Source organism: Anoplopoma fimbria, chromosome 3 (assembly GCF_027596085.1).
Source record: "Anoplopoma fimbria isolate UVic2021 breed Golden Eagle Sablefish chromosome 3, Afim_UVic_2022, whole genome shotgun sequence".
Classification (NCBI taxonomy): domain Eukaryota; kingdom Metazoa; phylum Chordata; class Actinopteri; order Perciformes; family Anoplopomatidae; genus Anoplopoma; species Anoplopoma fimbria.
The window spans coordinates 19,194,254-19,338,432 of NC_072451.1; the positions used below are offsets into that span (position 1 = coordinate 19,194,254).

The window sequence follows — 144,179 nt, forward strand, 5'->3', positions numbered from 1 at the left end:
TTTTAGGGGCTCGAACACCTCTCACTGGCATAGAATGAACCATTTTTAAGTGGATCCACAAACCAAACACTAAATGATAGAGCTACATTAAAGACATGAAATTGGTTACTCATATTGTCTTCATTTCATATTATTATATCTTCCAGTACACATGGAATCAAGTGAAACAACCATCAACCTGCGTTTCTTACCGTATTCTCCACCACAGTGTGCAAATTTCACTAAGTAGCATAAGTTTGCTCAGCAGCTACATGATATTTCTTGTGTAAATTTCTCATAAGATTCAGATATTTTACTCTTTTTGCTATGAACAGGTATATCTAAAATGATGCGAATATATTTAATCTAAACAACGGTAAATGGGAAAAATCCTTTTCGCTGAGAGTATATTTCTGATCATTTTGATTTTAGTATGTGATGCTACAAATCATTCAGACAGCTGTGAGCTAAAACTCAGAAATATCCCCTTATCACTGGGTGTTAAAATGGGATTCAAACATTCCTTGCTGTATTTATAAAAGCACCAAAGACAGAAAGGAAGCGCAGGAAAGGGGAGAAGAGCAGGGAAACAGATCTTTCAGCATTAAGATGGATGGCATTACGTTGACAAAAACATGGGGAACAAAGACAAACTGAAAAAATGACAGAAAATTGTGTTTATCAAAGAGCAGTTTTTCAATTCCTGTGTTAATTTCTAACCAAACTAAATGAAGAAGTTGCTTTCAAAAATCTATTCAGTTTCAATCATGCCAGGTGTTTTTCTTATGCAATCCAGGCACCTGTGAGGGCAGAAAAGCATTTGAAACTCAAAGTAGAGCCACAAACTGATATCCGATGTCCCCAAAACAAGTCAACTGTTGTGCATGGTTTGGCACTTCTAACATACTGTTTGGTAAATAAGTACAGAGGTACCTGGAGACAACATTATCAAATATCAACTATCAACAATTAAAATTGCAATTAAAAGAGCCAGAATAAGATGTGACCCAGGTGGAAGCTTTAAACTCAAAATCAATCATACATCTATTAATATAATGTAGTGAAGTATATAAATGGCCAATTCTAAGGTAGCCAAAGCACAACTATTCTTATTATTAGGTGAATATACTCTATAGAAAACACACTTATTAGTATTATATTCCCTCATACCAAAAGATCCCCCTTAATGTAACACACTCGCCCTTTAGCTGATTACAGGGTACTTTCTTTATGTCAAGTAAGTGGGATTTAATGAAAAGGATAATGAAATGCATGATAGAAATGATAGGACAATGTTCAGTAACTAAATAGACAATGGTCTCAGCCACTACCAATGATGATGATGTGCATAAAGTGGCCTATCTTATTTCACTTTATGAAGTAGGATAACCTCATCAATATTAATCCTGTTTGACATATTCCTTCTTTGGGATAAAGGTTTATTGTGTATTTTACACAAACGTGATAGTCTCACTGTACTTGTAAAACTCCGATGCGTCCAGTTCCTCAGTTTTCTGTAAGGTGCTTGCAGTGGTTGTAAATCAAATGTACACCAAATCTTGTGCGATACACCCTTGTGATTAACATTTGATTTTGGGGTTGTAGTTGTTCCACAGAGACTTTCACACTGTAGCAAAACATTTTTGTTTTTAGTTTTTCTAAATTTATCTTTAAAGTATGTATTTCTAACCATATCTCAGTTTATCTTGTTTATAGTTGTGTTTGCACTCTGAGGAACATTGCTCTTTATCCGCAATCCTTAACTTTGAAATGCATTCCTCAACAACCTCTAAAAATAGTGCTTTAAAATTGCAACGCTTTGTCCCAATCTGCTTTGTATGAACAATGATAAGATTAAAAGTGTTAGAATTCTTTTTTTCATAATAACAGTTGGAGACATTTCTATCCTAACAGAGAAAATAGTTAACAACTTGAATGCATGGGTCGGCACAGTGGGTATTAAATCACAGCCTGCCTCTAAAGTTTGAGATAAAGAACACTTCTTGAAAAAAATGATAAACAAACATTAGGACTAAGCATCAACAAAATTGCAGCCAACACTTTCCCTCATGCATAACATTACTCTTTAATTCCTTCAAAAGTAATTATTGACAAAAACCTTGCACTGTACTCCAGAGCAGTAGAAATGTAAAATCCCCTCAAGCTGTTGTTGATCAAAGCTGCTGTAGAGTCTTGTATGTCTGTCCACCAAACCAAATTACTGAACCCAGAGGCAGAAGTTAACGTCTGAGATCGTCAAATATATTTCATGGTGGGGTTATAAAGTAGTGAAAATATAAGCTTGAATACTTTTTCTGAATTTGTCAAGTTTTGCTTAAAACAACTCTATCATAGTCTGTCGATAGATAGAGAAAGATGGAGGCAGATAGCCTAAAGAGATGGGGAGAAAGATTTTTTTTTGTCCTTCCACACCACTTGTGTTGATTTTGAATGTCACTTGTTCCCCGGGTTTGCATTTCTGTATTTGGCTGCACTCCTCTGCAATCATCCCTTATCTGTGTGCACAGCAGCAAAGGGTTTGTCTCTCTGAATGAATGGGCTCAATAAACCTGTCACAGCCCAGACTTGTTGACTGTGTATTGACTCCGGTTTACAGTGATCCATCCTTTTTATTAGCTCCAGTATGGCTACAGATTTACAATGTGATGTTCTGCCCACACATGACAATGCTATTAGAACACAAAGTCACTTAATATAGTACATTTGTTCTGCCCAGTTGTTGTTGCTCTCAGTACTTTGAATTGAAGAATACAACAGTACGTCGTTGTATAAATGTTCAAACCGAGTCATTGTCTATTCCTGCAGGGTTGTCATCTAATCATCTGCCACACAACTACTGATACTTGAGACCAGTTAGGGTTTATTTAAAAGGTATCCATGATCTAAATGGACTGTAAACAGAAGATTATTGAACAATGTACTCCCAAATTCATTTCCTGGTCTGTTATACAAGATACATTATTACAACAACAGATAAATCCCATCCCTTATGGCCAAACCAACTATATAATCCATTATGAAGACAACCCTTTGCAGCCTGTGAATACAACTGATCAGTTATACAAATGCATTCCTCAGTGTAGCTTCATTAGAATTTAACAGAGAAGAGGACAAAACTCAGATAATTCAACAAATTAATTAATTTGCATCAAACAATATTAGGCTGCAGAAATTAAATAAACTGACACTTCTTATGAAATTAACAGCAGAATAAACTGCACACGCACACAAGCAACTGTGACGTTCTCCTTTGGACATTTACTCACGTAGACTACTGTATAAACATAATTGGCTACTTGTACTTCGCTTGTCATACGTTCTTTTTATGCCACATACTTCTACTCCCCTGGTAGGCCTTGTTAGTACTTTTGGCTAGATAATCCGCTATGCCTGTGTTTACCATTAGCCAGAACCATAATACACCTGTTGGTGACGCAACGCGAATGCGTGGGTGTGTTTGATTTTGATCACTTAACCTGCTGCTGGTGCACAGTAGAGATTAAGTTTCACGTATTTATTTATATATGTGTCATGGTATAATGCTTACCTTATCCCATACTTGCGTCATTCTTTATTATATTGCATTTTTGTGAATACCTGAGATCATGCTTAAGTAAAAGTAAAATGACTTTTTCTTACTTTTGAAATAGGCTTACTCAATAAAGGACAACAAAAATACACAAAAAAACAGGTGTCTTAGTTAAATAATATATGCAACATGTAATATTCCGTCATTAGGCCTACGTATAGTTTGGAATGCAGATATAATTTATGTTTGAAAAAATATGAACTGCCCTTAAAAAACATTTCTATTCTTTTTTTTTGCATTTGGTGACAGTCAAAGTGCTGCCAGAAGCACTTTATTATAATTGTGAACTTTGCATTATACCATTAATTGCTTGTAATCTATGGGAGTTTAAGTGTATTAAGTTCAATAAACTGTGATGTATATTGTCAGTTGCATAGGTTGAGTGTGTCAATACCTAAAATATGTTACAAGAATAACAACTTGTTGGTAAATTTTAGCAGGCTGAACATAACTAAGGTTTGTAAACACAGGAAGATATTTTACAAACTCACACAATATTGATTAAACATAAACATGACTGATGCAGTAACGACATAACATGAACGCTATTGACGAGTCGGAAACTACTATTGTGTACATTCATTAGAATGCTGTAAGAAACACACTTGTCGACACGATACAGCTGGCCATCAAAGCTCCTGTTTGCTGCTCGGTGGACAGGACTGCTTAAACATCTTTTAAGCAGTGTAATATCATACGGGCAGACACATAATTAAATGGTGGCATACTCCATGTTGCATATATACCATTATACTGTAAATTGCTCAGGATATGTGTGAAAGCTAAATTCTTAAAGCAGGGTGAGGCAACCTAAGGTAACTTAACAGGTGGCACACTAGCAATACGTGTGCAAGAGAGTTTTGGGGAAATGCTGAAGTTTGATAAAAATTCGTATGTTGTGTCATAAATAAGCTTTTGGCACACGGATTAAGAAGAAGAAGTAAAAATGGAACTTGGTTTCAAAAAGGTTGCCCATCCCTGGCCTAAAGTATAAATGTAAAATATTCAGCTCCTTTCAGTGATTTTGGTAAAATCAGGTTGATAAATGATAATGGTTGCAGTCGACAGGTCCTGGGAGGGCCATTAAAGATGTTAGCTTCCACAGCTGTCTGGACAGATGCATCGAGATCATTGACTGACAGCTGACCATGTCGAAGCATAAACAAACAGGCCCCTCTTACAGATTACATTTCTATTGCTCAAGTCTCAGAGATTGATCTGTGCCAAGGACTGGCGAGGCCATGGTGTGGGTATTGTAAGATATTGGACTTATTCTTTCAAGAAAAGAGCTCCCATACTTTAATTAAATCGCTTGCAACCATTTCTAGGGATCTGCTCACACACAGCAACACACACACACACACACACACAAACACACACATATATACAGAACCATGCATATTGTTTAAAGGTCAGTCTAGTTTAATTATTATTATTTTTTTTTTAAATCAAACAACCTGAAAAAGTAAATTAGTTATTGGGCTTGCTTTGATTTAAGTAAAAAACACTCAGATAATTTACTTAGGTCCACTCAAGCAAGAAGATTGCTTTTTTAAATGGTTATACAAGTTTAGAATTGCATAAAAATAGCAGATAATGGAGGTATTGTTGGCATTTCTTATGCACATACAGTTTTAAAGTTTTAAAGTTTAATCTTTTATAGTATTTTTAGTATTTTATTAGTGTTATTGTCTTTAATTATTACACAGTCCTGCTGTTTGAGTTTTTTTGAACAGGTGCTAAAGGAATAGGTCAACATTTTAAGAGATGTTCTAACATACTTTATCTGTGCACTATGAAACTAAAACTGGCAGTGATTAGCTTAGCTTAGATTAGCATGGAGAAACAGCTAACCTGGCTCTCTTTAAAGTTCATTAGTCTGCCAACACCTCTAACGCTGAATAATTAACGTGATGCATCTTGTTTGTCAGATACAGACACAAATAGAAATGTAACAGCTAAAATGTGTAGTTTTAAGGGATATTTTGGATTTTTGGAGAGAACCAGCTGTTCCAACTACTTCTAATCTTTGTGCTAAACTAAGCTAATTATCCCCTGGCTCAAGCTCCATAGGCTACTTCATGTACAGATATGAGAGTAGTTTTGATCTTCTTAGTTAAAGGTCTGGTGGATTGCAGGATTTGGCAACTGTGAATGGCCCGATCCAGAGACACTGTTTGGTTTGTCAATTCTGGGCTACCGTAGAAACATGGCCAAGGTAGCCAAAACACAATGAGTCTTATTTTCAGCTGATTAAATGCTATGCACGGTAACTTTAACTCTTGCCAAGACAGCCTATTTTCCAAAATGTGTAACTATTCCTTTCACAGAGTCTACAGTGTTTCCACTGTTTTATCTTCAAGCATACAGTTTTTTTTCATCAACATTGTAAGCATTGTTAATTCAACCAGGAAAATAGCACTTAGTCACAGATTCAGTAGAAGTTGACAGTGACCTGAATTAAACTGCAGGCAGTTAACCTCATTGTGTTCGACATTAAGGGCTAACAGTCTGGATTGCACCACCTTCATTACACTCAGCTACTGCAGCAGGTTAGGAGGCACAAATTTGCTCTCAGCTTGCTCTGCATTAGGACAGATTGAAGCAGACTGTAGATGTGTACATCAGCTGTTTCTAAAATCTGTCACTCAGCAACTATCCTGGATCTTTTCTGTCTGTAGTTGTCTCAAAAACGGTTGGCAATCAACTCATGTGTGATTTATTGGATGTGCGTATACCTAGTGCTCTTAAAAGTGCACTTTTCTTGTTATGACTCTCTCATTTCTCATGGGCTAAAATTAAATCAATTAGACATTCATGATGTATGCATTCCCCAGGCAAATTATTCAATTATGGTCTGCAAATGAGGTGTGACTGACCTTTAAAAGGGAACTATTCACAGCTACCACAATTGCCTTCATGGTTCAGTTAATCTATTTTTCATTTCCTGATGTATCAAATTGGGCTTACAATATTAGAACATTTCAGGCGGTGTCAGGTAACAGCACAATCTCGAAGACTGGCTGTACTCTATTTTAAAAAACAGGATGAATATGTGTGTTAGGTAGCTAAACTCATCAACTCACAATCACTGTCTTGATTTGCTTGGTGGGTAATATTTGTTTGAAGATAGTGTGACAGTTGCATTTTAATCAGGAGAGACAAGTCAGATGAAAAAAATATAATTGTTTATTATTAAAAGATGATATGATAAAGTCTTGACAGCGTCTTTGGGACTTGGAGTCTACTGGGAGATTTGAAATAAAGGGGTGTCTGCCCTGAACAGTATCGAAATAACCCCCCCGTGGAGTCCAGAAACTGGTGATGGCTGATGAGCTGATGAAGCTGATGAAGAAGACCTGGCAGGTGATTGGGAGGTGATAGGGCTCATAACGGAAACATGAACGTACTGAAGGTAGAGAGACAATACTATATGATATAGTCCCCGGAACATAAAGTGTGTGTGATGTAACCACAGTCCCCTTTTAAATAATACATTTATTCATTTGACTGGTTCATCGAGTGACTAGACTTGTTCCTAAATACATACTGGTTCTTCGATTTTTATGGAATAACAGGTTTGGACCCAAACACCGATAAGGATGAGAAGGCAGCAGGCATAGTACAATGATTTAAAGGCAAGAAAAGCTTACAGTCCAAAAATGCAGGTAACATAAAAAATACATAAACTAGAATATCAAAACGCTGGGAGAAAAACTATCACAAGGTAAATGCAGGAAACACTTCTAACAAGGAGCGACACTGACAAAGAAAAAGGGAAATACAGATTAAATACACAAAGAGAGTGGGGTGATTAGACACAGGTGGAATACATGGGCGGCTGGCAATCACATAGATGGTAAAACTCAAATACAGGAAATAAAACAAAACTTGACAAATTAGGAGAGAACTTACAAAATAAAACAGGAAACAGACTAAACTAAATGAATAACATGAGGCAAGGGAAACACACAACAGAAAATGAAAATGCCAGAAAACAAAACTTCTAGAACCTCTAAAACTGATCAAATAAAAACAAAGACAGATGAGGTTAAAGATTATCAGAGGAATTCTGCATACATAAGTTCTGAGCTGGCACAGGTTTCCATGACAATAGTCTTCGCAGCTGTCCTTTATTCCCCTGACCTGTAGGTGATACACAACAAACCTTTGCCTGTCACCCGTTTTTCATAAGCATAATCAATAGGCCAAGAAAAGCAATTGCAGGTGAGCCGTGTCGATCCATCTTTCTCAATCATCTTTTCCTCCATTACCCCTGGGGTCGATGCCACAGCCTTTAGAGGCAACAAAGTTATCCTCACTTCCCCTCTGGGAGTAACAGCATGGAGCTGAGGTGCTGTGAGGAAGCTAATGAATGTATTCGTCATATCTCTAATGGCTCACTATATCACCACAGCACCTTGGCTTGGGATTTATGGCAATCATGACTGCAGAAAAGCTAATGCATTCTGTTTCATTTTTTTCTGTTTCTGATGAGACAGCTCTGAGCCAAACTTGTGAAAACCTTGACAATGAGCCACGGTAATTGAAAACACAGAGTTGGGAAGTTGGAATTTACAACAGAAAGTGTGCAAGAATGGCAAACTAATGATAAGTCAACTCTGCTATTGATTAGAACCGGCTTATTTCAGTCCCAGAGGGCCACACAAGCCCACACACCCAGACCAACAATATCGGCTTACTCTCAAGTTATGCTGAGATGTCTTTACTGATAAAAACTCCAGAAACTTTCTATTTCTATTTTACTTTCTTTTTTTTTTGACTCGCAAATCTAATCCAGCAGCAGAACTTCATCTTCTTCCATTAAGTCCCAAGTGACTTCATTTTTATCTACAGTATGCACTCAAAATGCAAATGACCAAATGTCTCGGATTCAGGCGAGTACAGAGCACAACCGAAGAAGACGTCAAAGACAAGTGTTCACAAGAGATACAGTATATTAAAATTGAATAAGAAGTTAGAGTAATTACTCCACTAATTGATATTTTCCACTGCTCCCCTTTGAGATAAATTACCCACAAATTCCCAGTGGGCATAATGTTATTCTTCACTTGTTGATCAACTCCAGTGGGATTCCTCAAGTGTGAACAAGCCAGCAGCATATTTCATTTGTATGTTTTTGGAGTTTCGGGAGAACGTTTTATGTAACATGAATAATGGTGTGTGGGTGTGAGAAGGGAGAGAGAGAGAGAGAGAAATATTTGTTCAAGATTTCTCAAAGGCGGCTCCTGCTGCCTCTGTGGAGACAAGAACACACACGTATGAGGCGAGGAGATGCAGGCTGGCTGCACGGTTCTGATGCACTTTAAAAGCACACTGATCAGCAATTCCTTCTATGAGCCCACACATCCTTCAGACTTCAAACACACTTCCTGAAGGTTAGGGGCACAGAAGTGAGGAGATAACAGAGGGATGCCTCAGCAGAGATGCCTTACTTTGTTGACATAAGACATTACCTACTGCCCTTATGTGGTTGCTGCTGGGTCACAGGAGGGACAGAAACATTTTCAACAACGACATAAAACTTTGAGGACAGTCATGGAGTTCTCAGAAATACAACTCAGTGTGCTCCTCACCCACTGGAGCCTGCAGGAAACAAAATGATGGCCGTGCAGCTCCTTCACTGTGAGCTCTCTACATCCTTTGATTCAGTCAGCGTAGATACTGATCAATTACCAACAAATGAGTGATGAGTCCTGCCTTCTCAGGGAAAACGGCATTATCGGGTTGATTTAGGAAACAGCTGAGCTTTTGTTCAGAGCAGACTTTATCGACGGACATGTTCCTCTCCAAGCTGATTCTACAACAATGTGGTCCTGTAAGGCGTCTGCTAAATGACTGTAATGTAATGTAATGTAATGTAAGGTTTAGACGGCTCTCTGTGAAGATTTGTCCATCTCAATACATTCAATAACCACTACAGTTGGTTTATTTACAAAATAAAGCATGTGTTAGACTTTTTTCTTTTTAGCACTGTGCTTCTGCCAGTAAATACTGAATGGCCTGTTTTATGGAGGAGATGGATAAATCTAAAATAGTACAATAAATGTAGCAGAAATTCCAGCTATACGGTACCTGACGTTTCAAGCACAGATGGCAAGCCAGGTTTTGCAACAGTATACTGGTATATAATATTTGCAGACTTTGCAATCCAGGATAAGACGACAAAGAGGAAAAAAGAAAAAGTAAAGTTGACTATGCAGAACTTTAAAAACAAGCACTTCCAAGGTCTTCCTTTCATGATTTTCATCTTTTTCTCAAACACCACCACTGACCACAAACCAACACTTACAGATAAAGCTGCAGTCATCTATATGACACTGATGAGTACAATGATTGAATGTTGAATGTGTTTTCATCTTGTCCAATGCAATCAAGGCCTTTTTGTACATACTGTATGGATCTATATATCTCTTTCTCCGTCTCACTCTCTCACAGAGCACACATGCACAACACCAGTTCACAATTTCCCCTCTTTCGGCATAAAACTTGGACAAACTTAGTCTCTCATCCAAAACTTTGTTCTTCGCCTGCTCTCTGTATATATACACAAGTAACCTTTCTGGACTCCATCCCTCAACCATGGCCCCAATTAAACCTATGACCCAAAATATCCGCCGCGCTGGCTCACAAGCTAAAAAAATGATTAAAATAAGGATTAGATTATGTGACTCAAAAAAGACACTGGCAATTTCTTCCCAACTATCACTTTCGCAACAGCATACCAAGAAAACAGAACAATTTCTAATTTATTCACTGCATGAAATACAGTAATTTATAACGATTCACGTCATTGAACATGATGAAACAGTTATTAAATTGCAGCTTCCATTAACACCCAGAGCTAACATTATCATAACTAACATTTAAACATTGAACACCTGATCTCTCCAAAATTTAAAAAGAATCAAGGGAAACCAGGGGTCGTACACTTCCCATAATGCAACTCGCTATCATATATATTTTTTTAAATCCCTCCTTGCCAAATAAATTCCGTCTTCTTTCAACTCCACTTCCTCAAACTAAATAGTGTTTTCACAAGTTGAAAAGTACTCACTGTGACTAGTACATGTAAAATTGGTGCCCCTTTAACACTTGTGTGCCACTCATTCCATCATATCAAAAGGCTGTTTGAGATAATCTCTAGATGTTGTTTTATGGGGTCTTAGTAATGTATTTACAGACATTCATGCGGGTGAGTTCTCCATGAGGTATTCATCTTAACAGTTAGCAGTAAGCGGAAATCAATACTACATTATGTCATGTCAGTTATGTTTAAACCTCACATTTAATACAGAGAAAAATTCTATGTGTTGTACATGAAAGTGTTTTAGAACATTTAACTTGAAGCCCTAAAAAATGGACCAAGGCTGAGAGGCAGACACAAGACAGTTTTATCTCGCGGTCAGTGCTGCGTAGAATGGATTTTGCTATAGAACAGTTGATCAAATAGTTAACGTCATGCATATTGATCTAATGCAGGGTATCTTGGATGGATTAGCTGTTTGTGATAAGTAGGTAGATGTACTATGGAGGGTGATTTTGAGGGTTAGCTGAGGCTGAAATGTTAATTAAGTCTGTGCTCCTGTCAAGTCCTCAGGGATCAGTTTTGTAGGATGAACTCTTCCTCCTCCCTACATCAACATACTATGAGACTGACGGTATGAGACTGAAACTCTTTGGTAAATTAAGATATATAAATTAGGTGAATTTCTGTTAATTTAATACTCCTATTTAGGTGGCAGCTGTACGTTAATTTCTATTCCTATAAATGAATAATCAAAAGTTCCATCCAGTCCACTTTCCTTTTGCAGCTGTCCAACTGCTCTTTCTTAACACAGTCAAGTTCCCATTTAATTAAACTTCCTCAAATGATACATTAATCTGACAGAGGTGATGGTGTGTCAACTGTGTCAAGTGGAGGGCTTAGCATATTTAACGACGCTTTTAGTTTATTTATAAATGTGGATATTGGTTTATCTGGATACATGCATGAATGTATATATGCACATATAGATAATTGTGTTTCCACATTTATATGTCTATACATGACTATACTTCCTCTCTTTTTCTGTTTGTGTCACTGGGTGTAAGTAAAGACAAATAAACTAGTAATAATTGCAAATACAAGTTGGACAATTTGTGGATGTACTTATTCTTGACCTTGGCTGGTCGGGCTCTCTCTAGAGTTAATACCACCCACCAGCATCTCTAAAGCCCACATATTAACACTTTAATTATTATGTGTTTAATCTGTACAGCAAAAGAGTATAAAGCAGACTTTTTGTGGTTTTAAAGGGGTGTTTGTTCAGTCTATAAGCTAATTTAAGCTGATTGCCTCGAGTGGTATCAAGTCGCTCTCTCTGGAAAAAAGCAAGCATATTTCCCTAGATTTTGAACGAGGAAATAAAACTTTCCATCTTTATACAATGAATAAAAAAATGTGTTTATAGGAAACCAATTAAACCTTGTCAGTTCAATCAATATAGTCAGATTAACCACTAGTTTATAGCTTTGTAAGTGGCCATGAAAGGTGTGACCAGTAGGCTAGTATATGGTGGCAAACGTTTAATTTAATTCTGTGTGAGTGATATTAATGAGTCCATGCACTGACTTTATGATTAAGCTCCACTTTTACATTGTACAAAAACGCACTTCAATATGCCATTATTTTCACTTGAGGTCCTACTTTACTGTATTTGAGTGATTAAAGATCTGCTCACTTGGTATTTTTCTTTTGTGTCATGCACAAATTACAAATGTTTGTGTGGAATTTTACATTTGTGTTTAACCTTATCGAACCACAATGGTGGGAATATTTGTGCACATTTACAACACTGATTCAATAAGTTTTGGTTCTGATAATATGGATAACACATTGTGCTCTAGGTTACCCCTTTTCAGTATTCAGCAGTATAGAGTCACATTTTACAGCCTGACTCATTTGCTCTCCCACAGCGGCACCATTCATGTTCATCAGCTTCATCCTGATGACCGTATGGGCGGGAGAGAAGCATGAGATCCACACCAGAGAATTCATTAGCAGCCCTGAATTGCACCCTGCTATCCTCCCTCTGTTTCTTTGAAGTAGCCAATGAAATCCAGGCTAGTGGGCTGCCTGAGGCAATGACACCATCACTTGCGGCAGGACAAGAGTAATTGGCGCGTGTGGCAGACAAATACAGGTTGTGAAAAGCCACTCAGCACAGTGTCGCCTTGGCCTAGGTGTAAAGTCACTCCACTGGCCTGCAGTAGCTTTCTTAGCTTTTCATTGGAGGTCAGTGGAGTTATTTCAGGTCAAAGGGGTGAAACGGCATCAACTCTTCATTTCACTAAATGCAGTAGATCCAGTAGCTTTATGAGAAGCAAGGGAGGGCTGAAATATTTGAGGAATATATTCAAGAAATACTGCACACATGCATATTACATTAGGAAACTCCAGACTGTTTATTTGGGACTGATGATGCAGTACAAATCAGCTAGTCAAGAGCATTAAATATGAAGCATGGTTAAGTTTTATTTGGTCAGATACAAAAAATAGTCCTCTTTATCTACATCTATATTTATTTAAATGCCTTTCCCTCCCCCCCAAATTAGATCCTTCAAGAGGAACATTTGCACTATTTTGTACCGACACTGGAGAACAACATTACATGTCAATATATGAAACAGGGCGGACAAATAAATATTTAAATTCACAACAATGGATTACTGAAAAGAAAGAAAGCAATAGTAAATGTGTTTTGAAAAAAGCCCGACAACCCACATTAAATGACATTTGTTTATATATGTACATAAAATTGAGGTGTGCGTTAATGTAAACTTTTTAAAAAAAAATACTCCTTCTAAGGTGCTTAAGTATTCATTGCCCACAGAGTATGTACACATTTTTACAAGTAAGTCAAACTAAGCAAAAGAATATTTTTCTTATATTTCACATGAAGAATGCTGTTAATGCATATGATTTCAAGTCAAAGTATTTTGTCAGACATACTTGGTTTTTGATGATATCGTGGAAAATTAGTTCCTCTCTTTGCAGCCAAAGGTTTGTAAAGTTTTTTTCCTGAGGCTGGAAGTATTAACAGCTTCACCAGTCAGTTTGGCAGGTCAACTGGCCAGACCAGTCTTTACTCTAAAATGCAATTCAGCTAGTGAAATATTAAAAGTGGCTTTTGAATTGTGGAATGTAGGAAGTTATATCACTGCCCTGCAGAGAAACACCTTTTACATCTGTGTTTCTTTACATTAACAGGTGACATTTTCATGTCTTCCTCTGCACCGGTGAGATCTTGATGTCTTTTCTTCCACCTGCTGTTCGTCTATGCAAAGTCACGTCCTCGTCCTCTCCTGTCTGTTGCTTGGCAAAGTTGACAAACACCTGCACAACATACAAAATTGATTTAGGACAAAATGAAAACAAATATATATATAACAGCATCAAGGTAATTAAGGACCAGTTCCGTTCTTTATTAGGCTCCCTGAAAGCTCTAGCATAAGCACCGGCTATTCTTCCATCTCATTAAATTAATAATCAAGTATGGAGGAGAAACAACAAAAATTAAGCTCAACATAATAAATGAAAAACAACTCCTCAAAAATGCATAGCAAACTTGCTTTTTCGCTTATTTATACTAGTATACTGGTATTTCTTAATTAAAACAAATCTTTACATTAAATAATCCATTGTGCGCTTTTACACATTTAATTCCAAGAAAGTAGAAATTGAAATACATTTCTAATTCCCTGCTCAGGGGGATTTCTACTTTCACAGAAGTTTACATTTTATTTCTTACACCATCGTTCATAGTCATAATGTTATCAGGACAAAGTCCCTTACATGTATTAAACACAGGTTGAGACTCTCACTGTCTTGGCTCATATGTACCTGGTCCAGTGTTGTCTGGGAAACAGAGTAGTCTTCGATGCTGAGTCTTTCTTTATTGGCCACCACCAGCTGAAATATCCTGGCTAGGGAGGAGGAGGCAATCTCGTACTGCAGTGTGTTGTAGTGCTTCTCCCTCTGAACGCAGTTGGGAAAGCTGCTCTCCATGAAGGACTCGACAGGCTCCAGATCTGGGGACACGCCCGCTTTAGCTGCCTTGATTTTCATGGTCACTACGTAGCCGTCACCAAATCTGGATCAAGGAAACACAGTGTGAGGATATTAATACAAATTTCAGGATACATTTTAATTATCTTATACCTTCATTATCCACAACTTGTGTGAGGTGTATCTATCCCCCAAGGTTGTTGTGCAACTTCATATTGTTAGTATTTTCAAAGTCTGAGTTGATTTCTTTTTCAAATATTAAGGCTACCCGCAGAAAAGTTCAATTATTTTGAAACATACATTTTTTATGCTAACATATGTTCTGCACCATGATGCAGATCAACCTTTATTGATCATTTATCAAACCTCTTACTTGTATTTGAGATTCTGGATGGTACCCAGACACTTGAAGGTCCCATTGACCATGATGGCTAGTCGAGTGCAGAGGGCCTCACACTCCTCCATACTGTTGAAAAACAACCATAATCCATCTTTATTTTTTACTGCTGCTATTTCATAATTAAGAGCAATGAATCATAATTTATATTTCGCTATGGTAAAATTATGCAAATGCCAATCTATGCAACAATTTCATCAACAGTTGTTGGCCGAAGAGTTGGTCAGCTGTTGTAGCAGATGTATGATGGAATTCATTTGATAATTGGATGTAGAACCTGTGTGATGTTAGCACCACGGCCCTGCCGTCCTGGATGACACTCATGATGGCATTCCACAGGAAGCGTCGAGAATGGGGGTCCATCCCTGTCGTGGGCTCATCCTAAACACACACACAGCCAACAAAAACCACAAACTTGACTCTCTGAGCTCATAATTCCATATGAACAGAGACCAAATCCTTATCTCTATCAGCATATGGCAAAGATCTCAGATTTATGCCAGTTTGAATTGAACTGCGCAGTTGTCTGCCAATGTATAAAACATTTGAGGCCATGCTTGACCGAACCCATATGGCTTCCCATCTGGATCCATAGACCATTTCATTGATACATCTCTGCATAAAGCCCAGAAACCCAAACAATGGGCTCATGAGCTCCCCATCAGTGGCCAACTCACCAGCAGCACCAGTGCTGGGCAACCAATCATTGCTATAGCTGTGGAGAGTTTGCGCTTGTTGCCTCCACTGTATGTCCCAGCACAGCGGCCGGCGTACTCCGTCAGACCCAGCTTCTGGATGCCCCACTCTGCCACCTAGAGGGGGGAGGGGAAGTATGCATTTGGTGGAAACATCCATCAACATGCCAATTTTTAGAATGGACGACCCTAACTGTAAAAATGAGCCCTTTATAACAATGACAATAAAGCAAAATTCTAAATGACAAATCAACCACTGTAGAGAACATGGAGCAACAGTACAGAGACAATGTAGAAAATAAAAACTAAATGAACAAAGCATATATATATATATATATATACAGTACCAGTCAAAATATATATATATATATATATATATATATATCAGTACCAGTCAAAAGTTTATATATATATATAAAACCATTGAATGAAAAGGTGTGTCCAAACTTTTGACTGGTACTGTGTATATATATATATATATATATAATATATATATACTATAAAGAAATATATATGCAACATATTCTGGTTTGTTGAGCATTTGTTTGTTTACCACATAATTCCATATGTTTTTCTTTTTATCTTAAAGTTGTCTCTATTCCGTGCTGAGCCAAACAGAAGAATGAAACACCTTAAGCCAGTTGAAGATGTAAAACAGCTGGAGTCCTACTCACTCTGGGGATCTCAGACTCAGGCACCCCTCTGAGACGAGCGTAGAGGTACAGATGCTCCCTGCCAGTTAGTAGCTCGTCAATGGCATCAAACTGAGGGCAGTAACCCATGTTCTGGTGCACGTCCAGAATCTCTGACAGGATGCTACAAAACAGGACACAAGGGGCCGCTTGTTGCAGTGAGCCAATAAAGCAAATAACTTTGACTGTGAAGGCATTACTGAAAAAATATTATCCAGACATGAGAGAAAGATGATTCCTCTGAAAATTATTATGTTAAAACTAAACAAAACTATAAAGAAAGAGTAAAAAGACATTGTATCCTGTTTTTATAATCATTATTTTCATAATTTACTGCCATTTAATATTAAGGGCATAGTTCCCAACCTGGAGTCCCTTAATAAATCTCTTGAATCAAAAGATATAAAAAAGATTAGAAAGCACCAATACTTGATACTAAAAATGAACCCAGACTTCCATTAGTATGGGTTTTAATTGAGTTTTAGTTGTGCAAATGCAGTCTGAGGGGCTAACTTCCCTGGCAGGGATTCAGAGAGAAATGTTCAAATAGTTGGAATGAAAATTGGATTTTTAACAGATAGCATATGAGCATCAAAATCACTTTGCAGTAGTTCTACAACAAATTGAGTTTTTGAGAGTTCAAAAACTAATGCTCGGTTAAGCCATAGTTCCAAACTTTTTTCCCTACTTAAAAGTACCACACTTTTTGGTTTTATAGTCAGATAGTGTCATCAAACAGAACTATGTCAGATTGACCTTCACTCTAACTCAATGGACTGTTTCTTGGAACTGCGTGCTGGATAAACCAAGAGCAGTTTGTGTTATATCAACCAAGGACATTTTTGACTGCTTTTTATGTACCTGTAACCAACCACAGAAGCCTCCCCGGAGCTGACATCAGTGTCACCAGTCAGCATCTTGAAGGTCGTCGTCTTTCCAGCTCCATTAACTCCCAAGAGACCGAAGCACTAACGGGACAAAAGACAATCAGGCTCTCGATGCGAGGACACGTTCGGCTGAAATACTGACAATAAAGTGCTCAAACACATTCCCTATTATAGAGAATGTTTTCTGATATCCTTTTGAAACTTTAATATTCTATTTGGCTTTATATAATGACTAGATATGTCATTTTACATGTATGTTTTAAGTAAGAACATGAGAACATTAGATAAGAAATAGAAAAAAAACACACAAAATAAGACCAGTAAATCGACTTCATTATAGTGGGTAATGATGCTACATTACAACAACTGCATAAATGCAGTCTGGGTGGCATCTTTATCAGTACTAAGGTTTACTTGAGCAACACAAAAAAAGAAAAAAAACTGGAGTAACATAAATAAAACAGAAGTAAAAATAGTAACTCTCAATGTAAATGAACTCAGTGACTTTACCTCTCCCGCAGGGACACCCACACAAATTCGGTCCACAGCTGCCCTCTTCCTGCCCACATATGTCTGTGCACAGAAGGGATGGAAACAGTTATAACCGACTCCACTTGTGTTATACTTTTAAAAACAATAGTAAATGATAAGAGATAAAAACAATAAAGTATATAAGATGCTTTTTTCTCCAGCATTAATCTGCCTGCATGTATTGTATTTAGCATGTAATCATTTGTTTGCAATATCAATTAGTTTAAACAGGTTAAATCTTCTATTTTGTCTTTTAATGTTATTGTTTGGTTTTTTTTACCCTTGCATAACTGAACTGCAATATTCTCCAACCAATATTTGAAAATAATGTATGGAAACAAAATAACAAAAAAGCAAAAATTCAGCCACTCTCTGTTTTTGAGTAAAAGAGCTTACTTTTCATATATATAATACTTAAAAAGAATATCAGTTTCTTTAAGACCTGTAGTTGGTTGAAATGTTTCTAATAGAATTAAAGGGATGTTATTACAACAAACAAGTTTGAGCCAGTGATTTTTTTTTACCTTAGAGAGATCTCTGATCTGCAGGATGTCTGTTTTGCTCCCTCCATTATAAATTCTCTGCCTCTCTGCCGCCACGTCATCATCCTCATCTCTTACTGAAGTCTGCTTGTAGTATGATAACCTAAAGGGTGCAAGAAAATCATCTGTGGAGAAGCATCTAGAGCAACACTTTTATCTATTCTAAGGTACGTATGAGTTCTGACCCTCTGTAAAAGAAATATCCTGGTTAAGTTTGGAAGGGTCAAGACTTTAGTGCAATGGATGAGATGCTGTGTAGGAACACTTGTATGGTCTGTGCATGGACAGTAACTTACCAGCGGTCCAAGAAGAACCGGTACTGGATCAGTAGATTGAGAATAAAGTAGACAAAGCCTTCCACTGCCATGAAAGCAATATATTTCCCGACAAAGTCCCACCGGAAAGGGTCCTGTATGTACTCTTCACCTGAAAACGTATATATGCTGACATTGAACCCTTTGTTCAGTACAAAGTGAATTTCTGTTCTACGTCACAAGCTGGACAAACATATTTTTACAAATAGCCGAGACATCAATAACTCAAGACCTGTCTTCTTCTGCTGTTTGTCACTCACAAATCTGACATGACTAAGTAATGGCTAAACAGAAATATTTAGCGTGACAAATTATGAGTATTATAAACTAGAACTTTGATAAACAGCAGTATAACGTCGTAAAAAAATATGGAAAATGTAATATTCTCCCAAAAGTTTTTATATCACCTATTAAGGAACAATTATTCAAATTAAAGGATTTGATTATTGTTTGAAATGTTTTCAGTGGTGGAAATTGTGCTACATATCTTAAAATAATGACCTTGAACTGTATCAGCTAAAGCAGCACTTACCAAATCTGGCATAAACATCAGTAACAGCCTGGCTCATAGCCATGTCTATCAGTCCTCGCCCCAGGCAGAAGTGAGGGAGCACCAGCAGACCTTTCTTTAGCCACTCATTGAACATCAGCAAAGACTGGCAAAACACACAAACACATTTAAAACACATTTCACTTGAGAGCAGGGATGATAAAAAAAAAATAAAAAACATGTACCTCGTGCAGTATACACAAATATTGAGCTAAATTTCGTTGACCATTTTTGGTGAATTAAGTCATTCTTACTAAATTAATTTTGCATCACCTCATCATCACCTCAGCATTGTGCTCTCATACAACATTTGCATTATATCTTATGAAATGTTCTTAATTGCCATATACCCGGGCTTGAATAGCTCATGCAAACACAAAGAAATTCACGACAGAATAATATGCAGTGACCTGGAGAAATAAGAACCTTTACGGAGATGATGCTGTTCTGTGTACTAGTATCACATGGAATCCTTTTTTTTTTTGCAAAGGTTTTGAAACTAATTAAACTAAATATTATGGAATAATCATGGAAAAATCACATGTTAAGATTCACCTCATATATTACATTCAGCATCCTCTCTGTAAAGACTTTATTTTGTCCAGGTCACTAGATATCTTGTAGCCTGGAATTTTGTCACACATCCAAAAGGCTTTATCTATTTGTAATTGATTAATGAAAATGTCCTCTAGACCAAACAGACACAGCCCAGTTGCTTTAAATGAAGGACTCCCCCTTGTGTCATGTAAATTAAAGAAGACAAGAAGAGTACTCTTTTTTTAATTATTATTACACTATGCGCTGAATTTATTTCATTATTCAAGATTTGTTCGCTTAAATTATACTGTAATACTTTTCTCATACATTAAAGTAATAACTTGTTACATGCACAAATATGTTGCACACTTTGCACTCATGGTTTTCATACATTATAAGCTTTGATTACATTTAAATTAACATTTGTTTAAAAATGCCCAGAAAAATTATTATAGGAGTGAATCAAGTTGCGATTTACTCTCAGTGACAAAGAAGCTCTCAGTTTGGACTCCTGGAAACATCAACATAACAAACATATGGGTCCTGCCACCTCCAGTTGTTCTCTCATGACTCACCTGTTGAGGGATTTATCAATGAGAGCATAGAAGTGGAGAGAACCATCTGGCAATAAGAGCCATCTCCATTTTTTGACAGAGCAGGAAGTCACATGTCACCCTGAGAGCAGCGGCATCTGTTTCATTTCACCCTAACTTCTGTTTGCTCCTGATTCTCCATTTGTTTCTTTTCTTTAAAAAGTGTTAAAAACATGTTCCTATCCATCCGTTCCTCACCGATCCAACAAGTCTCCTGCTCTGCACACCTGTGACTAATCTTAAACTTTTCTGCTTCTCCAGCTGCACCACACTCTTAATCAGTTTTTGTGTATGTTTCTCCTGGATAAATTGCCTTCTGTGAAAAGGCCTATTGCCATTTTGAGCCTCATTTTGATTTAGTTGCCTCTCAGTCTGCTTTCACATTAACCTGATGTTGCTTCAAACTATCATATATTTGTCTGCTTTGAGAATAATAGGCTATTTTGACATGTCATGGCAGGCTAAACACAGATTTAATTGCTCTAATTAAGCATTGTCCCATTCCATTTAGTTTGTCAAAGCCATTCCAGTGAGCCAATTAATGATATCAATAACCTGTGTTTACCCCACAATGACTTGTCAAAATGGCTGCTGTGACAATGGCCTGTTGATGTTAACAGAGACTACTTGTCTTAGCTGTAAGTTGAACATAATAGTTGAACAACAATATTTTCTAGTCTATATGTCCTTACCCGATTGTTTTCAAAAAGCTCCAGGATGAAGGTGATGGCGCTGCTGTTGATGCCTATGAACAGGTTGATGCAGGACAGGGACACATACGCAGTACTTGGGATGCTGAATATGTAGGACATGGGGTACATCATGGGCGTCACCGACCACCTATAAGGCAAAGAAAGGAAATACTTCAAGAGCGATTACAGCCATAAAAGTAGTTATTTGACTCTTTTTTTCACCTCCCTTTCATGTTATTTATGCATTTCGTCCTCTCACTATAAATGTCTTAGCTGCTGAATCGGGCCGTTATTCAGGTCATCTTTGTTTTTTGGTGAGAGGTAAGATATCCTAATAAGGCCCACTGGGTGCTCTCACACTATAACACTAACTCATCTGCACAATCTGCGTTTCCTTTTCATGTCTTTGTATTTTATCTTTTTTATGTTTTTAAGTAAAAAACAAAACTGAATTATATTTAACAAAGCAAAGTCTTACCCATATAGTAGAAGCAGAGCTATAAGTGCTGGCAGGTTCGATGGTGATGTGTAGCACTTTTTGTCAAAGGCCATGAAAATGCCAACCACCATTGCAGTGCTGAGAGAGTAGTTAACCTAAGGGAGAAATGAAACATTCACACAATAAGATAATGAACAAAAAAATGTAAGCTACAAATTCACTCAAAGGAACAATCCACAACATCTATCTGGAATATATCTGGTTTTGACTACAACCATGCTTGACCTACCATGTCCCAGAAGAAATTGGCCACCCAGTACACAACAGGGCTGACCCCGCTGACAAACTGCAGGTGCTTGGCCTTGGTCACACGCTCCTGGATGAGGTAGAGGACGAAGCTCGCGGGGATGAAGGACATGGCGAAAATAACACAGATCGCCACCACAGCGTCTACTGAAGTGGTCAAGCTGAGGGGAAAAAGCAGATAAAGTCTCTACTGTACATTCCAGTAAGGGAATGTATTGTTAATGAAAAATGTAATCATTTTATAAAAGATAAAGTCATATAAACTTGTTTCTAGTAATTATCTAGATTTATATAAAAAGTGGGAAAATATTAAAATGTCGGAGTAGCTGCTCAAAATAATAATAATATTATAATAATGTTTTGTGAATCTCTCGTATGGCATGTGTTGATTATTATAAATATATTTTTGAATATACAAACAAATTATAATTTTTTTAAATATAACAGAAGAGTAACACTCACACTGTGACTTCAGAAAGCTGCTCTTTGGTGAGGTTCAGGGGATGGTTGATTGCGGTGATGCCAAACTCAACAGGTTTGGCTGATGGAGGTAGAAAGGCCCGCAGAATGGCGTTATTGGCCACATTCATGAAGGCCACCATGGCGTGCCAGCCTTTGTTATTATACCATACCTGACAGAGGAGCACAGAGCGAACTGAACACAACCTTCTGTGATAACTACAGTCGTGATCTACAATATAGGGGCTTGCAAGATTTACCCATCTCCTGTATCCTTCTCCCACATACCTTTACATTGAATTCACTTTCCATATATCGTAAGAAAGGACCGGTCTCCCTCAGTGCAAGTCCAGAATAGTAACCCTGTGAAAGAAAATGCTTGTTATAAACTATACTTTACAGCCACTACATTCATGACCAAACAAAAAAAAAAAACAGTGAGTACCCCTGTGATGTTGAGCATTTGTCCCAGTTGATGGAAAACATTCTGGATGTCTTTTGGGTTGACGTCCAGGATGGGCAGTTGTCCTCCCACTGACAGACCTCCATATCTGAGGACAGAGAATATTTACACTCAGTATCACACATCCACTACACATGAGGGAGACTGTGACTGACAACAATAACACAAAAGATTACCTCTGTTCATTCACCCAGTATTTGCTCTTCAAACTGTGAAATGAAACACAGAAGTGAATTAAACAGAGAGATAATGTATGTGCTAAAAAGGTGGCCACACTCGAAAACATTTTCAGAGCAATCATAGCTTGTTTATATCATATTTATAATATGTGTATTTTTTTTGTTTGCAGCATCATCATCAGAAGAGTTTAATCTTTTTTATTTGTTTTTTAAGCCCTTTTAGGTTTTTAAAACACCAGTAATTTCTCTTGTTTGAATCATTTGAAAATCATTTTGCAGACACCTACCTGGTTCTGATGAGATCGGGGTAGGTTTTAATCAGGTAGTCAGAGATGTTCCTGTCCGTCAGGTCCAGCAACGTGTCTCCCGTGGCCTCGATTCGTTGGCGAGGGGGCAGGCCTCCTGCTCCGATGGGACAGATGGGCATCATAGTGAGCTTCTTACTGGTGCTGCACTGGCAGGAGGGAGACGGGTTTCTCTGGTTCCACTCTGGACTCTGTAAGATGTTGCTGACCACCGGAGAGACGTCAGGATGCTCCCACTCTGATGTACTGTTAAGACAGGGCATTCTGTGGAGAGATTAATGGAGCAAAGCAAAAAGGTATGTCTTAAACATTCTCAGTCTGCATGAACTCCAAATGTTTGAATGCATGTTGCAGGATTTCTGCCCCAGTCATTATGAATTCTGGAATTGAGATGAACTTGTGTATTAGTCCTATCCTATGTTGTCTTGTCCTATCAATAGTCCTGATACTCACTCTAGTGGTTCTCCTTCCATGCAGCGTGTCCCCAGGCCTGGTCTGCCCAGTAAACGCTCTGTGAAGCGTTTCATCTTGGGGTCAAATGGTTGCTCGTTACTAAATAGGGATGAAAAAATGTACAGAAGAAAATCAAGTTTAAGCCACTGAACCGAATAATTATAAGAAATAATCACCACCAATTTGTCAGGAACTTCAGTATTAATGTGATATATAACCAATGCTTTGTCTAAAGCTAGTGTCTTGGAGAACTGCCTATAAAGGTCTGACCTGAAGAAGGTGAACTGTTGTCCGTACATCCAGGGGGTCAGAGTCAGACTTGGGTATTCTCCAAACGGAGGGACGACCATGGTGAAGATCAGAGCTATTAGGACAAAACTGGCAGGAAGGACGATCTGAAATCCCCAAAATACAATTCTATCATAAACAATATAAACACAGATTAAATAACTCCTAAAAGTACAATATGTATATTCACACATTTGCCTTATGTATTATGTTGTTTACTAGATCTAATAATAATAATCTTCACTGTGTCCCTGTACCTGTGCCAGGAAGTCTTTCTTGCTTCTTATGGCGTGGTGAAACCGTTTCACTAGCAGCGCATGGAACTGCTTCAGGATCAGAGTGGACCCTTTCACCTGCCTGGAGCCCTTTCCTGCACTGCTGTCCGAAGCACCACGGGTAATGCCGTTAGACTGCATCACCCCATTGTGTTCTGTGATCAAAGAGATTATAGAGTTAGTTCTGTACATAAAATATCTTTACTGAACAAAGCTTTTGTCAGGGAGGGAGTAGTATATTCCACTGACCAAAGCACCTAAATTCAACTGAGGTTTTTGATTTGTTTCTATGTAGCTGACAAGTCATAAATGTGAGTAAATGAAGGAATTTGAATAAAGACTTTTAATACCGGATGCATTCCTGCTTTGCTTTTAACTGTACAAGCAGAGAATCTGCTCTAGATTTCAGACCTAGATCACTTAAACTGCTTAGAGTATCAGCTGCTTGCTACACTTAATGCCATTAAATTGGTCACAAAGAAACATAACTGGTCAAAAAAGTATCTTTAAATCTAGATAACAAATTAGTCTTACTTCTACTGATTGACCAAAGTCCAGCAGATTTAATTTTAAAAAGTGCCAAAATTCTGCTCTGAAGTCTCTGACCTTCATCTCCCTCTACACCAACTTTGCCGTCGTTTTTTCTCCGCTGTAACATCCACTGCTCTAGAGGATGGAGTACACAGGTGGGACACAAAACACACACACAATCTAGAGGGTTAAAACTGACAAATGATACACCACACCACAGGTAAATACCAGACAATTAGCTAATGTTAAAGTTAGGGAATCAACAACAATAAAAGCAGCAATAAAAACAGCTGTGAGACAATACGGTTATGAGCATGTTTGAGATAAAGGACAGCGGGTCAGAGATTCTATTCCAGGAAAAGGCCATGTGGACTATCAGTGGTGGTATTTACCAGGAGTGGTGGCATTATTCGCGGCTTCTCCATCGGCAGTGACCTTTATGAAGATCTGGGAAGAAGAAAAAAGAACTTCCTTAGACTTTCAAAACTTTTTCATGCATTAAATATAGAGTTTATCCTTTAAGTTCAGAAGTAATATGATGAAACACTTTTTTAAACTTGAACTAGAAAATTTATGTTACCACATATATTATTAACTTATTTCACACAGCTTAAATGTCTGTTTTGCCAATGGATTTTGGTCTATTGTTTTCTTTAAATTACTGAAAAAAATCTTTCAGTTTGTAAAAGATAACTTCAACCTGTTTCCAATATAAATCAACTTGTTTTGAAGAATTTTATTTAATTTAAAGTATTTTTTTCCTCTTTCTAGTGCAGTAACCCGCCTTAATATTGTTTCAAGTCACTTACTTTAATTGATTAACTGTTAATTGTTATTAATTGTTTCAATTAAAATATTTAACAAATTGATCTGTATTTGAAAAAACTGATTATTTTACCTTTTGTTGTAAAGAAAACACGACGTTAAGGACAAAGTAATAAACAAAAAATATTTGTACTAAAAAATATTCAAGAGGTGGTTGTATCGTGCTTTGTAATTGTAAAAGTTATAATCCAAAAATGATGTTTTTCTTACACCTGACTATGGGTGTTTTTTTCTTGACGATATCAGAATTCACAAAGCGGAAAGATCTGTTTTTTTCATAAAATCCAAGCTTCGGAAGTTAGAAGCTAATGTTATATTCTTGATGCTCTTATTTAGTTTTTGGTGATCTCATCAGACGGACACAGGCGATGTCCCTACCTCTTCTAGTGATGTATCAGAGATGCCAAAGCTGCTGAGGCCCATGTCAGCCAGCGTCTCCTCCAGCTCCCTGAACAGGCTGGCATACGCTCGATGTTTGAAGCCCTTATTGGGGAGCAGATAGGTCAACTCCTGGCCAATCATCTCGATCAGCTTGGCTTCAGGAACGTGGTGGTGGATGAGGCTGGTGATGTTGTCTACATCCCCTGGGAAGAAGACAGAAACTCGTCATTTTTGGAGTACGGTAGTTAAGAGTTAAGTATTCACAAAACAGTATTAATTATGAAAAGGCCAAAGGAAAGGAAACTGCTAACTATTCCAAAAACAAAAAACAAACACCATTATTCAAGCACTAAAATAGATGAGTAAATTTGTGCTTGAATCGTTGCTTCTAAAATACAATGTCCTCAAGCAGATGTAGGAAGAAAAAACACATGGGTCAATATCACCACTGAATTATAAATGTGAGAAAATAATGTGTTCTGTCTCTTTATCTGTTTTACAACTTGGATAATTGGGCAAGTCAGGAGACTATACACCAGTGCACACTGACACTCACACACAGGTTTGTACTGCTATACTTATGAGGACCGTCATTGACTTAACGGCCCTGAAAAACTGTTTTCGCATTCAACATCTCCCTATGAGAGCTAGGGAAAACAGTTTTGGTTATTTCACATTGGAGATTTCTGTGTTTATATTTCCGTCAGTGATCTTCTCACTGGTTTTAAGTAGGTGAGTCCTCTGTTGGAGAAAGCTGATCGATAGCTGTGGGGTTGCTTGGTTGTGTTACCAGCACTGTTAATACATCTTGATGAAAGCATACTCACATAGGCCTTATTAAGCAGATTATCTGAGTTTTGAGTGTTAAGCTAATGTTTTTTTCTGAAATTTAAAGGAGCAGTTTGTAGGATTTAGGGGCATAAATTCAAGAGATGGAACACAATATTCATGAATATGTTTTCAATAGTGTTTAATCACCTGAAACTAAGAATAGTTGTGTTTTTGTGAGCTTAGGATGAGCTCTTCATATCTACATAGGAAGCAGGTCCTCTTCCACTCAACCCGCCATGTTGCACCACCATGTTTCTACAATAGCCCAGAACGGACAAATCAAACACTGACTCTAGCCTTTTGTGTTTTTTTGTTACCTGAAGACCACCGTAGTGCAATCTGCAATTCCACCACTAGATAGCACTAAATCCTACAGACTGGCCCTTTACCTAGAGAAACATCCTAGTTCCCTTGTTCCTATCCCTAACTTTAACCATGGCTATTACTTGCTTGACTCCGACTCTTTTCCTAATCTTCATCTAAACTTGAATCAAACCATAACCTAAAAATGAAGTCTTAACCCCTCTAAAGAGCTCTTTGAAGGAGTATGGTCAAGTCAAAATGTCCCCACTTTCCATAAACGCCTCACTCACTGGGTCTAAATTTCAAGTTGTTCCTCCATAAGATAGAAGTACAAGAGAACACATGCACACATAAACAGAGGACAGAGGAGAAAGTCATGGGTATGCAGTCACAGTAAAAAATAATATTGCAGTGATCACTTACCATCCAGAACTCTGTCTAGATGCTGGGACTGGTTCTGAGACTGATCTTTGTATTTGGTACAAATGGAGCAGGAACAGGAGCAGTCTGAGGCACAGTCACAATCATTCTGATAGAAAAAAGAGAAGAGAAGAGCACTTTTACAAAAGAAAAGTAGGTATTCTTCTTTGTGGGTCTGTGTTTGAAATCGATTCTGAACATAAAAGAGACAGCCGGGTATCTGGCTGATTTTTGTGTAGTAGGAAAAACTTACCTCTTTCTTCTTGCAATCCTTCATCCGGCGAACAAGTGTCAAATAGAAACCAACTCCAAAACAGTTCTTGAGGAAGAGGGGGGATCCACAGCAGTGGAGTTGTCCTTTTGAGATGATGGCGATGCGGTCACTCAGCAGATCAGCCTCGTCCATGTGATGAGTTGACAGGATCACTGTCCGGCCTGCACAAAGGGTCAAACTTTTGATTGCGTGCTTATTACTGACATGTCTTTTGAATCAAAGGGACCCATTTTTATGGAGAGGAAATCTAAAGGTTATGACTTAACTTAGAAAGATTATTTTAGCAAAATGTATTTTTTCACCTGGTCTTAAGTCATAAACACAACGGAGAGAAAACTATTTAGATACGACATAGAAAACAGATCACCAGAATTTTTTTCTCACTTGCCTCTGAGGGCTTTTGTACATCTCGCTGAATAAAAAAAAATAGAAGTTACCAAAACTTTAAAGTGCTTTTGCCAACAGATTATTGATTTTGTGACTGCAATTCTTTCCTCTTCTGCTGTTGCAGTGTAGCTGAATTTTTCCGTTTGATCAGTTCACTACTTAATTCAAATGCCTGAGGAGAGCTGTTAGCCTGTGAAAGGATTTGCTTTCATTCTTTAGTGTCTCCAGAGTAGCAGTAAAAAGTGGACCTTAGGGGCGAGATGTGTACTGGTGAGGGTAAAATGTGGATCTTAAGGGATAAAGTGTTGACCTGGAGGGGTAAAATGTGGCGCTTAATGGGTTAAATTTGACTTTGCTGCAGTGATATTTTTTTTACCAGCTCTATATTTCAGTAGGAGGTCCCAGATGGATCTCCTGGAATACGGGTCCACTCCCGAGGTGGGTTCGTCCAGGATCACAACCTTTGACCCTCCAACGAACGCCATGGCAACTGACAGTTTCCTCTGCATACCGCCTGTAGTGTGTGAGAGGCGACTGTTCAGAGCAGAAACAATGATGAAGGAATGAATGCAATTCTCGCTCGCTCCCTTTCACAAACACAGAGGAAACAAGTGGTCCACCTGAGAGATTCTGAGCTTCGTCGTCTCTCTTGTGAGGCAGCCCGAGGTCCACCAGCATGTCCTCGACCTCCCTCTCCGCCTCCTCTTGAGTCCGACCCTTCAGCAGTGAGTAGAACAGGATGTGCTCTTCCACTGTGAGACTGGGACAAAAACAGGGCAGCGATAATAACTTTTTCTTTACTCTACTTAAGAAGAGTGTAAAGCTATTGTTTTGACAGTTTTTTGACTGTGAGGATGCTTTGAAAGCTGGGAAAGTCTGGGTGGGGAAGTGATTCAGTAACTCTGGCTCTCAGAAACTGCTGTCAAAGCAAATGTTTGAAGAATGTGCATTGATTTTTACAAAGTCTGTTCCTCACTTTATTAATAATGAAGACATTCTCAACTTTCAAAGTTCAATTACTGTAGCAACTTTATACTTGGAAAATGCAATTGACGATTAATTTAAGTTTGTTCTTCAACATAAATAGTTCCTTAATTATTTTACTCTTGTCCACTGTATGTCATGGAAGCAATGTATTAATTGTAAATGTTTTTATACTGAAATGGCTTCAGTCCTGTCAGTCTGTAAAGGTTACTCACTGTTTGAAGAGGATGTTGTACTGCGGGCACATCCCCATGGAGGAGCGAATTGTGTCCATGTCAGTCCTAATGTCGCTTCCATTAATGTAGGCTGTGCCAGATGTAGGAGGGAACAGGCCCGTCAGGATGGACCTAGACAGAGCAGAAGCACATACAAGACCAATACTAGGATCAGAGGTTTGCCAACCTTTGTGCTAGGAAATTCAGGAGATTATCACCTTGCAAGTATTACAAATATTTTATTATATAAATGAAATAGCCAACCTCTGAGACTGCATTAAATTTCCCTTTTTTTTACTTGTTTAAAAAGCCTATTCAATCCCATTCTTATAAAATGATCTGAGATAAAAAATCCTTTGAGACTGATCCCTTACTCCACTGAGTAATTAAAGAAAATTGTAACTGAAATGTGATCCATCTTACAGAGTGGTGGTTTTTCCAGCCCCGTTGTGACCCAAAAAGGATGTGATCTGGCCTTCGTAGAAATTGATGCTGAGACAGTTGACAGCTGGATGAGAACTTCCATCGAACACCTTCAGCAGGTCCTGAATCTGCACCCCCATCACCAGGCCCAATGGGTCGGGCTCAAAGAACAACTGACCTGCATGGAAATACAAAAAGACTGAGTTAATACTTTATTTTAGATGAATTTACATTATATAATGCTTAGCAAAATAACCAAAATAACCACATTAAAAGAAGGTTTTAGGGTATTTCACATAACTAAAATATCACATGCCATTAAATATTTCCTTCCTTTCACTAGATATTTGAGGCCTGGGTCAAGTAGAAATAGAATGGTTTGAGGATTTTATCACGTTTGACTCTGATACATTTTTTCCATTAACATAGAAACTCCTTTGAATCCTAATAGCAGTCCTCTTCTTTATCATTATGAGAATGGGCACAATCACACCTTTTCTTTGTTTTTCTCTCTAGTATTTCCTAGCCTCCGGTCCAATGCTTGATGTGTTGCCCTTTCTGTCCACTAGAGGTCCTCAGTGTGTTCCTCACATGCAGTTTAGTGTCACTTTCCAATTTTCTAGGCAGTCCTTCTTTCACTTAAAGCTTGCCTTTAAGGATTAAGCTCTGTATTTGTGTCCTCACCTTCCGTCTCTGAGTCCTGACACTCCTCCTGGTTTTGAGTTTGCTCTTGTCTCTTTAGCAGCTCCCTCTCTCTCTCCAGTTGATCCCTCTTACGTTGGTGCTTACAGGCTTTCCTGCTCGCTGAACCATTACACATGTGTGTCTCCGGTGTTTCACTGCTATCGACCTCCTTCTCCACGTTGTCTGGTTCAGGATTCTCTGGATCTGAAGAAGACATTTCTCACTGAGGATGTGTCTGGTTAAGTTTTCTTTAGCACATGTAAAAAGCTACCCTCTTACAGCTTATGATGGAGAAAAAAAGTGTTTCTTGCATTGTAATGCCACTAGTATTAAATGTCATCCAGAGGAGATTTTCAGCCTGCAGTTACATGGCTTGTAGGAGAGTTACATAAAGACTTGTACCCTGCTTGTTGTTGTTTTTATTGATTTTCTGCCTGCTTTCTATGAGAACTTTATGAAATATAATACACTTGGATCAAAGGTCTGATAAACTGGCTCTTTTCTTTATTAAAACATTTTGTTAGCTAGGATGACTTGGTTTCAGACTCTGTGCTGGAAAGAGTGCACGCTACTAAATTGTCTTCGACGAAGATGCTGACTCTTTTCCTGCTCCAGGAGTGCTGGGGGAGTCTAGGGAGAAAATCTTTGTTGTGGGCGAGTTTACTCACTACGAACCCTATATTGACCCTTCCAATACACTCACAATCTTCCAGCTGGAATTAGACTCTTTCTGGGGAGCAATTATAAGGGCTGCTCCTCAATTGTGAGGGATCTAAGAGGTTTTAGAGTCAGTGACACTAACCGTTATCAGCCATTGCTGTTTGTGAGGGTGCCGGTGTTTGCCAGTAGGAGGGCTGGAATGGGAAGTAGAATGGTCGACTAACGCCGTACTGTCCTGTGAGGGAGAAATTAGATATAATCCTCAGTGTGATAAACTTGGAGTACCTATAAAGCGGTAAAGTAAACGATGCAGTCCATTAGCAGTCCAACCTGGGAAGACGTTATCCAGATACCAGGCCAGGACGCCGTAGAGGACAGCATCAAATACCATCATGAGGATGGAAGTGAGAAAGGAGTAGGTGTCTTTCTCTAACGGGCTGGTCATGATGTTGTCCCACTGCAGGCCCAAACCCTGCTCCTCATACCGCGACAAGTACTCCGTCCCGAATCCAAAGGCCACCGGAGACAACAAGCTCTGGAGAAGCAGAGGATGACAGTTTCAAAATATCCACGTCAAGAAATCATAATGCAAAATGAAATGTTTCAAGATTAAAATTGTCAACGTCTGTGATAAAAACCTTTATGACAAATGTACACATATATTAATCTGTTGGAGCCATTGTTAAAACAATGGTATATAGTAGTAATCCTTGCTGCCTGTTTTGTTGCACTTGTTACACAATATAGTTTGTTTTATGATAATCTCCCTTAAAAACATGAAATTGGATTAAATGCTCCCTACACTTGCAAATGCTGGGTTTTTTTTGTAATTGTAAAATAAGTCACACAAGGAAATGAGACATACAGCGCCCAACTTTATGTTCTTGGTGATGCGGTCCTGCCAGGCAAAGCAGAGGATATGCGGCAGATAGAGTGTGAAGTAGATGATTCCGCTGCAGGCTGCTGCCAGGTTGGCCTTGTTGAAGAACACACTCATCAGGAAACACTGCATGATGGTGGCGATGGTGAAAGTCAGCAGGAAAAAGAAGACAAGGACGGGGTTGCTGTAATTCAGCACCTTTCCACACTGAAAGTAAAAAAAAAATGATGTATGTGTGATTATACTGAGGAGATTTTAACTTAAAGATAGAAACACACCAGTGAACAAGCACAGAGCCACTGCAAACATTGGCTGCTTGAGTTAAGCGTCCATTAATAGAGCTTTTAAAAATAAACCACAAGAGGGCACCATTAGACCCTGCTAAATATTTAAACTCTCCAAACCAGGAAATAAAACTTGACTCTAGTTTCTCTATCATCCTCCTCCTTTCCCCCATCCACCCTGTTTTCTTTACCATGATGATGGAGGTGAGCAGCGCCGTGCTTGCAGTCATCATGATGAAGCAGTCGATGAAACACGTGTACCAAATGACTCCGTTGTCGACCCCCATGGCCTTGAGAGTCTCCTTGAGCCGCAGCTCCTTCTCCAGCACGATGCTCTTCACAGTCATGGACACCGAGTAGATCCAGGCCAGCACCATGAACATGGGGAAGCAGCGGTTCAGTGTGATCATGAAGCTAGAGCAGGAGAAAGGAGAAGAGAGGGAGAGGAAGTAAGGATGTGACCCCCAAAACTTGATTGAGGAACCTCATTGACCCCATTAGAGGTATGTTTATCATGATCTGCTGTTGAATTCAATATGCATATATAGGAATATTAACCTTTAAATTACTTCTGGGCTCTTTTAGTTATAATATTGTGAGAAAAACATTACAGAAAAAGTGGGTTTATGCTAGCAAGATTGTAAAATTGAATTATTTTAGACTTTCGTACCACCAAGCGGTGATATCAAAATTAAGGCTTTGGCAGACAACAATTTATGATGCTACCCCACCTGAAGGAATACAACCTGTTGATCAGAAGTTGATCATTAGAGGGTAGATCAATAAATATATAACTGAATTACAGCTTCACATGCACAAACAATTTCACAGAAAAGTTGATTACCTAAGACAGTGTGCAGGATTTTATCACATTTATTTAAGATTTTATGTTCTCCAATGCACCTGTCACACTTTCCGGTTGCTCTTGTTTTGTTATTTGGTGAAAAAGGTTTTTCTTTTAGATATTTTTAAGCAAAAATTCTCTGGTAGCCTGGTAACTGACCATTGTCATAGCAAAAACCTTGCTAACTAAATATTCTGCTTCATTTGAGGTCATTCATGCTAAAACATTTCTGTATTTGGTGAAGGATGGCTTATTTTTGGGTAACGCATCATCGATGTGAACGATCTTCTGTTACATAAGGTGACCGGTTCACTCACAGGTCATCTACGTAGCACGGATATGGCATCTGCTGGACGTAGACCCCGAGTGGCCAGTCTTGGCCTGTGTGAAGCTTAATGATGCCGTGTTCAATCATGTCCTGCAGGTAGGCAAAGCCTCCCCAGATGTACCTCTGATCCTCCATGGGGTCTGCTCTGGGTCCGGGGTCCCAGTACCTGAGAGGAGAACACAGAGAGTGAATTTCAGGTGGCTTGAGGATCTCAAAATGTAGCCACAATATCATTTGTCACACAAATATTTACACAAATAATTTATTTAAGCCTTTTTTTATGGTTGTATGAAATAATCCAAATAAAACATTGTCATAATAGAACGTCTTAAAGCCAAAGTATATAAACACACACACACACACACACACACACACACACACACACACACACACACACACACACACACACACACACACACACACACACACACACACACACACACACACACACACACACACACACACACACACACACCACATGTGCACAGCTTCCACTTAAGCGGATAAGTCCGAGGCAAAGCCCTCTTACAATCTGATTATTCAATTGTATAGATGCAGAACTCCCACTGGGTCCATTACAGCACTGTAAACAGCTAAAACATTTTGCTCGCCCCGGGGGCTATTGACATACAGTCTGTTTATGAATGGATGATCAAAGGGAAAGGAAAATGCATGTTAGAGCCTCACATGGGAGGATGAAAGGGCAGGTATCGAGTTAACATGGAACCACCAATAGATGTTGTAAAACACACTGAGGCCAGCTAGAGAGACTTCTCTTTTTTCGTCCTCAGAGGAATGTGACAAATCCATGTAAATGGGCTCATTAATGGAGCAGTAACAACATGAAAAAAATGAAGGAACGGCGGGTTCTCAGGGTGATTTGGTTTGATTCTACAACTGTGTTTATGCATACCAGTCAGCTGCAATGAAATATATAACAAAGTACTTATGATTAGCCTTTTTTTCTTTGCAAATATAATGTTTATACCCTAAATTTTTGTGCGATAATACCAATGGTTTGAAAACTACGTCCCTTAAAAGACTGGGGACTGGTATCTGTGGTCACAGCACAATTGACTAGATAGGAAAAAATAATAAACAAAGATCTGCTACTGAAAAATATAAATGTATTTTACCTTTTCAGGTATCAAACAATGATATACAGCGCGTGATAAGGAGTCCAAAGTAGACACTTAGCTTTATCTTGAGGGGTCAGAAGCAAAGAAATGTTGGGCAGTCCTCATTACCAAAACATCTGTCCACACAGCTGTTACTGACCTGTCTTTGATCTTGTTGGTGCGCTCCACTGCGTCAATGTCCATGCGGATCTTGTACTTGACATGTGGCGGTACACTAGCGGTCCAGGGATACATGTCCACAAAGACCACACCGGCCCAAAACTTGTTCTCCTCCAGCAGGTGCAAGGCCTGATGGGTCATCTGGGACTCATCCGTGTAAGCCACAAACTTATCCAGGTGGATGCACTATGATCAGGGGAGAAGAGAGTGTTGTGGATTTGATGTTGGGAAGATGTTGTATGCTACCGCAGTTAGTAAAAATGCCATTTGGGAAGCTCTTCAACATGCTGTTTGAGCCATGACTGATGATCTGAACACAGATTATGTTCAGTATAACTTGATGGTGAAACCATGATGGTGTGTGTGTAAGTGTGTAAGAGCGTGTCCAGGTCTTTTTTGATGTGTATTAGATTAGGTGTATGGGGCATTTCCTCTATGAGGACACCACTAACTGGATAAGCTGACTATTTAACTGTAAAACTTTTAAAGTCCGCACCAAACTGTGTCTACTTTTTACAGGTATCAAGAAAAGATGGCATGGAATGCTTGGTCAGATTGTAAATCTTGTTTACTTATTCCACTATATTGTATTTAGCAAAAGTTCTCATATAATTGCAGGTTTTTTTGCAGCCAACAAATTATAGTAATAATAATAATAATTTTACCATTACCATTACATACTAAAATATACATATATACATATATATGTCTGATGAACACTGTTAACCTAGACTTGCTGACACTGCTGCTATTAACCACACCACGGTCAATTTACCTTTTTGTCCCTAAATGCTCTAATTTTATTCTATTCTTTATGTTGTGGTTGTTTTAGTTTTATATACCTCTTATTATTTATTACTTTTGCTTTCTGTACTTATCTGTTCTACTGAGGCCCTGGGATCAAAACATGTAAACAAATCAATTAGGATATTGCAAAGAATATACTTATATACATATCCAATTAATCTATACATTTGACACACTATGCTTATGTGCTGTAAACTAGAAGAAATACTGAATGAAAGACAGGTGTTGTAGAAAAATGTGTTTATATTAGGGTAATAAAAAAAGTATAATTTGGGGTCTTTCAGGTATTGAATTGGCTCCAGAAAAGTTTCAAACAATACCCCTATTTGTAATTTTATGTATAGTTTTGTGAATTTCCATTCGCTCTTAACAGAACCATCTTTCTCTGAGGCGATCTGGTGACATGGGAAAATCTGAGCTACTATATTCATTCTACATCGGCACCCACAAACACACACACACACACACACACACACACACACACACACACACACACACACACACACACACACACACACACACACACACACACACACACACACACACACACACACACACACACGCGCACACACACACACACACACATGCATGCAGAAAAGCAAATACATGAACACGTGTATATAAACACACATGAGCACAACCCCATACACCTACACACTTACACACAAACAATTAGGTTCACTCTCTCACACGCACACACTCTCTCTCTCCCAATGAAACACGTGTAATTTCCATGTGAACTCTCACCCTACACACACACACACACACACACGCTGCTCTCTAACCCCACCCACCCACCCACACACACCCACCCACCCACACACCACACACACACACACACCCCCACACACACACACACACCCTGTGTACACCGTGTCTAATGTCTCCATTCACATTACTGTACAATACCCTGAGAACGCTCAAAGAAAGCGGAGCGACCACTTCCCATTCATCTTCAAGGGACCATACATTCACAGCACAATGATGTTCACTCAAAGATGGGCCTGAGAAGAAAGACCCTCACTGATACACATGTTCCAATGGGATTTCACTGTGAGAAACATACCCCTGATGGAGTGAGAGGACCTCGTGCTTACTGCAGCAGTAGTTATCCTATGGCCCAATGCTAGCTGACAGCTATACCTAATTGGCTAAACTGCCTGGGTTTGTTTGTGGGGCTCTTCAGGGTCTGGATGCCGAACTTGGAGACAAAGGGCAGATTGAGATGGTTGCACTGATAGCGCTCTCACCAAAACACCGCCACCCCTGCCCCCTTTAAATCAGTCGAGAGAGGAGAGAGGGAAGGCGTGAAGGATGGATAGAGTGATTTGCCCTCTTTCATTTCGCAGGCGCAGGAGTCTGTTTCAATGCGGGGCCATACACCAAAACCGCATTGAGCTCATGGGGGGGGGTGACCCACTGCCACCTACTCTCCACTTTATCACTGGCTCCACAATGAGAGCATAGGAGGGGGGTGACAGCAGGCTTGTTCTCCCCACCTTTCAGCCTGCTGGATGGGAGAGCGGCTTCATAGCCGTGCTAAGTGGCCTGCTCTGTTTCAAAGGGGCCTTTGGCTGCAATCTCCTGGGAGCAGACCTGGAAGAGTGATGCACCTGTCTGCAGAGCTGAGAGTTGTCCTTACGAAAAGGCTGAACACTTCGTGCTGGGAATGTGCAACATTTGGCCAATAGTGACTGGGGCAAAGAAGGAAAACAGACAGATAGATGACTAGACTAGCTTGTGTTTCTTACCTCTCCATACCGGTTGAACATTCGTATGATCTGGTCTGTAAGGTTAAAAATATTCCTCCAGTCAAAGTTGGGCATATCCGCCTCCCTGTATCGCTCTGGACCGTTGAACAGGAAGTTGAGGATGTGTTTGGTGGTAAAGTCAGTGTCCTCCAGATTATTGTCAATGAAATGCATCACTGTCGGGTTTCTCAACGTGTCCTGCAGCGATAGAGACAGAGATAGAGTTACTGCTTGTAATATAGACAAATTACATATGTAAGATAAGAACAAGTGACATTTAGTTAGCTTAATATATAGTAAGGGAAGTGAAAGATGCTCTTGGGTGTCAAGTCATAAACACAATTCTTTTTTTAACAAATTGTATGCAATTTCAAGATGTCAGCCCTGTGTTTGCATGGAGTATTGCATGGTCAAACTGAATGCTGATTTTCTGGAGGCTGCTGTTGATAAACTCTTGATTGGTTAGGTAAGTTCAACCAGCTATCTGGATAGTTTGCCTGCAGTCTTTCAATAACACTGCATCCGACAATATTCTTCCAAGAATTTGTGGTTCCAATTTGACATAAAAACCATCTGATTGATCTTTGTCCATGTGTGTACTATTGTTTGCTTCTAGCATTAAGTGAGGCTCATTCTACTTTGGCACTCATACAGTATGTTCTATTGAATTGGAGCATCATAATACAATTTAAATAGTTTCAAAGGTATGACTTCATTTAGTGTGTATGTGCAGTACTCCTACCCTGATCATGTTCATCTGTACACTGTTGTCGAAGAAAGTCCAGAGTTGAGGTCCCAGCTCCTCCCAGGCCTTGGCCATGTTCCGCAACCTCTCTAACTCCTCGAATGTTGTGTTGGCCTTCAACACACACACACAAGCGTACAAACATGAGCACCAGTGCACACTTCATCAAGTCAATGTATGTTGATGTTAAGGTCACAGATTCTTTGAATTGTAGTACACGCACAGTTAAGGTGCACAATCAACACATAACTCTGTTGTTTGACCCAGGAAAGACAAGATATTTCTATTGCATGAAAATAGTGTCAGACAGTAAATGGCATTGAGATCCATGAAACCTAATCTAAGCTCTAAACTGCAATACTCTTTAAACACCATGGGTAATAAAAAAGTCACATTAGCTAATTTTCTTTCCGGGGCAGGTTGCTAAATTCCACTTAATTTTGTGTAAAAGACTGAAAAACATTCTGTTTTCCTTCATCGCTGCACCCTGAAATTCAGTTTATTGTTTAATTCTCCCCTCCTCTTCCCTTCCCTCACATTGCAGCAGATCGCCCCCCTTATCCCTCCACCCTCCTCTGCCTCGGTAGTCAGCTCATTCCTAAGAAGGGTGGGGGGCTCGGCGTGTACGCATAAAAAACAGATACGTAGAGTGGTGAAAGAAACGGAGGAGGAGAGAAAAAGTGAGCAGAGAGAAAGAGAGGTGAGGGGTCGGGCTGGAGGTGGTCTCTCTTACACTCTTTAATATCTTGTGGACGGCAGGGGAGTCGGGGGTGTACAGGATCTTTCCCATCAGCAGGGGCTTGACTGAATTCCACACAATTTTTGTGATAGGGTTGGACTCCAAGGTCTGCATCAGGGCGTTGCAGGAGGGAGCTAAAGGGAGAGTAATTGCAAAAAACAGCAAGATAAGAAGAAGGTGAAATAGGTATAGTAAGAGAGATAAAGCATCAAATTGAACTTTCTTTTATCCTCCAGACTTGGGTAGCATTCAGATGCTATCATTTAAGTTACAGACAACAGTGAAGTATGCATAATTAGTTACCCAGCGCTTATCCAACAGTTTTATGGTGATTTCTAGACTCTATGTATTTTTCAAATTAGATATTCGCACATTCAACTATATCAGATGGATTATTTTTTAAAGTATCAATTGAATCTTGAGAAACGAAGCTCCAAAACACTGCTGTTGCTCAGAATTCATTCAAAAATGTATATTTAATCCCACAAAGAAACCATTTGCTGAAAAATATTCAATTGTATTGATACATTGATGACATGATTGATGGATGAACATGGATGGACTAGAATAATTTAAGACTTCTCAATGAAAAAAGCCACAGACCTTATTTCAGTCATCTAAACCAAATAATTATTATATTTATATTATTGTGATGATGAGCAAGAGCAATGTGCCAGATGTTCTTTTATCTAGACTCTTTAATTAAAATTACTTTTAAGAAAAAGAAAGAAAGAAAATAAAAGCGATGTCAAAGCTGTGGACCAAAAAACATCTCTTGTTAATTCTAAACGGGTGACCAATATTAAGTGCTGAAATATGAAAAAATGTAAACATTCAAAGATGGTAAGTATCTAAATTTGACTGATGATTGTGCTTTTGTTAGGGATAATTGTTCAACAATGCAACGCACAAAGAAATAGAGAAGATGCTCACAGGAAAAAAGGGAATTAATTTGAATCATTCCAAAAACAAACAAACAAAAAAATATTTGGAATAACATCCTTACACTCCTAAAGTTTGTCAGTAATGTTCCAAAGTTGTACTTCAATCAACTTCTATCTTGTGTCATAAAACATGAAATCATAATAAGACACATTATCATAACATAGAGACAAAATAAGAAAACAAACATTTGCACTGAAAATAATATGACATACCTATGTATATAAGGTAAAAGGAAGGGTACATTAATGTCCTATATATAAACTATAGAACTGAGACTTTCACAGTTCAACACCTCTTCACTTACTGGCAGTGTCGTCATAGACATAGTTGCGGCTCTTGGTTCCATTGACCCCCAGAAACACCTTGTAGTTGTTGTCCTCGTACCAGTTGAAGGACAGAACCCTGGAGCCGCCTCCCTCTGGGTATCCACAGAAGAGGCTCGACATACTGGACATCAGCTGGGTGAATGAAGAGGGACCCCCGTTTTGAAACATAGACGAAACCGCCTTCAGGAGCTCCTGAGAGCTTGTTCGGTCCATCAGCTGTCAAAAAAGTCAGAGAGGTCCGGTTGAAAGAGAATCTCTCAGTGATCAATGTACCTCTTAAGTAGATACAGTTTAAAAACATTCATCAACATTTCATTAGATCCATCTGTTGTCCATAACAACAGCAGTATTCTGTTCAGGTTTGCCTTCTCATTTCACCTTTTCTCTGTGTGTCACATGGCTGATGTACATGGGGCATTTTGAATTTTTGAGTCTTAAAACATATTTCCAAACTCGACACAGAAAACCCAATTCTATATTTAATAACCTGGACTAAGAGTCTACAGCCTGCTAGCGGCTCTCTGTAGTTGTAATTAAGCATCAGCCAATTTTGGTTTAGCATGTTAGCATGAAACAATGCCTTATAAGCCTTTAACACAAAACCACAATTTAGGCTAATGGGATCATCATGACTTTTGCAGGTAAGATTCATCATATGTGGACCCTAAATGTCTTCACCATATATCATGGCAATCCATCCAATAGTTACTAAGATATTTCAGTCAGGACCAAAGTGTTAGATCAACTGACAGACTGACATAGCATGGCTATAATAATTGTTTTAAACGTATGAATCTTGAAATCATATATCAAAAGCACAAAAAATCCCTGCTCTTTTATTAACTGTCCTGATGTGGTAACACCAAAAACAACAGGTGCTAGCAAACTTTAAATTACAAGTCATTCTCTTCCAAAAAGTATTTGACCCCAGTCTGATAAACTACACATACCCACACTAGCTAGGTTATTAAGGGCTCCCATCAGAGGTACCCGGACTAGTTGTCACCTTAACTTTCTAATTCTTTGACTCATGTCTGGTCATCAACTTTGCAAACCAGGGCTGTTGAGTGTTGCTATAAAGCCCAAATAATTAGCTTCGAGCTATTTGACCTTTTGTCAGATAATGATCAACAGGCTAGGGTTATTTATGTCTTTCATATTCGTTCATACTGTGTGAATCATATTACATAAACTATCACTAGAAAACAATAGTTTGAAAGATAAGCAAACATGTTGGACGGACGGACTAAATATCCTCCTATTGATTGAACAAAAATAGCTTCATACAAGTGTATTTCTCCCCGGTATGTATCATTTCCTTTTTAAAGAAATAGCGAGGGGGCTGCCAATAATTTTGAATGTTATGTTTGAGGTTTTTTTTTTGAGAAATAACAGTTGCAAATCTTTAGATGATCTCATAACGGATCAGATTTGATCTTGGAGTTGAGTTTTTCTTCTTTCTTTATTAGCCGAGATCTATAATCTCTCTTACAATTTTAAATGAAGACTATATCGTAACACTGATAATCACAGTGGTTTCAGAGGTCAGTGATTAAGTCAGCAATGACTCATTGCTTCTCTATGTCCAACACTCAAAGTAACCTTTCACACACAAACACATACACGCACCCACAAACTAATACACACACCTGATTTAGATCGCTCTCACTCCCTTTTCCTCCCTTTTCTTATTCATTATCGCACACATACACACACACACACACACACACACACACACACACACACACACACACACACACACACACACACACACACACACACACACACACACACACACACACACACACACACACACACACACACACACACACACACACACACACACACACACACTAAATTGAAAGGAAGGAGAGGTGGGTAATGAGAGCATTTGGCTCGCCTTTCTGTCACCACGGTGATACAAAGGACCCACCTACAGGATGTGTCACCTCAGAGGAATGTCTCTCTTCCTCGACCCCCAACTCCCACCCCCGACCCTCTCTCTATCTTCCACACCCTGCCTAAGGTGATGATGGGATACACTACCCCCTGGGACATACACCGAACGTGCCGAAACACACAACACCAAACCAGCCATTCTGTCTCTGTTCTTGTGTCTGTATATGTGCTCGTCTTAATAAGTATATAACTATACGAACTGCTAGAGGAGCAATATATAAAAGCGAATACCAAGATTAGTGAAAAAAAGTATCTATTCCATTCTTTCTTCCATTTTTTTTTTTTTACAATGTCTATTCATTTCTATTCTATCCTGTTCTGTTCTATTATTATATATCTATAACATTTCTTTACAATATTTCATCAATACCTACATTATATATTCTATTATAATCTGTTCGGTTTTAATGTACATTATCTATTCTATTCTATTTATTTTTATTATCTAATCAGTTATTTTATATCTTACTCTGTTAATCTACAATATCTATTCTATTTATATATATCAATTATATCCTATTCATCTACATTATCTATTCAGTTCTATTCTATTCTGTTATTTTATAATAAATATTATATACATCTATAATATATACTTAACTCTATTCTACTATAACATCTATTCTTTTCTATTATCTATAATATCTACTCTAATCTATTTATATATATTTTATATGATATTCAATTCCTCTACAGTATCTACTGTATTCTCTTTTATCATATTCCATGTTTTGTTATATGTGATTCTGATTTGTATTACATATGTATTAAATAAATACAGTGATAAAGATACATGCAAAACTTTACATATGAGACACAATCTGTACGTGTTAGCACACACACACACACACATGTACAACCCATATTGTTGAGCCCATCACTCAGCCTCCTCTGTGAGCGAGTCTCTAACTGGGAGCAGCGGAAGAGGCGAGTTTCCTGCAGGGCTAAAAATACTGGTGCCTCTGATCCAGCAGGACTGAGGAGAAGGAGAGAAGAGCACGAGCCAGGAGTGAAAAATGGATTGTTGGTCTTTGGAGCACTTACAACTTGGATATTCTCCGACGTCGCCTTAAGAACCCGGCCCCAGAGGTGCAGGTCAATCCCCTCGGAGCTGCTGTCCATAACCTGAGGCATCTGGAAAAACAAAGTCACCAGATGTATCAGTCAAGTGAACAATGTTCATAGTGTTTTTAATACAGATAAAAAGAAGTGGTTGAACACAGTTTGCTCTATGTAATTCTAAATCATAACCATCACTGCTCTGTTTAAGTGATGTCCCATGATGACCTTACACTGATAAACACATTCATATCTTTCAAAAAAAAATGGAAACCCAGTTTTAAGAAATGCTTGTTACAAAGAAGAATCCACTTTGTGCACATTTTCTTCACCCGGGAATTACAACCAGCTACATCACACTTTCCATTCTGCGTTTCTTTTTTGACACAAAATTCAGGTCTTTTCTGTATTTATGGAGGAAATGAACCTGTTTCAAACTTGAACTGTATCAGTTGTTCGATACCTAAAAACATGCTTCCGCTAAAACCTCCTTCAACGACTTTATCCTGAGAAACCATGAGCAGTAGGCGCTAGAAAAGGCCTGGTCAGAGCAGAGTGCAGAGGGCTACGGAAACCCCGAATGCAAAGACAAACACACACATGTGATATCCTTCCTCCTGCATTCCTCGCGCTTGCATTTCAATGAACGAAGGAAGGAGGGAGGCGGTGCAGGGGGAACAGAGAGAAAGCGAGGGAATAGAAAGGGAGGGTGATGAGAGAGGTGGATGGGAGAATGGAGTCAGCAGCGTAACAAGTTGTTCCAAGGCAGAGGTCACTTTGGTAATGGGCTTTAAACCTTATAGAGCTAAGAGGTTAAATGCATAGATCCCCACTAAGATGCTACTGTAGTAGAAACTAATGAGTACTTGACATCTGTATTGTGTAAGAGTCAAGTGTTTCTCTGATATTCACTGAAAATGTTAACAATATGTAAATGTGCAGAGTACATAAAAGATGGAATAACAATAACTACATTTAATACAACAATATTGCAAACTGCAGCCACAACAACACCTCAGAGTTTAATACTGCATGTTTGGCAGTGTTGCTGCATAGCTGTTGTGCTGGATTTCATTCTATTGTGTTGGTATTTTGTCCGCATTTGTATATATTGAATACAAAATGTACCCAAGATGTCTTACACAACCATACAATTATCTATCATAGTACCTGGTTAAAGTGGGTGGGGTTCAATTGAAAAACGGTGATGTAACATAACTCACCATTTATAAATCTGATGAAACCATACTTACACAGTCCTAATGAAGAAGTTTTTATTTTTATTTGTTTTTAACTTTGCTGTTGCATGTGTTTTCATGGATATTTAACGCTATAGAGCAATACTTAACATAAGAGGCCATGTTTTCAGGAGCTTAACATTTCTTTATATCAGTTGTGAAAGTACAGTACAATTCTGGGCAAGTACTGTTTAACAGCAGAAGTTCATTACTAATTGCAAGTACATTTTTTGCATTCTTTCAATAAAATATATTGTATATGCTGTTTAATATTATATAGGCTTCAGCCCTCAGTGACCCTAGAGAGGATAAGCAGGTATAAATAGTGGATGAGTAAATGGATATTACAGAAGAAAAAAGCCAAAAAAGGAACCTATGAAAACATAATCTTTGACAACATGGTTTTGTTAGAGTAATAAACAAAAAAAGGTAATAAATATGCAAAAATATTTCCAAAAAAGAGAGAAAAATATATATACAGGATGCAGAATGAAAATGGATTAAATAACTTTATAGTCATGCTAATAAAATCGTCAATCAATGTTAATCATAGTGATTTAGTCAATTAATCCAATATCCATTGCATTTATATAAACTGTGCCTCTTTTATGTAACTCCTGCAACTGCTCAAGTCAATTTCCCTCAAAAAAGAGGTAATGTAAGACACTGCATTCCTGTCATGCTCTTACTGATTTAGTCAGGCTCTCTTACAGCCAAATAATCAGGGGCGCTCTTCAGACTGGCAAATGTCGGTAATGTATTTATACAAGAAGCAGCATCAGGTCTTAGAAAATAACTCACAGACTGTAGGCGGGGTCTAGCTAAGCCCATTAGAGAAACAGGCCAAGAGGGATAATGCCATGAGCTATCACATGACTCACCTGACAAATATAGAAGAAATTGGAGGGTGTCAAGGGAAAACAAGTTTAACATTGTACAGTTTGATGATGTATCTCCTTTTTATAATGCTGCTTTTATTTTTTTATACTATTCAATAAAGATAAATCTACATTTAAATAAAAAATCAGAGGGACAAATGAAAAGCTCTGTTGTACCTTGTCTATGTTTCTTGCTTTTCATAAATATATTTGTCAACAATTTGAAACAAAGCGCATGAGTTAGTCCCAAAATGGGGCCAGTGACTGAATGAACAGGTCTGGCAGAGCAAGCTAGAATCAGCCACTTAGCCTCACATGCCGTCCTGGCATCACCAGCTGCTCTACAAAGAACAACATCACAGCGCTGTTCACAACTAATGTATTATTCTTAGCACCAAGCAGAACCAACACATTTGCGATCACAAGAAAGTAAAAAATCCAGAATGGTTGCGCTGTTATGGAAACAATATCACAGTATTACATTTACTACACTATTTTATTAGAGCAGTGGGGAGAAACAGTTCTATGAAGGTGAGTGTGAATGTCTTCCCTCCATTACTCATCTCTGTTTAGTTTCCTTTTAAATTTGTCTATATTTGACCATCCATATTCATTCTCTCTGCAAATATTTCACAGTTAATTGACCTTGTGACACAGTGTGTAAAAAAAAAAAAGGCCTTGTTTCCATATATAGAAATATTTCATATTTTTCATATAGTCAACAAATCCCATTAAAAAGACCAAAACCAACAATGACTTGTATGCGTTTCCAAAGACAGGTATATCTTATGCCGCGTGCCATGGAGCTTGATTGTTTAAAAGAATATTAAAAACACTTGTTGACATCTGCTTTTGTTATCATGAACACACACACACTGTAGTGTATTCTGACTCAATCCCACATACACCGTCCTGCTGCCAGGAATACTAGCTAGTGCACCAAATATGTATCAATTCGCCCCCGGAAATAATCTTCAAAAATGATGCTACTGTCACAGAAATGTTTGCTATATCTACAACGTCCAGCTGCTTAAGGACATTACTGAGCCTTTAACAAAAATAAAACCAAATATTTGCGAGGTGCTTTTAAAGGTTTACTTATTCAGGATGCAAAGGCCTTGGAACTGAGTGCTACAAACCGGAAGTCAGAAAGGTATTGAGAGCGAGACTAACACGTTGTTAGGAAAAGGAAATTCATTTTTTTTTTTTTTTAAATGCATCCTTCAGAGGATCTCTCAAATAATGACCATGGCAATAAAGAAAGTAAAAACAAGACGGAAAGGATCTACGTAATAACAACATCCAGGAAATAGCGGATAATGTAGGGAAACTTGACTGACTGAATTAATGACATACCAATGTTTATTCTTTAATTTGACAGTGACATACTGACATTCTAAATATTTTTTAAAGCATGACTCACCAGTTTGAAAATTTTGAAGAAGTCCAGGTTGGCATAGAGGATGTCCTCTATCTTCTGCAGACTTTGCTGGGTGAGGGCACACATGGCGTTGCGAACCCCGTGGAGCCCCATGCGAGTGGGGAAGATGATGAAGCGCTCCAGCAGGGCCTGGCTGCAGGCTATGTCTTTCAGCTGCAGGTCTGGGATACCAGAGGCAAACTGGGGAACATTAAAAAAACAAATTTAGAATGCTTGGTTTATTGTGGGATATGTCTATCCTCATTTATTATCACAGTATTGATTTTAAACCACAGGAAAATATCTTAGTTATTCAATATTGTTTTAAATAAGCCAAGATGAGCTAATATCAGTCACAGGTTTAACTTTTCCCACTCATCCCTCCAATTGGCACCTGTTCTAGACGTATTTCCGCATTGACGAGCTGGTAGACTAGAGACTCCGAAAGGCCAGCGTTTCGCAAAAGGAAGGCTGTGAGAACCTCGTCTTCCTTCAGAATATCATCTATCTTCAGCCCACGGCCTACAAGAAACATCAAAAGCAGAGATGGTGAAATGTTAGCAACACTAAAGACAATATTGACAAGATCACCACCTGTGGACTACACAGAGGAAATGATTCACATCAAAGAACGCTTGGCAGAGATGTTTCGGGGAAAGTCGAGTGAGCAAGAGGATGTGTGTTTGTACGCTTATCACTGCCAAAAAAATGTTAAGTTAATTTCAATTGAAGTAATATTAAGAATAACCAATTTCATGTGCGCCTTCATGCCGAGTCTTGAACAATCCTGGGCATATGAATGACCACAGTGACGTGAATACTACCAGAGAACGAGACGTCCGACTGAATAAGAGGGAAAACACCGATTATACACCACTATCCTGGATAAGTCTTTGTATAGTGGTCACATGCTATAGTAATAATAAAAATGTATAAAGTTTACATCCACCAGTTCATCCAGATCCAACATCTGACAACTCAAGTAATGGCCAAAGATTAATGCCAATGTACAAGGACTAATTTAGCTAAATGCTACATAGAAATGAGACATTTAAAAGGCAAAGAGAGGGTTTTTAAAACGGATGAGAAAGGTGGTGCTCTGACGTACACAAGACACGAAACACCAACAGAGAGAGGATGTGCAGACAACAACAAGATCTAAAGGTTAAGATCAAAGTGCTGCTCATTGTTTCCTGAGAGGGTAACGTAAGAGTTTATAATAACTTTAAATAAAAACCTTCTTAAAGGAAAATCATGTCCACATTTTGTTTCAAAATCTTGCCCAGAAAGCTGACTTATTTTTCTCTTTTGATTACAGTGGTTAGAGAGAGAAAAAAATGGCTTTTACTAACCATTTCACTCTAAAGGGAAGTGCTGCTGTCTTAACCATTTATCACATTTGCTCTTTACCTGACACCACAGATGGGTTGTTGCGTAATGTCGCCATGAAGTTTGAGAAGGACGACATATCGTGCCAGAGACGGCCGAGCTTCTGGACCTCTGTCTCGTTGAGCAGAAGCTCCTGGACATCAACATAGAACCGAGCCAATCTAGAGGAAGACAAAAAACACACTGAATTTGTCTAATTTACTAAGTATTCTAGATTATAAACAATGAAATTCCGTATTATCTAAGTATCATACCATCTGTTATCAGCTCTTTAGCAATAATGTGAAAATAATTCAAATGTCTAATGATTAATTATATACTATGTGTCTGGCACTGTGGAGGTTAGAGAGTGTTATAATTAGGCTTACACTGAATTATTATAGTTGGAGACAACTCCCGGAGACTCTCCTCTGGTTGGATATCTGAAGCAGGGGTTGTTGACGTTGCAGAAGATGCTCTGGATCCAGGGCAGAATCCCTGCTGAAGGCATGGCCTTGTTGGGGAAATGACCTGAAGAAACAGATAAATAAATCAAAAGTATTTTTTCAAAAGTTAATTTAAAAGAGCTGCCAAAGGTAAAGATGTGTTCTTCTCCCAATTACACAAAAAGCTGTTTCTAGGAGGCACTTTCTATTTCATTTTTACAGAATTTCATCAAACAGATTACTAAAATAGTTTTTACATTCATGTTGTTGGTACAGTGGATTGGCCTTCCTCAGCCACACCAGACCAATGAATAACAACACCGGCCAGCAGATCTCAATCACGAAGCGGACCTGGACCGAAACAAGTAAAGTGGGAGTTACTGTATTTACACAAAGAAAAATAGGAACACCTGTACAATCTATGCAGACACAAAAGCACTGGAACAAATCCTACAAGTCTGAAGATTTTATGTTGGGACTTTAATAGAGGGCTGTTAGAAGCTGTGGTTTGTGGTGTTACTATAGTTGCTTTGCATTAAGCTGAATGGTGTTTCTAAGGTTTTTCTCAACCCCGGTCACATAATTGACGATACCTTCTGTCTCTTGCGGAGGGTCCAGTTTTTCCACAGCAACAGGCGGATTTGAGAGCCTGTCTTCATTGCTCCGCAGCTTCACCCCTAAAAGGGGTCATCAGACTCTGACAAACCTGCAGATAAACAACTCCATCAGTGGCACTCACAAAGACACTGAATCATCTACTGTATGTAAGATTATTGAGCCAAGCAGTCTCAAGACCAGACCCAGGACTACAGTTATTGGATCTGGTCTGAAGACCACTTGAATTTTGTGTTTGACCTGACTTTTCATGATTTTCTGAAACATTTGAATATGTAATATTTTCCATGGTCGACCATTGTTTTTTTGATTGTCTGTTTTCAGTCTTAAAAAGAAAATGCCTTTATAATTTTAATGCAATGGCATATCTACATATCTATATACCAAGCCTATGATCTATGGAAAACTCTTTTTGCAGATACAATTATCATTGTCGATCTTAAAACGCACTGACTTTGCTCTGGCTTTGACCTGAGCTTGACTCAAAGTGGACTGTACTTGGTCTCAGCATTAACATGGATTTATGTCAGGTAGTCTTCACTACAACCTTTCACAGACCACCTTTCAACCCACTTGGAAAGCATAAACCCATCTGAAGTGCTCCTGAGCAAAACACTACCATCTTTAAGTTTTGTTGTGTGGGCATATTGGCAAAAGGAGGGGATTTTTCTACACTGACATACACTTTTGTAAAACACTATCACAATTATTTAAATGTATAGTCCAACCCCGTTCTTCACAACATATAAACATGAATTGGTATGTTACTGATAAAATCCAATTTGTACCTGCTCTGTCATACAAGCTTATTCCAAAAGACAAATTCATTTTTGAACCGAACACTGACAAAAAAAACAGCAATTCAAATGCCATTCACATAAACACGCTATGTTTAAGTGAGCTCAGAGGATGTCGGACATGAAGTGCAATTTGTTCAGAGTGACATGTCCAATAGATTACCCCATACTGGCAGACTGAGGATGCAGGGACATAAATACTCGTCTAGAAAAACAACAGGACAAAGACTTTGAGACTAAAATAGGAGGGTGAAGGCTGTCATTATGCCTGACTTCTCTGAAATCACCTTATTACTCAAATGGTAATTACACATAACAGGACTTCCTTGCACAAGATTGACAGAAACGTGTAGAAATGTTTTTTCCAAATTCAAACTGCTGCATGTTTAAGTAACAGATAGAGGCCATGAGGGTAAAAACATTTTGAAGAGCATCCAACAGGATCTCTATTTTTACACCTCGACATTATGTCTGACTATAAGCATTATGAGAAACAGTAATTAGCAACCACATACCTGTCAGCTCGAACATGATCTTACAGCACATCGTATTTTGTCAACAAGAGAACAAAGCATTCGCTTACCTCTTATGGAAAGATATAAAAGTCGTACGACATCGAGAGAAACAGGTTGACACACCGGCTGAAGTGGACGAAAACATTAAGTAAGGTAGAAGGGCTCTGTGTGGCTCCTCTCCTCTACTCACCCACTCTCTCTCGCTCTCCTGCCTGCAGGTCAGCAGCACTCCTAATCTGATTGCTCTAATCTCCCAGCTCAACACGGGCAGGCAGAAAAAAGACAACAGTCAACCATTTTGAGGCAGAATTAGGGGGCTATCTGCCAGAGAGGAAAGGAGGGATACAGGAGGAGATAAAGGCTGTTCTGTGGTGGAGAAGGGTCACAGGTTTGATCACAATAGGAGACAAAACGATCGTCCAAGTGTCCATGAGCAGGATTTATCTGTTATTGTCACTCTGCAGCTCAACACCTACAAAATAAATCAGAGTTTTTACTTAGTCACACACGAGTACGTACGTACTGTCATTTGTGTCTGAGATGACTCACTCGATGTGCAGCTCGACAAAGCGGAGCAGGTGAAATGAGTAATCACGTTTGGAGAATTTGAAGCCTTGACGGTTGGACAATAAACACATTTGAACCTGCTGTGAGCTTGTGTGTACAACGGATGCAGCTAGCTTACCCTAAAAAGATGGTAAATTCAAGGCACAAACATGGTGGCTCAGGTAGCTTGGTGGTTACCATGACAACTCCAATGTACCAGTACATCATATTATAGTATCTGACTGGATCCATGGCAGGAATACAAAAAATGTCAAAATGTTACAGGTAGTTTAAATAACACACAAAGTAAACTTGTGTCCTAGTGGCTACAGAAAGAAAATTAATAAAAAAGTTTCAGATATAACCCTGGTTCTCTGACACAATGAACAAACATTGGAATAGTTGATGGGCAGAAACATAATCCATTGTTTGAGTCGTCTTTCAAGCAAAAATACATTGCCAGATTCTTAAATATGGTCATTTTCTTCTTTCCTGTTTTATACTATTTAAAATTCGGTTTGAGAGGTTGGCGGACAAAACAAGTAATTTGTAGATGTTTCCTTGGATTCTAGGAAACTGTTTATTAGGCTATTTCCTGTCATGAATCAATAATTAAGAAACTAATAATTGGAAGTTGCAACTGTAAATCTGCCACCATTCCACTGCGTCTTTCTCAAATTGTCCTAAGCAGCAACAAAACAGCCAAAAAAAAATCAAATTGCATACATGTTTAAAATTTATAAAAAAGCAGCAATTTAAAAAGGGAAACAGTGATTTGTTTGGTAGCTTAAATAACACACATAAAGTAAACAAACATATATAACCTTTGATCTATGAGGCACTGAAAATAAATCTAAAAAACTACTCAATTAGAACAGAAGTAAAAGTTTATACTACATTTTTAATTTGCAGCAACCACTGTTGCATGTCATTTTTCTTCTGTATAGTCACAGTAATGCAACGAGACAAAATCTCTGTGACAATCATGCAGTATGTATGAATGAGTATAAAAAACGTAAACAGATACATAAGGCTTACATACTGAGAAAAGATGTACCAATCACAGGCAACAAAGGACAAAATTTAAAAGGTAAAAATGTTGAACTCTTTTAAATTGAAAATCTTATGTTAAAAATACGTCCATCCGTTCCTTGTGGAATAAAATACAAAATTATGTAAATTTTAACATTAAAAGGCAACATTAGAATTTGAACCTGTGTTAAGTGCATTGTGTGATTACAATAAAATATAATTTCATAACAAATCAAACATTGTACATGAACTTGTAGGATCAATTTAAACAAAGAAAATGATAGACAGGACTATTCTTTAGAGACAGATGTGGTTGGCAAACTCTCTTTGACATAAAAATGGATAATTTATGTTTTTGTTATTGAAAAACATGACACTAAACATTTAATGTTGGCATTACACTTGGGAGACCAACCACTGTTGACATCTTGACTTAAACATGTAAAATACAATATATTAGTACTTATAACACTTTCACGGTTTAATTTCACAGGCCAACATTTTCTCCCACTCTCAGCTTGTATGATAAAAAAACGTTTTGCACAGTTTACACTATGGCATAGATACATTACTATTTACAGATATAATATGGGTTTTTTTTTGGCGTCAGACAAAATGGGCCTCTCTGTGCTCAAGCTCCTGCAGCCGCTGAGTTCGCAGTCTTTGGTAGACGGGTTTAGTCTCACTGGGGCTGAGGTCGTCAGGGCTGCTCGGGGGTGGGGACTGTGGGGGCGAAAGGGTAGCGGAGGTCGAGAGCCCGGGGTCAATGGCGCTGTCGGTGGAGTCCTGTGTCTGGAGCCGTGTCTGTGGGGGGCTTGTTAGGGCAGGGGTCGTGGTGACTACCTGGGCGGAGTTGGTGGGGGCGAGCGACGAGGTGGTGGTGGTGGTGGTGGTAACAGTTGTAGTCCAGTTTGGAAGCGTCCTAGCTCTGCTGTTAATGGAAACAGGGGGCTTATAGAAAGTCCCAGGAGGAGGCTGCAGAGTTCTTGGTGCCCTGAGCGTTAGCATGAGGTTTGGCGAGCTGCTAGACTTACTGACTGAATTATCTGCGTCGTTTTCCCTTTTAGAAGTCCAGCCAGGCTTGACTGACATGGTGAAGGCGTTGTTGGAGAAAACGGTGCTCACACTACTTGTGTTGGGGACCGCAGAAGGAGTGGTTATTGTTACAGGCATCGTTGCCTTTACGGGTTGTACTCCAGAGCTGGCGGATGGCAGGTTGGCCACAATCATAGCAGTCCTGGGTGTAACATCATAGTGCTTGTACTTCTTGTCCCACGTTCTCCTCTGCATTGTATGTGTGTCAATGAAAGGAGTGATGTAGTAGGTGCTAACCCTTGATGAGCTGCTTTGGCGAGTCTTTTCTGGCTCTGGTATCTCTTGTATAGTTTCAGAGATCGGGTCCCGCTCTGCAAAGCTCGCGTCATCTTTAGCAGCATTGTTGCGGAAATTCCTCTCGCTGATCTGGGCGGGGTTGGGCAGGCGTTCTAGCGGCATGCTGATTGGTCGAGACACATGTCTGGTGCGCTGGGTGCGTAGCTGGACCTTTGGTGCCACAGCGGTGGTGGAGGGAATGGTGGTGCTGGGGCGGCCAAACACCAAAGTCGACCTCTGGACTTCTTCACTAGATGTCGGGATCCCGTTGAGTCTGTCCAGGGCGGAGACCTCTGATCGGTCCCTTCCTGGATGGACCTGCTGAACCTCATCCATGATGTGCGAGGATGGGATTACTGATGAGTATCTTTTGTACACTTTGGCACTCTGGGGGGAAATAATAAACATTTAGATTACAATCTCTGAATCACATGTTGAATTAGAATATAATGAGGTTGACCTTGCTTTAATAATTAAATATACATTATAATATATAACAACAAAACCGATAACAACTCCAATAACACTGTCGGACTCTGGATGGAAAGTTAAAAAAAAAAAAAAAAAAAAAAAAGAATCAACCTTAATGCAACAGAACCAAAGATATCTTCTTTTTTTTTTTTTTTTTTTTATTCCACGCATTCTTCTCTCTTGTCCAAATCTGGTGCCTACATTACCCACAATTCTACTTGACCGCTAACAGTTTGAACAGAGATTCAGGTGTGTTATGCTAGTAGCAGCTAATGTAGCCTCGAACGGAAATAAGCGGTGGGCTCCTATGAAACTCCAAAACCCCAGATTCTTTTCATTATTCATTTTCTTCAGCCCCAACAAACACTGACTCAAACGACATCACTTGAGGCAATTTATTAGACTTCATCCAGCTCCCTGTTGAGCCACAAAAGGCTTTATACAATTTTTTCAAACATTTATTTCCCACTTGGCTGCTCATACTCTCCTTTTTGTACAATATGATATGAAAGCAGCATTTCTCGCACCCTTAAATCCTTCCTCACCTCTTTGATGTCCATCAGGGAGGTGGAGTGTCTGCTGAGCCGCTGCAGCTTCTCCAGGGGGTGAGTCTGGGGGACGCCTGGCCAGTTGTGGTGACGTCATAGCCGGACAAAAGTGATACATCGAAGACTGTTTGAAAGTGTCGCACCAGCAACTCCACCATCAGGGCCTGGTAGGGGTAGTCCACCAGTGAGGACAGGGACACCTCAGCGTCCGCCTGTCGTGGCTTGACCAGTGTGGGGCCAAAGATAATGCCCAGGTTACTCGCAGTCATCTTGTTCTCCTCCACCTGCTCTGTCACCCTGTAGTAGTAAAGAGGGAGGATGAGTTTAATTCATAAAAGACATATTTCAGTTATTGTTCAAGTATTTTATCTTGCTTGTTAGGATCTGTGTATTAACTCATAGAAAGATTCTGCAGATCCATATTAGCCCCTTTATAAGGTTTTAAAATTGTCCAGTCAGTGTTTCCTGTGGTAGGAAGCGAGTACAGGTTTCGCTGAACAAGCTTCAGTTACAATAATCCAAAAAATGAAACCTGCCTCAAGAGGCTGCTAACAATCCAAAGCAGTTCTCTGACATGACATGATCTAAAAGTCTCCGCAATTACTTCTGCAAATACAATACAAGAACACCACATACTTCTAGAAAACCATGAAATTTAAATAAAGGATGAAGGCAAAGAATATTCATTCTAAAAATATTGCCGTTGGTGTCACTATGAATAGAGCAAGTTATGTTCTTTGTGCTACTTCCTCTGTGCTATAGGGAAGTCTCTGTTTCGCTTGGTGTCTCATGAGGAAGTTTGTGTATCAGTGTATTTGTGCAGAGAGCGACAGACAGAAATCCTCACAATGGACCAGCTCTGGGTGTTGGTTTACAGCCCTTACCTGTTGAGGTGTGCAATAAGGAAACGCAGAGTCCTGTAATTGGTTGTAGGCAGCTGGTGGAGAAGGTCTCTGATCTTGAAAATGACTCTGTTGAGCTGAACGCTTGCCCCCCCTTTCTCTCCCGTCTGGGTGCTCTGAGGTTTATCAGCCTCCTCCACAATCACCCTCTGGCACTCTTTGGCCAAGCCGATAATGTCGTTGTAGTATCGATACAGGATCAATGGCTCTGGTAACTGTACACAGAAGGGAAACAGTGATTTTTATATTCTAAGCAATGGAAACTGTTCAAGAAACTTCCAGTGAAAATTACTGAATACAGTGTTTATTTAAGGTGCAAATGAAAAGAGTAAAAGGAACTTTATCCCAAATTTAAGCATTAAGGACTTTTTTTATAACATGATCTATTTTATAATACTTACTTGTGAAGCACTAAGTACCACAATACCTAACGATTCATACTTCACATAAGTTACCCACTCATTGAAAAACCTTTTCAGTGTTCAGTATGAATTAAAACACCCACCTGTCTCAAGTAGAGTTTGAGGACATTGCTGATGTCGTGAGGTGAGAGGTCCGACAGCTCTACCAAGTCCTTCCCATTTTCAAACGCTTGACAAAGCTTCTCGACACGTGATTTGGCTCCATTCACACGATAAATCCCCTGTGAAGAAAAAGCAGGTACACGGATTGGTACATTTTTACTGTCACAGATAATCATGGCATAGACAAAATATGTTTTGTTTTTTTTGTTTTTTTTAAAAGGTAAGTCTCCAAAGTGTATGGCTTGAAAAAAAATACTGCAATCCAAGTTGCAACAATAAACATTAAATTAGGTTTACCTTAATGTTGAGGGCTCGACTCTCAATCTCAGACGTGCACTTCTTGATGATAAAAGGGATCCCATCGGGGCTGTTCTTTGCTGCTTGGGCAAAGTCGATACCAAACAGCTGTAGTCTGCCTTGCAGCTTTTTATGGCCACACTGGATAGCAAGCGTCTCTAGACACTTCTTATGGCAGGCCAGGGAGCACTGGCAACGAAACGGAGGCAGTTAAATAAAGAAATAGCAAGTGGACGGTTGATTTTTACTTAAAACTATTTCTTACAAATTAAACAACTCATTTACGATATTTCTGTCTCTTCTTGTTTTGGTTCTCAGCATTATATTTTTCACATGAAAATCAAGACGGCAGGCAACACATAGTGGCCTTGTGTGCTCCATATATTATTTTTACTATATACTTCTCTAAGTATGGCTGCAATGTATGAGACAATTGGGCTATTATAGAATTAAACCAAATAATGCATTATGAAAAAGTCTTATGTCCTGCTAATCTATTCTGTATATAAACAAACAACACCATCATCATCATTTCCTATAGCTTAAAGGGAAACTTTGCAGATTTCCCAGCATTTGTTGGGAAATCTGCAATGTTTCCGTTCAGGAAAGAATGTGTGTACTGTACCTCCTCACACTCAGCTCCATGGAAAACCACCAAACTGTCACACTCTCTGCACTTAGATGGCGCACGTAGTTTTCTCAGCTTATGGGTCTGAGAAGCTTTGGACATTTGAGCATTTCGGAAGGGACCCGGAGAACTGGCAGTCTCTGTCACCATCTCTGCCAGACCTGAAAATCAGAGACGTTGATGAGGGAAGTTAAAAGAAAAGTGACTTCATACTGAGTTCCTGTTAGTTCAAAGCAGAACATAATTGAACCTCTGTGAGGGCGATTAAAAAAAAGTGTCTTTGTTGATATCACATCACAACATAAATGGTGTGGAAAAAAAGACACAACAAAGAAAAGATTGAATTAAGATATGATAATCACGATAACAGAATACGTCTAGGCATATAAAAGTCATATCCTGCTCTTAAAATACAGAGAGCTGATACTTTATTCATGGTTTAACTTTCTTATTATGCACACGATTAAATGTAAAAACCCAAGATTCGTTTTTTTTAATTTGGTAAAAAGAGGTTTGTTGCTTCAATTCTCGATGAGAGAACAAACACACAGACTGTCTAGAAGAGCACCGCATTCATACAGGAAGTGTAAACTGAAACCGTGCGCCAAAACCAACATGACCCCAATCTGTGCAGCTCTGTCAAGTGTAAAAATATTTGATGCAAGCGAAAAACCCACAAGGGAGTTAAGCCCATAAAAAAAAGCACTATATGGTGCTTTTTTTTTTTATGTGGTCCCTCTCCATTTCTTCTGTTTTTCCTTAACTTTTCTGTCAGATAAATGGACACACTGACTAGCTGTGTTACTGCAGATATAAGCCCAAAATCGGTAAACACATTATCACCCAACTGCTTGAAGAGAAGGGGACATATAAAACACAGTCATAACCACACACACACACACACACACACGCACACGCGCACACACACGCGCACACGCACACGCACGCGTTACCATTGTCCGAGGGCGAGGGTGGCTCTCTCTCATCCAGGTCATCAGCAGAAGACATGGTCCCAGTGGAGGGAGTCCTTGGCAGCCGTCGTTTGAAGTCGCCTGTACAAAGTTAAAAGACATGAGTTTGTACATAACAATGTCCATTGACAAATTGTAAAAGTAGTTTTAAAGGTTTTACCACAGATTGGAACATGAAAAATTCCCCAGAGCATAACCTGGCCAGTAGTGCTTTACATGTGTGCATTTAGTGTCATAGCTTTAGAGCTTAGCCCAGAGTGTGGCAAGTAGTTTCAGTTGTAAAGGGAAGTGATCTAGGAGCTGATGGCTCTGGTGTACAATAAGGAAGTTACATTAAAACGATTATAATAAGAAAATAATACATCACACCTTTATCCTCCTTTAGTTTTGATGTGATTTTCTATTTTATTTTTTTCTTTCTCACTGTCTTTCTCAGTCTCACTTAAATGTGTTTTATCATCTTTTAAAAGGGAGATGATCTGAGTGTTTTCCCATTATGATTTCTTGATCTCATCTGCACAATTGTGCATTCGCAACTAACCTCAACATCTTTTACACGTTAAGAAAACAAGTTGAATGTAAAAATTCCTCTTACCTGGACTGGCAGTGGGGGAGTCCATGGACCTTGACTCGCTGCTGCCTCCTGCACTCTCTGAGTCGCTGCACATCCCGCCCTGGCTGCCCTGACTACTGGAGGCCCAGGCTCTCAGCGTGGCCTGGCTTTTCAGCACTGCATGAAAAACATACAGACTACCAGTCACACACTAACGGAATAACAACAAAGAAACACAGCTGAATGGCAGCTTCCCGTTTAGTGATATTCTTAGAATTAGTTTCAGTTATTTCCAGAGACATGTGGTCACACAGATATTTTCTAGACTTATGACGAGTAGGCAGCACACAACTGTTTGGATTTAAGTTATGGAAATTTTCCATGACTCACAACATAGGGCAAATCCCTGCAAGGCTCACATAAAGATACAGGCAGGCTTGCAGGCTGATCTGACCAACAGAGTCAGATCAGCTTAGGTCTGTTGGTATTTATAGAACTTGTAAATACAAAAGCCACCATTGTTTGACTTGTAATCCTTTGAATTCACATTAGAAGCCTTAACCACTGAGTGAGCACCTTGTATGTCCGTGCTGCTGTTGGACCTCAGCTCGCTGGTCTTTGCAGGCCGGTGTAGAGGACTGTCCACTTCGTCTCCGCTCAACACATCGCAGGAGGTGTTGGATGCCTGAGACAGGTTGCCGTGGGAGGAGTGAGTGCTGCCCACTGACCTTTTGTTGAACACAAACCTAGGGAAATAAAGTCAGCATTTAGGGTAACGTGGGATGAAGGTTCATATTAACCTGTATTACAAATGTACACAGTGAGTCTCTGTGGAGATTTGACAAGACTATCTACCAGTAACTCAACCAGTACTTCACCAAGCACCGAGACTTTTGGCTTTTAACTTTCTGGCATCTAAATCCCAGCAAGAATGTACTTTAGAGAATTATATAACCTCCTCACAACACACCTGTAGGAACTCTGCTGTATTAAGCTAGCCATAAAACACTCCATCTATTAGGGTGTAGGTTTGTGCTTAACAGTTTTGGAGACCCAACAAGGTCCACGTTTATTTGTTATGAGTGATTTCAAAGAATTTCCAGTAATGGAAGTTTTGCTTTACTACCATAACTATGACTGAAAGAGAGGATTAGGAACAGAAACCGAATGAAGCCCAGTCAGCAAACCACAGCAACATATAATGTTATAACAAACATGTCAGTAGCTCTACAATGCCGGAAGTCCAAACTTATCACAAACACTAAATTTACAATCGAAGCCACAAAGTGTTTTTCAATCAGTGTCAGCACTAGTGGTTTCGGCTTTACTGTACACAATAGAGCTACAACAACAACATCATTAATCTTACCATTAACTTACTCCTAAGAAGGTGAAACTTTGCTTATTTTCTTAGTGGTAGTGAGTCAGTATGTTTGTGTGTGTGTGTGTGTGTGTGTATGTTTGTGTGTGTGTGTGTGTGTGTGTGTGTGTGTGTGTGTGTGTGTGTGTGTGTGTGTGTGTGTGTGTGTGTGTGTGTGTGTGTGTGTGTGTGTGTAGGGGGGAAGCTGCTCTGCCACTGCTTTGACAATCTAAGCAGAGTGTTAGGGACAGCTCTAACCTAGAGCCAAACTCTCACGCTCACAATCTCCCCTGCTGCATTCAGCTTGCGCCACAGATATTTCCTGAGGAAGAGCAACAAATTCAACACGCATTCTGTCTCTCCTTGATTCTCTCTCTCGCGCTTCCTCCAACTGTGACTCACTGATACCTTTACTGAAGCAGGGACTAGACTGCTAACAACTTCTAGTGGGCAGGAGTTACTTAGAATCATTTTTAAAACACTCTCCTCTAAAACTAACGTGCAAATATAGTCTCAATATATATATATATATATATACAGTGGGTACGGAAAGTATTCAGACCCCTTTAAATTTTTCACTCTTTGTTTCATTGCAGCCATTTGCTAAAATCGAAAAAATTCATTTTTTTTCGCATTAATGTACACTCAGCAACCCATCTTGACAGAAAAAAACAGAAATGTAGAAATTTATGCAAATTTATTAAAAAAGAAAAACTGAAATATCACATGGTCATAAGTATTCAGACCCTTTGCTCAGTATTGAGTAGAAGCACCCTTTTGAGCTAGTACAGCCATGAGTCTTCTTGGGAATGATGCAACAAGTTTCTCACACCTGGATTTGGGGATCCTCTGCCATTCTTCCTTGCAGATCCTCTCCAGTTCTGTCAGGTTGGATGGTGAACGTTGGTGGACAGCCATTTTCAGGTCTCTCCAGAGATGCTCAACTGGGTTTAGGTCAGGGCTCTGGCTGGGCGTCAAACATTCCACTCCAATTTCAGTAGCAGTCAAGAATGGTCACAGACTTGTTCCGAAGCCACTCCTTTGTTATTTTAGCTGTGTGCTTCGGGTCATTGTCTTGTTGGAAGGTGAAGCCCAGTCTGAGGTCCTGAGCACTCTGGAGGAGGTTTTCTTCCAGGATATCTCTGTACTTGGCCGCATTCATCTTTCCTTCAATTGCAACCAGTCGTCCTGTCCCTGCAGCTGAAAAACACCCCCATAGCATGATGCTGCCACCACCATGTTTCACTGTTGGGATTGTATTGGGCAGGTGATGAGCAGTGCCTGGTTTTCTACACACATACCGCTTAGAATTAACGCCAAAAGTTCAATCTTGGTCTCATCAGACCAGAGAATCTTATTTCTCATAGTTTGGGAGTCCTCCATGTGTTTTTTGGCAAACTCTATGCGGGCTTTCATATGTCTTGCACTGAGGAGAGGCTTCCGTCGGGCCACTCTGCCATAAAGCCCCGACTGGTGGAGGGCTGCAGTGATAGTTGACTTTGTGGAACTTTCTCCCATCTCCCTACTGCATCTCTGGAGCTCAGCCACAGTGATCTTTGGGTTCTTCTTTACCTCTCTCACCAAGGCTCTTCTCCCACGATTGCTCAGTTTGGCTGGACGGCCAGGTCTAGGAAGAGTTCTGGTCATCCCATACTTCTTCCATTTAAGGATTATGGAGGCCACTGTGCTCTTAGGAACCTTGAGTGCTGCAGAAATTCTTTTGTAACCTTGGCCAGATCTGTGCCTTGCCACAATTCTGTCTCTGAGACCTCATGATTCTCATTTGTTCTGACATGCACTGTGAGCTGTAAGGTCTTATATAGACAGGTGTGTGCCTTTCCTAATCAAGTCCAATCAGTTTAATTAAACACAGCTGGACTCCAATGAAGGAGTAGAACCATCTCAAGGAGGATCAGAAGAAATGGACAGCATGTGAGTTAAATATGAGTGTCACAGCAAAGGGTCTGAATACTTATGACCATGTGATATTTCAGTTTTTCTTTTTTAATAAATTTGCAAAAATTTCTACATTTCAGTTTTTTTCTGTGAAGATGGGTTGCTGAGTGTACATTAATGCATTAAAAAAAAAATGAACTTTTTCGATTTTAGCAAATGGCTGCAATGAAACAAAGAGTGAAAAATTTAAAGGGGTCTGAATTACCCACTGTATATATATATATATATATATATATATAGACAATGTATGATAAAAAGATTGTAGCAAGCTGATTTTATTAAAGGCAGAGACCATTTTTCAGAATCTTAGTGTGCATCTACAGTCCTTGGTACCTGGTATTGTCGGAGGAGGTGGAGTCTAAGTGCACACGTTCTTTAGGCAGATTTTTGGGCAGATTCCGGACGAACTCAGCGTAGCATTCACCCGGTTCGTACAACTTGGCACTCTCGCTCAGGGCCTGGTAGTGGGTGGGGAGTGACACGGTCTGCGCCTGCTGCATCTGAGACCAGTTCACTGTCACCTGAAGAACGACAGGTCATTTAGAGTTGAATGAGTGAGTGAGTGAGTGAGTGAGTGACTCGCTGACTGAGTGAATTATAAAAAGGCAAATGAGTACTGAAAAGATTGTAAATAGACAGAAAGACACCAATACAGACAAACAATCATTCTTTCATGTTCAATAGTTTCTATGTTTCCCATTCAATATAAACAATTAAGAATTCAGTGCAAACTTTCAGTGCCTGACGGATTTCTTAAATTTGTTTTCCGTATCAACTCTGTGGATTCAAGTTTGTAAACCACTGCGATCTTAAAAATGCGTACAGCGCATGTGAAATTGGCTTGGTATGTTGGTGTGTTTTTTCAGCCAATAAATGCCTCGAGCTTGGCTTATCTAATCACATTTTCTAACTTGACCTCTGTAAAAATGTAAGCAATCGAAAAATATTTCTAACCAAAAAGTTACCAAACAAAGAAGCACAGCACATAGTACAAGTAGCACAGTAGGCTACTCGGCCAACATTAGTCATTTTTGGATCATATACATTTCACATAGAAGTAAAACAGCAATTTGTGCTTTTTAACAGATTCTAATTTTAAATATGGGGCTTCTCTATATCATGTCAACAAACCATCTCAAAGCATCAGAATCAGTTTTATTGGCCAGGTATGTGAAGACATACAAAGTATTTGACTCTGGCTGTTCATCGTTCTCAATGTACTTACCGAGAAATAGCCAAACCGCTTAAAACAAGGAGCTACTAATTTGTTTACTATTTTTAAATGCATGACTATAAGATATTCATATAAAAAACGATATGTTACTGGACTACCCAGTTTCCTCTCTCAGTTCGCTGGCTTAGCTGACTGCTAATATTAAGTACAGTCCACTCACAGCTTTGAGTGTAAGGTCACACTGGAAGACCATCTCTCGGATTTGTGTGAGGATGGTGCTCTTGGCGTTGGCCAGATCCATTCTCCTGACGCCTGCGTCAGCCATACAGCTCTGGTACTGGTCCTGGGCCTCCTCTGCCTGACCACAACAATGGAAACGGAGAATAGCGTTAGGACGGGGATGAAATGCTGAAAGGCTAATAAGTGCAATGAGTGCGGAGGAATTAAACTGCAGGGCACTGCCGCAGATTTTGACAACTAACAAGGTGAAAAAGACACATGCCAATATGAATTGTCTTCGTAAACCTCACCTATCAAGTGAGTAAACTGAAAATGTTCAGGAATCATTAAAAGATGCTATTTATCATATAATTTTTCCCCCCCGTGTCTTCTCCCTCGCCTACCTTCTGCAGAGCCTCCTCCTCCAGCTTCCTCTTCTTCTCCAGCTGTTTGTTACCAGCGTTAGACTGCTCCTCCTGGGAGCGGTTGGTGGATGAGTGGGCTTTCTGGTACTCCTCTCTCCTCTGGGCCTTCAGCACTCGTGCCTTACGCAAGGTTGCATTTGCCTCTTGCTGCCAAAACCACCCAGATTAACCACAAATGCCCATGTGACCAAAATGTGACATAGGTGTGCAACTGTTATCACAAATATAATCAGGCATGCCTTTGTGGTTGATAAACCTTGCATATCAAGTGGCACAGTAAAATGTGCCAAAAGCCACATTGATATCAAGCTAATAGCATGTGTTTAGTCATGTGCATTACTTACCATTTTCTTTTGCTCCCTCTGCCACTGCTCCTTGCTGTCTTTCCTCAACTTGTCAAGTTCATTTTTACGCGCCAGAAGAGGCTGAGAGGAGAGGAAAAAGGTCAACAATTACACTGAAGCACACAATTTCAAAATACCTTTTCCCTGAAGGGAAGTGTATTCTCAAAAGACATACCGACGTTAACTATATCAGAGATGCTGGTTTCCTGATCAGCAAATACTGTAACAGAATATTATTGTTGACTAGAGGATTACGGGAAGACTTTCAGAGCTAAATTTCTAGAAGTCTTGGGGGATTGCAACCCTTGAACACAACTTGAATGTGGCTGAATCATGTTGAAAATTGTGCCTCATACTTAAAAGAGTGCTAGATTTCAGAAGTCATGATGTCTTTTTTCTTCAGTCTTTTATTGTTGCACACTCTTTATGTGCATGGCGCGTATGGAAAGCTCTGCTACTCATACATTTTTTATGATTATGCTTGGTGTGCCATCTTGAGATTTAGAGGCCACAGGCCCACCCGATCACACCCGTGGCTCTGTGGCTGCTTTGGGGCTACAGTCGTCTTCTTTTTCCTGCTCTTACCTGTATGAATTTATTGGTCTGAAGAGCCATTGCCGTTTGAATAAGCAGCTGTTTGTATTCAATGTCGTTCTTGAATGTAGAAATGTAGACATCACTGAATGGCATGAAGACCTTGGACAAATGAAAGAAAGAAATTAGCATCAGAAAAACACTTTAACGTTTCTCTGCTAATCAGATATTACAAAGGAATATTCGTATGAAAAGACTCTTCTGTTACCTGTTGACTAACCAGTGTCTTGGCAGACTCAGACATTTTGGCGAAGCTTTTGGCATACTCAATATCTGAAAGAAAAATAGTTTGACAAAACCAAAAGGAATTAATTATGTCTGTTAACACTGTCAACTAATGATAACTTATGTTTGGGGGATAAAAAGCATAAGCATGAGTGTATTTAATCTAATTGTTTAATGCTGGCCCAAAATTTCACACTCAAGAGCTTCTGGTGAAACGATTTCTGGTTATACATTACACATTACAGTAAATGACATATACCTTGCCCTGAATAAAATGAAGAGGGATGACTTTATGGATTACTATGAATGGAACAAACGGTAAGGCAAATGGTTTCTGCTTCGACTCCAAAATAAATGCATATATGGTAGAAGCATAGCATAATCACAAACAGATTCATTTCAAAATTCCAGTTGTCTTGCCATGGCCGATCAGTTTTCTGGAATTTCTTTGATATTCCTGAACATAGCAGCTAAATGTGTAGGAGAACACAGTCTCTGCAGTTTTAAGAAGTTTTCCTTCTGGTATAAAGTAAAGCCTTTTTTTCTGACTGGCTGAGCTGAGGTGCCTTCTTGAAGACCACATTGCCACGACTAAATGGCTGTTAAGTGCCCAAAAACTGTTTGGCCACTCCTGAACTCTAACCTCAATTAACAGTCAAAAAGCTTATAATGACACAGGGGGCCCATTTGCAAAATGTTGCTTCAGTCCTCCTGGGTCAAATGCAATTTACAGTCTCTTTTAAACTGCACTGGAACACAGAATAGGATGATTTTTTTAATCGCTGTTCAGAAGTTATCAATTTTTCCCATAATATCTGTAATTTCCTATTGCAGTAACCGTATGTTTTGCAACCCAGTGCACTGTTAATGTCTCACCCATAGCCAGTCGCTTCTCCATCCAGGCCAAAAGGTCTTTTATATACTTGGACCAGGCCTTGGTGTAGAGTAGAGCAGACTCCACGCCGCTGTCATTCTTCAGCAGGGTCAAGTCAACTTCTTCCTCCCGTGTCAGCGGCACCTCTGGGCCTGGAGAGTCAGCAGAGGAGACGCACATCTCAAAACAAAATAAATCCAAACACATGGTATCAACAATATTGCAAAGCGTTGGATTGATGTGCCTCAGAACTACTATCCCAACAGACGTGCGTGTGTGTGTGTGTGTGTGTGTGTGTGTGTGTGTGTGTGTGTGTGTGTGTGTGTGTGTGTGTGTGTGTGTGTGTGTGTGTGTGTGTGTGTGTGTGTGTGTGTGTGTGTGTGTGTGTGTGTGTGTGTGTGTGTGTGTGTGGGAGGTAAATGGAAAAACACGTCCAGGTTAAAAGTTGACTGCGTAGGAGGATAAGAAAGTGCCAGGTTTCTTTTCAAAAAGTCCAACAGCATTATTTTATTTTACTGGTCACACCGTGATGCACAATTCTACCAGCCACCCGCCATCTGATTTTAACACAAACCCCATGTGTTTCCCATCCCACACGGAACTACTCCTAAAACAGGCAAGGAATGTCAGATATGTGGACGGAGAGGGGAAAACGAGCAGCTAGAATGAAAAAAGCTGCAGAAATAACAGGGGTGGAAGCAGAGGCTTAGGGTGGGTCTACCTCAGGCATTCAAGAGTCCAGAGCCTAAATCACTTGGTCAAATCACAAGCTGACACTCTTGGCCGCCCTGGGCTAAGAAGCAACCGTTAAGTATTTTTTAAAGCAGCCATTAATACCCATTACATTTCAGGATCTATCTTATTTCACACCCACGTTGCTCGGAGGTAATTAACAGAATGTGAATAACACTTACCCACAAGATCATTTTTCTCTGAAGTGTATCCCTCAGGATCCACAGAGAGATTGTCAAAAGACTGTGAAAAAGGACATTTCAGATTATAAAGGAGGCAATAGCAGACATGCAATCAAAGACAGACATCAGAAGCAGCAGGATTTTCAACACCCCAATTAAGTACAGAACGAAAGTCTTTGAGGCTTTTTTAAATGGAGGCGTGGTGAAATTGCTGCTTTAAATGCACCCTTTTGAAAACAAAGCTTTAAAAAAAAAAAAAAAAAAAAAAAAAAAAAAAAAAAAAAAAGAAGCTGGCCCCAAAGCTGGGAAAAGAAAGATTGCAACTCACCCTGCTTCTCCTGGTCTGGGGGATCCCCAACCCTGAGCCACTGTCCACATCTCCCATAAGGAAGTCAGAAACTCTGAGGGCAAAGTGTGTAGATGTAGATGTTTGTCAAAAGTACAGTGTGACATGGTCAATAGTCAGCCCTGCTTTTCTCACACACACAAAAAAAAGAAAGAAATAAAAATCTAGTGGTGTTGAAAAGGCATTCAAACATTGTACTCACACATTGCCGAATGTGAATGCCAAAGTGTCAATGGATGTGTGTATCTCGCCAAATATAGCCTTTGTGTTTTCTTGGTTCACTTCCTTGAAGTTAATGCCTGTGGAGAGTGATAAAACACACAAGAAGCTCAGCCAAAATGAAATTGCATTACAAACCAGCTCACGTATACTCAATCATTCAACAAATGTGTCAACACAACGAGGCCTGTGTGATGAGGTCCCACCAGTTAAAAAATACACATGGACAATAGAGCAAATACATTTAAATCCAACAACAATATATTAAATGCAGATTAAATTCATGCAATAGGCCTCAGGGCATTTTTTTTTTTTCTGTAATAATAAGTAAAAAAACAGTGAGAATTGATGGATTTTATGGAGGGAACTTTGTATAGTCTCTATAAGGGCTGAATTTGACTCAAATAAGTGTTGACATTCTCCTCAACGACAGACAAAAAGTTACACAGGGTGTGGTTACACAGGGTCAAGAGTTTTAGAGACAACACTATGAAAACAGCTCATAAACCACAACCGTCAGTGCAGCAGCAGTCTAAGGGAAATGAAATGTACACTCCATGTCTTCCCATCCAATGAGAAATGTCTTCTTCTTGATAGCTTCAAGGATGGTTATTCAAGGAATATTTTTGAAACAATTAGAAAGTTTCCCTATTTTGTTCCATTGTGTTATGATCCCATGAGCCAATCTTCCATGTTGATAATGCACAGAAAAGACAATTAATCAAACACATTCTTTACTTTGGGATCTATTGACAGCAAGATGTGCACCTATTTGAGAACAAGTATATCGAAGCTTGACAAATCTTCGAGAGCGTGCGCACCGACCTTTCACTGTCGGGGAGCGGTTTACTCAGCAAGAAGACATTTGCAGCGAGCAATCAGAGGACCCGAAGTCACAGTGAAATCCAACTAAGCCGAGTACTTCCTGTCTGCCCGCAACAGGAAACACTCTCACAGCTTGAGTTCTGTGACATGCAACACTATACATAACTGTCACAACGCTTACCTTTTCTCTCTATCACCTGGCTTCGTTGTCTCGTAACTGGAATGTGAAATAAAAAGCTCTAAGAAGTTCCGTTTTCCAGACTGTTTTTCTAGCTTTTGTGCTTCCATTTTCTCTTCATGAGAGCAAATTCGATCCATGTCAGTGGTGGTTGGGTAATTGTAAATGTCCGACCGTTGACGAAGCATAGAAGGCTCATGGCATGCTGCAATGGGGAGAAAACCCTGCGATCCAGAGAGACTCCTGAGGACACGATAAGAGGGGAGACAGCGAGGCACGAGCCTCCCTGCCGTGCACCTCCCTGGCCATGAATGCTAGCGTACAACTCTGCGCTGACTTCTTTCTTCCTCAGGACATCCTGTGGGTCTCATAACAATGATTCCAGAGCTCTGCCCCCATTGTCACGATTTGAAATATGGAAACTGCATCAAGTACAGGGGCCATTGTTTTCTCACAGTTGAGACATAACTGGGATAATTAGCTCCTGAAAAATGTCTCTAGTGAGTAAAAAAAACATAGTTTATAGTATTATTATAATTCTGGTTTGATATACCTTAAATTCTCTGCTCTGATATGCTAATAAAAATACTCAAACATAAAAGATGAGTTAAACTATTGTATTTACATGCAGAAAAGAGTGTCCATTGTGTACTGTTATTACATAACAGCATGCTTATTTTAGATTAATTAAATTAATCTACAATAGGTTTATCAGATAGGGACAGAAAAATCCCTCTGACATATAAAATTGACAGCAGTTAAAAGATACACTTTGTCAGCTAAAAGCATCTTTCATAGACAAAGGGGGACAACGAGGAGGGAAATGAATTCAAAAAAGGTGAGGAAGTTGCTGCTTTTTTTGCAATACCTTGCAGTACTTTAGTAGGAGGAGGGGGAAATCAACACTGAAAATGTGACCAGGAAAAGATATTTTGTCTGGGTCTGAACCTCAATGAGAGTCTGTGAAAAGATCATATCGTTGATGACACACAAACAGAAAGTATGTGCAATAAAACAATATCTTTCTCTGTCTAGACTGAAACCCTCTGCATCATACAGCTGAGGGGAGCAGATCATGTTCTTTACATTTTCCGGTTAATTTAAAAGTCAGGTGAAAAAAAAACAAAAAAAAACAATACAGTGAATAGTTATGGTGGATAACATCTACAAGGGCGTCACATTAATGCTTACCGGAGGCACAAGTAAACTCTGTGTTTGAACAAGTGGGATGCCTCATGCAGTTGTCTGATATGCAAGTAATAAAAATAAAAAAATGAAGGGCCAATATTCAGTAAATAAATATGCGTTGAGAGTCCATCTCATAAAAAAAAATAGAAAAGCTTGATGTCAGGCCCTGATGTATGTATATATGGCATTTAAAACTGGTTAGACAGCTATATGTTTGGAAAGGGAGGGAGGGAGGGAGGGAGGGGGGAGGGAGGCTCTCTTTCCAGTAAAGTCTGGCAGCTTCCCTTGCCCCAGGTGTCACGAGCATCAAAGAGCAACGTGAGTGAAGAGACGACACACTTTGAAGACACTGAGACGCACGAGGCCTGTTATCATCCAAACCTTTGAGTCCTCATCTCTGATGTCTCCCTGATTCATTCCTCTTTCAGCCTCTCCTTTTCAGTCCTCCTCTGGCTCCATGTCCCTATCAAGATTGTGTTACCTACTGGCCATTAGGGAGAGTCCAGCCAGGATGTGTGTTGATGTAAGGCCCCCCCCTTGTGGACAGGCACATTTCCAAGTTTCCACTTGTCAACTAGATATGCAACTACTGTATTTACTGCAAGGCTACATGACAGGGCTTTCCTTGAAAATAGGAGCAATGCCAACATGGCACAGTGGCCTAGCTCTGGTGTCATTCTTCCATTCAGTCACTGTCAGTCCTGTAATTAAAGCTAGTCTCAATAATTCCAATAATTCTTTGGCTTATCCAACACGGGATCTCTTTTGTTACCCGTGTGCATTCTGAACATTGTCAAAAGCACTACTCAATGGACTACAGATGCAGACATCCATTCTTAAGCATTCCTAAGGAGTAGGTCACAACTCAGATATTGAGATAGGGCAGGTAAGCTGTCAGGCAACCACACGACTCATGAAACTTGGAAAAGAATGAAGACACGTGGATGCGCTTCGCCAACCAGCAGCCTGCCTGGGGCCTCCGCGGTCGCTGAAATATGGAATGCAAATTACAGCCATGTAGTCTCCGCTGTAGAGATTCTTGTGTGCAAGTTATGTGAAGAAATACCCTCGCATTGGATCACATTGCTGGCAGACCGGACTTGTGGGTTGAGATTCCTTTTCTGTCGTATTCAATCAGGAGACGGGAGGGAGATGTGTCGCTGAAGGAGTAATAACTTTTCGTACTATGACCTTTCAGAAACAAATACACAAGCCGATTCCAACCACGCACAGAGTAATAGAATATTACTGACGTAGGCTCTTAGCCTGAACCAGAAATCCAACAATGAGAGTTCATGCCAAGATATATGTGCATCATCTTGGAGCCTGAGTGTTTTGTTTTTTTTACCCGTATGTCTGTGTGCGTCCATGCATGGTAGTGAGTAATGACTGACCTTTCACCTTGGCAATGACCGTGCCAGCCGCTCCCAGGATGTCCACTGAGTTGAGGGTTTGGTGTTTGCTGATGATGGCTTTGAGGACGCGGAGCAACTCTGCCAAACGGTCCTGCACCACCTCCTGAAGAACTTCCAGATTATCTGAATGAAAAGAGAGAATAGGCACGTAAGTCGTCAGGTTAAGTCATGTTGGTATCAAGACCTTGACAAGACTTATAAAAGCATAATTCAATCTGAAAACAAAACTACCATGCACGATTTGCAATCACACATTTTCATCTATTAGTCAAAGACACCCCCATTACACTACATTTTGAGTCACAGGTGAGCAGGTGTCAAATTAGTTCCTGGCATTCCTTTTGTGTTACTTGGCACATACTTTGTCTTCGTGCATGTTTGTGACTGTAGATAAAAAGTGGAAGACGGCTGTGGTTGAGTGACAGTGACTGACTCAGTTGTTGCAGCATACAACTACGGTGATGAAACTTCCGCTTCCTCCAGGCAGAGAGTAACACCACGTACAACGGAAAAGGCATGAGTCTATGTAAACAGGTCACACTGTGTCAGTCACGGTTATAACATTCTCAAACAGGTGGAGTTGATGAATACAGAAATGATTACATGTTTCTTTGTGCACACAAGGGAGGCAGAGTCAAACTTGTACTTAAAAAGAAACATCCCAGTTAACATAAAAACCACAGATTTTATCTGCGCAACAGCCACTGTGTCTTTCAACATCCTTGAGTAATGGTAGAGTTACAAGATTTATTCCACTTTTTACTGCCTAATAAATATAACTCTGGTGCCTGAGTCTGAGTATATGTATAAAACAGTAAAAGAGCACTCGTACTGAATTAGGATGAAGAAATAACATTTGAGAGCTGACTGAAGTGGCACACATGGTAGCTATTATGCAAGCAGGCTTTTTTCTGAAGCAATCAGTGTGAAAAAGAATTTGGGGAAGAATTTTGCATTTTTCTCCGTTACCAGTGAGGTTTCTGAAGATGACACTTGAGAAGGAACAGAATGTACAAAATGCTTTTAGATTACATCTATTCCTTTTATTGTCATTCCGCTATGTAAGGCATGCATTTTCTATAGAACCAAACAAAACAGTGAGGGGTAGTACACCATGTATCTGAATTCATGTATTTAAAAGAATTCTCTTCTTCACGACTATATAGGGATTCATTTTTCCAGAGCACTCCCCCAGACACTTTTCATATCAGTTTTACAGTGTGTTTTACAGACAATTAAACGCTTTGGGAAAAATAAAAGCCAAAAAGAAAAAAATCTTGTCACATGATGAAACAACAGGAGAGGAAGATGGTCTTTGTTGCACTCTGATGCAGGCTAATCAGCAGAGGCTCTGCACGTTGGCACCAGACAATAGGTGAGTTCATGTCTAACTCAGTGTTTTGGTAGTAGCAGAATCACTGTCTGGAAGTGGTCTGTTTTTCATCAAGGCCACCCCACCAGGCAGTAGCATGAGATGAGAGACTTAGAGATTTATTGGAACGTTACAAAGAAATTACAGAGGGCGTGAAAATGAGAGCCTGTGTGTGTGTGTGTTTGTGGCTGTGTGTGGCTGTGTGTGGCGGCAATTTAACTCCTCTCTTTTTCAAAAGCAAACACAAACACAAAAGCAAACACAAACACTCATTTGGCTTGTATGAAACATGGTAGAAGAGACATAATCCGCAACTGAGACATAGACTCTGGCCATCTGTGATACTTTTTCCAAAAGAAAAAGAAGGAGATTTATATACAATTATATAGACACGAGGCAAGGAAGGATTTCGACAATGAATCACGAGGGAACATAACATAGAGAAGACTTAAAGCTACTCCAAGTATACACAAAATTAAAGGACACAAGAGCAACACCAGGGTCAATCTTGCAGATTAGAAGCCAACCAATCTCTGTCCCCAGCCCCCACCCCCACCCCCAGGATTAGAGGAAATGTGTCCTGTAGAGGAGGGGGTGCTCACTTGTTCGCAAGCCCCAGGGCTAGAGGTCCCTTACCCTGCCACACACACACACACACACACACACACACACACACACACACACACACACACACACACACACACACACACACACACACACACACACACACACACACACACACACACACACACACACACACACACACACACACACACACACACACACACACACACACACACACACACACACACACACACTTACTGACACTGACAATGGGTCTTCATTAAGAACCCTGCCCTTTCCTTTTAACCTTCATTCTCAGACGTTTGAAGATCTTCTTATCAAAAGACGTGTGGTTTGGCCATTAACATACGAGAGCCAGTCCTAACGAGGTCCACACCTGAGAATTTCCCCCTTAGAATGACAGCATTACTGGAGGTGCTGCTATGGAATAACAGCGGTCACGTTGCTTAGGATCACCCATTTCCCTTTCCACGGGAAAAAGAGTGAAGGGCATGTAGTTGAGAGGAAATGTCATTAGCTGTGATGTTGTGGCAACAAAGACAGAGGGGTGTCTGCTGGGTTGGAACTGAAGCCAATCAGGGTATTTTTTTTTTTAATGGATTGGTATTGGCTGTATTCTTTGTTTACTGTCACCCAGTGCCAGCTGTCAAAGAGATCCACTGTGCAGAGATAAAACAATGGAGTGGCAAAAACAAACAAATAGCAGCCAGCAAATTTCAATTAATGATATACACAATGACAGCGAGCTTCAGCAAACAGAGAGCATGTCCATCATACTAATGAGAGCTGAGCTAAGTCGAGTGTTAAAAACTAAATCTTTCATACATTGTCTCTAGCAACGTTTTGCTCAACAACTCAAAAGAACTTGAGAAGAGACGCTGTTTGAATCCCGTTTCCTGCAACAAGTTACACTTCAAGCATACTGTACTTTGTACGCAGTCTAGTTAAACATATTCCTAGTTCTAGTTCTAACATAGGCTTACTCATGGCTATAATTCTACTGTAATAATTGCTGCTGTTATTATAAGTAGTCTTATTATATGAATCATTTATGTCATATACATTGAATGTGTTGTATCTAAGAACTGTTATGCTGCTCATTCTGTACACATGACATCTATTGCATTCTGTCCATCCTGGGAGAAGGATCCCTCCTCTGTCGTTCTCCCAGAGGTTTCTTCCTTTTTTCTCCCTGTTAAAGGGGTTTTTTTAGGGGAGTTTTTCCTGTGCCGATGTGAGGGAAGGACAGAGGATGTCGCATGTGTACAGATTGTAAAGCCCTCTGAGGCAAATTTGTAATTTGTGATTCTGGGCTATACAAAATAAACTGAATTGAATTGAATTACTTAGGCCAATCATGGACCTTGCTGCTTTCATATGAAGGGAAATATAAATGGACCATGATAAAAAATCAGCAGATACAGAGTTTAAATCAAGGTTTCACATTGAGGTTAAAGGTAAAAAAATATATATATATCAAAAAGCAGTAACTATGTCATTACAATACACAAAAATAAATATGTTTTAAGTTACTTTATTTTTATTTAAACTTTAAAAATAAACAATTTCATGAGGATGAAAATGTTCATTAGTGTGCACATGGCACATAGCCTCCACAGTGTGAATGTGAATGCCAGCCCAGTCAATGTGCAATTAGGCTATTTAGATCCATGTAAATTCCTCACCCTAAAAAACCCAGATTAAAAAAAAAAAAAAAAAAAAATGTAACAACGGAATTGTATTTAACAATCAGAGATGGGAATAAAGTTATCAAAACAAGGTCAGATTTTGTGTGACAGCTCATACTGATCACCACCATTGTTGCCCTTTGAATTGTGCGAGAGGCTCTGTGCTCACTGCAGCGTGAGACAGCTGAGAGAAAGCTGGTAAAAATCAGTGGTGAGTGCTTTTGTCACAACAATGGCATCAAAAAGCCCACTGGAAATTTGCAGCCAATTGTGGGGGCCGTGCCATTGTTTTGGTAGAGATAACAGCACTGAGGCAAAGAGTCGGGTCATATTGTTTAAAGGAGGAGGAGGAGGAGGAGGAGGAGGAGGAGGAGGAGGAGGCCCCCCGCCAACGTGGCTCAAGGCTGCCTCGTCTTCCTTTACAGTGGTGGGATGAGCTAGTGTCCCGGCCACGCTTCACGCTCGGTCTGCTTCATTTGTTCTTTGCAACACCAAGACTTCTTTCCCTTTTTAAGAGAATAAAGTCACGATATAAAATAGTTCTAGTACTAGAACATTTGAGACTGCTGCCTAACAATACGCAACAATATAACGTAAAAAAAAAAATAAGCAAACGTTCTTCACACTTCATACAGTAGAGCAGTCAAATGTTTGGCATTTAATTTGATTCATTAAATATCAGTATGGTTGATTGACAAATCCTTTTTTTTGTTGTTTCAGCTCCATATGAATGTTTCGACTTGTATGTTCATCCAAGCAGATCCATCGCATGTACCTGACAAACATACAAGTCAAGCTTTTAGCCGCTTTTCTGATACCCAACTCCTGACATGCTTAGTTCTGAAAATACAATTATGGTAAATGGAAAAAGCCTGTCCATTTGTAGAGAACACTTAGTTCAATTAGGAATTTCCCCAGTCTGCCAATTTAAAAGTATCTATATTTACTTTCTTTCAGTGTTTCATGACATAACTATAACAAGACCATAAGACTGGACTTATAACCCTGGTCCTCTGACATCTGTAGTCTAGGTTGCGATGCATCATGAATGAAACAACCAAAACATTATGTTTAAAACATCTCTGTTTCTGGGGTGCTTTACTTCACATGCACTGCTCAGTATGTAAACAGATCGAAATCAATGAAAGAAAAAGCCCATATGAGGAACAACATTCATTAAACAATCACCTGCAAACAAAATAAACAAAAGAATGTCCTGCGTGTCCTCACAAGATGCATTTTCAAGCCTAACTCTAACAGTAAACCATAAAATCAACGTATACAACGTTACGTTTTTTTTTATTTTTATAATATCAATGATTTTGCCCAGGTTCCCCACAGGGATACACCATTCAAAATCTATCTATATTCAGCTGGCTTCCACAAGTGAACCATTTCAACAACAAAAAAAGAATGGATAATAACTTCTCTAACACTAATTCAGAATTATCCTGTTTTTTTTCCCCCCACTCATAACACATCTTTGGTTTGGAGTGTCCCTTTTAAGCACGCTTAAGTGTTGACTCAACTTCAGCAGAATACAGAAGCTCTAACAACTAACTGCCTTTTAAAATAAATGTCTCCCCTTTTATTGCTGTGTGTGTGTGTGTGTGTGTGTGTGGGGGGGGGGGGTCCCATTGTGTCGAGAGAAGCTCATTGTGTGTCTGGTGCAGAAAATGCCCAAATCTAATCCAGATCGTCAGGTGGTCTGACAGAGGTTACAGCCTTTACTCCCCCCACTGATAACAACAGGTAATCAACTGGCCTGTCACAAGCGATCTGCTCGACGTGAAACAAGCCCGGGCTAGCTCTGGTAACACCGTGAGACTTGGGAAATGGCCGCAGGGCTTTACTGAAAGGCCAAGGAGGCCATAGTTCCCCATCAGCATCCCTCCTCCTCCTCCTCCTCCTCCTCCTCCTCTTCTTCTTCTCTGTAAAGGAGGGAGGGAGGGGGACGGATTCACACCGGCACCAGCAAATGATCTACCTCATTCCAAAACAGTGACGCATTGCTCTCTGTGGTGACTCAGGCATCACCCCAAATACTCCCCTACAAAAAGAAAAAGAAAAAATGGACTCTTTTTGTCCATCCCACAGAGACACCTGGGCTAAATAAGCCTCACTCAGATTATCCAAAAGTCTCTTCAATCACAAAGCACAAGGCCAGAAACCATTAAAGGCTCACTGTAACAGACTCTGCTTGCGTTGTTGAGCTGCCTGCAACCTGATCTGCAACAGGTGGAAGTGTTTGGTCAGGAAACCATCTCCAAACACTAATTCCCCCCCCCCCTGTCCAAACAAACACAACATTGCTGGGTGCCTCTCGGTCTTTCCCCATGCCTTGTTTGGAGACAAAGTGGGCCCCAGACATCACACAGACAGTAAACAGCAGGCACTCCATAAACAGTTACCTGCTCTCGGCCTATTAGTGAACTGCACTCTGGGAGGTCTGGGCTTCACAGTCAGGCTGACTCTTTGACACTTCCTTACGTGGACACTTACATTATGTTTGGGGGGGGCGACTATACAGCAGGTGCATGATAAGACTGCATTCCTGAACCGACACACAGTCTACCACAGGCTATCAGGTTCAAAGGGAGGTGAGACAAAGCAGAAAATGAAAACAGGAAATAAAAGGGTGTGCACATTAACCGCTGCTTAAAGATTCCATTAAGAAAGTACCTAATCTACTTTGAAGGCTCGTTTTACTCATTCAAAACAGTAACATAAATTATGGCTGAAAGCAATATTTACTTTCGTTATAGTTAATCTGTCAATTCATTTCACTTATAATAAATTTGTCTTTGACTAATTGTTTCAGTTGTAAATGTAATGTCTAATGCCACCGGTACCAAAAAAAGGCACTGGTACTGTTAGCGAGTATTATTCCACTCGTACCCAGATGTCCCAATGTGTATTTAGGGATGACTTCACTGTGAGAAGTTGGTAGTACAACGTTTTTTGGGAGAGTGACTCTGATGATGTCACTTACTACAGCATGGGAATGTGAGACAGAGACTCCTGTATTGGGTAACGGAAATGACTCATTCTTCGTACGTGTGAAACACGGGATGCAAGAATTTGTTGGTGCTGGCATAATTGAGTTTTTGTGCGTCTCTAAATTCAAAGCTGAGAAAGCACAACACGTCTGACTCAAAAAAACAGCACCAAAAGCCCCAGACCCCACCCCCTCTGCTCCGGCCTGATCCACTGCTGTAAATTTACAGCAGGTCGACCCGAATCGCGAGCAGTGACCCCCCCCACTGCTAGAAGGAGCTCCACTGGCCAGGCCACCCCTCGCCATGACCAATCTCCTACACAAACATCCAGAGCCCATAACCATAAATCCCACCCCAGGAAACACACCCCAACCACGAGCTCGCACAAAAACATCCTTCAGCATCACAGGAGAAAGTTACTGCCCAACAAATCTCTCCTTTCTTTCCCCCTAAGAGCAGCAGGCCATTAAACTATTATGTGCTCGAATTCGTCTTTTCTCTCAATTGGAGGCACCACCCGCAAGTGTCCACTTCAGTTGGCAAAGGGGCACTTGCGTGAGAAGGGGAGATGTTTGTGGTAGATATTGCTGGATATGTTATTAAGAGAGTGGGGGAGGCCAGTTAATAAGGGGTTTTTAAATTGGTTACATTTTGATAGCAGGAATCTAATGCCATGCACAAACCTTCCTGAGCAGAAAGAAAAACAAGTCCATGAATAAACAACTGTATTACAATCAGTAGCAAGGTAAACAAGCGCCTGTAAGATACAACCAAACACTTTATCATATACTGCTAAAAAAAAAAGTTCCAACAACAACAACACAGATACAGACTGTTACTCTGAAAAACAGAACAATGCCGTTTAACTGGAGAACAGCCAGATCTTATCTGTCATGATGACACCAACAGTTGAAAAAAAGCCACAGTTTTCACAGCGGAACAAGAACTTATGCATCAGCCGTACATGTTCCTTCTCATTTTTGGACATTGAATACCTCAGCGCACACAGCATTACACTGTATGCAGATCATGCTCTGTTTATCTGCGGTAAATAAACGTTAAACCTCATGCACTGCAACTATGCAGTGAGCTGTTTGTTCAACCCTGAAGTGGAACTGTAAAAGACCTGGTGTGAAGCACTTTTGTTTTTCATTCTCCTCCTGAGGCCGAAAGGCTAAAATAAGTAACCCGAACTCTCTGCGAGTGAAGAAACCTTCAAGAAAACAGAAATTCATACAGTGTCCCGATCTGCTGTTGTTACAAAAGCCATTTCAAATTAAAAATGCTTCCTCTTGGCCTGTGCACTAAACACACATTCCTAAACTTTTTGGGCTTGATAATAAGGACAACCACATTTTGTTTCGTTTTAGCAAATATAAAAGACATTTCTGAGTGAAAAGTACACTTCATACATTCTGTTCCTGTGTGGTCGCATAAATAAAAGCAAAACAAGGATGTAAAATGACTCTTCATGTCAAACAGGTTGTAATTTAGCCCCCATTGAGTCGATACTCATAAATATACTGCCATATTTCATCCGCTGCAAGGACTGCAAATGCTCCTTTAGAGATATTTCCCCCTCAGATTCCATAAAAAAAAAAAAATTGTATCAAATCTCTACTCTTCCCAACATGAACATTTCAAAGGAAGAACAACCTTGACTTTGTTGACTCTGGTGAGTTGTATTTATGACCACAAATCTAAGCTGAATTATTTTTAGGAGAGTTTTCATAGCCAATCGGCCTCACACCTACCATTAGTCTATTGAAGGCACTAAAGCTACAAGTGAACATTTGTTCTAAAGGAATGCCGAGTATGCAGGAGAGTGGGGGGATGGGAGGGGACAGCAGCCCGGCTGTGTGTGGAGGACTCCTTTTTTTCAACCTGATTAAAACCATTAACCAAGCTGTCTTCTGCAAAGCAACACAGACGTAAATGAACATTTCTGAATTAAGACAACATTTTGACATTCTTCATTGCTTTTCTCTTTAATTTTATTGGCCCCAATGCTGTTCAAAAGACTAGTCTTGTATAGTTATTACTATCAAATGTTTGTAACCTGGCCACACTGTGCGTGCTTGAGAAGAAAAAAAAAATGACTGTAATGAGTTATTCCAACATAAGAAAAAGGTTTGACTACACTGTTGACGACAATTACATACCGATACCACAAGAATTTACTAAGTGGTTTGATGCACCACTATAGGATTTTGAAAAGTAGACATTTTGGGAAACTGGAAAATGTTTAAGATCCATTTTTTGACTACAAGCTGTTAACAAATTGACGTGTTAACATTTTGTTATTTACAAATTCGGGTCAATTTAAATGAAATCTTTTGCTTTTGGATCAGTCATCAAGAGAGTGATCAACAGCGTGTGTTGTCATGTGCGAGTCCCGGATGTATAAAGAGAACTGGATACAGCGTTTGAGGCAGCGTCCCATTTATTCCTATGAAGGTTGTGCAGTGGCGCATGAAGCAAAATAAGTTGACTTCCAAGTATAAATTCTGATTAAATTATCCAAGATTTTCTGGCGAATTACCACATCCATGGACCCATAAAGCATGCGCACTAGCGTTTCCTTTCATCCCGCCTTTAAGCCCACGGTCCAGCCTCGTTCTCGGGCTCTTTCACATGAAAGGACAAAAGGTAAATAACTCTGGATCTGGGTATAAGTGCATCTGGCAACTTTAAGGAGTTAATCATTTAAATGCGAACTATGCAAGTGTTGGTACTCCGTTTTGGCCATTGTGTAAAATTTGCTTCCAAGCCCGGCGCTCTTCCTGGGAGCTTGGTGCGAGTGGACAAACTTCTTCTAGGGACAGCATGGGGATAGGGCTCACCTTCACATTCAAAACTCGTACAGCCTCACATTCTTTTCATGGGTTACATTCTTTGACAGCTTGACTATTGTTGGCCAACAATTCTGGCAAGCACGGTGACTGAGGTTCCAGTTATGAGAAAAGCTGTAAATCTACACCACAAATGGACTATGGGGAATCCAGAAGTGTGAAATTGTGAGTGTGACTGTGGTTGGTCTAGTCGACTCCAGCTTATTGGTCACATATGGAGTGTCCCTGTGGGTTCCTGTCAACCAATCATGCTGCGTGCATGTGCCTCCAGCTAAAAACTGGCAGGTGTCCTAAGGGGGAAAAAATAAGCATCTTCCAAGCTAAGTTTTCTTTGTATGAGGAGCTATGAGACACACACTGCGAGGAATACGAACCTGCCAGATCCTTGCAGGCAAACGCCTTTCAGCAAAAAAAAGTATTGCGTCGATTTCACACAGTACTCCAGTGACAGACCAGTCCAAATATGAAAACAATAACACGAGATCTGGCATGGGCCTCGCTAACCTCTTCCACTCTTCCCTCATTACCTTTTTCCTGCAGCTTTCCTCAAACACAGCTGTCAGGCTGCTTATATTCTTTTAGGAAATACATTTTACATCCCTATTATGTTACTTTGTAGTCATTAAAAGAGGCACAACCATTATGGTAATCTCTTATGTAAAATGCAGTTTTTTTTTTCAATGAAGATTAATTCATTAGATTTAACACAGAAGAAGCATTTTTCATGTAAATTTGAGCTTCATTATTTTGAATATTGACTCTTCACTTTGATGCCACCCTTTTAAGTTAGTAATAAGGACAACGCAATAGACTGCTATGGATTATATCATCTAATGTGCTTTCACCAAAATAGAGAGTAAGCCGGTTTTAAATCAATAGAAAACAGACTTTGGCTTTTGCTCTTTCCAGACTTTGTAACCTCCCTGACCCATTTGACAAAAAGAAAATCATTAATCCAATCCAATTATAGATGTACACACACACACACACACACACACACACACACACACACACACACACACACACACACACACACACACACACACACACACACACACACACACACACACACACACACACACACACACACACACACACACACACACTAAGCAAAATGATCAAATCACCATTATGTAGAATGTCACAACTCTAAATGGAAGCAAAGACTTAACGACAAATCAATTTCAGTTTTTGGAATACTTTCTAAGGCTTTAAAGACCTGGTCATAATAAGTCTCCCTGCTAAAGAAAAAAAAAAAAACTTCAAAGTTGATAATGAGTGTCGGTCTTGGAGAGACAACAGCCCGGATTGCTCCAGTGCCAGCAAACAGGAGTCAGACTGATCACTAACAATGCTCAGGGTGTACAGCATATAGGGGTACTGGAACTGTCAGTCTCTAAATCACATTTCGGTTCAGAGAATGTATATTTCAGCTTTGGTTTACTGTTGTAGATCACTGTATATTTAAAGCTAGGAGGACTGTTGACTTGGATTTGATTTCAACTGTGACCATCTTCCCTCCAGTCTTTGTTACAAATAAGTAATGGAAAAGACTCAATGTTAACTATTGACTGGACAGCAAACCACAATACTAACATCTTGCATGAGCTGTTCCACCAAGATGCTCGTGTCAGTGTCTACGTGAAAAAAATAAGAAAAACATAAACCACTAACCCAAATGACAATGACGTTACAGGGTCATGTGGTATGATTTCATCCCCACCTGCTCAATAAGAGCGGTTGTTAAAACGAGAGGCCAATATCCCAAATGTTTTTGTGATGGCTCAGAGCAACACTCAGCATGACACAAGCCGTGGCTTATTCACAGGGGCCTCACTCCTCCAGCTAGAGGAATGGCTAAACAACTCCCTCCCACTACCAGACCTGCAGTGGAACCCCAGCATGTGTGAATGTGTGCGTAGGTATGCGTCTCTTAGCAGAATAGCAGGAGTAGTAGCAGTTGTAGTAATAGTGGAAGTCTCACTTTATTGATTCCACAAATCGAAATACTTCAGTCAGTGAAACAACAAGAGTAATACCGACAACAAAAAAAGCTAAATCAGAGTTCTGCTCACAATGACCAGATTGAATATGTTGCTATTACACAATAAACAAACATATTACACTACTTTTCAAATGATTTGTTGATTATTTGCGAAGTAAATTAGGAAGCTTAAGGTTTCCAAACAAAAACTTGTCACAATAAATGTCGCTTTTGTTTTGGGATCGGAATAAATTCTTAATGGCTTAAAAAATACACTGTTAAGGTGACAACAGTAAGTTTACTATCAGTAAATGCTTCTGTGGAGCCTTGTTAAATACTGTTTTGAGCATTTGTGTGGGTGGAGTGTGTCTGCAAACAAGCGCAAAGCCAACTGAGAAAAACAGAGAGAAAGAAAGTAAGTAACCTATGTCTGCTCTGGTGTCTGCTGTGCTATCGTGTAGCAGTGTGTGGGTTTTGTGTAGTTGTTAAGAGGCCAACAGCATTGCAAGTGCTCCAGCATGTTAGCGCTGAGGCCGTTATCACACTGTGAGCCGACACTCCACAGGTGGTTCTGGCTGTCTGTCATGATGGCAAACTTTGGGCTTTAGTTATCCATCTGTAACATCGCTAAAAAAAAAACACAGAGCCTTCCTGGCCACGGCCATGATTGCAACTGTGTTTTGTGGGGGTTGGCACAGATGGCATCAAAGCAGAACAGCGGCGGTGTTGGTGTGATAAAACTACCTGTGAGTCAAAGAAAAATGCTCACTGTTACGCTGTTTAAAAAGCTGTGATTCCTGTGGACAACTGTTACACCAAAGACAAAACAAATTCTTGTCAATACATTCCCAGTCTATTTACAATGGAATTTGCTGGCAGAGAATTTTTAGCTATCTATAGCATCCTTGGCTCCTTTTCTAGAAAAAACGGTGAGCAAATTACACAAGGAGAAATCCATTATGGAAGAGACGGCTGCTTCTCTACAGACAGTGGCCTCTCCTTTAACTTACTCAAGTGGAAAAAGTCTTGCTCTTATCAGGCTAAAGATATTGCTCTCTCAACCATCACCTTAATGCAACATGTGGACCACGCAATCTGGGATTCAATAAGACTATCAAAGATGTGTAAGGATTCCAGACTTCAGTAAAAGTAGTGGAAAGTGGAAAGTGACAAATAAATGCCATTATACTGTAATCAGTTTATAACCTCAATAACCATGCAACATTGATTATGGGTCACAAGGATCCGAAAGTGGATTTTCTTTGTTCATCTATGTCACTTTATGGTCTTCTACTTCCCTGACCTCTACACCTCCTGCATTCCAGCATCCCGTGAACTCACCTTTACACTGGAAGGCCTCCTTGAGGTTGAGCAACACATCAGCGAACCCCCTTACATCATTCACCAGATGCATGACGTACTCCGGATCCACTCCTGGTGCCCCCATCAGGTGAGATGTGAGCCCCATGCTGCTCAGGGGATTGGGGTCCTTGGAGCTGTTGCGGCCCATGTCCCAGGTCTTGGTGGATCCAGCAGACAGAGATCCTGTGTGATGTTTGGGGAGATGTCGTGGCAGACCCTGGGTATGCATAGTCGTCCCACCACCACCACTGCTACTGCTGCTGCTGCTGCTCTTCCGTAGCATCCCAATGGCGACTCCAGCTGCCTCCCTTTAAAGGGGGGGGACAGCAGGCCAGCTAGCCCCTGAACTTAACACGCTGGCCTGGTCCTTGGATGGCTGCAAGACAAGAGGATGATGGGTGAAAAGGATGTGTGCCATGATGTGTCCTTTCCAAAACACACATGTATCTACTGCATCACTGGATTGTTAAATAACGGTTTTTACTATGTAAAACAATGAAAATAAACACTTTTTTTTTAAAAAAAAAAGAACAAAACAAAGAAAAGTCACAGAAACTACTTACAAAACCAAAGTTTTTTAAAATCGAAAACAACTCGAGCTCAACGTTTACTTTAGCTCCAGTGAAACAGTGATGCTGCAGACCGGGCTCATAAACTGCTTTGCTGGCACAGCTCAGAAAAACGCTACTTTAACTCACCTGCTCTGCAGTTTACTGACATAATGGCCACGAGATCCGAACAAATGTTTACTTCAAGGAGACCGTGAAAACGCAGAAGCATCTCCGTTAGAGAAAAAAAAACTAACTCCAAGAACGGGTGAGCCGCTTTGAGTGACTGTACATCGGAAAGTAGCCTACAATCAGCAACTCTTCAAGTCAATCGTAATTTACTAGGCGGGCTGTCACGTGACGGCTGAGACGCGTTGTGATTGGCCGGAGCTTCTAAAAGGAATGGAGCGGTGATGCCTTCCGGTACGGGCGGACGTTCGGGCCACTCAGTGAACTGGATTTGTTAAAATTAACTTAAAGTCTTGTTATTTTCTGTTTCGTTTAAAAAAATATGTAACATTGAGAGACCCTGTAAGAACAGCAACGGTGTCAAGTGAAATTGGATTGTGCTAGAAAATAGTAGAACTTTTTTTGTAATATGTAGTCGGACGTGGTTCTGGTTTACAGATAAATAAATCAGCATTTCACATTTCAAAAAATGTGTGTGACGAATCTGCCACTCTTTCATTGGTCTTGTAATATACACTCGTTCCCAAATAGCTAATTATGACTTTGCCCCCAATTTATTATTACCTTTTGCTTCAATTATTTGACGCAAAGAAAGAACAGCTTTGCTAAGAAATCCGCATTTCAAGGCTGAAATAATTATTTTATCATCTCTGTTAGATTGGTTAAAAACAAGCCTCCAATGCTGTTGTACAGTAAACTATGGAAGTAGACTAAACTAAATAGGCTACTAATATATGTACCACATTGACATATCATTTCTGTATATTCAAACTGGGCACTATTTGACTGTATGTGATTCATTTGTTGTGTTCCTGTTCTGCTATAATATTAACATTTGTTGCTCACATGCATAAGTCTCGCCAACAGTTGTAGACACTATATTAGAGCCAACAAGTAGATAACATCAGTGCTGATTAGAATACAAAAGAAACAGATCATCATAAACAGTGAAGCAACTTTGTTACTTGTGTACATTATTTGAAAAATACTAGGCTTTTTCCATGTCCAAGCATTCTAATTATATACCCATTGCTCTGGTTCATTTACAATTTTGATGAATTGGTATTGTCAAAAAAAAATTAAAGAAATAACCAAACTACTGGCACCACTGCTGCCATCTAGTGTTCATATGTAACCATAGAATACTACTGGATGGACCAGATTCTGGCAAAGTATAAGATAAGATAAGATAAGATAAGATAATCCTTTATTAGTCCCGCAGCAGGGAAATTTGCAGGCTTACAACAGCGTAGAGTAAAGTAAAAAATAAGTATAGTTTAGGCATGTTGAGTATATACATATATTTTGCGCAGAACAAAAACAAAACATGCTCTCACAGAAGTTTTGCATTACAGAAACAGTCAGGCCTGTAATTTATGTTTTACTTAATGGCACGAAAAAGCTTTTAGTATTTTAAGTATTATTTTGCAATATGTTGAGGTGTTGTGTAATGAAAATGTAAACATGGTAATACTGACGCCAACTGAAGAAAAACAAATTCCATTTGCATGGTTAATCAGTGTTTGTCTTTATTTCAATATACAAAAAGATGGATGTATTCTCATCTAGTTTATATTTCTAAGCATTTCAACTCACAGATAAAGTTACCATTCGTACTGTTTTAGTGAAACCAACCAACACACACCACACACGCCGCGCACACGCACACACACACGCACACACACACTTCACATAAACAGGGAAGGTCATACTATTCAGTCAATCGCCCATTCACACAATGAGAAATGAACAATATGTTAACTGTAAATAAAATTAAAAAAAGGATTTTGTTTTCACAGGATTCACACATGAAAAGGAAGAAACCCTTTACATTTGTCAAGTTAATATATACAGGATAATTATTATTTTTTTCCTTTTTTTTGTTTTGTTTTGAAGATGAGACTGACTCCATGTTAGTGTTACTAACGAGGTACTGCATGAGGTAACGGGTTTTTCTGTTCAGAAGAGCTGGGTGTAAGACAGCATTTGGAGGTAACCAACAGTCACGGCAGATTTTCCTTCGTGATCGTTTGTTTTTCTGGCACAATACGTGAAAGCACCTGGGTCACGTTCAGCTAACACACGCACACAACAGTTCAACCCACAGCATTTATTCTATTATGAGGTTTTAACATGTGTCATCAGAACATGATCCAGGTGTGATGAGATGTACTCCATTGATCCACAAAAGAAAACTGCTAAGTCACATCTGAGTTTAACTACTTAAACTACGATATTCAAGTGACTATTGCTGTATATAAATATTGCTGGACTCTTGGACCACGCACATGCCACTGTTTACATGAATCGCAATGGGGCTGCATTATCAATCAATCATGTAGTTTATGAATCCCAAATACTTAAAAACAATCGGTATGGATTGATGTTTTTTTTCTTTTCTTTACCAAAACTGCACAGGAGAAAGCGTCACACAGCCCTGTTAAAAATCACTACGTTCCACAACACCGATCAAAGCACAACAGATGAGCCTGTGTGTCGTCCAACGTGGTTTCACTATCACCGAACAGGTCTGAACATCACATCAGCGGGTTAATTATTGAGGTAATACTGTTCAAACTGGCATTTCTAACAAGTGGCCAATCACAGAAGCCGCCAGCACCTAACCATCAGTGATTTTTTTTGTTGTTGTTGATGATGATGATGATATACACACTAAGCTTTCTAATGCAAGTGCTACCTACACAGCTTCTGATTCAGAGGAACTGATACCATTATTAATAGAAATCAGTAACACATCAACCATTCTTGGATATATATATATATATATAAAAAAAAATATATATATATATATATATATATATATATATATATATATATATATAAAAAGAAATATCACAGGGCTGGTTGTCAAAATGACTTTTAAATATGTGGTAGTGGAACTGAGAAATCCCTTTCCGTTTTTGTGAAATGAAAACAATAATGCCCTGCTTTAGAGTAAAAAAAAACAAAAAAACAGATTAGTGTTCGGCAACTGTGTGAACAGGTCTATTTACAAGAATCTGCCTCTCTTCTTTTTAGGTTTGTACAGCATTAACACCGTGACAACTGGTCAGGCTCTATTTAAGAAAAAAAAAAAAAAAAGAAAAGAAAAAAAGAATCTCCACAGACAAAGAGGCCCAACCGGCAATAAAATATCTCAACTACTAAAAACACAATAAAATACATAACACAACTTGATATACATGTAGAAAAAGCCTGAGGTACTTGTCAGAATATCTGAGGTCAGTCTGGAGGAGTAAGCAGCTGAGGGCTTACCCGGTCAATAAACACAAAAACAGAATATTAGCCTCACATAATATCATTAGCGTTATATCGACAAAGAATACATGTACATCTACAAATCCTTGAGTATCCTGGAATAGTCACAGCAGCATAACGGACATTCAATGTATGGTATTCATGTTATGGTACAACTATGGCATTGCATTTGAGACAAAGGCAACCATTTGAGCTCTCCTTGCATGATGTACAGTGACTTGAGGTATCTGGGGACTGGTGTCTGACTGAGTCTATTGAAAAAAAACACCCATGAAAATTAAAAAACAGACATGTTGCTTACTCAAGTATGGCCCTCGCAAGGATAAACCCCAACTATCTGTCCATGCTTCTTACTTTAAAAACACGCTCTATCCATACCACATCATTTAGTCCTCAAATTCTCTCTCTCACACACACACACACACACACACACATTCATACACAGTTAAAATCAAGAATGTGTAACATTGGAACTCCAGACAGCATCCGTCAATGCCCCTGGCACTGGCAAAGGAGTAACTCTGAATTTCTACAATTAAAAAACAAAATAAATTCCAGGAATATGTCCATGATAGCTAGCTGGATAGCTTGGCTCTCAACTTAGAGAAAAATGTTCCAAAGAAGCCTACTGGATACCTGAGAGGTAGTTCCCCGGAGACAAGACGCCTGTCCCAAATCTTCAAAAAGTCGAAAAACGTCCAATATAACTGCTCAGCTCCCATTTTCAGCTCCTCCCTTGCGATAAACACATCTGTGCTCCAATTTTTTTTAGATCTTTTTTTTTTTTTTTTTTTTTTTTTTCTGAGGCATTCACAGGTTTAAAATAAGGGAGAGTTTAAAAATCGAGAAGCTTCGACCCCTGAGGAAGATGAATATATTTTGTCTTAACAGTCTCAAAACGGTTCCTCCGAGGCGTGCAGCACTTCGTCCGAGGTTTGGAGCAAAAAGTTTCATTTCGTTTTGGCCGCAGACGATCGCGACCAGGACAAGAAAAAACGACCGAGATAACAACTTATGAGGTAATAAAAATAGACTAGCACGAAAGAAATACATGAGGTAATGACGACATTTAGGATTTGACACATGGATGTTATCAGATGTGCCCATCGCATAACTTATTACTACTTTAAAACTACAGCAGATGGATTGTGTTAGTAAGATCGGACTTTAAACACCAAAAACAGAAAGAAAAAAAAAAAAAAAATTACCAGTGTGGGATAATAGCAGCTGCATTCAACTTGCTAGTTGTTATGTTTTTAAATATTCACGGAGATCCGCTGAGTTTGGATTTGAAAAAATAAAAATAAAAAAAAAAAAAATAAAAAGACAGGAGCTCAGGTGAAGGATGGTGTCACCCGTTCAGGTGCTGGACTCTTTGGGAGGTAGGTCCTCGTTGGTGAGAGACGTCACAATGCAGACGTGGCTGTCCGAGGTAGTGCTGCTTATCGTCCTGGAGATCTGGCCGATGCGCTCCTCCACGCAACCAGCAGACAGTCGCGCCTCTGCGTCGTGGTCCCAGCATTCCTCGATGGTCTCGCTCATCTGGCTCAGACCCTGTAGACACAAACACAGACGTTTTAGGAGAAGAAGTCTATGGTTTTATTTTCTTACTTTATTAAAAAGGGGCACTTCCTTTTTGTGGATAGGTTCTGAACCAAAACATTAAATAATAACCCATGTCATAGGACAGAAATCTCTCACTTTCTCTGTGACCCTAAGGTGTAAATATAAAGATACAGAAAAAACTAATTCATAGAACGGTCTATGACCTCAGATGATCGAGCTGTATTTACTGGAAAAAAGGATGCATGATATCCTGGTATTGCTGTTTAAACTGCGGGGAGCTATTCCTCCTCTGTTACTCACAGGATGTTTGAGCCAGCAGTCCTTGATGGCTGGACGCATCTTCTTGTGCACAACCACGTCCTGCAGATCCTCCAGGGTGGGATGCTGGCCTATTTCCTCCTCAAACGGCAGCATGTACTCGCCGACTGTACCTGAAGAGGGGCAGTGAGTGAGGGCAAAGGATGAAAAGCAGTACACAGAGAGGTTAAGTAAATAGTGCAGCATCTGGAGTTGTGCTCTTTTAACGAGCCACATTATACCTTTTAACCTAGATCAGATGGCTTTTCCGAGGAAAAAAACGAAAACTAAGCCTTTTGTCTATTAGGTCAGCCTGAAGCAGTGACCTTTCCCCTGTTGGCGAAGCAGCATTCCATGCAACGTTTGACTCACCGTCTGCCTCCGTGCAGCGAGCCACCAGCTCCCACAGCACCAGGCCCATAGCATACATGTCTATCCTCAGGAAGGAGTCTCGCTGGAAGTTGATGGCTCCCTCCAGCACCTCTGGAGCCATGTAACGCCTCGTACCCACCTGGCAGGACAATGGATTCAAGCAGGAGTAAGTATGTGCATGAATGATGAGCCGGAGTGTGTTTTTATATTATGATTTCGCAACAACCAAAATTGGAGTCCATCAGATCACATGCTTGCTGGTCACTTTTCTAGAGATTTAGAAACTTTCTTCCCACTGGGGACACTTGGAACCTGATCAAACAGACCTGTAGCTCTTGCGTTGCTGAGCGCTTTACGACTTTTCTGCTCTATGAGCCTTAGGTTGGTTTTTTTTTGCAGGAGCGCCCTGAATACCTTAAGTTTAAATTTCTATTAATCAGAGCGAAAAATTGCCAGCAAATTTTTCTCATTGTGGTGACCTTTGCTGGACACCCGAAGCTATATGACTATAACAACCAGAGTTACTATGATCTGAACAGGAAACAGCAGGCCCGGAGGAAAATGAGTGGGATACTTGAGCTATTAGGTACCTCGTTTTCATTCATTGAAACTGTACTTCTAACTATTAGGTAGCATAGAGCTCATGGTTTTATGGTCATGGTGTTAAGCTAACGTTAGCACTCTTTCAGTGGTTGCCTAGTCACAATAAAAAAAAAAAAAAATGCTTTAGTATCAAACAGCCCCCTGCTTTGCTGCTGGGTAAACCGGCTCTACTTAAAGCAGCAATCTCAAAACCTGTCAAGTTATTCTGCAGCCAGAATAAACACTTTGGAATTCTTTTCATGATGAAGTATTACTACAATTTCTCAATGTCAAACCCTTCAAGAGGAAACAGCCGTTATGAGCTTTTGTACACTGATCCACATAAGGATAGATTTTATGCAAAAATGATAAACCTCTACATAATTAATTAAGTGCAAATATTAAAACACAGTGACCCATAAGAGTCCTTTTTGAGCATTTCAGAGAAATCAGATGACAACTACTCAGACTCAGAGTGCCAAAGTGGAAATAATAACTGGTAGAACAGTCATACCTGGCCATGAGTGTCTCCAGGAGGTTTTCCCGGTTCAAACCGTACAGCGAGCCCAAAGTCTCCAATGATTGCAGTCAGATCATCTCGTACCATCACATTCTTACTCTTGAAGTCCCTGGAACAGTCATTTCAGGACAAAGTCAGTTTTGCTTATTAATCCGTGGATTTCCAGGGCAAAATTACTAAATCGTGCACAACCAGAAGACAGCAGTACTAAAACCTAAATGTTGTTTAAGGGTTTAAAAGGTTCCGAAAAACCAGGAACAGTTTGTGGGTTTTTTTTCTCTCTACCTGTGTGCAATGGTGGGTTTGGGCCCCTCTCCCTTGTAGCTGGGAATGTCCTCATGGAGGTAAGCCAAGCCGCGGGACATGGTCTCTGCTATGTGACACAGCTCAGTCCAGGACACAGTGTTGCCTTTCAGGTGGTCTGTCAATGAGCCCTGCACAAACACAAACACACACACACACAAGGAACACAGGATTAATAACACACACACACACACAAACACAAACACACACACACACACAATTCAGGAACAAGGATTAATAACTGAAGAAGAATCTTATTTTTCCCCTATTTGGCAGAAAATCTACTGTAAGCGTCCAAAGAGTTAGCCGAAGATAACCCTGGAATAGATTGTTTTTGGTCCTGCGTTTCACTTCATTTGCCAGCCGAATAGCGAGGTATGAAAGAAATACCAGAGGCGTCTAAATTCAAACAATGTAGCTTAAATTATCATTAAAAACACTGACAAAATAGAAACATTGCACCAAACAGATGACACATGCACAGATGGCACAGAGACAATTACTGGAACTAAATATGTTTGTGCCTCTGCCATGAATAGAAGGTGCTTCCAGGACAAGCCGTGAATGTCATTACACAAATGTAATGCTACATTTGCGGTTATGGTAATTATTGTTTAATCCTGTTTTGATGTACCAATACCTTTGTTGAGAAGACCAATGACAAATATATTCTGGTGGCCTGGAGGTGTTTATTCATACAGTATTATTTCAGGCACAAACACACACATTTTTTTACGCTAGTAGTATTCAACATAATTTACCTGTATTATTTTTACACTACATGCTTAAAACAATCCACTGTATAAATCTAAGCAACACACAATTATATCACTTCAAGGTATACTGGGTACTGCAGACCTGCCATAAGTAATAAAATCCACTTTAATAAAAAGCTGTGATGCTCTGTTGTTGTAAATAAAAGGCCTCGGCTGATATTGGAAAATGCCCAGCAGTTCCAGTAAACATAGACGCCCTATACACCTCGCCATGACTTAACTATATGTGGATATATATGGGTGTATATATGGGAAGACGTGAACTCACCCTCTCGTGAAACTCCGTGATAAGCCACAGCTCCGTCTCCAGGTTGCTGCCGTGCTTCTCTGCAGCGATGTAACGCAAGAGGTTTTCATGACGCATCCCCGGGGTTAGGAATATGTCACGCTCGTTCTGCCATGACTGCTTGTCCTATACGAACACACACACACACACACACACACACACACACACACACACACACACACACACACACACACACACACACACACACACACACACACACACACACACACACACACACACACACACACACACACACACACACACACACACACACACAGATCAGAAAGTGTTAAGGTCTTCATGATTTGTAGAAGCACTTTTGAAAATAATGGGTTCCTTTTCTTATATGTTGAAACAAAGCCCTTGCTGGTGCCTCTCGTGTATTACATTAGCAGACGCTTTTATCCAAAGCGACTTACAGTCAGTAGTATATTACATATCATTCACCCATTCACACACTGATGACAGGCTACCATGCAAGGTGCCACCATCAGACTCTGACTAACATTCATGCAACATCCAGTCCACACCGATGGCAAGCCTTCGGGAGCAACTTGGGGTTAAGTGTCTTGCCCAAGGACACATCGACTGCCGAAGCCGGGTATCGAACCACCGATCCTCTGAATGGAGAACTACCTTGCTCTCCACTACGCCACAGCCGCCCACATTAACATTACATTCAAGTCTCAGTGCTAAGCATCGGATTTTTCAAAAAACTATGTATGCCGTAATCTTTGAACAGAAATAAAAAAAAAAAAAAAAATATTGCACCTTTTCAAACATTTAAAATGTATCTGACAAGATGAACATCTGACAAGATGTCGCTGTTTGAGCACTAAGCAACGGCCGCCCCTTGGTGCATGCAGACACCACACAAAGGTGAAAGGTCAAGTGTGTTGTGGGGGGTTCAATTACAGTAGAGAAGAAACATTAAAATAATCCTTTTATGGACAAAAAGTGTTGGTAGTTTCAGTAGTTACCTACACATAAAATAGATCAAAAAGTGATTATACTACTTCAATGCCTTTGCAAATATGAATGTAGTTTAACTACCAGCAAATGACTACAAAATGGAGTTAACTTCTGGTTTAATTACAAGTAGTTCATTATTCCCCAACTGTCATAAAGGCATTTTCAGCACCCTCAAAGACTCTTTTAATCATCTGGATGAAAAAAACATAAGCATGTTACAAATGTAATGCAGTGAATGGAATATTTCCATTCACTGCATTACATTTGTAACATGTTTCTCTGAGTGGCACTTCTGTTCCCAACAAAGATGGTAGCTTGCAATGACATATCTCCTTTCTCAATTTGTAAAATGTGAAACAAAATCTTAAATATCAGTTATATTGGTATATGTATTCTTGTCCTCAATGGCAAACCTGCAGCCAGAAATCTGGGTGTGATATTTGATTGCTACCTTTCTTTTGAAAAACAAAATTACAAACATTGTTCAGTTATGTTTTTTTTATCAATTTAAGGAGAATCTCAAAGATCAGGCCATTCACTCTGGACCTACTCACGAAAAGGTCCTCCATGATGAAGATCTTGCTATAATAGTTATTAATGTTATTATTACTATGTTAATGTTCAATGCAAATTTCCCCGCTGTGGGACTAATAAAGGATTTTCTTATCTTAATTCTTATCTTACTTTCCAATATCTTTCATACGGATATATATATTCCATGGAAATATGTCATTGGGATTGGGCAATACAATCCCAATTTGGGAAATGGGTTTTTAAAAAAATTGGATGCTTGCTACTGTGACTCAAATATAATGTTAATACACAAACTGGAGCTACAAAGCAGCAGTCCGCTAAATAAAAACATACACAAATACCTTGGGTTAATTAACATACCTGAACAGGGAAGACCTTTACAGCAACATATTCGCTCATCAACTGGGCCTTCCACACACAACCAAAGCGCCCCCTAGCTTTGATTTCCAGCAGCTGCAGTGGTTTCAGACCCACTAAGGGTGATGGAGGAGCTTGTCCAGGATCCTGAAAGACAGACAAGGACAGCCAGTTAAGTCTGGCTCCTCTGCTAAATCTATCTAAAAAGATGTTGGCACGGCTCTTGCCCTTAGTACAGAATATAACAGGACTATAACAGAAGAACCGGGCGATAAGGAGTAGCCGTGCAGAAACAAACATGCAGGGAAAGACCCTGAGATCTCTCAGCTCCAAGGGTGACCGCTTTACAACGAGAGTCAGACTGGAGTACGTGGCCTCTCTCACCTCGCTCAGGTCCACATGGCCGTAGGGAGGTTTGCGGTGGCGGTACATCCACAGGGCCAGAACGAGGGCCAGGGACAGCACGCAGAGAGGCAGCAGGGAGTACACCAGCACGTTGAGCAGGGTCGGCACTCGGGGTGGAGGCCGGATTTTCACTGTCAGGGAGGAACAGAGCAATTACAGCATGTCAGCGTTTTGACAGTGTAGGTTGGAGGCAGCATTAAGAGCGTCCCTCACGGACTCTGAGACCTGGTTTTAAAAAGAGACGGGTAACATTTTATCTAGATTGTCCGCCCTTGATCGTAACTGACTGAGTGACCATTACCGCTATAAATATACAAACAAATAGGCTGGTTATGATGGGTTTAAAATCTACTCTGTTACCTTATAGTCAGCTGATAATCAGATGCACTTTATGGTTCCCTCTATAGATAAACGTCTTGTAAACAAGCTTTGTAAAAGTGTTTGATTTCAATTCAAACCAGATTTCTTTTTAGTTTAGGGGGTATGATTTAAATTTAGTTTTAGATTTATTCTCATTATTATCGACCCAAGATCTTCCTTGTTGCCAGTGTTTTGGTACTTTTTGTAAAAAAAAAAAGTAAAGAGGTAAAAAAATGGAACACCAAAGTATGGTTTACATTTTGTACTACCTTGTCATTTGCAAGTGCCTTCATCATTTCAAGTGTTGATTGTAGAAAGAAATGTTATGTAAAAAAAAAAGATTAATCTTTTGAAAAGCCATTTTTAAGAAAACTGAAATGTCAAGGTGGTAAATTAACAGGCTTCTAACAACGAGGCCTTCATTTAAAAAGGAAAAAACTAAATCATAAAGGCTGTGTAACATGCATCAGTGTGATATACATGATGCTTGTTTTACTGCTAGATGCAGGGCTAAGCCTCACTCCCACTAATCGGAGGGGAAAAGCAAAGACCTATTTTTCCGCTTGTACTATATGTGGGATGCATTTGCGGCTCACCTCGGTTGCCACTGCCAATCATGTCAGGAAGGTGGGTGAATCGTTCATTGCAGTAGTTGCCCTCGCAGCAGCAGAAGAAGACCTGAGGGTTTTCCTCCATGGAGACACACTCTTGCCTAAACAAAAAAAAGCAAGCGAGTTTTAATAATTAACAATAGGGCCAAAACATTATGATTGTAAAACTTACTGAGCATTTTTTTTACTTCGACTTCAAGAACCAAGCAGGTGAATGTCTGACTCTTCTATCAAAGAAAAATATGTGTCTTGTTTATTGTCAGGACTCTGTTTTATACCCCTTGCACTCCTTGGTATTTGATAGTGCTAATTTGCCAGTGTATGAACCAACAAAGACTAAATTCTAGTGGGAATTTAAATAAGCTAAATCTCTTTCAATGGGAATATATGGCCTTAATAACCTTATTAATTATGGACATACAGAACACTTAAGGAACTGTCAGACCATGGACCATTTCACTCAGATTACCGAGCCGTTTAGTCCCGTCTGCAATAGCAGCTCTGAACAAACTCCCTGGTTGACATAGTCGTGAGCTGGGATGGATGAAAGCATAGAATTTTTTTGCGTACTACTGTCTTAATCTGTATGTTTCGTTGTGGAACAGGCTTTCTCCCTCAGGAAAATGAATCTAGACTGATCAGAATGAAAGGGGGGGTATTATATTCCCCTTTTAGTTATAGTGCAGCACTTTAGGCCGAGGCTTTTTCTCCCAAAACTGTCAGACTTTTACCTGCGTCTAAACCTACAATTTGTGCACACCCCCATTCCATCCCATTTCAAAATGTGCTTTTGTTATAATGTAGTCCTTGCTGATCAACATCAACCTGTTACTCATAATAGTGCTCATATTTATCCTGATATTCTCAAAAACTGCAGGTCAATTTTAGAACTACCTTAGCCAATTTAAAAAAAAATAGAATGGTTCAAACACAAGGAGAAAAGAACTATTCTAATGGTGGCTAATGGTTAACTCTTTTTTTTACACACAGATTTGTAATCTGGGGCAGATTATTAGAGGAACGTTTTCTCCAGTTTGCCTTCATGAGCAACCAGAGGACTCCAGCTTGTTTAATATTCAAGCCACAGCGTTTTTGGAGGCTTAAAAAGTTTGATCATGCCACACAGCTCTGCACTGGCTGCTGATAAAGCTAGTTTAAAATTCTCCTCCTGACCTATAAATCCTGAGTGGCCCGGTGCCACCGTATCTATCTGCCATCATCGGGCTGTGGACACTGAGCTGTACTCTGCACCGCCGATATACAGATGCAGACTATCTGGTTACTCCCAGAAAGAATGAATGTGAGCTCTGCTGGTTGCAGAGCATTTACCAAACAGGAGTTTCTACTTGTGGAAATCACTTTCCCCATCTAGTAGAGTCTGGTTCTATATCAAGATCGGAAATGTTATTTTCATACCTCCAACTGTTAGGCTGGCTTTAAAATTTGCATCGGGAAATATATTAAATAATTTCCATTCGAGATGCTGTGCTGTGCATTCTGTGTGTAAAGATGTGTGGATTAAGGAGGCTATGTGCCTCCCAGACTGCATCTGGTTTTATCATGTCGTCTATTGATTAATTACATTGATCCATCACTTGTTTGTTATTTACAAGTAGAAATTCTATATCTGTTGATATCAGCTATTTAAAATGTGTTCATTTTCAGCTTTCCTCTGTTTTAAATTATTTAAAATTGCATATCTATTGGCTTTTAACCACTAATCAGAAAAAAACGACATCTTGGGCTCTAAGCATTGGGCATTTTTTAATTTTCAGACTTTTTAGATTGAGATTAATTAAGAAAAGAGTAGACAGATGAATTGATAATTAAAATGACCTGTGAATTGCAGCCCTATGACATTCTAATAATAGTTTCATGTGCTGTGTCTGTGTGCGCAGTATCCGCAGAACGGTCTTTGTTTGGCAACGTGTGTGATATGTGCTGAGACTAGCACTCAGTTGCCAGTTTATTAAGAACACCTACTCAAAGATGAACCATCTAATACAACAACAGTCCTTCAATAAATCCTGCCTTTATGAAGGTTACAGTGTTCAGTTTTGGTTGAAACTCTTTTTTTTGGTGTTGATTCAACTGCGTGATCATTTTGGAGGATGTTGTTTGTGGTGCTGTTGAACTGGATTTAATTTTACTGACAGGTGGTTCTATCATTTTAATCCACGCCATTTATGTCAATGAGGGTCGGTTATATAAGAGACACACCACTCTGTATGATAAACAGGCAACTGAGTGTCTGTAATGTGTGTTGAGATGTATACTGGTGATAAAGAAATGCAAAATAACTTATATTAAAATGTATATGCAAATGGTCCACAGTTACTTTTGTGATATATCCTGCATCTCTACATTTTATGTAATGTTTGATGTCAAGTTTCCTTTTCTTTGTTTGGCAACTGATTATTTTCCCCGCTGATAAATCTGTTGATCGATCATTTACTCCAGAAAATGTCAGTTAAAAAAGAAAAAGTGCCTTCCAAATGTTACCAACGCGTAAGATGTCATTAAAGTTACTGGTTTTGATGAGATGACATCTCTAAATTCTTTGTTTTGTCCGACCACAAGACTAAAACCCAGACACATTCCATTGAAAGAGATTTTTGAAAAGGAAGAAAAACAGCTAATCCTCACAGTCAAGAGGCTACAACCAGCAAATATTTGCAATATTTTCTGTGACTGGCTCATTGGCAAAGAAATGTAGATGTATTGAACTAGAGATGGGTATTGAGGCAGATATGATATTTGTGTTGTGCTCGTTGCCAGTCGCTCTGGGTCCGAGCCAGACACCTAAAATATAAATGGAGATGCACGGTGGCGATGACCTCGCTCAGTGACCCGACCTGTCATAGCAGTTGAAGTCATCCAGCCAGCAGCCTTTCTTCACCAGCTTGATGGTCCCTGAGGAGTTGAGCCAGGAGGCATAACAGTGCAGCCGCTTGTCCTTCTCCCCCTCGCAGCGCTCGAAGCCGCTCTGGTTGGTCCTCTCCGTACGCCAGTTATCATTGTAGTACACACACTCCCGGGTCTCTGCTTCTCCAAGACTGTACCCTGAGATGGACAGAAGGCCTCAGTCAGCTCACATCGTAATGAATTGACAAAACAGCGGAAAGGAGCAGACATATGGCGAAGGATCCGCTCGATGCCACGAAGAAACATCACTGAGCAAAGCCTCTATCATCACTCTGGCACCCGGCCAAGTTTGGGAGCTGTAGTAAAAAAAAAAAAAAAAAAAAGGGAGTTCCTCTGGGCTAAGATGTTGCTGAATAGTAGTTCAGCGTAATCCCATTCACCACAAGATCTTTTCAGCAAGGAAAAATGGAGGAAAAATGACAGAATTTAATTAGCTATAGAAAAAAAACAATGGTATGCCCTCCTGTGATATAGAAGCACACCACACACCGGGATGCTACTTCCATAGATAAGGACTCTTGTATCCTGCTGGAGTGTGACACATCTGGAAAGGCAGATAAGAGCTTCTTCTTTAAGGGCTCTTTACTGTCATTTAGCAGGAAATAGTTCCCCCTCACCAGGCGTGAGATATAACAATAGCTGTCAGTCTCCTGCTGTTACACAATTGAAAAAAAAAGGGTTTTATCATTCCTCTTTGTGGATTTAATGTTGGACACACTGAAGCTGCACACGTAAAGACGTGTTTTTTTGATGAATACTGAAGCAGATAACATAATGTACATGTCATTCACTGTGTTTCTCGGACATTCGTGCATAATCTTTGTTCACAGAAAAAATAGTGCGTGTCTCTTTAAATCCCTGCCTATAGGAGGCTGCCCATCCCCCAGCGTTACCCCCATCGACCCATCACACACACACTTACACACACACACACGCACACACACACATGCATTTAGTTGTCCAGCAGCATACAATGGATTCCATTACAACATATAGGGATGCATGCAGTGATCAAACATCATGCTCATTAATAAGATTGGAAGGAATGTGGGAAGAATAAACATACACACACACACACACATACACACAAACAGCAGTGATGTTCAATGCTCCATTGAGCAAAGATGGCATTTTCTGATATCTGTGGTCACATGATCGGGAAGGACTTTTACTACATCATTCCCCAACCCCCCTCCCCCCTGTCACTTACCCAGGCTTACACCACAACAACATGAATTGTGGAGAAGCAGCTTACAATACACTCCAAGCCCTAATCTAGAAACCATAAAGCCATTAGCTACAGCGCTATGTGGCACACATGAAACAGCTGTGCCTCAATAATAATAAAAAATAATAATAAAAATGTATGCAAAAACTAAAAGTTGAAGGGGGAAGGTGGACTTTGTTGTTGTCAAAACTACAATAGGGAATCTCTAGCTAGGGGGGGGGGAGAAGTGTACACGTTAGGGATGCACAATAAAAACCTCCAATATGAGCTGCAAACGAAAACAAAAAAAGACACCAAACAAAAGAAAAACAACCCTCATGCTCAATTTCACGTGGTTGTACGCCACTGGCTTTGGAAACGGAGCTGTGTAACAGTAACCTCAATCCGGGGTAAAGACCTGCCTGCACACAACAGCTGCTGCCTCATCAAAAACCTAACGCACACTGATTTATGAACATTCTTATTTTCAGATAAAATAATGTTTTCCAAAAAAATAAATAAAAAGGAGGCTGTAACCATAAAAACCAGAGTGCAGAACCTGAGATGTGAGGCTATAAGGTTTCAGGATGTTGATGCAGCTGCTGCCTTCTATTCCTGCCACTGTTCAGGAAGGCGAGGGGGACGCAACAGTTTTAGATTTGGATGTATATTTTTGGGGGTAAATGAACCAGCAAAAAAAATAATACTTTATTCAATTTAGATTTCATTTTTTTTTTTTTTAAATAAATAAATAATAATAAAAAAATCACAGCTTTTGCTTCAATAATCGCCGTGTTGAAATACATTGGTTTGTGTGGGCAAACAGAGAAAATCAGAGAATAAACCCCCCCCCACACACACACACACACACACACACACAGCTGACCCGATAGTATTCACTGCCAATAAAGTTTTAGCAACTAACACACGTAAACTCGTTCACAGGTCAAAAAAAAAAAAAATAAAATCAAACTCGGACAACACACACACACACACACACACACACACACACACACACACACACACACACACACACACACGGTAACGACTCCGGGGAAAAAAAAAAACTGTTGCAAATTCGGACCCAACAATAGCGGCTTACCTGCGCACAAAGTTCCCAGAAGAAGTGAACAAGTCAGCCATGAAAAAGACATGTTCCGTTTCGAATACAGGACTGATATTTCCCCCGGCTTTCCGTCGCGAACATTAAAACTCAGTTTGTCCAAAACATCCGTCCAGGATCAAAAACGACCACAGGCCTCCCAGTCCCTCCAGCAGCCTAACCACCACCACCACCAACCAACCAACCAACCAACCACACACACACACACACACACACACACACACACACCACAAAACGCGTGTCAATAGCCGCGACGCTGCAACAATGTTGCAAGAGGGAAAAAAAAAAAAAAAAGATAGGAGCGATTAACCGGCTGTTCGTCCGCGGATAGGTGCAGCTTTTCCCGTCGGAAGTGGGTCCAAAAACCGAGTGGGAAGCTATTAAAGCATCCGAAAGGACAGCTCGGCGCTCTTTTTTTGTTGTTGAGGTTATTCACTTGGATAGTAGCACCGCTGCATCGGGAGGTCGGTCGGGGTTTACATGCATGTTACTGATCTGTGTCCAAAATGGCTTCTAAATGGGGAATGGGCTGCAAACAGCGAAACCCGGATGTGTAAACACAAAGAGGGGAATTCAGGCAGCCAGCGTGTGACCTTAACATTACTCCGTGGATACGCGCCTGGAATGACTTCATTTTTAGACTGCTATTTATGATAATCATGTGGGTTTTTTGGGGGGGGGAGAAAGCGTAAAATAAGCCCAACAGGAGGAACACGAGTTTTTTTTTTTTTTTTTTTTTTTTTTTATGGAAGATGTTTGCTTTCCACGTTGGTATTTGTCCCGGTTCCAGCTGATAGTAACACTTGCACTTTCTGTGGTCACAGTTGGTATTTCTTATAGTCTACTCTCGGTTCTTATTATTTATACCGGGTTTTAAATTCAGTGTTCAGGTTATGTCTGACTGATTTTACTGTGCAAATGTGTGAGCTTCTTAAAAAAAAAAAAAAAAAAAAAAGTGTGATTGAAGTATTTCAATATTTTAACTGCGAAAGAAAAAGATATTAAGTCAACCATAAACTAAGGTAGGCTTTGAACAGCATGATCATGTGAACACAGAATATGTAAGTAATATATACACAATAGAGTATATATTTGTCCGTGTCGATGTGAAAATGTGTCTGTCAGCCCATAAATTCTTAGTATTTTCTATCTGAATGATCTTTTATGCATAAGTGGCCGTGCTAAAAATAGCTGACCCAATTTGGGGTAACAAGATACAATAAATGCTATTTAAAATATATTCGTCCGCCAGACTGTGTTAAATATAAAATATATCTCACACAGCAAAACCAAAACAGAGACTAATCATGGCTCATAATGAATCGCTAAGCATTTTTTATTATTATTATCACAAAACAGGAAGTGTGTAATAACAATCTTCCCCAATTTCCCAACATGATGTACTTTTAATAGCGTTTTTTTCATAATTGCTAAATAAGTTGTGCCATGACTTTTTCTTCTTCTTTTCTTTTAAAAGATGTGACAAAGGATTGGTCAGCCTGCCCACTCACTACGTCTCCCAGCCAACAGACATCCCTTTTATAAAAAATGTCCCTCAAAAAGTTTGAAATCATTATCCTCTGACTAATAACTGGGTATGCTTCTCTTTTGTAATCTCCCCTCTTAAGAGGATACACACCCATTAGAGCAAATAATAAAAGCTTATTAATCAAATAAAATATATATATAAATAATATAGTACAATATCACTGCACATCATTTCCTTTGTTGAGAATTTAAGAAACGCTCTCTTTTCAAAATGGAAATCCTTTGTGTAAAATAATAAGTCCCATCATAGAAAACCAGCAATGACAGTGTTAAAATGCCATTAAGCCTTGCTCACAGTTTCCCTCTCTCTCTTTCTCTTCTTTGACATCCAGACTAATGGCGTGCTAGTGACACCCAGACAATTCATGCAGCAAATGGCCCAGGAATGAGGTTAGCCATAGGTAATGGCCCTCAAACTAGTGCCACCGAGTGTAACTCAAGACCAAGCATTTCCTCATTAAGCTATCCTATATTGACCCCGTAACTTGATAGAGGTCAAGAGCGAAACCTTGTAAAGATAGGTGTTCTGTTGTCATGACAGTTGGAAGAGAAAGCACATGAGTGCTCATTAAAGGTCCAGTGGACACAACCACGGCGTGACATTCCTAAAAGATTGAGAGCACAGAGGGGAGGAAATGATGCAGTGGTGCATAAAAACATGAACGTATGAGCTAATAATGTTGTAAAAGGCTATTAAATACGACGTTAAATTAATGTTGTGTGCATGATATCATAAAAGCTTGATGGGAAAACTGAATTTCCGGCTGATGAATCCTGAATGGATGACTTTCCTCTTATACGTTATTCAGAATCAGTGTTTCTGTTCTTTCCCAAAATCCACAGATTTTTCATGTGTTTGTGTCACTGCTGTTGAAAATCCCCAATGTGATCACTGTGAAAACCCTGAGGTGAACGTCACGACTTCACAGTAAAATAGATAAATGACACTAGGTGGTAGCAGAGCTCCCGGGGCATGTGCAGATACTGCTTCAACCTAAGTGAAATATCTCTCTTTCACTCTTGATTTTTTACACTGTGTATGTAGGGACTACACACCTGTTTCTATTGTTTACTGCTGACTGTCAGACATTCACTTGTATGATGGCTAAGTGACTGCTTTTTACTTTCTTTGTAAGTTTTATTTCCAGAGTTTTTCATTAAAAAAACAAACCATTCAACCCATCAATTAATCTGTGTTCAGAGGTATCGAGAGTTTCTCATGTAACTTCCTAATGGATCCATTAGTATGAAGGAAAGGTTTCGTAGTTATGGCGTATAAGAGAGAGCAATTACCTGAATTATAGCCTTCAGCCATTTCTACAATGCAACGTAGTGGTTGAGTTAAGAGTTTCACACTGAGTGAGCATAAAAGGAGAAAAAATTGAAACAAGATTGAAGGTTTTGTAGGATCAGTACTTTATTTCAGCCTTTGAATAACTCTGTACAAAAATACAATAACAAGCAATGTGAAACATATGCTTTATCTTTTGTTATTTCATAGCCCCACACGGTCAGCATGAGATTACTTGACTGTGTGGTGTGTAATTACTCGCTGGATGACCTCATCTCTGCTGGCACATTGCCTGTGATGTTGAGAGGGTTTAGAAATAGTTTGCCACCCTGCGAATAGACTGGATGTTGGGGTTCTCCGCCTGCCACTCCATGTGGGTGCAGTAGTTTCCTCTCTCGACGATGTACATGCGGCCGCGGTAGTTAGGCTCCTCATACAGCACCCAGCTGTTTGGGGTAAAATAAATGAATAACATTAACATAAACTTTAAACGGTAAAATGTTAAATATGCCTGTAAGTCAGGGGATAGAAGGTTAAGTGTTTTATATGTCTGATAGTATTCTATCTGAATTGGCTTATATAGGGTGTAAAATTAATGTTCCATGTTCTCCTCTACATTTTTTAAAGAAACATTAATATATATATGAATATATATATATATTTATAAATATATATATATATTTTAAATATATATATATTAGGAACATTTAATGTCCTACCCGGCACAATGCAGGCAAATTTAATTTTGTTTGTGGTGCTAAAAGAATAAAAGAAATACATAGAATTAAAGAAACAACCATTTCCTAGTTACTCTGGATAATTCACATTGCCAGATTTACAAGGACACTGTTTATGGAGGCTGCTGTTAGGAATTTCTAATGCTGTGATAAACAGCATTAACATTACATTATTCCTCTGTATTGTATGTATGTATGTAAAATCTTCCACAAAAGCAATAAAAACTTCAATTCCCCCAAAAATGAATAACTAAATCTTTTAAAAAAAGAATTTCTGTGAACTGACCCTTTAAAAATGTAGACATATAGTTCAACCAACTTCACAGAAGACCCTTATTGAAGTACAATAAACCAGAATATTCTAGCACATGTTGGTGCTTATGTGCCCGTGGCAGGTTAAATGTAACTAAATGTCCGCCTGCTGCAGAGATACGTACGCTCCATCTCCGTAGACCTTGATGGACTTGACGCAGCTCTTGGTCAGGCCTCGTGCCTGCAGGAACGGACAGTCGTCGCACAGCTCCACACACTGGCCAGAGAACTTGTCTCCCTCGAACAGCTCCATCCTGTAGTGCTCTCCATGCTGCGGAGGATAAAGACAAATCCTCTCACTGAGTAACAGCAAACATGTTGGCCTTCAACTCATTGACAAGGACCAAGGTCTTCTCTTTACAGGTACTGTGCTGTGTGCACTAAGAGTTGTGCGTATCGAAATCTAAAGGTTAAATGGTCATAGAGGGCGATATGTATAGCCCACAGTCTACAAAAGTATGGCTCAAGTGCTTTTAGTGATTTTTCTTTCAGCTGATGGTATCAGTAAGTGATGTGAAAACCTTCAAGCTGTTAGTACGCCTCTGCACTGCAAGACTAATTTGTGCAATATTATAAACTAAAGTTGTTAGAATGATTCTTTGATTTATTTCAAAAAAGTAGATGAGGACAAATACCAGTCTGCCAGGCTTTTTTTTTTTTTTTTATATCTGTCTGTCCCTGGGGTCCCCCTTTCTCTCCAACACTCTTACCATCCTGACTGGCCTGCAGGAGCCCATGTGATCGTTAAGGGCATTCCAGCGCTGGAATTCGGGGTACTCTCCGTGCTCCAGAATGTACTGTTGGCCCTTGAAGTCTGGGTGGTCAAAGCAGATGTAGGCCCCGCTCTCCACGCGGACAGAGTTAACCCTGTTCATGAAGCCGCGGTCCTGGAAGTTGTCGCAATCGCTGCAGATCTCCAGTTTCCTCCCAGTGAAACATTTTCCCTCGTAGAACACGATCTGTATTTTTTTATCACAACAGTGAAGATTCAAATACTGTTCTCCTTACAATTACTCGTGTGGAAAGTGCTGCAGATAGTCATAAAAAGGCTACTCAACACTGTTAAAAAAGACGGACTAGTCAGCTACATTAATGACTTTGTTTGTGATTCACATCATTAGGCTCAACCGTGGCTGCATCACCACTCCCTTGTGTGTTGTGTGTTGTGGTACTCACCTTTCCTGAGTACTGAGACATTTTCCCCTGTTAGCTGTTCCAAACTAGTCACACAATTTAAGAGTGGAAAAATTTGGAAGCCCAGATATATATGCCCTATATAGAGTGTGGTGGTATCGCGAGGCAAAGGCAACAAAAGCACAACAATGGGGGGTTTAGACATTTTGCTACATGGACACTTTCCCTTTACATGTGCCAGTGCTGATATTGGAGTTTGGCTTTAGGTGGGTGGGGAGACAAAACAATAGAGGGGGGAGAGAGGTTTTGCTATGATTGGGCTTTGGGTCGGTGTTGTAGACTAATATTTGGGTGGTGTCCAGACAAGGGGAGGCCAGAGGGGAAAACAAACAGAAAAGGAAAGTTAAAGCAGAGGTGAAAGGACATGTATAACCCAGTGCAAACAAGAAATCTGTCTTCTGTCAAGTTGGTAAAATAACTGGGAAAATGTAGAAATACCTAGGTGTGTTTTCAGTCCATGTCTGAGTTTTGATGGGCAGCACAGATGTCCTACTCCAAAGCAGATTTTTCTCCAGGTTTTCTTTATGGATCACTCTTTGTTGTAGTTTTTCTGATGTTGATCCAGAAGAGATCCCTGGATCTACTCAGACCATGACCCATGAAATTTTCCCTCAGTTGCAACATCAAAGACCACCAGTTTTAAAGCTAGGCAGATGGAGCGTGGATACAAAACAGATAAAAACCTGTTTATAATATAGACTTTAGCACCCCCTGTCTCTCTCACTGTCTATCTACAGGGGCATGGAGTGGACATAAAACACACAATTTGAAATGATTTATCTTTTTAGAGATAAGAAAGTTCAACAAGCTTTGGTGCTCACACTGAAAAGCTGTCAATCAAAGTGTAGTGTAAAATATTTGCCCTCGGTGTATAGATTTAAAAATCAAATGGAATTTGACCTCAGTACAAAATGTATGGAGGTAATATTTTTTCCTGCACCATAGAAAGTATGTTGGTCTTTGTGTGAGAGAGAGAGGGTTCCAGTGGTTCAGTCTCTTTCATTAGTTTGTGCTTGTACAAGTCAATTCAGGCTTTGTTTGGAGTTAATTCATGAGTCTGGAGCCGAGGTTAGTGAAAGATCAATGAGATAAAAGGTATTACACCTCATACAGGTCAGACATAATCCACCTATAGCAAACATACTGTACCTTTCACTAACATCCTCTTGTCCTCTCAAGGTTTAAATCCAGCCAATATAAATCTGAGTCTGTGACAAACGCATACATTATTATCCGTAAAAGCCTCATAAATTATATACACTTGTAGACAAAGGGTGGACAGCTCTTGCATAATAGAGGAATCTGAGGATTGAGAAACTGTAACCCCCGAACACAGTGTTCCCAGGGTGAGCGAGGTACTAAGCATATAGACCTAACAGAGATACGCCACTTAATGGGACGTTACCATGACGGCCCAAAGTATGAACGGGTATAAAAAGAGAGAAGGTGGATGAACACATCTCAGTCACTGGCAGAAACGGAGACAGACAAAACCTGCAAGGTATGAACCCATGAAACAATACTTAATATGTATCTAACCTTCCACTCTTTTTTGAAATATGTTTAGTAACAATCAATATGAAAATCAATATTAGTGTGATATATCTTTGCCATATATTTTCTATCAGATGTCCATATCACTGTGCATGCATATAAATACATTTTTTTTATGATTTAAACTGTATATTTGATATCAAAATCATGAGATAATCACCTCTAAAAGAAGAATTAAGAGTCTCACAGTAAAAACGTGTTCAAAGGGACATGAAATCTGTAGTACTGGAAGTACTGTACATCTGTATGGCATAATCAAATCTGTGCTTTGTCTCTCATAGGCACTAGTGTTGGACAGAGCAATGAAGTTGTTGGTCTTGGCTTTAACTGTGGCCCTGCTGTTTACAGCTGGTGAGTCATGTCACTGATTCTCCACTGAATAAATACAACCTTTGCTGCTGTGCAAAGGGGAAGTCTGCTTTCTCTTTTAGTCTTCACTGTACAGGAAGACAATATCAGCAGAGATCTCCGACAATCAAAGACACACTCTTCATGTTGTACCACATTCTAGGAATCTTATATAAGTAATTATCTGTGTGAGCACAGTATGAGCTTATGTGGCTTCATGCACGCATATAACATTTAAGTAGATTACATCTTGCTTATAAGTTTCTATAGTTCCTTGAGAGATTCCTACAGAAAACCCATTATGATCAGGCCACAGAGACAGAAACACAATGACTGCTTTATTGGGGTTTTTTTGTGTTTTTTTCAGGTGAAGCCCTAAACTGCCACCGATGTGTCTCCAAAAGGGCTGGAGAATCATGTGAGCTCGTAGAAGAGTCCTGTAAACCAGGGAAGGATGCCTGCGCTGCTGCCAGCTTCCTCAGAGCACCACGTGAGTTTCTTTACATGCTCAAGCTATTCTATCATTTAACAAACAATGATTACCACACAAAAATATGAATATTATCTTTGCTGTAAACTATAGTCAAGTAACAGGAGAAAAAACGTGTGCATGAATGGTACCAAAACTAAAGTCGTGAGCACCAATGGTGATTTTAAGTTCGGAAAGATGAATAAAGAGAGAAAATTCCTTGAGACCTCTTGTGGCAAAACAGTACCAGGCAACGTTAACATTCAGTAGGAGGTCAGCTTCATGTCAAAAAACGAAAACTGTTGTGCAGATATTTGTGAATCAGGTCAATATGTCAAATACTGAACATTGGCTCAACTTTTCTTAAATCCTTTTCCTTTTTTTTTTATTTCTTAGATGGCCAATACCAGAAATGCATGGCTCTGTCAGACTGCAATATGCTGCAGATGAACGCTTACATCGATATCAAGTGCTGTACCGAAGACATGTGCAACACCTTCTAAAATCACAATGTATTGGAGTATTTTTGAGTCGCAAAAGCATGTGTGAGTCCAAAACAGAAGTTGCTCTGTTAATCCTTTTCTTTGACAAATAAAAACAGTTTGACAAAGAGCGAGTGCCTGTTCTCATTCTTATCTCTTAAGTTTTCTTTTTGACTGCCACATCAAGCAGTCAATAACAAAGTCTTCATATTAGCTTACTAAATAATTGATAAAGGAGTTAGAGGATTCATGTTCAGGCAAGAGTTTCATTTTCAGCAGGTTGGGTTGTTGTAATGGTTGTTCTCTAGCGTCTGACTTTTGACCTCATTCCTTAATTACTTTGATTATTCATGAACAGAACATACCTCAAAGTTTAAAATAACCTCCTTTGTTATCATTTATTAGGGAAAAGCTCAAATCTGCTAATCTGCTTCATTGGGACCAAGTTTGTGTAGTTTGTGTAGTTTGATCAGATTTGATTAACAGTGAGTGAACAACCCACCAGCTGTGGCCAGATCCAGATTTTAATAATTCTAGCCCACTTTCAACCAGTGAGAGGAGCAGAGACAAAAAAAGGGAGAAACTGAGAAATCTCTAATGTGAAATAACATCAGTACACACAACAGGGAAACCCACTGAAAGAAAGCACTTTTAAAATGCGCTTGTTTGTCTTTAATGTGCCATCAATATTCAAATTTGATGTCTGATCATCTATTACTGTATTGAACCCTCTCAACCTCTCAGGTCATATCTTAGTGGTATTCTTATTGTTCAAAAGACAACATGGAAAAGCAGCATTTAGTTCATTTTTAACAGAGGTGGAACAAAGTTTCAATGAATACAAGATTTTAATGTTTCTCTGTAGCTTCTTTGTACCAACTCTCATGAACTGAGCTCATTATCCCTCCTGTGTTATCCTCAGTGTATTATCCTTATCCTTATACAGTTGTGCATCTTCTGTATTTATAAGTCTTTTTTTATTCTTTCTGTTCAGCAATTTGAATGATATTTTAAAGGTAACAAAATAAACTTGCTCAGCCTCCAAGGTGACAAAAATTGGCAATAATAATAATAATCCACACTCAACCCTGCTTTACATAACCACTTTTTGCTTTAATGATTACAATCAAAAACATTTGTACAACATTTTCAACATTAGAAAATGGATGCAGATTTTTTTGGGGGGCTGACAGTAACCGCTATGAAAACAAACTGAGGGACAGATAAGTGGGTACTGCGTGGAGTTTAAGTAGAAAAAGAGCTGAATATATTGGAGGGACCAAACAGCTGGTGATGTATCAGAAGAAACGTCTGTGATTACTTATCCATTTTTCAGAGCGTATACATGGCAGACATTACATTTCTCTATCTCTTGTTATCTCAACAGAGAAGGACTCGTTGCCTATATGGAAGCTGCATAATGAGAAGCTAAGATGCATAAAGCCATTACTATCTCTGGCCTTAGTTACAGTAGTCGTTATAACCGAGCACAGGAAAACATTTTTTCTGATACACCCAAGTTCTGTGTTTGCATCGGAGCCAAGCACAGATAGATGGATGGAGGAGGGGTGGATTGTGGGAAATAGAAGACTGGGGAACCGCCACACATCCTTTTTTTTTTTTTCTTTTTTTTTATCAAACACACACAAAGAAAAAATGAGGATGACAAAAGGGGAAATAGGAAATACTGAGAAATAACAGTGGAATCAGAGCCATAAATAGACAGTATTGGATATTTAGGACCCTGGAGGGGTGGAGTCAGCTGAGGTGGAGGAGATCTGGCAGCTAGCCTTCAAGTAACGGGATATCCCAGTGCAGTGTCCTGTGTGTTGATTGGGCGGCTCTACATCATGGAGCAGGAGGTTTTTCCTGGCTGCACGCCACCGTCCATCTTCTCTGCCTCCAGGATCATCCTCCGGAAAACTTCCACGGCTGTCTGAAAAGGAGCACACACACACACACACACACACACACACACACACACACACACACACACACACACACAAACACATAAACATACACACACAGGGCACTGTCACATGTCTCACTTAACCCACTTTGAATTTTCTAGTAGCATATGCGTCATCCAGTGGAGCCTCGTTGACTTTAGGCACAACAAAGATGGCGTTGTTTTTATGACCATTTAAAGACAGTCCAGCACTGTGGTTTGCTAACTTGATTTGAAGCAGATAAACAGACTTCCTGATTATGAAACTTAGCTATGCTGGAAAAAATGGAAAGAGAGGGAATCAAGAATTGATTTTTGTTGCAAGTTTGTTGTTTACTTTTAGCCTCTCCCTGGATGAATATGAGGGAAATGCAACATGCTGTATCTTGGAGGCTGTGGTGGATAAACTTTTGAACCATTGTAAAAATGTGCATGAATTTATGTTTTTGGCCGCTTGGGGGCAGTGCAACGTGTTTTTTTACACATCCATAAGACACAGAGCAGCATTAGCATTCATTTGGAGTCTCTTTTATCGTTGGTTACATGTTTTTTTTTATTTTATTTTTTTGTTGTTGCCGAAAACAACGTTCATTAGCCATTATTTCAAAAACGATCAGCTGAAAGACACCGACACACTCTGTAGAGCTGAGGGGAACAAGTCGGGTAATAGTTCTCTATTGACATTACACAAAGTTTGTTCTATTTGCCACACCTGTGGTTTGTTTTAACAAAACGGGTTCCAGAGTTACTCTTGAAATGACTGCAACCGCCAGCAACACTCAGATACAAACCAGAAGAGCAGCTTCATCAATTTACGGCACCCCGAAGCAAAACCATTTTCTTTAATGTATGTGCGGGTACATTACAAGTATCCAGTGCGGGAAAGGTCGAACACTGCCAGTAACAATGAAAACTTTATAGGGTTGCAGTTACAGATTGCAAAGTGATTGAATTAGTAATGCTGAAAAATGCTGCTCATTATTTGTATCAAAGGAGGCCCTGATTTGTTAACGTGATTTATTACATCTCTTCCATTAACTTGGTGGAAAAAGATAGATTTAAACAAAAATGGTATAGAATGTATGCAGCACAAACTAAGATATCTTGACCTTTAGTCCCTAGTATATGTCAAGCTCCAAAATGGCTGGATACTTCTCATAATTCAACTTGATAGAATCTCTTTGTTAGACCCTTCCTGCCTGGTAAACAGCCACGTCTTTCAAACTACATGCCCTCAAAAGTTTTCTGTTACAAATATTATTGTTCTTCAAGCAGAAGCCCAGATACACTTGATCACATTCAGGAACCTTTACAATTTAATCATCACATTTACGCCAACTACCATTTATAGAATTACAGAATAAATATATAAGATAAAAATGTTATTTTTTAAGGGGTATCTTTTAAACCGACGATAAATAAACCTTGATAACATCCAAATCAAACATGAAGAAAAGTACTTGCGGCTGAATATGATCTCTTACCTGGTTCTCTTTAGCTGAGGACTCCATGAAGGCAGCGTTCCAGGATTCGGCTAATGCTTTTCCTTCTTCACAACTGATTACCCTGAAGAAAAAAAGAAAACGCATGATTAAACATAAAATATTTCAGGGTAAGGCTGCAGAGTTCAACCCACAGACTTTAATTCTGCTTCCACTGAGAAAGGTCTATTTGCAGGGCTACACAAACAAGTTTAACTATTCTTGCCTGTTACAAATGGCTTCCCCCTTCTTTTGGATCATCTATGAACCAAATATTATCTGCTTTGTATTTCTGTTTGTGTGTCAGATGTCAGGAAAGTTGGGTTTTGCATTTATGCCAAATGATGACTGTGTGTACCTCCTGTCTATGGTGGACCTAATGTACAATTAAGGTGTGTGTTAGGACATACCGCTCCATATGTAGGTCGTTCTTGTTTCCAACAAGCATAATTGGAACTCTGCATTAGAGGGAAAAGGAAACAGCACATTGTCATTTATGCATGATAAAATGTATTGGCCAGCAAAACAAGAAGAAGCAGCTGTACTTACTGAACTTTTCCCACCATGTCCAATAGTTTTTCATGGATAACTTGTACAACTTCAAAGCTGGAACAAACAAGGGTAAAGTTTCTCCTTCAGCATTTCAACGCAGTTTCAACTCATTATACAGATTTTTTATAGCGATTTGTTTGCTTTTGAAAAGGGGAAGAAAAAGTATACCTTTTATTGGATGTAACGGAGTAGACCAGAATGTAACCGTTGATATCTATGGAGTAGGTCTGTGGGAAGATAGAGTACTCGTCCTATGGAGCAAGAAATTGTGAAGAAGTTAGTATCCAAAGGTTTTGAAAAGAAGAAATTAAAAGTACTTCTGACTAATTAAAGGGGAATACCACCTAAATTTAGAATCCCAATAGGCCTTTCTGTAAACTAGGAAAGGTCAAAGAAGAATTGTGAACATGAGCTACTCTCTCAAAGGTCGTGTCTAGATGTCACCACACAATCTGCGAAACTCTCAAAAGATAGTTAAGGTCAGGCATTGACATCTTTATTACAAAGAGTATTTGTTATTTGCGGGTAAACATCCAGACACGACCCTCTCAAAACCAGAAGCCAGAAAAATAAATCTCAAACTGTCATCAAGCATAAAGTCTGGAGCTGCTACATAGACAACAAATGGGAGACTGGTTTTGTGGAATGTTTGTTTACCTTCTTATTACCCCAAATTAGATTTATTCTAGTATAGTGTTGTGAAACAGAAAATGTACCCATATACTAGGAACATTCCCCCGGGTGCTCTAAGTGTCATCTAAAACATCTGTAACATCTCTAGCAGTTCTACACTATATACTTGATGACATAAAAAATCTGAGTTTAAGCATGTTTACTTATATTTTTGGACTGTCTTCTACACTAGGAATAAAATGTATGAGTTTTGAAAATGGGCGTAGATGCTCCTTAATGAAGTTCACCCCAAACCAGCACATCTCACAATCATAACACATATTCAAATAAAAATCTATCAGCATACCTGTCCTGCTGTGTCTACCAGCTGAAGATGGTACTCTTGTCCATTTATTGTGATCATTTTAGTAAAAGCTACGGTTAAAAGAAAAGACACATTAGATATGAATCAGGAATCAAACATTTTATTGAATGAAGAGCAAAGATTTCCTTTTTAGAATAAGACTTGAAAAATATGGAAGATAAAAAAAACATCTCTATACAGTACTATACTGCATCTTCATTACTATACGTTTTCAGCGTGCAGATCTCCTTACGGATCCATTTTGGTACCACTGAGTTCATCCGGCACAAGAATGTCAATATCTGCCTGGAGATGGGTCCCATTATCTACAGGACTTGAGGGATTGCAGTGCCTGCAGCATCTCGCTGACATTCCACTTTATGTTAACCACCCAGAGATTATTTATAGATACGGACCACACACTCGAGAAAACGCAGGGCGGTATGTGAGGAAACATGTCGGAGAAAAAGAAAAACAGCCTAAAGGTAAAAGTTTAGACTCAAATCTCTGGAGTGTCTGGCAATATGTGTGTTTAGGATGGTTGATGGATTGTAGTGTGTTCTCTCATTTGGCAAACATGTACAGTTAAAGCACATTCAAGCAAAGTTCACTCTCTAAGTCAGTGATTTTCAAGCTTTTTCCACTTAAATCAACAAGGTTTAACTTTGACCAAACACTACACCAGCTGACTTCTCCAAAGTTCCTCAAAAGAAAGATTTCTCTGTCTGGTTGAAAGTGTGGAAACTGGTGAAATCAGCTGGTGTAGTGTTTGGACACATTGGTTCAGAGGAAACATCACGCCCTGCTGGGTAACAATTCTGCGTTATCATTCTTCTTCTTTCAGTGACATCATGTTATTGAGTTATCAGGATGCTGAACAGGATGCTGAACACTGATGATGGAGGATTATTTTAAAGATGTTTACTTTCCCATCCATCAATCATCAAGTTCAACATGATGAATGTAGGTTTAAACGGGTAAAATGTAGGCTTTATAAATTACACAACATTAATATTGTGTTACTGTATTAGAGCTTACAAAATCAGCTACTATTTCGCTAATTGTTTAAGTCATTTATTTAACTAAATTGCCAAAGATCGTTGTAAATTCTAAATTCTAAAAAAAGAGTTTTTGACTTTCGGTCAGTGCTAATTTCTGACATTTTGTGAACCAAACAATTGATCGATTATTGTTGCAGCACTGTAGTTTATGTTGCATGAAAAACTCCTATTGTGATATACAACCACCTGTTATCATGGGACCGCAATTCCATACTTAGGTCACGTGATAACAACTGAACCATCTCCATGGCAACTGAGGAAATTCATCCACTGAGGAAGGCCACAAGACGTAGCTGAACAGGATAATTGGACTTTGTGATGACATTTTAGTATTTAACAATTGTAATATTGATTCTATCCATAATGAGCTTTGACCAACAGCCTGATAACCAAAAATGACTTTACATATAATTAACTGTTGAATCACATCAGGAAAAGTGTCTCACATATTTGCATAAAAAAGAAAGGTACATTCAAGTGTCAACAAATTTGTCAGGGATTCCCGCAGTGTTTAACAGCAGAGGTGGTCCAACCTTGCCTGAGGACCAACTCTGCTAACGTTATAAAACATGACATTCACTTCTATGAAATACAACATGAGGGTCAAAAAATAGCAAAGGGACAATAAAATGCAGTCAAAGTTATTGTATTCAAATATTGCTATTGTTCAGACATTCAATCAACGAACCAAACTGATGTCAGATTTCCTATTTGTGTATCGAGCCAAAATAACCACTTACTGTTTTCTATTGTTGGGTCATAGGAGTCCACGAACTGGCCCTCCACAAACTGAATTGTCAAGGAGGACTTTCCTGCAAAACACAAAAGAATAGGGGCCCTTTAAATGTTAGAACATCATCCGAAATGTGGAAATCAATAGTTAAAATCTTCAAAATATTGCTTTTGCAGTCCCTCACAACCATCGTTCATCAATCCAGGACTGTGGCTCAAGTCTATATTCAGCTTAAAGATGACAAAGGGATTTATGACTGAAAAGCATGTAAAAAAAAACTAAAATCATCATTAGAACATGAGTAAACCTTAAAATGACCTACTAAAGCCTACAGAATAATCAACACAAACATATATATTAATACCACGTGAGATGTTTTATAGGTTAGGTCTGCAGCCATAAACACAACACACAAGTCTCTATGGGAATATGACAGGGTTTAAAGCGTCAGTGCTTGTGTGCTGGCTGGGCCTAAAGTCGTCCTATCTGCGTGTGCCATCTTGCCATCATGCACATCCTTTTCGCCGCATCCAAAGTGCGCTCCTTTGGTTTCAGATAATATAAAAAAAATGATCCGCACAGCAATGCGTCAAATCCTGGTGATCCATCAGGCCTCCACAAAGCATGGCCCTCACTATAACCAGGGTTAGAGTCACTGATGGAAACATATCAATAAGGACAGACTGAGTAAATAAAAAAAAAAAATAAAATAAATGTGTGTTAAATATAAGGGAGGCCCGCAAGGCCGAGTCTCACCTGGTGGCGCTCCATCGTGCGCTGTGAGATGATGCACGGATAGATCCATCCCATAATTTAAGTCTAATAGGCTATGTATGGGGGAGGCGTAAAGGGCTCTCGTGATGGACTTAAAGAATTCACACACAAAAGGCCGCTGACATTTATCCTCAGCGTCTGATCCGAGGCCGTTAAAGGTGCCCTATCTCCCCTCCTCCTCCACCCTCCTCCCCTGTGCATCGTCCGGTCGGGGACTCACCTACGGATCTGTACCCGAGGATGGCGATCTTTCTTGATTTCGGCTGCGGCATATCTGGTCCTGGTTATCGCATCTAGTCCTCGGGGTGTACCGCAACCTCCAACCGGAATGGCATCCAAAATTTCAAGAGGCTGGAGAGACTTGACATACAGCCAGATGACAGCAGGAATCCCTCTTCTTTGCTTTCTTTTATCTTTATTTTTATATATATATATATATATATATATATAATGATGATCTTTGCCGTCCACGCCTTTGAAAAGAACGTTATTTCAGGTCATGTAAAAAAAAACAAGCATGGAGTATCTATAGGTCTTCAATAACTGCGTCACTCCCCTTTGCAATGTAATGAATTAGTAATTACTGCCGCGTCCTGATTGGCTACACGCGGAGTGAAGGAGGGCACTGATGCCTGTTGTAAAACTCTCATTGGATGAGATAGCCGTTCGTCAAACAGTCCTGCCCGCTTCCTGGAATATGATTGGCTGCTGGACGCGTTGTGGCGTTCCGGGTGGTCGGATGCGCTGTCATTCATATCTTTAGGGGCAGGGAGCAGAAGTACTACTGACTTGACTGCTCCAACTATGACGCCAGTATTTGTATCTTTTTTTTTTTTTTTTTTTTTTTTTTTACACATTGTAGTAATTCTCTAATGACCATTAGAAAGAAGCAAAATAAGTCAGTACAAAAATATAATTCATCGTACAGTTCCAATAGTGGTTATGTAGTAGTCCTATTACCCAGAAGGAGCCTGAAATAAGATCATTATAAAGTATTTATTCTGTAACAATGACACATCATAATTTCCCATAGAAATATTGTATTCAGTGGTGGAAAGTAACTGAATACAATTAATACAATATTGTACTAAAGTACAGTTTTGAGGTACTTAAAGTGAGTATTCTCAGTATCTGCTACTTTATACTTACTTTGAGGAAAATGATGTCATCCACATTTTATACGATGTGTTTGTATATCTTTTCAGAGTATTTTATCTTTCCATTATGACGTCAGTATTTGTATCTTTTTTTTTCTTTCTTTTTTCTTTTTTTTACACGGACACACTATAGTTATTCTCTAATGCAGTGGTTCTCAAATGGGGGTACGTGTACCCCTGGGGGTACGTGAAGGCACTCCAGGGGGTACGTGAGATTTAAAAAATATATATTTAAAATTAGCATCCATTCAAAAATCCTTTAAAAATAGTTATTTAATAAATATTCAATCAAATATAAGTGTAAGTTCATAAACTGAATTCAATGCAACAATGCAATCTTCAGTGTTGACAGTTTAATAAATCAGACACTGATGGCAGAGCGCTGTGTATTACATCTTTTTTTCAACCAAAAATGCTTTGCGCTGGTTAGGGGGTACTTGGCTGAAAAAATATTTCACAGGGGGTACATCACTGAAAAAAGGTTGAGAACCACTGCTCTAATGACCCTTAGAAAGATACAAAACAAGTCACTACAAAAATATAATTCATCATAAAGCTCCCATAGTGGTTACATAGTAGTCCTATTACTCAGAAGGACCCTGAAATAAGATCACTATATAGTCATTATATTCAGAACCAACGACAGATCATAATTTCCCATAGACATATAATATTCAGTGTTGGAAAGTAACTCAGTACAATTAATACAATACTGTACCAAAGTACAGTTTTGAGGTACTTTACGTGAGTATTTTCAGTTTCTGCTACTTTATACTTACGCTCCACTACAGTTCAGATGCTCCACTACATGTATTTGATGACTTTAGTTACCCAGCAGTCCTGTCTGTTTTGTCATCCCCAGGATGTGGCATCTATCTTGAACCTGTTGAAGGAACACAATCACACTGCAGGGCTTCAGTCCCATTTCTCCAACAGACTTATTGCAGGTTAATGATACCTCACATCGACTCTCAGCTCATCAACAACTTCACCAGCAGTACTTCTGAAACCCCTATCTTTTCTTTTATGTTCATTTCAGATCTTAAAAGTGGAATTGTTTGTACTTTGTTGTCTAGTCCAGTCTTTCCGGACAACAAAAGACACACAGAATCAGAAAGTAACAATCTAAAACAGGCAATGTCTAATTTCATAGACAACAATGCAACAATCATTGGAATTTGAGGCTGATAATAAAATCAAAAATTTGACAAAAAATTATATATTTACTGTGAGGAAAACGATGTCATCGATGTCACATTGTTTGTATATCTTTTAAGTGTATTTTATTTTTCCATTATCAATCCAATATCAATATGATTGCCGGTTGTCAGCACATTTTCTAAAATTGTGTCTTATTGTGAAATCGTTTTAAACTGATTTCTAATGACATTAATAAAAGATTGCTGGAACATAAAATGTAACTCACAAGTCATCACAGTGCCGCAGCACTGACCACAAATCCTCCACATACATGACCCCCTTGTTCTGCACCGAGGCCATTCACAGCAGCTTCCTCTCCTGGGCTTTTATTTGCCAGTGTATGATTTCACTCCAATCTGCACAGATAAGTAATAATCAAAATTAATGTAATGTCCCATTAAACGGTTGGTGAATAATAATTGGATTTGGTAATCATACCACTTCTTTAGTGACATGTCAGAACATGACATTTTTTTCACATACCATCAAGACAGTTGATTAGTTTTTCTCCTTTGGGGTGTCATGTAGACCCTTATTTAGCAGATGTGTGATGTGTGAGCAGTTTTCCTTCCATAAGCAATAACAAAATAATGTTATGATGAGAGAACTAGAGGTACAATAAGGACAATATGATCTTATATCACAGAAACAGTACACACAACCAATATTTTTTTATTCTACTAGAGAATTTAAATAAATAGGCTGATCAGCTGTAGACAAACTCTTCTTCACCTACTCTCGTGTTAGCCAGTAGATGTCCCCATAGCACCATTTATAACTCACACAGGAACCACTAACTCTAGCAGAGGACTGTGTGTACATGCTCAAAAAACTATTATATATTTCAACAGAACATCACCTTATAATTAATGTTTATTTCCATCCATCTCTTGTTTTTGGTTCAAACTAACTAAGCACTGTTTCTCAATCTGTGCATTCTCCTAACAGTGCAACATCCTCCCCCAACAACCTCAAACATAAATCAGACTATACACATCCCTGATTATCTGAGCTGATAGTATATTGCGTTATGGATGTTAAAATACCCAGGTCTTAATATAACTGTGGCTTTAAACCCAACCACAGGCATGCGACAATACCATAGCCCTCAATTAGTGGGTCAAGCCCATAGACAGACTCTGGAATTCAAGGCAGGCGTGGCGAAGGTGGTGGGATGATGAGAGTCCTCTTCACTTTTAAAATTGAATGTTTCTTATGTATGTCAATCATGTTTTAGTAATCCACAAACACCAATGATGCACTCAGTAAAACAGAATTTCCTTGCTGAATTCTATAGTTTTTTTTTTCAAACCTAGAGAGTTTTGGAACAAAACTCTTGGAGTAATTATACACTCTCTCAAAAATAGCCCATAGACCCAAGGGTGAGCAGTTTTTTTTTCATGCCCTGTGACCAATGAAGTCCCCAGTTTCCCTGTCACGTCCTGGGCTATTACCACTTAATCACAGAAATGTCCAACTCCCCGTCAGTAAGACCCAACTGTTTTGCCTCCACACACACTTCTCAGCGCCGGAGACAAGAAATCACTGGTGTCAGCAATAGGCGATTTGTTCTGCATGACATTGGGTGTCAAAAAAAAAAAAAAAAAAAGAAAAAAAAAGAAAAGCTGAACTGAAATGGCTGAAGGGTGCCTGCAATCACTGGACGAACACACACACATACACACAAATACACACTCATGCACATGAACGCTGTCACTTTCTCTGCTTCTCCCTCTTCCAATCTCTCTCAATCTTTCTCACGCACACACACACACACACACACACACACACACACACACACACACACACACACACACACACACACACACACACACACACACACACACACACACACACACACACACACACTCAGGAAATTATGATGACCAAGAATAGGTCACAGTGGTAATACAGCCATGCTCTAGCCACAGATTACAGTGTGCTGACATAGGCCAATAATAAATACCCGCTGCAAGAACAACAGGTGTCTGACAAGATTGTTTCAATTTAATAAAAGGCTTACACAAGCCTCAGAGGAATAATACATTAAGCTCTTTCAGACATGTTGGCCTTTTGCAGCTTCATCTGTGGTGATTGGAAAATTTCTTTTTTTCAGCCCAACAATTAATCTGACAAAATCTCGCTTGCAACAAGATTGGAGATGTGATTAAGAGGTTTGATTGTGGATGTCATGAGATTGATATTTTCTGCAACGAACCATGTTGCAGGTTTAAAAAAAAAAAAATTCACATTTAGCTCTGCAGCCTCTAATTTCTTTAGTTATGCGAGCTAGCAGACATGCAGCTGGAGCTCGTGTTTCTGAACCCTGGGTGTGTAGCACCGGCGCCAGCCTCTTTCAACTCGCTGTGAAAGCACCCCTGGCTCTGTTAGTATGCCAGCCTGAGCGCCAGCGGAGCGAGTCAGCCACATCCTCCAGCTGGGTCTGTGCCACCAACGGGCACCTGGACTGCACTCACAAACCTCATGAAACCCAATGCATATTTAACCCCAGAGGAATGCATTTTTTTCTGGCATCTTAAACCAGAGAGGCTGTATGTCTGCATGACACCCTTTGCACCTTTATTTCACTCATTTCTTGAGACTTTTATCTACCAACTGGGTGAAACGCAGCCTCTTTTACTGGCACATTCACAGTTCAGGCTGTGCCTCAGCTGTTGGACCGAGTCCAGAGTCACACAGGACTGAAAGACAGCCATCGTTATCCAACTCTCACAAGGTGTCATTGTAGGGATCCAATGATTACCATATCAGCACCACATGAAACATTAATGTCTTGCTGGCAGTGATGGCCTGGCAAGCATCCTAATTTCTAGAACAGAGCTTGTCACATCCTATTGTTTCAAGTTTTGATGACAAGAGCAGAAAAAGTCATCAGCGATGAAACTCGTGATGAAACCTTGCTGGCACTTGTGGTCCAAATAAAAAACTTTGTAATATGAGTTCCTACAACACCCCTGACACACCTAACTAAAGACCAGTGCAAGTAGACAATACACACAGCATTATCACTCAATTTAACACATGTGCAGCATTTCAGTGGTCTGGAACCAGGCTACTTCTAAATGACTTTTTGAGACTGGAACTGAGTGTACTATCTGTGGACAGTGGATTTCTGGACTGTGGGACAATGTAACAAAAATGCTCAAAAAACGGGCTCAAAAATGAACATTGTTTAAATGTAAAACGTTTATTTTTACTCTTTTATTGTTCAAAGTTAGGTCACATGATGACATCAGCCATGTCATGTGAGCAAACACCATCCATTAAAGGTGTTTGAAACACAACCACTGAAAAATAAAGGCATCTATGAAAATTGAGTTCAAAATGTTGGGATCAAGCTGTTTCAGCTTCTCTCCTCTGGTAGGCGCTACAGAGCACCGTACACCAAAACAAGAACTGTTTCCTTCCACAGGCTGTCCCTATGATTAACACTTAACATTAGTCGGGTCAGGAAATATCTTTAACTATAAGCATTCACTCTACCTGTAAATTATATATTTTATGTTTTAATACACCATTTTTCAACATCTAAATATCATCACTGTCAATATAAATCATGTAGTGTCATAGATAAGCAACCTGTGACATTAATCATTGCATTTTTTTTCACCAGCACCCTTTTGCACTCTGCACCATTGTACTATTGTCTCACTGTTTACATATTTTATTGTGTTGTTTACCTTGTTCAGCTTGTTGTGTGTAAAACCACAAAATATTATTGTATATAAACACATACTTGGCCAATAAAACTGATTCTGATTGGATGCACACATAAGGCTAGGAAGTGGCTTTTAATATTATTTTATGTTACTATTTCCAAGGTCAGGAACAAACTGTTGCACTGAATTATATGTCTTGAATCTATCTGTTTTTGTTCCTTTCTTTGTGCATTTGATGATTGTATATTGTTTTGATTCATCCAACTCAACTCCCTGTATTTTACAGTATATTTCTTGTGATGGTTTGAGGTGCTTTGGTGAGGCTACTACCACTACTACTAATTTTTACTGGATGCTATATCCCCTTAGCGGTCTTAGGGGAATGGCCACATGGTGGTTGCAGCCCAGGCCCACACGCAGTAAGATGCCTCACAAATTAGCTGGCATCGGGCTCTGAATCTGATGCAGCTCTGGAGGAGGAGTTCATTAGTGTAACTCCTGGGTCTCTGCTGAGATTTAACGGAGTGACAAGGTCAGAGCCTGACCAAATAGATCAATGGACCTCATTGCCATCCCAAAGCATTGGCATATTATCTCATCATGATTACTCTACAACTGAGCTTGCTGTACGACCTTTTTCTTTTTTTGCTTAACACTCATTGGCCTGTAGGAGAAGCAGAGAGCAGGTGAGACCCAGATAGGCTGCTCAGTGGTACTTCATCACCCCGCTTGTTGTTGTCACAGCTACAATTGGTTTGTACACCGCATCTGCTGCATCAGCACAGTCGCGACTGATTTGGTCACTTTGGAGCCCAGTTAGCTCTGCTCGCCGCACTTCCCTGTTGATTCCAGCCATCATTACAAATGGTATCTTTATTCGGCGGAGTTAACCCGGATAGCGCTCTCCCCCTGGGCGCCTTTATTATCTATTCGTCATGTTGTCCCAGTTTATCTCAAGATGAATCTGGCTGCTTCACTACAGATCTAACTACAGATACCTGCCATGTGGCCTGGGGAGGGAGATTAGGAGATTACTAGATACTCAGCGGAGGTGCTTGAGTTAGAGTTGATACGGAGGTGAAAAATATTCTAAGAAGATGCAGAATGGTTATGAATTTCTGTTTGTGCTTATTTAGCACAGATTTGTCTTCAAAGTAGGCTTGAATACATTAAAGCTGCTTTGATAAATAGTCTTTTCTACAGTGACAATTTGCACAAACAGCCAGGGGGCAACCTCAGTGTGTCCAAACTGGTAAATAAATGAACATTTGGAACATTGAAATGAAATGTTCTTGGCCTCGCGTTTAGCCTCCAAGCTGACTTGTTGGACACTCCCTGAAATGTACTCCCCACTATTTTGCATTTCTAAGTAGATCCTTTTTGTCACCTGGAGAGCTGGGCAGAGCACTATTGCATCCAATCATGTCGTCAATTTTTTGACTAAAATGCAGGGCTGCTTCCACAGACTCCATTAGCTGGGGGGATGCGTGCACGTGCACAAATGGAAAGTGGAAAGTGTCCAGTGGTGTGAATATTCACATCTGCACCTGCTGAATAATAGACGATTATCTTCTCAGGTGGCTCGTCATCCACCCCATTCACATGCTCTCTCCCATTTCATGGCGCTAATTTTGTCTGGAATAGGCTCGCAAAATGCATATTTCTTGTCTCTTAGATCTGATCTTGTCTTGTATTCTGTCTGAAGAGGGAACATATTCTTCAATGTGAGTGCTGGCTTCAGGGAGCGTGTCTGTAATATAGACTCTAAAGAGCCTAAGGGCTTGGCAGGTACTCCTTACATTTCAACCGGAGAGAGACACCATCGGCAGATTTGGTGGCGGCAAGGCCATATATCATCTGTCATCGCCAGGAGCCTCCACAGTAATGAACAAGTAATAATGGTATATATCTTGAACTTGAGTCCCTAAAGGTAGCTCATCCAGAGTCATTACGGTGCCACATAACCAGATGAGCTTTCTCAAATGAGACCATTTTTGTCACCCTGAGGACTGGAGGGTGTAACTGTTCTCCGAGTGAATAACTCATCCTCATTTGGCGCTAATGGGACTCTGTATTAAGGTGTTGCGTGAATGCAAGAGGAATGGTAAATCCCATTTTCTTGTAATTCAAAGCTCAAGCTGTTTCCACAACATCTGTTCCTCTGGTAGAAAGGGAGATTCATTTGGAGAAAAAAAAATATGCGCAGGATAAAAAAGCAGCATTTAATGAAGATTCATGCCTCACAGGATTATGATGAAGTGCTATGCGAAGGTGTGATATGGGGAAGTATGTCATGGTGACATCTCCCTGTCACAGAAATTAGCATTATTCGCTCTGTCCATTCATCCACATACCCATCTAGCTTCTATCCAACCGCCCTCCCTCCGTCCGTCAATCCATCATAGAATTTTTTTTCAGGTATGGCAAAGCTACAGTTAACCCATGATGATTGATATGCATATTAAGCTATGGGTTTCCTGCATATTTGACAGCATGTGTTCTGAGCCTCATGTTGCCACTCTGGGGATGTGTTTTCACGGGTGTGTGTGTTGGGGGGGGGGGGGGGTGCTCTGACGGTAGCAGCTGAGGTGTCATTTTTCATGTAAATAGAGGATGGCAGGATATAGCGATCCTGCTGTTTGTGAAATTAGCCGCAGCACACATGTAAACAAGAACGGCACAAACTGAGGGGCTGTAAAAGACTTGGTGATAAAGTGTCAGCCAGAAGCCAATTTCTACAGAAAGTTACCAAGATATGAAGGTGTTAACATTTAATACAAACTGTCCAGAGAGACATGCTGCACAAGCATCTGCCTGAATAGGCAATGCAACCCCAACAGCCCCCCGAAACAGCCCGACACCTCCAGTGTCCAATTCAGCAAACACATGATTCAACCTGTCATTCATAAGTGCTGATGTAGCCGCGCTCAGAGCACAGCCACCGAGTCCCCAGAGTTGGATATCACTGTTAACTGTCATCCAAGTACTTTGATTACTGGGCTGGTAGAAGAATGATGACTAAGGCCACTCTAAGTCCTGGTCAGACTCCATGATTCTGTCGAGGAAAGTGGATCAATTCCAAGGTCCCATTTACACCCCTAACATTTATATAACGGCTCATGAATGTAGACCTCCCCAAGTGATAAACCTTATTAATCACTTGCGTGACACCTCCATAGAAAAACGATTGGTGCCATGAAACAAATATGAATACAAATGTTTGTTTTGATAAACTTAAGTCAATTTCGGTCCTTATTTGACAAAATTAAATATTGCATGCAATAACAAATAATGTCCGACAATATAATATAACCCAGCTTTAATTATATCAAACATGTCTTCATATGAGACGTTACGATAGTTGAAAGTACTGTACATCAATACTTACATTGTCCTTCTTATATTTGCTTATAATTCCACAATTACAATGTTGATATAATGCTTATAAAAGTTAGATAGATAGTTAGATAGATATCTGAAGATAAAAACTAAAACTAAAACAGATTAAATATAACATTATAAAACTGAGAATACACAATTAAGATATAACTATAACAATAACAAGAAAAGACTATAATGTTAACAGGGTTGAAGAAAAGTGTTATTAGCAGTAGCAGTATGGTTGGCACAGCAGCTTAGTGTACACCCTGTACTGTAAATGCCTTACACTCTGTACATGTCTTCTAAATGTTTATCTTTGCTGCAAGAGGCATTCCTCCTCTGTTGCTCTTTCTGAGTTTTTTGTTTTGTTTTATCTGAATTGATCCTGAGGCGGCTGTGTCGTAGTGGAGAGCAAGGTAGTTCTCCAATCAGAGGGTCGGTGGTTCGATACCCGGCTTCGGCAGTCGATGTGTCCTTGGGCAAGACACTTAACCCCAAGTTGCTCCCGAAGGCTTGCCATCGGTGTGGACTGGATGTTGCATGAATGTTAGTTAGAGTCTGATGGTGGCACCTTGCATGGTAGCCCTGTCATCAGTGTGTGAATGGGTGAATGATATGTAATATACTACTGATTGTCAGTCGCTTTGGATAAAAGCGTCTGCTAAATGACTGTAATGTAATCCTGTAAGAGTAGATGGTGTCACATGATTGTGAAACCCAAAGGAACAAACTTTTGGTTTTGAGCTAAACAAGACTTTAATTTACTAAGTGTTTAGCTCTGCTGCCTCCGAGCAGGAAGGACCTGAGCTCAAACAAGGCAAGCTCTTCGCACTTTTGTGGAAGATGAAACAACATCAGTGCTGGTGTTAATATTGACATTTCTTACTAAATGTATTAAAGAAATGCCCTTTCATGAGTTTAACATTGGTTGTAAATCAGCCCTGAACCTTGCAAGGCAAATGCTGAGTTCAAGTCGACCATTTGGGACCAGTCTACGTCAACAAATAAGTTTTATATTGTTATATGATATATGTTTGGATAATATTACTGATGCATTAATGTATAAGCAACATTTCACTGTCGTAGTTGGTCGAGGTGGAGCAAATTTTAATAATTATCTACACTTTTGGGTAACTTAATCTATACCAGTGCATATTTATAATCTTTATCTGTAAAGGAACTAACTATTAAGCTGTCAAATAAATGTATTGCAATAAAATGTACAATGTAATGCTCTGAATTCTAGCGGAATAGAAGTATAAAGTAGCATGAAATGGAAATACTCCCTGTAGTACTGTAGGTGTGAACGTGGTTTTCTTTATGACCCCTGCCTCTCAACAGATGCATGATGGGATATATCCACCCATGGCTGTGGCCTTATCAGCGAGACATATGATAGAAAGAAATCACAAAACTCAAGCTAAATACCGAAATATTACAATATTCTAAACTTTCTTCTAATTTGACATTTTAAAAGGAAGTGGAACAAAAAGAATTTAGTGAACTCTACGCAGATACTTAGAGAGAAACTCCTTAGAGAAAAAGCGTGAACAACTTTTTTTCCTCAGTGTTTAAGTTGCTTCGGGGAAAGACAAATTCAAAAATGTAAATGCACTACTGTGTATGCTTTTAAATGAATAGAGATTCTCCCCTCGGGGCCACGTGAATGAGATTTTGAATAGCGGTAGAGTTTTCTAGGAACACACAGGAATGTTCTATGTCCTTTTGCACTTGAGGTTAAACCAGCGCATGTCTGTGCATAGGGTTCCACTAATACCTTTTAAGAACTGTTCCTTCTTTGAAAGATGATTCAGTGTTTTTTCACGGCTGCCGGCTTGGTGGCATATTCAAAATGAGACAGGAGATCATGCACAAAGGCTCAGTGGCTGACACGGGAAGAAAAAAAAGAATGAAGAGATTATGGTCAGCCAGCAATGGCATGTTAAACATCTGAATTATTTTAAGTGCAAAATGCAGTACGCACAGAAAAGATAGCAGGTGGAGCTAACAGAATAATGTGTACCACATGACCACCAATGTATTTCCATGTGTTACGCTATGAGATCATGGCAGCGACCTCATCTGATTGAGCTCACGCCGCATCCTATCCCCAGCTCTGCCCTGCGGTAGTGGGAGGGGGATCAGGGTGCTATCTGTGGACATGCAAAGTGACAGGACCAGCTGGGGTATGAAATCTAGTAAGACAGGCAGTTGGTCTGGGAGCGCCAGACCACGAGCCCCCATAGCGCTCAATGACAGCAGCCTGCTACTCCGCTCGGTGAGGAAAACTCAGCCAGGATTCAGTGTAACTGCTGCCAAACATCAGCAGTTACAACCTGTAGGACCGATCATGCTCTGCGTGGCTGTTTCAATCAGCAGCCGTTATCCTTAGCAATCCACTTATTGTTGGTGATTCAGCTAATCGCATGCTGACATCTTGTTATAGGCGACGGAATCAACAGTACTGCGAGGACCATGGGTGGGAAACACTCCCGCAGTTTCTCCAAAAAGGAGCTGAATGAGGTGAGTGTCGGTCAAAGCAGGAAGATCAACGGGAAAGACGACCAGCCCAGCCTGTCCTCGGCCGCCGAGAGGATCCGCAGACACACCACGGTTCACTTTGGCTACAACACCCTCAGCCTGGCAATGAGGGCCCTCGATGAAACCCCCTCAGAGCTTTGGGAGCTCCGGGAGCTGCAGAAGCTAAACTTGTCCATGAACTGCCTGTGCTCTCTGCCCCCTGCCCTGGGCGCTCTGAACAATCTGGTGATCCTCAACTTGTGGGGTAACAACCTGTCCAGCCTCCCGCCCGAGATCAGCCTCCTGAAGAAGCTACGCGTACTTTTCGCCTGTCGAAACCGCCTGAGCGAGGTCCCCGAGGAGCTGGGCTCCTGTACCGGCCTGGAGGTGCTCAGTCTGGCCAATAACCAGATCACAGGCCTCCCCGGCAGCCTGGCGGCCATGCACAATCTGACCAAACTCAACCTCAGCCACAACCGCATCGCACACATCCCCACCTGCGTCTACAGCATGAAGGGCCTGGTCTTCCTCCATCTGGCTTGCAACCGCCTGGAGACCATTGCGGACCAGATCCAAGACTTGGTTAACCTGAAGATCCTCATCGTGGAGGGGAACAGTATCCACACGCTGCCTAAGACGCTGTGCTTCCTGGAGTCTTTAGAACTTCTCAATGTTGACTTCAATGACCTGCAAAATGTGCCAATGGAAATGTACCTACTGAGCAGGCTCGGGAGGTTGGCCTGCCACCCGATGGACAAAGGACTTCATATAATCCACAACCCCCTCCTCAAGCCTATCCAGGAGGTGCTGCAAGGAGGACTCAGTGCCCTCTATAACTACCTCAAGCCCACGTGAGGGACTATCACTGTGTGTACATTTGCTTGTGAGTGTGTGTGTGTGTGTGTGTGTGTGTGTGTGTGTGTGTGTGTGTGTGTGTGTGTGTGTGTGTGTGTGTGTGTGTGTGTGTGTGTGTGTGTGGGTTCATGTGTGGCTGTGAATCTAAAAGAGTCCTAATGGGACGTTGGCACGTGGTAGTCACGCTGTGAGCTCTAGCTGTTTCCACAAACGGCCTGATTGTATTACGATACTATCACTCAACAAAAAGGACCAGTACTTAGTATTAATATTGTTATTTACCTTTTTTTTATGTAATGTAAAAGCTGGGTTTAAAATAAACAACAAGTTACTGCTGTGTCATGTCTACACATTTGTTAATCCACAGCAAAAGGGTTCAGGACACTTGGCTAACATTAAAAGTTTACAGGTTCTACATTTAGGGGCTGATCCCTAGTCAGTTGTTCTTGTTTGGCCTGTGGCAGTGAGGAGGCACGGGGGAAAGTTCAGCTACATATCTCCAGCCTCTTTGTTGGATTTAGACCACAGGGATCAGGTGTGTAAAGTCAGTGGAAAGAACGATTGAAGGGGGGGGGCTTAAGATCTGCAAAATAATAAAACATAACACAACAGGGACTTAAACTCTGATTAAATGTTGTTCCACTCCATCAGATCAGAGCAGGGCTCCTCTGAGGTTGTCGGGTGTTGTCACACAATCCATTTGAAGCAATGTAAAATACCACTCGATTGAAAATTGCTTCTTGGAAGTTGTGGACTACTGTAGAACAAAATATTCAATTAAATTCAAATAATTTAAAGCAAAAGTATATGTTATTAGTAGACATTTGATTTTAGATTATTTTGTTACATATATGCATTTATTGGCACTTTGGATCAGCACATACAATAGCACGCCGCATAAACATTAAGCAAAAATAAGCACAATAATGAATTAATATAGTCATCATGTTAAAACCTTGATTTCAAAAGGAAAAATGCTTTCCAACTAAAAAGAAATACAAAAAGCAAAATGTTCAAAAATGTAACATGTCAGAAATATTTTATAAAGTGTAAATCTTGGATGGAAAATTGCATGCAATGTCCAGCAAAGACATAGGTAATGGAAATAAAAGTTTAAAAAAAGGTTCCACATTTTTTATTAATTCTTAAGTATCACATACTGTGGAATAGTATTCAAAGCACTTTACACTTCCCTTCTACTCCTCTAACTAGCACCAAGGTGTTTGTAGTTAAGTGACTTTACTCCGGCAGAAGAGCAGCTTCACCATGTGATGAGAATAACTGGTTTAACGTATGCCCATACGTAATTTCTGTTGGGATACCACCTGCCAAAATATCAACAGGGTTTAGATGTCACAACATTTAAGATTTTCATAAACAGTTCTGACCACTCACAGTGAAGATTGAAGGTTCTATATAAAAGTCACCTCTGTTGGTATGTACCTGTTATTACTTTAGTCAAAGTGAATGCTGGGCTATCCCCTCACTCTCTCTCTCAGTGCAATGCTCTCTCTCTCTCTCCCTCTCTTTCTCTCTCTCTTTCTCTCTCTCTCACACACACACACATAGACACACAAACAACCCACACATTCATGATAGATGAACCCCTCCTGAATAAGTCTTTGTCCTAGATAGAGATCATGGGACATGTCAAATAAAGCTCCTATAAAGATATAGCATCAATGTGAGTCAGATGACCTGAATTCAGGTGTTCTGTGGCGATGTTACTATTTTGGTGTTAATACAATATACAATGGCTTTGTCGTCTTGTGTCACTTGTTCAACATAAAGTGAACATATATACATGTATATATATATATATATATATATATATATATATATATATATATATATATATATATATATAGTGGTAGACAGAAACATTCCATCAGTAACTAACAATCTGAAACTCTTATTCTGATTTAAAAATCAAAGGGTAAGGGATCCACTTTTGAAATGCAAATATTTACCTGTGTACAGTGAAGTAAAACACACACTTAATAAAAATTAGTCTTAGCAGTCTGGCGATTCACCTCATTCCACTGAACGTTACTCACTCACAAGTGGTCGGCTGTACACTGGGGATCACCCATGACTGCACTCAGCAGGCTTTGTAGGATTTGCTGATCCTATTTAATTGCTGCGTGCTCCGATAACTTTGCTTTATAATGAGACACTGTGCGAGATATAACAACCTGGGTTAGCACAGATTGGCACCCGTGTTCTTCATTCAAAAGGTATTTTGCATTAATAAGCAGAAGCTTAGAAAACAGTTTAGCATCACCAGCAGCCAGTGACTTCCCATAATGAAGGACAGCTAATCAATCTCATATTGAACTTTTTGACAATCAAGGCACGGGATAATCACAGAGGAATTAAATGTTAAAATCACTGTTGTTTGGCAGCCACATGAGGAGAAGCTTAATAAGACTTTCTTTGGAGAGAAGTTAAAGTTGTGTGATTTATTCAGTCACACTGAGACTCCCCACATAGGGCGAGGTGATTGGCATTATTGACAAACAGCATTATACTGCCACTTATGTCAATTATTACAACATATTATTTAGCTCATCATTCTTATGTTTAACTAATTCAAACTGTTCCTGCTGGGTGAAATATGAGTGAGAATAGATTTGCTGAAGGCTGACAGGATCTTCCTTTGCTGGCGGCGGCTCTCAACAATGAAAATGTCAATATCACCTATTCAATAGCACAGTGTGTTGTTCAAAAATCAGCAACAGTGAGTCACTGAAACGGCAGGCCACTGTTGTAACCTTTGAGGCCCAGATATGGAGTCTTTTGATCCTGGTCCCGCATCAATTTTGGAGCCACTTCCTTCCTGTCCAATCAGTGTAATGTCATAGCCTTTCTGTTTCCTGCTTTGAGAGCGCGATGAAAGTAGCCTTAGCTTGTGAAAGGTTATCGGGTAAAAATATAAGTGGCAGCTTTATGGCACAGGGCTTGTTTTTGCTATCATATATGAAGTCGCTCATTGATTCCAAAACAGGGGTACTTCAGCATCTCAATTACTTTGACAAAATGGAAATTGTGATTTGATTGTAAAATCATATATCTACTTATTTAGGCAACTGCAACATCTGAACACTACATGTTGTGTTTGATAGGGCTTGAAAAGTAGCAAATAAGCAGTAAAGAAAGGCTAAATAGTTAGCTAAGAAATTGATAAAAGGTAGCAAAAGTAAGAGAAATAATGGATAAATGGTGGAAAAAGTTAGATAAAATAATGAATAAAGGGTGGAAATTGTTATCTAATAGTAATGGATAAACAATGGATATTGTTAGCCAAGATAATGGAAAGTGTAAGTTAAATTAATGGATAAATGTTGGAAATAGTTAACTAATGTATGAATGTTCAAAATTGTTAACTAAAAGCAAGATGGTGAAAAAGCAAAGCACTGGATAAATGTATTGGCAAATGACCCTCTTTGGCTTTTCCAATTGGCAGTGGTGCAAATTAAAACTTATTTAAACCTGACAAAAATAGTTAAATCATATGAAGAAACTGCTAACAATATCTTCTATGTAAAATCCAGTTTAAAAATCGATACAAAAGAACACAATTGGAACGCAAAGGATGGTGTTGAAGGGGTAGCGTGATGCATGGGGTTGTGGGAGTACAGGTTTGAAATATTATTACATATACATGATTTAGGACTGTGTTTATGAAGAAGAACCTAAAAACACAGCCCTCAATCATGCATTCACAAACTCTCTCTCTCTCTCTCTCTCTCTCTCTCTCTCTCTCTCTCTCTCTCTCTCTCTCTCTCTCTCTCTCTCTCTCTCTCTCTCTCTCTCTCTCTCTCTCTCTCTCTCTCTCTCTCTCTCTCTCTCTCTCTCTGCACTGGCAAGTGCAAACAATGATGCTATCCATTCATTCCTCTATCCAATCGGAGGAGGTTACATTCTCATCAATTCCCATGGCAGCTCGGCTCAGACTGGTATTCATGCATTCCTGGCAACATAACTGTTGCAGCCAAGACAATACCTAAAAACCACAAAAAAAAACATGTGGCGCTTCTATAAAAAAAAGCTTCAGCCATTGTTTAGTCAACTTATGGAGAAAAACAACAACTGGAGCCATACATCCTTCACAACACAAGGTCATTTTCAGACTAAATCTAGACCCATGTCAATTTGGCTGCATTTTAATTAGCAATGAAAAGTGCTGGTACAAGTGAAATCACCATGTGTGTTTATGCATGCGAAAACAATAATAGAATGACATTGGTTGACTTTGTCATCAGTTGCTTCTCCATCCCTTTGTTTGACATTGCTGTGAGAAAACCCTCCAGTTGTTTGCGCTTGCCGTCTCAGATAAGACTAATTTTGAACAAATGTTTGCATATATTAAAGTTTGGCATCATCATCGTAGCTGTAAGAAATGTGTGTGTGTGTGTGACGATGTGGCTCTGTTATGACATGTCAACCATCGAGCTCCTCCTGAAGGTTGGCCTGTGTTTCCCTCTAATAGGATCAATGCGGGAATTTGATCAGCAAGGACACACAAGGTGAACTGTGATTAAGAATCCAGCTGGGAGAAAAATTTAAGGGAAAAATTCATTTAATAAATTAAGGTGTCACGTTGAGTTTTAAAAAAAGGCTTAATTTTCTTCATATCACATGATCTTCATCAGCAGATTGGGATTCATTTGTTCATTAATTTACTTTCAAAACGATGGCTTTCTGAAAACAACCCATTCATATAGAGACCTCAATGATAACCAGTGTCATCAACCTGTTAGATTAATAAGGCAGCCGATGGTTTCTGTATAGTCTTGGTCCAGCTTGGTCTTAACCCTCTACAGTTCAGTCTGGGGTCCTGGAGACCCAGGGGCTCAGAAAACATACATTTGGGTCTTAACACAGTTGTATTCCTCTGAGACTCTGTGACATTTCCTAATTCAATTTTGAAACTGAAAATATTCTTCAGAATTTTGCTTAAAAAAATTATGCATTACTTCTGTTTGGGGTTTCACACACAGCAGCTTTAAATCATGGTTATTTCCAAGGATATTTATATGATCTATATCTGTGATTGATGTTGACAATGCTTTTTTTATACAGAACTGCTCAAAAAATCCCAAATAAGTCAGTTTGATTTTCTCTTAGTCGAGGCCAATAAGAGTTAACTAACAAGGACCACTCTGGTCTAAGTGACCCCCCCCAAAAAATGACATCACTATGTAAGATAACATTCTATAGCAACATTTTTTTTTTGTCTTTTAATTAATTATTTGCTCATGCATACCTCAAATAAAATATAAAACATGATATATATTCACTTATTTGGTGATCTAGACTACTAATGCTTTATGGTCATTCATCAATTTTTTTCCCCTTCAGCAAATGTTCAGTTTGTGTGAAAGAGAAAGGGTTACCCATGTTAATACTTTTTACATATTGTGCTTCATTAGATAATAATCATATAAGACTTTTTGCTAATGTTAGATATTACTTTATGATAATCTAAAGCTGTTGTAAGATCTATAACTGACTGATCATTTCCTATTACTACCTTAAATGAATGATGGCTGACTGGGTAAACAGCCCTGGTTAACTGCACTACTTCACCTACACCAACTCCTCCACAGCTGGTCCAGATAAACGCCAACAGAGTCACAGGAGGAGGGGACAACTCCGCCATGTCTTCCCTCCTCACCAGGCTGGGCTCAGGCGCGCCCTCTACCGGGCACACAGCGCGCAAACAGCCGCTGCTCTCCTGGAGCCGCCGGACCACTCAATCCACGCGTAATTCCGGAATCAAGACTCACTCACACATTCCTCCTCCAAGTGTGGAGCAAGCCGGCAAGGAGCAGCCGTGTCGGCGACAGTGTCCTCTCACACCCCCGACAGCACAGCCAGGGACCGAGGGCAAAGGCCGGGACACACTTTAGATCCTAACACTCCTAAAAAAAAAAAAAAAAAAAAAAAAAAAAAAAAGTATAGGTAGGATTCAAGTTGCCAAAAAAAAAAGACAAAAAAAAAAAAAAAGAAAGAAGAGTTGCCAGTTAACCCCGCGGCTCGGGGTTAACGCTACGACGGCGCTGTCGACATGGATAAAGTTATCAATTGCTTGTTTGCTGCAATTACCCTTCTGTTGTCCGCCCGGGGGGAAGTTTTTAAAGGTAAGGAGGATTACCTGGAGACGGTCACCGTGCACAACATATACGCAGACCCGGTTTACGCGTCAGCCGTGAGGCGAAGTGGAGGGAAAAGGCTGTTTTAACTCATTTTAGTCTCGATAGTTCATCACAATTGCAAGGCTTTAATTGACGTGTGTGTGGTTACATTTGTCTTTGTTTGCTGTTTGTGGTGTTAATGTGTGTGTGGCGTAACTGCGATAATGTGTGGTAAAGGGAAAGTACCGCAAGTTATACGACGGGGGGGGTAGGTAGTATTGTGTGGATAAAAATGAGCTTATTGCGTTATTAATTCTGCTCACATGTTACCATTAGTAGTTTTGTTCTCACCTGTTTTTTTGTGCGCCGCTGTGCGCAACGAGCAGGTGCGCCACGGGCACCGGAGCAGCGCCGCATGCTCTCAGTGCCCACCGTGTGTTTACCCGGGCACAAGTTGAAGGAGTTTAATGTTTGTGTCTAACTTTATCTTGATAAGTGGCTGTCTAATGTGATTAACCTCAAGGGACTCGTGCCGCTGGTTGTATGCGGAGAGGCGATGAGCCACACGAGACTTAAACCGTCATTGTTTCACCGCAAACTCCCCGTGAACTCATTCTGTAACGTCCCGGTGACCACGGTGACGTTACAGTCACTTTAACGTTAAGTTAACCGGATAAAATATGAATTCTATTTAGCTGGGCAGTTGTTGTTTTTTTTGTTTTTTTTTAATCCCAGTGTTTTTCATCCTAAGTGCAAAAACAATTCCACTTCTATATCTAGTTGAATATGTCATATTCCTCCACTTTAGTTTATATATGACACTTATTTGAGTATTTTTCACTCAGTGACCTAAAATAATATGTACATCATGCAATGCACTTTGTATTTTGTAGCTATTTGAATTAAATGAACTGGTACAAAAGTATATATTTGAACAGAACCGGTTCCCTTGCATGCACTCTGAGAGTACATGCTTTTGGATGTCTGTGAAAAGTGTTTGCTTTGTCACATGTCTTTTAGAGTTTCTCTGCAAATTTGATGGATTTGTTGTTTCAATGTTTGACTGATTTGTTGATGCAGGCTTCCCCCCCTGTACTATAGTTACAAACACAACCATTCCTACTCGAATTAATGTTGTTTATACAAGTGCAACTTCATTTGCTGCACGTCTATTCAAAGCTTTGTGGAAAGTTCATTCAGTATCATGCAGTGATTTGACTTATTATAATAACTAAAAACAATAGAGAAGACTTTCCCTCTCTGTGTAATGGTTGCAGATTGCCCAAGGGCACTCGATATTCAGAGTCTAATTTAGCCCCTTAAGGGGTCATTCTGTTATCTGCACAATGGCATTAACTATGTGGAAAAAAGGCACATTAGCCTATATTCATGCCAATCAATATAGAGACGTATCCAGTCTGAGGGTGATCCATACTGCCAATACAATTAGAGTTGCATTAATAAACTTGATCAAATGTGGCCTCCATATCCTAATGTGTTCTGCTCAGACTCTGAGGAAGGTGTGTGTGTGTGTGTGTGTGTGTGTGTGTGTGTGTGTGTGTGTGTGTGTGTGTGTGTGTGTGTGTGTGTGTGTGTGTGTGTGTGTGTGTGTGTGTGTGTGTGTGTGTGTGTGTGTGTGAAGTTGTTCGGTGGTGTGTGGCTTCAGTTACAGCTGGATGCCGTGGGATTCAACAGATAACTGATGCATTTTTCTGAGAGCCTGCTGGGGGCAGCATGGCACACATATAATATGATACCCTTATGATGAAGTCAAGCTGCTCCGAGCGGAGGACCACAAGTCAGACACATAGATCAGAATTCAGATGCACTTTGGAAAGTATTTGTGGCGAAACTTCAGTTTGCTCACAAGTCTGATTAAACAAAACAACTTAGCTGCAAGACAAATGACATTTTTGTGTTTTATTAATGTGTCCCCACTATTTTCAAGCTGCTCCTATTCATATTTGTGATCTTTTCACAGAGGGCATATAGAGGAAAGACCTAGAGAAGATGCATTAAACAATTTTATCATAAATTAACAGTTTTTATCAAGCAGTATGATCACGGAGGGTCAATATTAGTGACTGAGAACTCTCTTACCCTGCAGCCCAAAGTATTCCCAGTCCATTTTTGTGTGAGGTTCATCAGTCTTTCCCCCCTGGCAGCCTCAGGACTGGGAGATTTATTGGAGTGGGCTGCACTGTAGGGCTCCCAGTGGGGCCCGAAACCATCGATAAATGTGCTCCTAATTGCATGAGTGTGTGTGTAAATATGTAAACCAGGAGGAAATCAATTGGATGTGTGTTGCTCTCTCTGGCGAGGTGACGGATTAGCCACACGCCGATGGAGAGGTAGAGGCTAAATGTGAGCCTGTGCATGCGGCTCGGAGACATTTGTTATGGAGAGTATGTGATAACAGCTCATGTGATAATTAGATCACAGAGGTAACCAGAGTACCGGTCTACTTCAGTGCACGCTATCAGCGCCCCTGTGACTGCGCAGCCTCCAGTCGATCACAGAGAAGCAAGCTTTGGAGGTCTTTTAATTTCCACATTAAAAAAAACCAACTCCATAATCAGTATGACGCTGTATCAGTTTCATCTCCTTCCTTCTCGGGCTTGTTTATGCACCTGCATGTCTGCTCCCAGTGGCATGGTATGGATGAACTGCTCTTTTTTTTTTTTCTTTTCTTCCTCCCTTCACTGTTTCATTCACAATGCCCCACTGGATGCTCTAGGTTCAGAGAGAAAGCAGTGAAAAAAACAACAACACTATAAATCACTTGTTGTGTATGGCCAGTGCTTCTGTTTTCTACATTATGAGGACAGGTTGGTTTTTTTTTTTCTAGAAGGTCTGGCCTTTGATATCTATACTCTGTCTTTTGCCCGAGCACATTAAATTCCAGGGAGCTGTGCGCTTTGTTATGTTTACCACCTTTTCCAGCGGCCATAAAACCTGCCTTGTTTTCTGATAGGGGTGAGCCGTGTGTTGAGAATAATGCCCATGCTCGGAGTGTAGAGGTGTAGTTTGTCATTGCAGAGTGACTGCCGCTGATAGCGTCCTGGTTGACCGATCCTGATTGCCATCCAAGCTGTGACGGAGGAGTAAAACAACACGTTGGCTGCTTGGGAAAGATAAACGGCACTTCATTTGAAGTCTGGCAATAATTTAGATAGTTTTTCACTCATGAAATGTTTCTTTTTTTTTCTTCCGTTCTCTTCTCCCAGCTGACTCACATTTAATGGAGACTTTTCCGAAAGGTGTCCTGAAGGGTGGCAGTTTCCTTTGTGTGAGCCAGTGGAGAATGAAATTAAATATGCATGCGATTTTATTTAATTTTTTATTTTCTTTCCTCGATGGCTTCAACCAATGTTGGAGAAGAAAAAAGAAAAAAAACCTCTATGGTGATTGATGATGGTACAAAGCAGAAAGTGAGGTGTCTACATTCTTCTGTAACTTTGCTTTTCAGACACTTTTATTATGATGATAACGAAGTGGGCGAAACCACGTGGATTTACTGGAGCTGTTCAAACGCTGCGGGTACATGTGTGAGTTACTCGAAAAAGGGTCTGCTGAGTTTGTCAGCAGGGCTGTCTTAAGACTGATCACAGCTGGTAGACACGGAGGGGTGTGTCACTTTAAAACACTGTCAAAACTAAACTGTAGGAAGTTGCAAATATCGAGTGTAGACCATTCGTTTGAAGTGATAGACTGACGGGAGTATTATCCATACTTCACCAGTAGAGAAGTCTAATGAAAAATAAGATCACTGCAAGTCTGATTTCTAACGGGTCTTGGTACAGGACTTCAGTACCCTATTTAACATTGTATGGCCTGTAAATATCCGTGCATCTTAGTTTTACATCCATTAAAAAAAAAATTAAAAATACACCCTGCACCAAAGTAAAACAGCTGTCAGTGATGTCAGTTGCATTTGTCCATTTGTTTTTTTTGGTGTTAAACATTTCTTTTATACAACATGAAATCAAATCAAGATATTTCCAGACCTTCCACAATTGCAAAATAAGATATAAAATAGTCTATCAGAAGTATCAGCAGCACAGAAACTAGTGTCCCTCAAAAATCAAAGATCAAGAACCTTTTTTTTTTTTTTTTTTTTTTTTTTTTTTTTTTTTTTTTGGAAAATCCATCATATAGGAGGAAGATATCCAATGATTTGCTATCCTCATTAGACTTATTATAACGGAATAAGAAAACATGTTGCATTCTTAGCGAAGGGCACACAGCTTGACGCATTATTCAGATTTGTCTCAATGGGAGAAGTCAGCATCTGTTCTCTGGAAGTTGCCACGAGGCATTCTTAGAAATGTAGGATATCAGTTACTGAAGTAGGAGATAAGGGAGGTTGAGGAAAAGTCGAAAAACGTAAACAGCATTTCATCACAAAGGAACTACAGAGACACCGTTAACATCACAAATGTATGATGCATTGCGGTGCAAGAGCAACAAAGTGTGGACTTCTCCATTTACTTAGGCAGCAGGTAACACAACTAATGACGTGAGATTAAATCGGGACAGAATCGATCCTCTTCATACTTGTTTTATAGACACACTTTTTAACACTTTAAATGGTACATAAGGCGATTTGTTACACAACTCTATTTACATGTGACACATTCATTCACAGTTTGTGTTTACATCCGAGGATCAGTACGATTTCCTGAGAAACGGGTGATGTATTGTTCTCATTTACGTCACATGGTGACTGTTTTTTACTTCATAAATAGTATTTAACTTATGTGAAAACAAACTAAAAGAGAATAAAAGTGGTATTATGGGTTGGCTTAAGAGGGTAATGGAAAGTGCAGTCTGTTTGCACAGTGCCACATGTTTTTTGTTGTCCCTGTACTCAAGCATGTGGGATTTAAAATTGACTGTGAGTTTGTCCTAACTCTCAGCTTTAATGTGGAGGTGTTAAGATCTTCATCAGATGAACACTGCACACTGTAACCCTTTTACACCCCGTTTTAGGGCACAGAAAGCAGTTGGCTAGTAAATAGCTAATACGATGCTCAGCTGCATCACATTAAACAGCATGTAAACTTGCCGGCAAATGCCACTTCTTTTCTGGTTAGATTCTTTAATTCTGGCACTCCTAACAACACGCTGTCTGCTTATGACATGCAGGACATATTTTATATATTCGGTGTCAAATTCTACCTTAACAATGACCCCTAAGCATCAGCTGACATTCTGGTCCAGAGAGTCAAACGCATGATAATTTAGACACAGTCATTTGACTGACCTGGCCGGTAAACAACGTGACACTGTTGACCAAAAAAAGCTCTTTGGGAGCTTTCACTCTATGTTTTAAGATGATAGTCCTGCTGTATTGTCCTAAGATTGGGGGGGGGGGGTTCCTATAAAATAGCTACTGTTCACCAAAATGAATGTGAATTTAAAGCTCAATTTAAGGCTTGGAGTTTGAATTAAAGCAGACAGCACTTTGAAATAAAATGGTGACTTTGCATTTAAAGTGCGGGAGTACAGAGCCAACACAACAACAGACTTGACTGTCCAAAACGCTCAAAGACTGCACTGTAAGTACAGGAAATTAAGTTAAGTGCTGGCCTATCATGGGCTCTCCAAGTCTGCGAACGCAAAGTCTCCCCGATATGGTTCATCATCTTCATATCCCCCCGAGTGCCACTCCACATTCAATCATTAGCTGTTGATTTGCAAGTGATTTTTATTTACATTCTTGAGAGGCAGTTAGAGTTTGAAGTTGGCTCTCCGAGGCGGCTGATGTGGCTATGTTATCCGGGAGCTCTGCAACGGAATGATAATTGGCCTTGAGATGTGACTGTGTGAAGGATGCTGGACAAACAGAGATGCTCTAATTATACACAGCTCCTTCTTCAAATGAAGAGGATAAAAGCTAATGAATCACACACGGACCAGCGCAGGGGCTGCCTAATGAAGAGCGAGTGAGAGACAGAGGGGGGAGTGTTTGTAAGAGAGAGAGGAAGTGTGTGTGTGTGTGTGTGTGTGTGTGTGTGTGTGTGTGTGTGTGTGTGTGTGTGTGTGTGTGTGTGTGTGTGTGTGTGTGTGTGTGTGTGTGTGTGTGTGTGTGTGTGTGTGTGTGTGTGTGTGTGTGTGTGTGTGTGTGTGTGTGCATGCATGCTTGAACAATTCTGTGATCTCATCAACATGTCTATTAAAAAAAAAAAAAAAAAAAAAAACTCTCGGTAGAAAAACAACAACTTACTATGCAGCAGACCATGTTTACCGAAGTCTGCATTCATTGTAGGTGGCTCAGAGAGTCAAGGCACCCAGGAAAAAAATTCACTAATTAATGCTCCAAGGGTCTCAATTGTTATTTATGGTGACGAGAAAGAGGAGGTAACGAGGGAAGAGTAGGAGAAGCAGTTTTGAATCAGTTTAAATCATTACAGCGTGTCTGCTCAATTGATTGTTCGGCCTCACATCTGCGTATTAGGTGGATGCCAGCTCACTTTTATTCAACATTTTCAAAAAGCTTATTTTTTTTTATTTGAAAAGTTCCTGCTATATTTAGAATTGAATCAATATCAGAGACCAATGACTGGCAGTTACTCCGATGGTTTTACACTTGAATTGACCCCGACCCTGCCACATACCTTACTTATCTTCAAAAGCTGCTGTTCAATCAGCTAGTTTCTATTCAGCATTGTCACCTATAGCCAAGGGGGTTATTATGTCTACTGAAATTGATTCTGATAGAGCACACTTTGATATTTGGTTCAGATGAGCGTATAGCCTTGACCTGGAGCGTGAAATTTTAATATCAAGTCTTGTCAAATAAAAAATTCCCGCCACCGCTTTGACGCCAGAGTTGTCACGTAACTTAAAGAAAAAAAAAAGGTCCAAAGTTTCCTGTGTAATTTCATGAATAACTCAAGTTGCCTCCTCCACGGGACAAGTGCACTTTGCTAACTTGGAGGAGACTCTGTTTCGTGCCAAAAAGCTGTCTCGCATAGGCCGCTGCTCCTCACACAACTGCCGGTGTGGTGTAGGTGGAGGCAGTGAGAGGAGGAGGAGGAGGAGGAGGAGGAGGTGGGGGCTGCTACTGCTGTTTCACCTTGTCTCCTGTTATTTATTAGGCTTCTGTCAAGGCTCAGGCAGTAGGCAGGTGTACATCCCACCTCCTCCATCTCTTCCCCCCCCCCAATCCGGGGCCTTATGAGTATAACCAGGGGCAAAATTCTCCATTACTGTCAGTCTGAATCTGTTGCCGTCACATTAGCGCATGTCATGCAGTCATTAATGCATTAGGCCCTTGTTTGAGTGCCAGTTATTTGCATTGGCTTTTACACTGTCTATTTGCCCTTGCGCTAAAAGCCGCCTTGGCTGAACCTATTGACCATTTAACTGTTCAATAATGAAGCGATCCCCGAGGATGAATCAGGCCTCAGTGGTCCTGTTGAATAACGGTTATGAGGACGAGAAGAAAACAACATTAACCATCATATACGTTCTCATGGATTTTTGAGAGGGAGGCGGATTGTAGCAACATTTTATTTATCTACCGTGTGTTTTTAACCGAAGCCGTATCCCTCTCGCTCATGATGTCACCGCTAACAGCCGAGTACACCATTATCCACCCTCGTCCTCCACTTCTTCCTCCCAAAGCAGAATGTACCTGATTATGCTCCCATCGGTCACACTCTGGCGCCTATTTGGAGGCTGTTATCTGTTTGCGGTGGAGACTCCTCAGGGGGAAGCGTACGGCCGATAAGAGACTGTTGTTCTGTAAACAGCCCCCTGACCTCCTCAGGCTGGGCTTGGCTCCATTTCAAATGGGTCTCTTTTGTATTGGCCCTAAGCTCAAACCGCCGCGTGACTGATTCCCCTGGGGGAGGCTTAATGGCGTTACTGTACGCTCCACACCGTGCAGGGTGGTCACTCCGGAGCTGTCGGAGCCAGGGGGGGGGCCTTCCGAAACGGAGGGAAAGAGGGAGAATAAGACGGTGGGAAGGATGTTGCAGAAAGAATGTGCTGTTAACATTTGGAGCACAAGGATGATAATGCGAATGACCCCTTTATGCCCCTTAGCTGGAGGTAGCTTGTGGGAAATGGAATCATCTGATAATAGAGTGGTGTTTTCCTTTAATGTCAATCACCATTTTACTTATTTAACCATGTGGCAGTCTTCTTATCACAACAGGAATTATATTCTCACTTGTGCTTGTCCCTGTCTGTTAACTCACAGACATGAGACAAGTTGTCCCCAGAAGACAACTTGGCTAACTGCTGGACCTTCAACTATCAAAGACTGTCAGTCGGCTCCACCGATGTCAGCTCCGTTTTTAACACGTTCCTTGTTTGAATTTGCCAGCGTGTCTGAGCAAACAATACAATGAAAGTCGGTTGCCACCGGCTGTAGTGCAGCGATCTGTTGTACTAAATCACTTTGGTGTTAAACACAGCTTCATCGAAACAACTATTGAGACACACAGCTGCAGGCCCCCCCGTATTAAAGACAGAGCAAACACAAAACAATAACTAGAAAAGATGATGCTTGGCTTGGAGCTCGACTCCCACCCTGTAATCAGAGTTTGTCACGCTAAAGAAATTACAGGGCACAGGAGTCATTAGAAGTGCGGCTGCGTCTTCGCAATGCAAACGGAAACAAAGTTGAAAACACATGTTTTTGGAATAATGCACATCCAGATAAACAAACCGGTGAAAATCTGACAAGTTGATTATAATGATAGTTCGCTGCCGGGCCGGGAGGATAAATTCAGTTGGATGTGATGTCTCAGAGACTTATTGGTATCAGGGCAGAGGAGTAATTAACATGGAAAGCCTCTAGCATTAGTTGGTTTTTCAGCAACGTTATCATCAGTCCTGCCGCAGTGTTGCTTACTGTATCATGATAAATAACACTCTATTATAAACCGATAGAACATAATGAACTTGTTTTTAATATTTCTTAGAAACTATTAGAGTGAAATCTTACTTTATTCAGATTTTACTTCGACTTTTAAAGCAGTTTGTCCAGTTGTCTTTCTGCACTCTATAGCCTCAAGAACTACAAATGAAATGCTCTGAACACAATGTGAGTATTTTTCTGTAATGTGTGTGTGAATATCATTACCCACTGCTGAAGCGACGGTTTGACTGTAATGCAAACATATCTTTTCCCTGTCCTACTAAGGCTTTGAGGAAGTCCCTGGGCTAACGGAGAATTTCCCTATTGCCGTTCCCAGATCT

The 144,179-nt window shown here is 39.9% G+C and overlaps 8 protein-coding genes across 15 annotated transcripts in view; 3 read left to right on the forward strand and 5 right to left on the reverse strand.

Moving 5' to 3' along the window:
• Window positions 1–13,107: 13,107 nt before the first annotated feature.
• Window positions 13,108–49,149, reverse strand: LOC129089386 (retinal-specific phospholipid-transporting ATPase ABCA4-like). Of its 3 annotated transcripts, none has more exons than XM_054596806.1 (49): window positions 49,084–49,149; window positions 48,748–48,841; window positions 48,434–48,575; window positions 48,087–48,226; window positions 47,071–47,198; window positions 46,680–46,877; window positions 43,126–43,215; window positions 40,101–40,338; window positions 38,846–38,985; window positions 38,110–38,226; window positions 37,368–37,565; window positions 34,790–34,995; window positions 33,501–33,677; window positions 32,531–32,753; window positions 32,041–32,262; window positions 31,506–31,710; window positions 31,318–31,410; window positions 30,516–30,719; window positions 29,832–30,009; window positions 29,409–29,540; window positions 28,830–28,969; window positions 28,586–28,723; window positions 27,802–27,983; window positions 27,552–27,657; window positions 25,992–26,197; window positions 25,181–25,235; window positions 24,882–24,923; window positions 24,240–24,412; window positions 23,965–24,089; window positions 23,695–23,793; window positions 23,224–23,505; window positions 22,934–22,966; window positions 22,740–22,845; window positions 22,583–22,657; window positions 22,298–22,467; window positions 21,819–21,996; window positions 21,569–21,684; window positions 21,091–21,238; window positions 19,251–19,374; window positions 18,701–18,830; window positions 18,387–18,507; window positions 17,842–17,904; window positions 17,306–17,412; window positions 16,427–16,568; window positions 15,735–15,869; window positions 15,335–15,438; window positions 15,034–15,126; window positions 14,496–14,745; window positions 13,108–13,988 (listed from the first exon to the last, which is right to left on the reverse strand). In XM_054596806.1, the coding sequence occupies exons 1-49, from the start codon at window positions 49,147–49,149 to the stop codon at window positions 13,872–13,874; spliced, it is 6,951 nt and encodes a 2,316-aa protein (XP_054452781.1). In that variant the 3' UTR covers window positions 13,108–13,871. The 3 variants fall into 3 exon arrangements, with proteins under 3 accessions (XP_054452781.1, XP_054452779.1, XP_054452780.1); XM_054596804.1 differs by having other exon boundaries at window positions 24,864–24,923; window positions 29,832–30,030; XM_054596805.1 differs by having other exon boundaries at window positions 29,832–30,030; window positions 30,516–30,734.
• Window positions 49,150–51,620: 2,471 nt separating this feature from the next.
• LOC129088944 (rho GTPase-activating protein 29-like) lies at window positions 51,621–83,670 on the reverse strand. The gene is given in 22 exon segments (XM_054596225.1): window positions 51,621–53,753; window positions 54,383–54,453; window positions 54,456–54,682; window positions 55,270–55,502; window positions 55,793–55,930; window positions 56,109–56,297; window positions 56,734–56,897; window positions 57,690–57,788; window positions 58,303–58,437; window positions 58,837–59,006; window positions 61,910–62,097; window positions 62,971–63,108; window positions 63,374–63,541; window positions 63,739–63,819; window positions 64,324–64,434; window positions 64,541–64,605; window positions 65,434–65,583; window positions 66,346–66,406; window positions 66,674–66,746; window positions 66,894–66,990; window positions 70,496–70,639; window positions 83,338–83,670. Coding segments are annotated over 22 exon segments (4,158 nt in total). The 5' UTR covers window positions 83,642–83,670; the 3' UTR covers window positions 51,621–52,601.
• A 3,254-nt stretch (window positions 83,671–86,924) lies between these two features.
• Window positions 86,925–100,726, reverse strand: LOC129112578 (activin receptor type-2B-like). The gene is made up of 11 exons (XM_054624737.1): window positions 100,550–100,726; window positions 98,171–98,378; window positions 95,301–95,416; window positions 94,324–94,475; window positions 93,943–94,086; window positions 92,059–92,202; window positions 90,997–91,145; window positions 90,706–90,820; window positions 89,610–89,748; window positions 89,241–89,371; window positions 86,925–88,928 (listed from the first exon to the last, which is right to left on the reverse strand). Exons 1-11 carry the CDS (start codon window positions 100,599–100,601, stop codon window positions 88,734–88,736), a joined length of 1,545 nt encoding a protein of 514 aa, XP_054480712.1. The 5' UTR covers window positions 100,602–100,726; the 3' UTR covers window positions 86,925–88,733.
• A 2,835-nt stretch (window positions 100,727–103,561) lies between these two features.
• Window positions 103,562–105,655, reverse strand: LOC129089323 (gamma-crystallin N-A-like). The gene is made up of 4 exons (XM_054596734.1): window positions 105,635–105,655; window positions 105,169–105,417; window positions 104,584–104,729; window positions 103,562–103,855 (listed from the first exon to the last, which is right to left on the reverse strand). The coding sequence occupies exons 1-4, from the start codon at window positions 105,653–105,655 to the stop codon at window positions 103,720–103,722; spliced, it is 552 nt and encodes a 183-aa protein (XP_054452709.1). The 3' UTR covers window positions 103,562–103,719.
• A 1,422-nt stretch (window positions 105,656–107,077) lies between these two features.
• Window positions 107,078–108,636, forward strand: ly97.3 (lymphocyte antigen 97, tandem duplicate 3). The gene is made up of 4 exons (XM_054596566.1): window positions 107,078–107,153; window positions 107,488–107,557; window positions 107,922–108,044; window positions 108,420–108,636. The coding sequence occupies exons 1-4, from the start codon at window positions 107,103–107,105 to the stop codon at window positions 108,524–108,526; spliced, it is 351 nt and encodes a 116-aa protein (XP_054452541.1). The 5' UTR covers window positions 107,078–107,102; the 3' UTR covers window positions 108,527–108,636.
• Window positions 108,637–109,600: 964 nt separating this feature from the next.
• On the reverse strand, window positions 109,601–116,563 carry rheb (Ras homolog, mTORC1 binding). Its single transcript, XM_054596181.1, has 8 exons — window positions 116,251–116,563; window positions 115,264–115,335; window positions 113,466–113,533; window positions 112,655–112,737; window positions 112,484–112,540; window positions 112,345–112,392; window positions 111,938–112,019; window positions 109,601–110,441 (listed from the first exon to the last, which is right to left on the reverse strand). Exons 1-8 carry the CDS (start codon window positions 116,300–116,302, stop codon window positions 110,349–110,351), a joined length of 555 nt encoding a protein of 184 aa, XP_054452156.1. The 5' UTR covers window positions 116,303–116,563; the 3' UTR covers window positions 109,601–110,348.
• Window positions 116,564–127,923: 11,360 nt separating this feature from the next.
• LOC129089302 (leucine-rich repeat-containing protein 30-like) lies at window positions 127,924–128,823 on the forward strand. Its single transcript, XM_054596714.1, has one exon. It carries the CDS (start codon window positions 127,924–127,926, stop codon window positions 128,821–128,823), a length of 900 nt encoding a protein of 299 aa, XP_054452689.1.
• Window positions 128,824–134,777: 5,954 nt separating this feature from the next.
• The window catches only part of LOC129110611 (receptor-type tyrosine-protein phosphatase mu-like), a 153,169-nt gene continuing 143,767 nt past the window's right edge, over window positions 134,778–144,179 (forward strand). For all 6 annotated transcript variants that reach the window (XM_054622746.1, XM_054622762.1, XM_054622754.1 and 3 more), the window contains exon 1: window positions 134,778–134,969. In XM_054622746.1, coding sequence (XP_054478721.1) covers window positions 134,897–134,969 — 73 coding nt within the window. In that variant the 5' untranslated portion in view covers window positions 134,778–134,896. The remainder of the gene's footprint in view (window positions 134,970–144,179) is intronic.

Bases quoted from the DNA above. Each gene is read 5' to 3' on its own strand.
- LOC129089386 (XM_054596804.1), bottom strand. From the start codon at position 49,149: ATGAAGACAGGCTCTCAAATCCGCCTGTTGCTGTGGAAAAACTGGACC. The intron at 40,339-43,125 runs GTAAGTGCTCCA...CTTTTTTGACAG, and splicing joins CGTCGGAGAATATCCAAGTT to CTGATGGACCGAACAAGCTC. The intron at 31,711-32,040 runs GTATGTCTCATT...CTGCTTCTCCAG, and splicing joins AGAACATAAAGTTGGGCGCT to AGCTTGTTGTCTCCGGTGGC.
- LOC129112578 (XM_054624737.1), bottom strand. From the start codon at position 100,601: ATGTCTTTTTCATGGCTGACTTGTTCACTTCTTCTGGGAACTTTGTGC. The intron at 92,203-93,942 runs GTATGTTAATTA...GTGTTCGTATAG, and splicing joins TAAAGGTCTTCCCTGTTCAG to GACAAGCAGTCATGGCAGAA. The intron at 89,372-89,609 runs GTGAGTCAAACG...GCCCCTCTTCAG, and splicing joins TCGCTGCACGGAGGCAGACG to GTACAGTCGGCGAGTACATG.
- LOC129089323 (XM_054596734.1), bottom strand. From the start codon at position 105,655: ATGTCTCAGTACTCAGGAAAG. The intron at 105,418-105,634 runs GTGAGTACCACA...AAAAAAATACAG, and splicing joins TGTCTCAGTACTCAGGAAAG to ATCGTGTTCTACGAGGGAAA. The intron at 104,730-105,168 runs GTAAGAGTGTTG...TATCCTCCGCAG, and splicing joins CCTGCAGGCCAGTCAGGATG to CATGGAGAGCACTACAGGAT.
- ly97.3 (XM_054596566.1), top strand. From the start codon at position 107,103: ATGAACACATCTCAGTCACTGGCAGAAACGGAGACAGACAAAACCTGC. The intron at 107,154-107,487 runs GTATGAACCCAT...TGTCTCTCATAG, and splicing joins AGACAGACAAAACCTGCAAG to GCACTAGTGTTGGACAGAGC. The intron at 108,045-108,419 runs GTGAGTTTCTTT...TTTATTTCTTAG, and splicing joins CAGCTTCCTCAGAGCACCAC to ATGGCCAATACCAGAAATGC.
- rheb (XM_054596181.1), bottom strand. From the start codon at position 116,302: ATGCCGCAGCCGAAATCAAGAAAGATCGCCATCCTCGGGTACAGATCC. The intron at 115,336-116,250 runs GTGAGTCCCCGA...TGTGTTTTGCAG, and splicing joins CCTCGGGTACAGATCCGTAG to GAAAGTCCTCCTTGACAATT. The intron at 112,738-113,465 runs GTATGCTGATAG...CTTGCTCCATAG, and splicing joins TGGTAGACACAGCAGGACAG to GACGAGTACTCTATCTTCCC.
- LOC129089302 (XM_054596714.1), top strand. From the start codon at position 127,924: ATGGGTGGGAAACACTCCCGCAGTTTCTCCAAAAAGGAGCTGAATGAG.